General features: G+C 40.9%; 4 protein-coding genes and 1 non-coding gene across 5 annotated transcripts; 1 reads left to right on the forward strand and 4 right to left on the reverse strand.

Moving 5' to 3' along the window:
- The first annotated feature begins 1,086 nt into the window (after positions 1–1,086).
- On the forward strand, positions 1,087–12,763 carry CNOT11 (CCR4-NOT transcription complex subunit 11). The gene is made up of 7 exons (XM_038134989.1): positions 1,087–1,495; positions 2,705–2,869; positions 7,264–7,416; positions 7,959–8,161; positions 8,661–8,863; positions 10,082–10,178; positions 12,405–12,763. Exons 1-7 carry the CDS (start codon positions 1,087–1,089, stop codon positions 12,600–12,602), a joined length of 1,428 nt encoding a protein of 475 aa, XP_037990917.1. The 3' UTR covers positions 12,603–12,763.
- Positions 12,764–14,843: 2,080 nt separating this feature from the next.
- On the reverse strand, positions 14,844–37,336 carry RNF149 (ring finger protein 149). The gene is made up of 8 exons (XM_038135003.1): positions 36,702–37,336; positions 29,170–29,420; positions 26,234–26,302; positions 23,332–23,414; positions 22,764–22,860; positions 19,985–20,180; positions 17,579–19,624; positions 14,844–15,444 (listed from the first exon to the last, which is right to left on the reverse strand). Exons 1-7 carry the CDS (start codon positions 37,165–37,167, stop codon positions 19,566–19,568), a joined length of 1,221 nt encoding a protein of 406 aa, XP_037990931.1. The 5' UTR covers positions 37,168–37,336; the 3' UTR covers positions 14,844–15,444; positions 17,579–19,565.
- LOC119710725 lies at positions 17,159–17,271 on the reverse strand. Its single transcript, XR_005259622.1, has one exon. It is a non-coding gene; the product is annotated as a small nucleolar RNA SNORD89 (small nucleolar RNA).
- Positions 37,337–40,455: 3,119 nt separating the features above from the next.
- CREG2 (cellular repressor of E1A stimulated genes 2) lies at positions 40,456–60,371 on the reverse strand. Its single transcript, XM_038151341.1, has 4 exons — positions 59,942–60,371; positions 57,676–57,845; positions 45,869–45,982; positions 40,456–44,115 (listed from the first exon to the last, which is right to left on the reverse strand). Exons 1-4 carry the CDS (start codon positions 60,332–60,334, stop codon positions 43,968–43,970), a joined length of 825 nt encoding a protein of 274 aa, XP_038007269.1. The 5' UTR covers positions 60,335–60,371; the 3' UTR covers positions 40,456–43,967.
- Positions 60,372–62,489: 2,118 nt separating this feature from the next.
- RFX8 (regulatory factor X8) lies at positions 62,490–95,250 on the reverse strand. The gene is made up of 16 exons (XM_038143799.1): positions 95,201–95,250; positions 91,798–91,921; positions 89,018–89,079; positions 87,446–87,532; positions 82,456–82,506; positions 80,920–80,980; positions 79,779–79,913; positions 79,622–79,699; positions 78,983–79,096; positions 78,174–78,324; positions 76,820–76,878; positions 73,496–73,652; positions 71,874–71,968; positions 70,608–70,722; positions 66,462–66,749; positions 62,490–62,635 (listed from the first exon to the last, which is right to left on the reverse strand). The coding sequence occupies exons 1-16, from the start codon at positions 95,248–95,250 to the stop codon at positions 62,589–62,591; spliced, it is 1,674 nt and encodes a 557-aa protein (XP_037999727.1). The 3' UTR covers positions 62,490–62,588.
- Positions 95,251–107,154: the final 11,904 nt, after the last annotated feature.

A 107,154-nucleotide genomic window follows, 5' to 3' on the forward strand; every position in this document is an offset into this window, starting at 1 on the left:
CACTTCTGGTTAAGCCAGTGACTTGCTGTCCCATGAGATGTACTTCCACAGGATAAGCCAATGAAACAGATCATCACACTTCATAGGGATGTGCTTCAATTCCTGACTCCCAGACACACATTACTGCTGCTCACCATCCTCCCGTTCTCCTGAGAGCCCCACCAGAAAAGTAGATATTCTCAACTGCACTGGACCATGGAAGATATGGATGAACAGCAGCCCTTCAGAATTACAGAATCAATTAGATTGGAAAGGATTTCTGAGATCGTCGAGTCCAACCTGTCACTGCACACCACATTGTCAACTACACTGGGGCACCAAGGGCCATATCCAGTCTTTCCTTAAACACTTCCAGGGACAGTGACTCTGCCACCTCCCTGGGCAGCCCATTCCAACGTCTAATCCCCTTTTTGTGAAGAAATCCCTAATGTCCAATCTAAACTTCCCCTAGCGCATCCCAAGGCTGTGACCTCTTGTCCTGTCGCTGTTTACATGGGAGAAGAGTCTGACCCCCACGGGGATACAACCTCCCTTCAGGTGGCGGAGTGTTAAGATCCCCGCCGAGCCTCCTTCTCTCCAGGTCCAACAAGCCCAGCAGCCTCAGCTGCTCCTCATAGAATTTGTGCTCCAGACCCTCCAATGGACTCAATCCATGGCGTAACGGCTCCGCCGTTAAACGGCACGGCCACGAGGTGTTCCTCGGCCAAGAGCAAACCCGCGGCCCCAGGGCCGGGCAGGGCGCGGGATGCGGCGCGGGGGCACGGGCGCAGGCCGTGCGCGGCCCCGGCCGGGAGGCGCGGGCTCCGGCCGCGGCGCCGCCGCCATGGCGCTGCCCCCCCCCACCCCGCCGCGGGCCCGGCGCGGCCGCCGCCGCGCGCCCCCTGCCGGCGCCCGCGGGAGCGCGCGGCCGCTGCCCGGACCAATGGCCCGGCCCCGTCGGGCGGCCCGGACCAATCCCGGCCCGCCCGGCCGCGCGCGCGCCGCCCCGCAGCCCGCACCGGAACGCCCCCGCCGCCTTTCGCGGCAGCGCCGTAAAGCGCGGCCGGCGGGGAGCGCCGGGGCCGGAGCGGCGGCGGTCGCGGTCGGATGCCCGGGGGCGGGGGCAGCCCGGCGCCCGGCACGCAGGGGGCAACGGAGGCGGGCGAGGCGGCGGCGGCGGGCGGCAGGATGAGCCTGTCGCCGAAGGAGCTGTCGAGCCTGCTGAGCATCGTGTCGGAGGAGGCGGGCGGCAGCACCTTCGAGGGGCTCTCCAGCGCCTTCCACCACTACTTCGGGAAGGCCGAGCACTTCCGGCTGGGCTCCGTGCTCGTCCTGCTGCTGCAGCAGCCCGACCTGCTGCCCAGCCCCGCGCAGCGCCTCACCGCGCTCTACCTCCTCTGGGAGATGTACCGCACCGAGCCCCTCGCCGCCAACCCCTTCGCCGCCGTCTTCGCCCACCTCCTCAACCCCGCGCCCGAGCGCGGCGGCGACGAGGCGGAGCGCACCCCGCTGTCAGGTGCGTCCCGGCGCGGCGGGGAGCGGGGCAGGCGGGGCGGCGCTGGAGCCCTCCTGGAGAAAGCGGTGGGAATCCTGCGCGGCCGGCGTCTGGGGTCAGCCAGGCCGCTCGCTCGGACCTCGTAGCTCTCTACAACTGCCTGAGGGGGCTGCGGCTGTTTAGCCTGGAGACCAGGAGGCTCGGCTACTTTTCGCTCTCCACAGCCGCCTGAAAGGAGGAGGCTGTAGCCAGGTGGGGGCCGGCCTCTTCTCCCAAGCGACCAGCGGCAGGACAAGAGGACATAGTGTAAAGCTGAGCCACGGGAGGTTTAGGTTGGATTAGGGAGTTCTTCACTAAAGAAGAAAGGGTGATTAGACATTGGAATGGGCTGTCCAGGGAAGTGGTGCGGCCACCGTCCTTGGAGGTGTTTAAGGAAAGACTGGATGTGGCACTCAGTGCCCTGGTGTAGTTGACATGGTGGTGTTCAGTCATAGGTCAGACTCGATGATCTCAGAGGTCTTTTCCAGCCTTATTGATTCTGTGATAACACGGAATTTTTTGGGAGAAAGCAGTCACAAAAAGCTGAAGGTGATAGGAGGCTTCTGACAGCCTTAAAGCTGTGAAACAAAACTGTTAGAGAGAAATACATGAGAGTGAAACACTTTTTCCCTCTTCAGTAAATATGACACTACCAGTGTCGAGTAAATCAGTTTCTAAAAAAAAACCAGCCTGTTGGAGAGGCTACAGAGAGGGCCACCAAGCTGGTTAGAGGGCTGGAGCACTGGAACAGGCTACCCAGAGAAGCTGTGGATGCCCCATCCCTGCAAGTGTTCAAGGCCAGGCTGGATGGAGCTTGAAGCAACCTGGCCTAGGGCCTTGGCAGGGGGCAGGAACATTAAGGTCCTTTCCAACCCAGGCCATTCTCTGATTTCTGTGAATTGCAATGTCAGGTCATACTAAATAGCTCACTTTTTGTCTGGATTGGAAATTGTGGCACGAGTGACTTAGCATCAGCTGCGGCGTGTCATGACTTGTAATACTGATCACATAGTGCTGTATTTTGCATTAAAACAGTTTTGTATGTGTCACACAGACTCTCCAGCTGCACCTACCTTGCTGTAAATAACAGATGAGTTTGTCTTAGTTTTGCTTATTATACACAAAGAGCATGGAAACTGTTAATGCTCCTACATTAAAAACCATGGATTGTTTTTCATTGTGTCCCCACAGGCTTCTTACCTCCCATAACTCCTCCAGAAAAATTCTTTCTTTCACAACTGATGCTGGCCCCTCCTAGAGAGCTGTTCAAGAAGACTCCTCGGCAGATTGCCGCGATGGATGTGGGGAACATGGCCCAGTCAGTGGACATCAGTGGGCTGCAGCTGGCATTAGCAGGTAAGGAAGCTTTGTGGCTGTGGATGGAAGCTCTCATTGGAACATGACTATGGGCTACCTGAGAAACACCTGTGTGTCCTCAATATTAAAAAGTTTGAACCATGCTTTAAGGTCTTCAAGCCTGTGTTCAAGCACTCCGAGAAACTTCAGGCAGAGATTACATCCTAACTCTTTCATCCTCCTTAACAAGTAGTTTTTTAAGCATGTATGTAATTGTCTTAAATACAAGAATATTTGCAAATACAGGAAGATTTTCATCTAAAGCTATGAGGGGTTTTTGTAGGGATGGGTTTTTTGTTTGTTTGCTTTGTTTTAGTTATTTGTGGGTGGGTTTTTTTTGTATTTTCATCCCTTTTCACCCTTTGCAGTATTTCTTTTATGAGAGAACAAGCATAGCTGTAATGCTATTATTACATACCAGTACTTCAGCTGTACCTGGAAAATTGACTATTACAATTTTATCTTCGGTTTATTGCAAAGTTAGGCCCGAGTGTTAGCTCAACAGTTGGAAAGAGATCCAGTTTTACTAGATTGAAAAGAAATGTGATGCTTATCATTTGACAGGAGAACAGGAGGAGGGACATGACTGTTAATATGACATCTGGAGTGAAGATGAAATATTATATATTGTTTGGAACAGGGAACCAGTTTAAAAACAAAAAACAATCCTTTTTCCCTCGGTATGTTGCAGTAGACCTGCTTGCTTGAAAACTGACCATCCCAATTCTGTATTTGTACAATGCAATTTATTGCTCTGAGGTTGGGCACCATTTAGATTTTCTGTGTCCTGCCGTTGTATCTTGGTATTGTCATTTTTTTCTGTGGACTCTGACATTGACTAGTAAAGCTGTGGTATACTGTCCCTTGTTCACAGTCTACAAATGTCTTGTGGGGTCCTCTTTAGCTGCTATTTCCAGACAGGGATAATTTGAAAATGCAAATTGAACACCCTAACATGCCATTGTGGGTGAGACAAACTTTTCTGGTCCTTATATTCATCCTGTCTATATTTTGTAGAATACCTTAGCAAATTAAAATTTTGCTCAGGTAACTTGTTGTTTTTAGTGCAAGGCATATGTGATGCCTTAAGAAGCCCCAAGGTGCTTTTATTTGTTTTCCCCTTGGTACTGTGTTTGCCTTCTGAATAGTTTGTTCTTATTAAAGATGAAATAATTGAATCGCAGAATGGGTTGTGTTGGAAAAGACCATAAAAGTCATCTACGTCCTCCTTCACCCACTGTGGGCATGGACACCTTCCAATAGACCAGGCTGCTGAAAGCTCCATCCAGCCTGGACTTGGGCATTTCTACAGATGGGTATCCACAGCTTCTCTGGGCCACCTCAAAACTGTGCTTGGGTGGATGTGTGCTCTAGGCCACATACTTTATTTTAAAATAGAATACAATGATGGCTGAAAGTAGAATACAAAGTCATTCATGGTGCTTGTATAAAATTTATATCATTGTTTACATAATCCAGTAAAAGTGCACAGTTGCTTACAAGCAGTTGTAAAAGTTATGTAACAAAACCAGCTGCATCTGAGAAATCTCTGTGCTGTCTTTCCCAGACTTCTGGCTGTAGGTCCCCAGAATAACTGTCTGCTTTCTAATCACTTTCTTAGAATATAAATCTTTTTACTTGTTTTAAAATCATGATGCTTCTTCTGTTTGTTGTGTTTTGGAAAGTCTATGATTTTTTCATTACTCTTCAGTATACTTCTTCTAATGATACATTATGCAGGATGAAGGTGGTGCAGGATGATGACACTAAGATGCAATGTCTGAGGTGTTTTGTTTACACCCTTTCCCCAGGATGTACAGAATGTCACAGCTATAACACTTGGTAGCTTTTTAGAAGTATGGTCCTTGATATGAGTTCAGGGCTGTTCAGAGCAAGATAATTTTTACTTGCTTTAGCACATACCTGCAAAATCAAATGAAATAATTTAGAAAGCATTCCTTTTTTTTTCTATCAGTTTATTTCTCCCAATCCTTTTTTTTTGTTAAGAAAATGAAAACACTTATCCTCTGAATAATATCTGAATAATATCCTCTGCTCTCTGTGACAGTTCATTTGCAACTCTAAGGTGGATTTTCTGTTTTTGATTTCTTTTTTGGTTTAAGGTTTTCCACACCACCCCCCCAAAAAAAAACAAACCAACAAAAGAAATAGAATGCTGGAATCGAGCATCTTGGGCATGAGTATTAATACTTGTTCTGTTCTCTTTTCCCTTTGGTCTGCAAAGAGCTAATTCAAACGTTGGTACTGCCCTACAATATGTTTTTGTTCACCTGGTGTGCTACCCTATTAAAAAAAGTCATTTTCTCCTAGTTGCAGGGATGGATCTCCTGGCAAAGTGTTCTTCAGTGTTTGTCTGCTAACCCCTGTTTGATGGAGGAGTAATTGACCTGGATGAAAGTAAAGCTTTTAATACATTGTCAAGCTTTCTTTAAGAATCAAAGAAAGTTTCTTTTTGCCTGTAAAAATAAAATAATAAGCTCCATAAAGGAACCTAGGGATTTGTTTTCAGTTTAGTTTTGTAAAATTTAAATGTCTCTGTTGAAGGTGCTATATTAGTGTGTGTTAAATCACCATATTGTAATTCTTACTTCTGCTTGCCTGAAGCTGTTGATTCAGCCCTTTTTCTTGAAGCAGTGAGGTTGAACTTCTGAGCTTCAGCATATAACTGAGGGCTCAGGCAGGCTTCTCAAATCAGTGAAGTGAAATATCACTAATCATCTTATCTAACATCACTAGTAATTTCAAGATTAGGAGGCTACAAACAAATCTGTGACTTGCTGCCTGATGGATTTAAGTCCTAGACTATTAATGAAAAGATGGAGAAAAGACACCCAGTGCCTCTCCCCCACTCCTGTACTTCTTTTGTTAAATCAACCCTTCTGTTCAGGGGCTAAATAAAAATACTCATGAGATGAAGTTTGAAATAGTTGCTTAAGTAGAAAATATGTTTTATAAACCATCTCATTTGGACTTTGCCTTTAAAAGGTTGGGTTTTTTTTAAGTAGATGAAAAGTATTGTAGTTGTTACCTTTAATAGAAAAAATACACCCTGCTGTGCTGCTTCAGTGAGCATATATGCACATGTTTGCATTATCTGAAATAGTTGGGTAAAGTAGGACAGAAAGCCAGAAAAAGTAACAACTTTGTTCTCATGATGCTCTTGTCATTCACAGTTGTGGGCATCTCTTGCAGATTTTTTTGAAGTCATTTGAAATAGCTTGTGTGTGTGGGCAGCTGGAAATGGTCAACATGATTGCAGCTGCAAATGGTCAACAAAAAGGAGCAAGCACACTTTGCTTAGAAGAGTTAGGGTACACAAAATATAACAGCACTCACTCAATTAGCCAGGAAATTGAGTGGTGTTTAGTTTCATCTGAAACTTTTTCAAGGGATTTCTTGTGTGGTACCAGCAATTTTGGACTTCAGATTGCTTAAGGCATAATCTGCTGCTTAGTGTTCTCTGTTAACAGGGTGGGGAGAGGAATGTTAAGTGGTATTCTGTAGTGGGGATTTTTATGCTTTTTGTCCTTTGGAGTTTTCTTTGCCAGAGCAATGGAAAACAGGATCTCTCAAAATAGTACAGAGAACACAGGAGATCAACCATTAAGTCTCAGATACAGAAGAGCAATAGATTATTGACAGAAGGGCACATAAAAATCTGATAATGCAAGCAATGAGGCCCATGTTTCCCTTTTTGGCCAATTTGTTTGAGTCTTCAGCTGTATGTATGCTAACCTTAATGTTATTTTTCTGTAACTTGTTTATGCTCTGTAATTTGGCCTCTAATGGGATGATTTTAGCTCTTTTCAGGTTTGCTTTAATGATGTCTGTAGAATCATGTAACCATTAAAACTCCATTGTTTACCACTAAAGCACTGATTCTGGCTTGACAGCAAATGTGCAAGGAGCTCAGGCAATGCCACAGAAATGTGTTGGGTAAATTTGAATAGCTGACTTCAGGTCTAGTATGACCATTATCGTCTGTAAATGGATCCATGTAGATCTTTCACTTTCCTTCTCTGAGAAATGATTACAAAACCAGATACAGCATGTGAACTCTTTGAGGAGTAGCATGGGAACCTACTAATGTGCTGCTTTTAGATGTAGATTACATCAGTTATGTGCCTGTTCTAAGGCCAAGACTACATTTCAGATTAACATCTATTTCTTCTTTATTCTTGCTGCACACCCTCTGTCCTTGCCTGTCAGCTGGCACTCAGACTGCTGACTGCCCAACTGTACTAAATTTCATGTTGATATTATCTGTTGAGTTTTTTTTAAGCCAGTTCTTTTCTAAAGCTGCTTGTTTCTCACTACTTTTAGTATTCCAGGCATCTCTGTTCCAATTTTATGGTTTAATATTCCTCTTTCAGAACGTCAGTCCGAGTTGCCAACACAGAGCAAGGCCAGCTTCCCCAGCATTCTCAGCGATCCTGACCCAGATTCTTCCAACTCTGGTTTTGACAGCTCTGTTGCTTCCCAGATCACAGAAGCATTAGTGAGTGGACTAAAGCCTCCTATAGAAAGTAGGTGCATTTTCACATCTTTGTTTCTGTAACTCACAACATACTGTGTTATACTGCAGATAAAATATAATGGAATTCAGAAATATTTTCAAGGCACGAAATGGAAGTTAAGGTGAATGGAAATGTAAAACTGCATCAGGTTGTTTCTAGATCAGATTCTAATGTTCACATTTACAGACTTCTGGAAATCTGGTGTCTGTCTTCAAGCCCTTCCCCATGTCATCTGTTGAGCAAGAGACTAGTCCCTGCACTGACATCTGCATTGGCTGGTAGCACCTCCCAAGGAAGCAGTTACTGTGGAAGGGAAAAGGACCACAGGATCAGTAACACAGTGATCTGAACCAAGAGGAAAAACAGGCGGATGTAACAGTATCACTAAAAATTAGAAATGTTTTTCTGGGAGGCAAATAGGATTGTAATGCTGTTCTCAGTGTTGTAATAGCTTAAAAAAATAGGGACTTTTGGGCTGTCTTCTGTTTTTTACTGATACAGAACTGAATACCCAAAGCTTAAGAAAATATCTCCTATTTTTGCCTTTTTAGGTCACTTTCGACCAGAGTTTATTCGACCACCACCTCCACTCCATATATGTGAGGATGAATTGGCATGGCTAAATCCAATTGAACCGGATCACACAATTCAATGGGATAAGTCAATGTGTGTTAAGAACAGCACTGGAGTTGAGATAAAAAGAATAATGGCAAAAGCTTTTAAAAGTCCTTTGACTTCCCCACAGCAAACACAGGTAAGGATGATGCACTTTCCTGTCTAAAATGATTCTCTAAGCAGCTATTAACATTTTTTTCTCCTCAATTTGATAGTATTACTCCTGATTTCAGTGGGCTTTTTCATAATCATTATGCTGGCACTATAAAATAAGCTTTATTTGCACTACTCCCTCTGCCAAGTGAACTTGAAATTGAGATTTCCTTCTACTGGACAGGAAACTAAAGGAGGCTGAAACTTTTCTTTCTTTTTTTTCCATCAAAAAATTCATCATGGAATTTTTTAACTCCCTTCTTTGCCATCCACTGATGAAAGCCTTCTAAATGCATTAGTTTTATTGTCACAGTTGCCTGTACATAAAAATTTTAAAGTAGCGCTCCAGTGCTTTTCAATAGAAAAGCCTAAATCTAAAGAGCTATAATTCTCCTGGATCTTAGATGTGTTATAACAGTTTTTTCAAGCAGTAACATGAATAGTTGAGGAAAAATCAATGACTTTTTTTTTTTTCTTCTTCACAGCTCCTTGGAGAACTGGAAAAGGACCCCAAGCTTGTTTACCATATTGGTCTCACTCCTGCCAAATTGCCAGATTTGGTTGAAAACAATCCTTTAGTAGCTATAGAAATGTTGTTGAAACTAATGCAGTCTAGTCAAATAACAGAGTATTTTTCTGTCTTGGTCAACATGGACATGTCCTTACATTCAATGGAAGTTGTAAATCGGTGAGTAACGATCTCAAATCTAGTAAGGTTTCACTGAGTGCGTAAAATAAGCAGTTTTGTTTTATAAAGATATCTGGAAATGTTCATTTTGATCTTTCTTGAGGCATGTCTGTGTGGGAGATAGAAGACTACAGTGGGACAAAGGGCATTTATTGTGTGAAATCCTACACAAACAGTTAATGCCACATGGCTAATCTGCTTAATTGCAATTTGTATTCTTGATGCAGCTTAAGTGAACAAAAGGTGCTGCTGTTAAACAGCTGCCCCGCTGTACATTCATGTTCTGTTTTCATTGAGAATAATTTCTGCAGATAGGTACAACCCATTTTCTTAACAGAATGCTAGCCCTTTAAATGGGAATACTTTTCAGACAGCTAATTCCCACAAATTTACAGAAATACATCTCTCCCACTTAGTTTCTTCCATTTCTTGGCAATTACTGAATGTGAACTACTAACTAAGCCTCAATCAGCAGTCCCTTTGAAGCAGAGTTGAATTGCACCTTAAATATCTTCTGATCAAAGAAACAGTTCCAAAATAAGTGCCTCCCTACTGGTGTAGACTGACAGCAGTTACTGCCCTGAAGTGGGGCTAAGGATTGCAACATGGAGAAAGAGTGGTGAGAGTAGAGCTTTCACCTGTGTCCAGGAGAGCAACACCACCAGTCAGGCATGCTGGTTCTCCCACAGCATAGCTACCACAGGAACAACTTCCATCAAACTGCAAAGCGACTGTCGGTGCAAACAGGGGGAGACACTGATTGTTAAGGGAAATAAGACAAAAAGTTGAAACTGCACTTGAAACTAAAACCTTCACCTTTTTCCCTATTGTCCCCCTTTCACTATTTGAGATAGGATTGATTTGAGTCACTTTGCTCAGAAAGTGTTGTAACCTTGTGGTAGTTCTCCATTTAGTGCATGTTGTTACCTTAAGAGAGCTGTATTGCTCTTTCAGTTAACAAACAGTGGCAACTCAAATGTCAGATGTACTAGAAACCAATCTAACTTAGCTTCTGTACTGTCAGAGTTAAAAAAAGTTCTACTCTTAATCTAGAAATTTAAATGACTAGAAATACATCTGGAAGCTGTAAAAAATCAGTTCTGTATTAGAGAACTGGGAATAAACTCATATAACAGGTTGAAATGATATGATTTGTTTTGCTACAGAAACAATAGATTTATGGCTTCATAAACCACTGAATATATTTTATTTGAACAGGCTTACTACTGCAGTTGATCTCCCACCTGAATTTATTCATCTTTATATCTCCAATTGTATCTCCACCTGTGAACAGATTAAAGACAAATATATGCAGGTGAGTGCTTCAATAAATTGGTTAGGAAAAAGTATCCCATATATTGCTCTGTGAAATATGATTTTAATAAGGCTGAGAGCATTAAGGTACTCTGTTTTACTGCTTTTTTATTTCAAAGGCACTTTTTTTTCCTAACACTCTCTGCTTCCCAAGCCTGTCATACTTGCATGCTGGTACTGAGGAAGCTGTAGCCACTCCAAGGATCCCTGACTAGGGAGGATCAGGGGAAACCTGAGGAGGTTTACACACTTCTGGCATTCAGGGTTGTCTACATGCTGTGTGAGGTACTTCCTTCTCTCCTGAACTGGTCTGTTGGTTTCACCAGGTGCCCAGTAGAACTTTTCTTGGGTATGTCATCGATGAAAAACATTTCTGTATTCAGTTTCTCCCAAGGCTTTTGAATCCCAAGTCCTGCCTTAGCTTTTTTGTCTTGATACTGAAGGACTGCAGTGTCCTCAGTCTCTTGCAGCAAGACAACTGTTCCTTTCCCATTAAGCTTTTTTGGTGCTCTCTAGTGCCTTCTCCAGCTCTATTGTATCCTTCAGCTACAGAAATGAAAGCTGCGTGCAGTGCACAGGATAGGGTTGCAATGTGGTTTTAGATAGCAGCAATCCCTCCATCTTGTTCTCAATCCCATTCTGATGATGACTGACCATGTGTTAACTCTTGGTGGCTGCTGATGCTTCTCTGCGTTGTGGTTCTGCCAGACACACTTGGGTGACTTGATCTGTGACCTGCTGAGTAGCTCTGCCTACTGCATTTGGTAGTGGAGTAGGACAATAGCAGCAGACCTGGGCTGCAGCTGAGAATATGCCCAGAATGGGACACTGTGCTCAGAGGGGCTGCTGAGAGCACATAGCAGCTGTGCTTCAGCCACACAGGGGACAAAAAAGAGCTCTGAGGGTCAAGGAACATACACTGATTACTAAGCAGCACGCAGAGCTTGAGATCTAACATTTTTTTGTGTATGGGGCCTCACAGCAGCTGAGACACAAGATGTTTTGTTTAAAGAGCATGGTACAAAATTACTGTTGGAAATGATCCTCAATGACTGGGAGTCAGCCAGTAATCTTGCATTTGTTCTTTCGCCGAGTTTCATGCTCCTGGATTATTAAAATTACTCGTGTAACTAATTTGTGTTGCAGAGAAAGCATGTGATGCCTTTTGATCACAATAAAGGAAATAATTTGTTCAGTCTCTGAATTCTCTCATTATAAGTAGCAAATTTTGCACTAGTAAGATCAGTTCCTGGAAAAATAGCTGATATCTGATTTTCAGTGTCAAATAATCTGAAATGCTTTGGACACTTAATCTGTCACATCCTTCAGTTCTGTCTGATAAACATCGTTCACATACATAATTGCTTTTAGAGAAAGGTTTGGGTTCAACTCTTTCTCACAATGTGAAGTATGAGAGTACTTTAATGACAAAGACTTGGATTTGTCCTTGGGGAAGAATGTGCTTTGTGTTAAACAGATGGTTGGCGACTGGACCTATGTATGACGGATTTGAAGTGCCAGTTCCTAAGCTTTCCCATCCAATTCCTGTCATGCTCTTCAAGGTGTTGCCTAAGTAGCTCTTAAGAAAGAGGAACACTTTTTTAAGATCCTGTCTTTTCTTTGGATCAGGCAGGAAATGAGCCATGAGTTCTAGGATTAGGTGTCCCTGGAATTTTTTTTCCTTCTAACATAGAGCAAAAGGGTTACCTGCTGATTCAGCAACCGAGCACATTCCATGAAGGAAGTTTGGAATCAGTTTGGTTGATGTCACTTCCTATCTGTAGTTCCTTGATGATGTGGTCATAAGAAATTTTAAGATGTGAAAACTTATTCAGTTTTCTTTATGGTGCTATTGTAGAAAATAAGACTAAGCAAGACTCTAATGTTAACATCATCTTCAGCTATTATCTCTTCTTTGCCTTTACTCAGAGATTACATAATAGGCGAAGTACAGTGCATAGGTAGATCTGGTGCTTCATTTGTGCACAGGATTAATCCTGAGAAGGCTCCTACATCCAGAAGTATAAGAACTATAAAGCAGTCATTTTTTAAAATATAAAAAGTAGTGTGGGAAATGGAAGAGAAGGGGCAGCATGTACAAAGCTTAGGAACATGATAACTGCTGAAGCTAAACACCTCACTTGTACTGCTGAGGGCCAACAGTCCTTTAACTGACTTGGTTGCAAACATTTATTTGGATTATTAAACCATCTCTCTTATGTTTCAGAACCGCCTGGTCCGTCTTGTTTGTGTCTTTCTTCAGTCTTTAATCAGAAACAAAATTATTAATGTACAGGACTTGTTTATAGAAGTGCAAGCATTCTGCATTGAGTTCAGTCGGATACGAGAAGCAGCTGGCCTTTTCAGATTGCTGAAGACACTGGACACTGGGGAAAATCCATCAGAAACAAAAACATCAAAATAAAGTGACTGTCAGTGGCAAAAAAAAACCCCTCTTGCTAGTGTTCTATACCAATTAATTGTACATTTTAAACTTAAATCCCTGGATTAATTATGTATTATGTTAATTACATTATAAATATCATTTTATGGATTTGAACAATAAATAAGGCTTTTTCTGATACACATTTGATTTTGTGAAATGTTTTAGGCCTTACACTATTTTTCACTATGGTTAAAATTTGTATGTTATATACATTTCCTGAAATTCAGGCTCTAGTTCCAGAGAGAATATAAATAATACTTAGCATTCATAGCAAATTTAAGCATTAATCTGGCACTCAGTGTCTTTGGGTCCAAAATTGTTTGTATGTAACCAAAGTCAACTTGTATCAAGGTAAGTAAGTTCCTTGTTTTATCTTTTGTTCACTGTGTAAGACCTTCTAGGAGCTGGATAGAACCCCTACCAATGTATTCTAGTAAGGGAAAACCTGTCTTGATATCTAGAAACAGCTAAAGGCTTATCTTGACAAGGCAGAAACAAATTTGGGTGCTGTAGGCTCACAGCAATATTCTCTCCTATCAAGACCACTGAGTATTTTCAGAATCGTGCCAGCAGCAGTTGAAATACCATACCTTACATGCTTGTAAAAATCTTTCACTTGGGAAAGAGGGTCACATTTCTTCCATAAAAATCAAAAGAATTCCAGTCTCTTCTCACTTCCGAATTGGCACAGGCAGTTGCTATGTATGTTCCAAAGTTAAAGCCTCCTCCTTCTAGAGCACAGAGGCAGAGCAGCTTTCATGTTAGATGCCACATATTGGGGAAACTGGGGAGGGCGTCTACTAAACTAATTCTAAGCTGATAGTAGAGTAGCTGCTGTTATATTTAAGCCCTGAGACTGAAAAGGAAAGTAACTTGGAAAGTTAACAAGTTCTAATTTAATGCTGCTTGCTAAATGAAAGTTGTTTTAAATCTGCATCTGCTTCTCAAATTTTTAGGAACTACCAAGACCAATAATGCAAAGTAAATAGAGTCTTTTGGCTTTTTCTTTCCAAGGAATTTAGGATATGAAAGTGTTGGGATTGATAGGATTTTCAGTCTCTTGTCTCATTTAGTATAATCTTTCAGTAGAAAGTCCTGCAAGAAATGTTCTGTAATCATTAGGGCTTAGACTTGTGCATCTTTCCAGTTGAAATGGTCAACTAAAGTAACACTTATTTAAGATCTGTTCCAATTCTAGACATTGCTTCCAAACCCAATATATTTGCTATCAGGCATTTTTAGTGGCAACACTTAAGAGCACAAGCTGGTTTGAAATCATATGCTAATGTTTTCTGTCTACTAAAGCTGAAGCCCAATTTGACTATATTCTGTGTAGCAGTATCCCTCTTTAAAAGCATACATACATTTTACACTAATATCATAGTGCTACTATGATATTACAGCCAAAGTCTAGCTGTTCTGCTTCTTCACTGTATTTGCTTGAGTTGTACTGATCCATACTGTAATTTTTATAGTTCTGTGACAAATCCAAGGATTAGGGACTTACCAAGAAATTTTATTGATTTTTATCATAGGTATGTCTAAGACATACTAATTTCAGAGTCCTGTGGCACTGGGGAAGTGCAGGGTGGCCTTTGTGAGAAGGCTGCACTGTTCCAGACCCAGCCAGGAGAAGATGGCACAGCAGAGCCCCTCAGCCAGGCTGGTGGCAGCTCAGTGATGACCCTGGAGTGGTCTATACATGATGGAGAGGACCCGTACTGAAGCAGTTCCTAAAGAACTGCAGCTTCTTGAAAGGAGCTCAGGATGGAGCAGAGCAAAAGGGTGAGGAGGGAACAGCAGCGATCACCTGTTACAAGCTCACACCCCCCATCCTGCCACCATGGAGGGGAGAAGTGTCAGCTTATACAAGGGGTAGTTTTAGTCCTCTACTACCCTACTCTCAAATTAATTTATGACATTTCAAAGTAATCTTCATGAAGTCACATCTCTTGTACCTGTGATGGTAATGGGTAACTGTTTCTTATCTTGACCCACAAGTTCTTGCATCAATTTCCCCCCTCCTCACGAAGCAGCCAGCCAAGGTTAATCCAGCCCTCCCCAGGTACTGGGGACATGGGGAAAGCACCACATGCTGAAAGGGGCTCCCCCATAGCTACCCAGCATCAAGTTCATCTTGTTTTGTGCTGTGTTGGGTGTGTGTCTCAGATCCACTTCCTAAGCGTACCAAAGAAAACAAAACTCTTCACCTTCTCAGACTTTGCTTTTTAAAAGGTCTGTATAATTTATTATGGAATTTGAGCTTTTAGCCATTAAGTTACAACAACAATGCATAACTTGACATTCTTACAACTGTACATACACAATGGAAAAGACAAGTGCTTAATCCAAACAATGTGACCGAATTAGTTCAAGGTTACAATAAAAGACTGTTGTGAATGGTTTTTTTACAGACTAGCAAATTCAAATAGCTCTCTGCAGGTATATGTTTACAGTAGAAGTAAGTGGCTTCAAAGTTTTGGAGTTAAGCTTCAGACTAACAAAATGATGGAAACTTACTCTGCTCTTCGGAATTAAGGATATTCTCATTGAAAAATGCAGTAACAGTACCATGTTTCAGATGGTGAAAAGGAGCTTCAGGTCCAATGGAAATATAATGGACAGTCTCAGGCAATGCACTCTTCACACAAATACATGCAATTATAAAGGCATTCTATTTTAAAAACTTTCTTAAATCAAGTTTTGCAATACAGTAGGATATCTGAGGAGAGATCAGGACCCATACTGAACAAAACCAAAAGCCTTCAGCTTGATTTGTGCACTTTTAATCAATTCCAATTCTTAAATCTTCACATATCACCTGTGAGAGAAAAGAACACATCCAGTAAAGATCCAAGATCTCAAAGACATGTTACCATTTTTTACAGGCATATGGTAAAAAAAAAAAATAAGCTGACATATTCCATTTCAGGAACTGTAATTCACCATGGCCCTACTATAAAACTGCATCCTTTCAGCTTACCCAAGGAGACTCTTGTTGGACTCTACCCAACTACAACAGGCTGGTTTTAGAGGAACCTTGCAGGATGGCCAAAAAACCTGAATGACCATTCCCAAATCAAGAGGTAATTGAAAAACAGTTTTGCACACTCAACAAAGGTGTTGCAATGGTGTTTCTCTGTGCCAGTTACAACCTAAACAGGACCAGAATTCCCAACAGGTCAGCTTTGGCAGGAATATACTGGTATGCACTTTACTAAGTCAGCATGGATTAAAGGCATTTCCACTGTAGGTAAATTATCCTACAACTCCTCCAGTAGACCTCCAAAATCCAGCCCTAATCACTGGCAACAGGCTACTGGACTACATTTACCCCCCACGTTGCATGTGAGAGGCAGGGGAAAGGAGTTACTGCTATCCTATCAAACTTCTCTAGTTCATGCCAAGAATCTCCTCCAAGCATTGCTTAGAGCTAAACAAAAATCCAGTCTAGCAGTCATTAGTGAAAGTAAATCCAGACTTTCCAGTTAAATTGGTACTGCAAGTAATTAAACCATGAACATGCTTTTAAATCTGAAATGTCTGTGGGTCATTTTTGCTTGCTATCAAGTCTAAAAGACAGTTTATACAATTATTTACTACCAAGTTTTTTCCTGTTTGTCATATGTAGACTATTATTAATAAACTAAAATTTCTAAACTAAGAGGGGCCTCCAGTTTTTTCTTTAAGACAGCAACTCATTTTGACATGTTCATAGCTCCTTTTATAAAAAAAAATTAAATCATTTAACTTCACTAAATTTCTCCCTAACAGAAACAGCAGCAGTAGCAAAGCTATACCAATTACCACAACACTAGTAAAACTCACTCCACAAAAACCAGCGTTCCCTAGTCCTGCTAGAGATTTTTCCCAAGTGATTTATTCAGCATCACCATTGAGGGGCTTTAGACTTGCTGTGGGCTCGGCAATTTAGCTTTTTGTATAATGATACCACAGGAATGCCTCCAATAAGCAGCACTCTGCCTGATTACAGCAAAATCTATCAAAGGGACAGAAGTGTCCAAAACAAGTTCCTGCATGTTTTACAAAAACTGTGCAGCTAGGAAAAGTGATGAGGGCAGGGGGAGGCAGCAGGAGCCCACGACACACACAGCTGCAGCTCCCACACTAGGCAGGATATGGCTGAAGCAGCAGAGGCAGATTATAGCTTCCCCAAATGGAAGAGAAGGGAGTCAGGAGGCACCTACCCTAAAAAAAGGGGTGAGAGGATGAAAAAAAATCACTCATTAGTTCTGACCTTCATCCAAGCTTTTGGTAGGTGAAGTGTCAGAAACTAGCAATACCAGTTTGATCCAATTTAGTGGGGATCCAGATCAGCAAAGTCTGTGCACCTGTATTTACCTACAGCAGCCTACACCCATTTACTCAACGTAACAGATAAGCTGGAATAGCAGGTCCTATGCTTCTTGTTTCTAAGCTTCTCTTGCTACTGCTTTAAGGTCCCTAGATTGTCCTTTTCCTGCCCCGTACTCTTCATCCCACCTCTCTTTTTACTAATGCAAGTCAGCTTTTTGACTGAGGTCAGACTCGTGATTCGCTTCGGATGATTTTTGTCATTGTGCTTCCAAGGAGAGCAAACTGCTTGCTGGAGGCACTGCAATTCGGCCTTTTGTCATCACTCCTCAGCAGCACAGCTGGCCTCACAAGACTTAACTCTATCGAAGATCAACTATGTGCAAACCTATTTGACTGAAACAACTGTAACTATTTTTGTGAATGACTGAAATGAAACAGGTGCAGCGCCAGCATGTGAAACAGACCTCAGGAGTCTTCACACTCGGATTTTTTAAGTCGGCACACACCAGATTTTGTAACTACACTTTTCAGTTAGCAGGTTCCTTAGCTTTTCTTCCATCTTTCTGCCAGATCTCAGATTTAATTCTTAAGAAAAGCTTTTGGTTTTATAGGTATTACATAAAAGCTCAAGTACTTACCACAATTCTCCTCTCCAGAATGAATACTGTGCTGTAGGTATCAGCAAGACACAATCCACAGACTGACAACACTTCTCTTGATAACTTCTCTTTTGGTTCCTCCTTGAGCTAGAATTTAAACCCTCTCAACATTTACTACATCAATGTTCAGTTTTGTGTTAAGAAGAGGGAGAAGACTTAGTTTTTAATATTGAAGAGATAGTTAAAAAGGCAGTTCTGGAAATGTTGATAAGCTTCTTTTGGAGACGTACGTGTCCCTACACATTGTCTGCTTTAGTTGTGGGTTGTTTATTTATTTGTTCCGTTTTGGAGATGGCTGGTCAGTCATATTCCATTCTCATGTGCTTCTTGTAAGATAAAGGCATCACAAAAACTTGCACCTGCTGGTGACATCAGAACTACAACCTGACAGTTTTCCAGTAAACCTAAAAGTTATACTCCTACAGGGAAGAGGCAGATTTTTTTGAAGTAGGCATTAACAGGAATTTTTTTGAAGGAAATTTAGGGTGAAACATCTGCTCTGCAAAGTAGAAGTTCAGGTTATATTTCCCCCTCTGTCATTTCTGGAACATTAATTTTAAAATTTAAAAAAAAAGTTATTGCTTCTATTGAAGCTCAATGTAAGTTAGAAAAAGAATTGCATATTTTCTTAAAAACATTCCAAATATACATTTTAAAAACAAAATGCACTCTAAAACAAATGTCTAGTGAAAGACACTGTTTTAAGCAATCTGTAGCAACAGCTTTACAAAAGAAAATTGAGGAATGTAGCATATTATTTATAATATGACAATGCTAAAATCCTAAACAATTCACTTAACACCCTTAAGTAATGTTTTAAATATACATACTTCTTTACAAAACAGTTTAGCAATTCCTTATACCACTTACAGTATATAAATATTTGAATAAGAGGTCATAATGGGGGATGCCAGGGTTTATATTTACTCTCAGATGCTTCAGATTTCTTAAGTGTTTTACTATAAGGCACAGTACTGCTAATCTAAAAGAAAGGAATAAAAGCTAATGGCAAACCCAGTCAAAATTCCTAATGTGGAATATCCAAGAGGATTCCAGCATCTCTATGCAAAGGAAAAGAAAAGGAAAACAAACCCAAACTTTGTATTTCTTAAGAAACTGTTTCAATTTGTACATAAAGTGGGTCAGGATGGGAACAGGAGGAAGAAGAAATTACATAAATTCTTATAAATAGACTAATAAATATATTTTAGCCATAATTAGCCCTTTACCTCTGTTTTAAGATTGAAAGAGGTAACCAGTGTGCATATACTAAACGTCTACATGCTCAGCACGTGAAGACCACCTAGCACAACCTATTACTGCCAAATTCAGTATAGAAAGCTAGCAAGATGGAGGAGGTTTCCTTTTCTCAGCATCCACTCTGAGTAGAACACATTACAAGATAGAATGAGTATTTGTTACATGCTGCAACCAGCAATTTTTCCATCACAAGAAAAGGATATGCAACATATCCATTAAGTTATTTGATTCCTTCAAGGTTAATGTCTTTTCTGAGAATATTCATCTCCAATTACAACAGTTCAGAACTTTCAGAACATTTTAATAGTTGTAGCTTGTAAGTGTTCTCCATGTGTACATACTGAATGTAAATAGTGCATCCAAAATATTTAACCGTTACACATTCTACATTATTTTCACTGCCTAGTCTTCATCATTGTTACAGCCCTCTAGAACACAATGACATTGCAACAATGCTTACAGAAAAAGGGTTATTGCATTTTTTTTTTTTTTTTTAGGATGAGACATCCAGAGGAGATTTTATAAAATCCTCCTGTGTACAAAATTCTTAGTTATTAGCCCTTTTGGAACACCAGCTAGAAAAGTTTGAAAGGTAAAATAATTTACATTGTTATTTTTTTCTGTTCACTAGACAAAAGTCCATACTAATTAAATAAAAAATAATAGTTCTTCAACAGTCTATTCAAGATATCTTCCATGAAGCAGTTCAGTGGGAACTTCCATTAGATAGATGTTCTCCATGCCGGTTATTACTGGCATCCACATCTAGAAATCAGGAATTAAAAGAAAAAAATGTTTGTTGTTTTACCATTTTAATATGCTTTATCTGTTACATTAATCCATACTCTGGCAACAAACTTCATACTCATATATACCTCAGGTTCTTGAGATTCTCTGGGTAATCCTCTTAAGACATTGCTTATATCTTTCTTTCACCCAAGTCCAATAATTTCCAACTTGACAGAGTTCCTTGAAAATCTGCTCATATTTTTTGAAGACCAGTAGTAAGTGACACCACTCAGTCCACTCTGCACTGCAGTACTAACTGCTCACATCAGCTAGAGAAGGGCTTCTAATACAATGTCTAGTGCTAAGATTTGTCCAGTGAAACACTGAATTACTTACCAAGCAATGCTGTGGTTTCCCCTGCGTCCTCTTTTAAGCTGGTACACTGCAATACAGACTCATTAGTGGAGGAAGCTGACAATTCGCTTACTTCGTTTCTGTCATCATCTTGCAAAGCAATACTCAGACTTCCGACTGAAACGCTGCCACTTATGGATTCAGGTATTGGAACTTCAAGTACATCTTCAGGGTCCCCCTTCAAAATTAAACATATTTAACTGTCACTTTTGTCTACCATCAGACATCAACTTTCCTCCATGTCACCTTTTGTAACCTCACCTTATTGGAAAAAAAGACCATTTTTTTAGGTATTACATGCACTTCTGGGAATAGTGTTGATACTGTCCACTTTCAAGGTTATTGTCTGACTGCAAGAAAGAAAGCCAACCAAAAGAAAAGCCATTTCTCCAAAGCCACCCCAAAGCCAAGAGCAGAAACAGGAAGAGTCCACCCAGTCAGCGCCTTTTGGATGGATTACTTCAACATTGTAGCAACAGTATTGCTGAAGATTAGGAGCAGGCTCAGCACGTACAAAGTCCCCACTGAGGAAACCAATTGATTCTTTGAGTTTGCAGAAGTCTCCAAGTCCTATTTTTTCACTACAGTAGGTGGCCAAGTTTGTTTGTTTTTTTTTACTAGGGTGAACAAACATTTACATCAGAACCAAATTCTGTCCTCCTCTATCTCCAGCCTAATTTTAAGCCTGTTCCAAAACCACAAAAACACTGGCTTTGTCACATTGCAGGAATGCAACATCTGCATCACAGGCAAAGTGATCTACTTCACCTATTGTATAGCATGAGCTATACAACTCTGAATTAATTTTCAGAATGGATCAAAGTCCTATACATACAGTTCTGTTTCTACCATTAAACAGACTACCTTCATTGCCATAGATATCCTGATGTTATTTATACATAAGCTAATATATTGCTGTTTAAGTAGCTATTCTTTTTGCTTACTAGCAAGTATTTTTTCCTTCCTCAAACAACTAGCAAAGGCCCATCTTAAAATTTAAGAAATTCTGGGCTGATTCTTTCTTTAGCATCAAATCAGCATAACTTAAAACATACAGAATTTTAATGAGCTATAGACATGATACAATTGAACACAATCTTTACATTTGCAGATGGGAGGGGGCATTAATGATTTGGCTTCCAAAACTTAAAACAGTTAAATAAGCACTGAAACAACACAATTCAGTAATGCCGTACCAAATCAGTCAGACACAATGAACTGCAGTTCTTTCTCTCATAAAAAATGAAGAACTAGACCACTGAAGTCTGTTCTTCACAAAAGCCACGTCATAGGACTTAGTGCCTTTTTTCTACTTCAAGCCTTTAAAAATGTAAAAGCATCTGAAGTATTTGTTGTCCATAACTGAACTGAGCCTTGAGCCTCTCTCCAGAAGGTTTAGTAGATTTCTATAAGGCTGCACATTCTTTCCTGCAGGTTCAGAGCACAGTGCTGAGAGAAGCTGCCTTGCTCTTTGCACTTCTTTTCTTCACATAAGTAAAAAAAATTCAGGCAATCACTCCACAGACCAGACTGGGCAACCTGGATCAAACTGAAAACTAAGCTAGAAAAAAATTCCTGAATGGTTTCCCACATTATTAGCTTCAGTGAGACTTGAACGACTGATGCAAACACAGGACCCATTTGCCTCATTTCATTAGAAAAATGAACTGGATTTCTCTATTTAACATAATCCCACTCAATCTGCCTTCCAAAAGTCATTTTAGCCAAAAAGCAGAGGAGTTATTACTGTTCCTGGTTGGGATTAGTACCAGTATCCTCTGCAACAGCACAAATTCAGGGAATAGAATTATTCTGAAGGTGTCAGTATTTCAGTTTCCAGCCTGTATTCAAAAAGTCTTTCTGCATATAGCACAAGATACATCAACCCCAAGAACTGAATGTGAGCAGAAACCAAGCTGCTAATATAACAATCTTAAAGTAGCAATAGCTATTCCATATGACAATGAGATTGCAACTCCCAGGTAAAGTCTGACTTAATACAAAGAAGCACCAAAATCTGGTATATACATATTACATAGCAAGAGTATGTAATTTTTAACAAAACAAAACAGTACTTCCTAACACTCTTCCACAGATCTGGTAAGTCTCTGCAATGAAGTAAGAGAAAAGGTAGTCAAAACACAGACCTAGTCTATGAAAGGAAAGGACTTGAAACCAAAAAACCAGCTCTATTTTCTAGAGATCTCTGTAGATCAGTAGGAGATAAGAGAGGTGCATTCTTGCCGACAGCATTTTAGTGGAACTCAAGACTATTTATCAACAGTGACTGAGTAACCTACCGCATGTGTCTTCATCTCTCTTTTCTGGTGCTGTCAGAAAGAAATGAGAGCACATCATTTTCTCTACTTAACCAATTTCTGGTGAATGTCTTTAGGGAGGTTTTAAGTACCAGCTCATTTACAGGGATAAATCATGGGGCATATGTGGAAGTACACAAACATTCTATGTAGAAAAACTGTAACTTGTTCCTCTGAATCACAGTTCTCAACAACATCAAATATATGTTCTAGATTTATTTAATTCAGTTATATTTTTGCAGCCTGAGCAAACAGTCTCACCTCTGCTTCAAATTCGTTAATATTATCAGCTGGAGATAGAAAAAACTGGTTATCAAAGAAGATTCATAAGCTGCTAAATACATTTAAGTTCTTACCCATAAAATTCCCTTATTTTTCTGGTTCTCATTCTTGCCTCCTAGACTGTACTTTTACTTTGAAGATTAAAGTAGTGTGCAACATACCCAGTATCCCAGAGCTTTGATAACATCTAGTTTACACATTGGACAAGTTCGGTGGTCCAAAAGCCAAGGATCAATGCATGTTCTATGGAAGATGTGCCTGAAGAAAAGAAATGCTCTTTAGAATGTATCATGAAAGCTACACACCCCTCCTTCAAACAGTGTACAAGTTAACACATTAATAATAATAAACCTTTCCTTTATAATCTTGACGATTAGCTGCTGCTCAATTTACTAGTACAGACATGGTTCTGGAAACTTTTTGGTTCATGCCAGCTTTCTGAAGAGGAGATGCTAATAACCACAAAGACACCATGCAGTTATCAGTTCAACAGTATACAGTTCTAATTTAAGCAAGCTCTACTTCACCCCTACAGCTCTCCCAATTGCTCCCTTGCCCCCACATAGATATGAAGTGCTACGTGGTCTCACAATGCCCTTCAACATTTAACAGGCCATACAAATTGCAGCTTCAGCTCTGCCACAAGAGGTTCAGAAAAATTTATAGGAAATTCATCCCATTTCTTCAGAAAAACATGCTAAAGAGTAAAGAATAACTATGGTAACTTACTTGCATGGCAGAATTCGGACAGTGTCCTTCAGTTTGTAGTTCTCAATACACACAGCACAGTTTTCCACATCAACATCTAAACCCTAAACATGTCAACACATTTGAGTGTATTACATTCACATTTCATTACAGAGCAAGCTTTGTGTAATAGCTTCAAAGAATGCAAAATATATTAAATGGTATAGCAAATAAAAAAATCTACCTCATTTGAGATTCTATCAAAGGTGATTTGATCAACTTATCAAATACTAAAAGCAGCTGAACTCAGATTTTCTAATTTAAATAACTATACATGTCATCCTAAATAATTCATTAAGTCTCACACATTGACTTTGTTCATGGGAGCACAGGAATGTTTCAGTTGAAGGTAGCTATGAGATGAAAACACTTGAAGAGATCAGCACAAACCAAAGTGCACAATCTAATTCTGAACAAATGGTCCCAAAGATTCCCAAGAGCAGGAAGAGATTTTTGGGTTGAATACTGCAAACCTCTTCTTCACCTTCTTTCTCCTACCACATCCTAGCAGATATTCCTTCATAGCCAGAAGAGAACACAAGTATGCAATTTGGGTTTAAAACCTTTCTCCAAGTTCACACTAGACGGAACATAATTTCCTCACTTCTACTTTTATCTAAGGGTTAAATATCTTTTCTAACAGGTCTTACTGTCTTCTTGAGGCCATGCTTAGAGTTGCAGTGAAAATATGATGGGTAGCTCCAAATACAAGAAAAATAATCCAACTTTAATTGGGCTGCATAAATTCAAAGTATTAGAAGAACATACAGTGGGAAAACTCCTCTGCTTTCATCCCCAAAAAATTAGTATTTTTGATTTGAAACTTACTAAAGCACTTCAGTTTCAACACAAACATTCAAACTAATTAGTTCTGCAAGGAAACTCTCATGTTCAAGGCCAATATTTCTCTCCTTTGCATGCTATCAATTTACACAGTTAATGCCTTAAATTGCCAAGTAAATCACATTGAGACTGTTTTTTATGTAAGCAAAGTTAAGAGAGGTGCTTATTCTGAAAAAAGTTATTTTTTATTCTGTACAAGAAGCAAAATCCAAGCACACCATATGTAGCACATACTCAAATGAGTGTCCATTTTACAATAATCCCATAAGCTTCTCAGGAAAAATCTACATGATAGTAAATACACTTTTAATATATGACCTATTTTTAGTTAAATATCTCAACCTCAAGTGGGGATAATGAAAGACTGTACTGCATTACAACAAAAGAAATAATTTCTTTTTCTTTAAATATTTCCTTTCAGCCATTTAAAATGTACATTTACAGAACAGACAGGACAAATGTCCAGACAAATTTATATTAGTTCATGAAAATACCTCTGCATCAGTAAGTTACATAAATTTGCTGATAGCAGGTTGATTCAAATCACATTAACGAGCTCTACTACAAAAGCTCTATTTTAACAAGAGAGATTCTAACCTTACCTCATGCTACTCTTCTTAATGAAGATGGCACTCACAGGAATAATCAGCATACTGTATAACAACAAATTCCCCCATTTTATTTACTTTAGTCAAAGGTCTATTTAATGCAAGGAACTCCCTGTATACTGCAAAAGTCACACAATACAAATCCTATTTGGAGGATTTTACTGAACATCAATTTTAAAAGCTGTTAACATCTTCTGTGTGGTTTTTAACATAGGTTTCATCATGACCTTTCTATGTCCCTTTCTTCCTATGGTGACATTATGCTTTGATAGTGCTTTACACAAGCATGGGTTCAAGTCTGTCTTTCTTGATCTCTAATGTCACCATTGTCTGAATTGAAGTATGAATATCCCTCTGTTCACAGCTTGAAATATATGCTAAACTCCATCAAAAAATAATCTAATTAAAAGTAAGAAATATTTGTAAAACACTATTTAAGCATGTTGAAAGCATAAAAGGAAAAGGCAAGGAAGTTCAAAGACACTTTTAGGATTTTTTAAGTTTCAAAACCAATTTACTAAATGAAGGACATATCCTCTGTAGCACATGACCTGAACGGAACAGCTTCTGCTGGACTACTGCTTTTAAAGTTTTTACATATCAATGTCCTTTCTCACTTTGATTTTATTCATAGACTTAAAAATAACTTAATCCTTGTTTTTCATCTCCAAGTAAATCAGTCCTTAAATAAAAACTCATCAACTAAGACAAGGGTTGATGGGAAAAAAATTCTTATGTAGCAGCAGAAATCTAGTCAGAAGCTAATTTTGCATCTAGGATCAGCACTCCTGAAACTCCAACTAAAATATTTTCTTTCAAAATGTTGGTTTTTTCTACTGCAGTTATTCTAATACAGCTGAGTTTAGGCTGTATGCTGTCAAAGTCAACTTCCTGAAAGCTGCTTTAATTTTTAGATTAGCTTTATTTCATAACTTAGAAATGTATTTTAAAAAATTTATGCTTCAGGTTAAGCCTATACAGCTCTATAACATATTATATGTCAAAAGATGAAACAAGTGTTTTATTTTTAAAAGCTTTTTATATTTTTAAGGCCTTCTGATCAATGAGATGATGAATGTTCTCTTAAGAAAACAGAACATTACATCAGCTGAAAGAACTGTGCGGAAGTATTTTGCAATCCACTTGTCGATGTTTTCAAGTGCTGAAAAGATAACAATGTTTCCTCATCTCTGTAGTACCAGCCCCCTAGACATTCCTTATAACCAGATATTATTTGCAACAAAGTAGCCTTAATTTCATGAGTAATTCAAATTTGACTCCTTAATTTTAAATTCTGCCTTTTAAGCATAGGCCCTGACGTAAGCCCAGAATTGTCACACTGCAATTATGTTGTGGTAATTTTAGTTTAAATTCTTTGAACACATTACCACCATTTTTAAAACTTACAGCAATAACCAGAGACACTGAATTACCTTTTCTCCACGTTTCACTGTATGCAGCTGAAGCTGGCTGATGGCTCTCTTGGTTTCTTTCCTATGTCCCTTGAAATAAGATTTTAAGTGTTAGTATAGACAGTACTTTCAGGAATTACATTTCAAAGTTTTTAAGTACTTTCCACGTGGGTTACTGAGCTTTTAAATATGTCTAAAAAATCAAATTGATCTCTGGGCAATGAATTTGTTTATAAAGTATTTCCAGCCAGCAGATCTTCAGTAAGTTGTGCTCCTGCAGCTCTGTAAGCAGCCTGCTAGCTCGAGCAGCCCCAGAGCAGCCCCAGCCGTGCGGGATAAGCCGAGCACACCAGCAGCAGTCCCGCATCCTGACTGCCCTGCCGGCATGAAGGCCCTTCCCACACAGGAAAGCTGAAACCCGTGTAGGCTTTAGAGACAAGCAAAGCTGTAACAACAACCATATAACCAGACCTTCCAGTTAGGCAAGCCCATGAGCAAGCACGTCGTAGGTTTTGCAGCAGCCTGGGAGAAGGTGGAATCCTGCCAGGCAGCCTACAGCTGACCAGCAGGTCAAAAGGCTGCTTGTAGCTATTAATACATCCCCTCAGTTAAACACTGTCTCCTGTGCTGGACAAAGCTTTGCACTGAAAGGACACATTATGCAAAGGAGATGACAAGAAAGGCTTTACAGACATGATGCACCATACTGGACTTCTATGCAGTATAATTATGCTTAGAGGGGAAGCAAGAAAAGAAAGCAGTACTGTAGTTCCAGACAAAGTGCTGCTACTGCAAGAAACTGAGAAACTAAACACTCCCAGTTGACAGATGCTGACCTGTCTAGCAGCAACCTTCAGTAAAGAAATATCATAAAGGAATAAAAAACCCAAACCCATAATGGCAGCTTTTTTCTGTGAGAATTATTATGATATATCTAATTTTACAAATGTATTTACTGAAAATTGTGATTATTTAAAATTTTTATGGTGTTAAAGATAAGTAGTCTGAAAGGTCTCCCAGAAATGAACAAAACCAGCAGCAGAAGCCTATTCCACCTTCTCGGAGTTTTCTGCACAGTCCTGTTTTCGTCTTCAGTAGCAAGGAGATCATCTATAATTTTACTGCTAAACTGATATGAGAATAAATCTTAAGATACCCATCTTCATCTTCAGTTAGCAGTTATACTGCATCTTGCTTTAAAGCATAACATATTTAACTCACAAGTTTTAGTTTTAATTGAGTCCATAAGCCAAGCAAAACAAGATTTGGGTTAGAAAGTAGCTTTTTGTTTCCAAAATTCCTTTAAGACTCTTAGTAATACATTTCAACTAATATTGCCAAAACATTTTCCAACTTTGCATCAATTTTATTTTCAATGGCTATTTTAGAAGAGAAAGAATTGAGAAAAGGGCATAACCTTCTAATGCTAGACAGTTTCATTTGTTTAAGATGCATTCAGATGACAAGCACTGGCAAAATCTACTGGCATTTGGATGACAATAGCAAAATCTTCTTAAGAGTCTTTGGCACAAATTTCTTAGAAACATCACATTCACATCTTTAAAAGTAAAGTACACTACATGCTTTTTCATAAAGCATGTGAACTTTCCTCTGTGTGAACTATTTAAAAGGCAACAGGAAGAAGCAACTTTCTACACCAAACAACTGTTACACCACAGAAACACATCCCTTTTCCTATAAATGCTTCTCAAAAATTTTGTTTTCCCAAAAGTATTTTCAGAAAGTAAATGTTAAGATTTAAAGCTTAGTAAAAAAGACTCTAGGAAACCAAAATTTCAGAGACACCACAAGGTTAACCAATACAGAACTCCTGTGTGTTATCCTCAGTTATTGAAAAGAGAAGTTAAGTCTTTTCCTGGAAGAGTCCTCTAAGCCCTAAACAGAGTTCAGACTTCTGAAAGTGAACAAAAATCCCTTCCTTCCTCCCCCAAAGCTAGAATCTACATCATCAAGGAAAAGGCAGGAGAAGTCCACATGCTAAAGCACTAGTTGAAGCCATATTTTTTCTTGAACTGAGAATAAAAAAAAAAAAGAACCCGCAAATGGTAGAGCTGCTGATGATCATGCAAGAAACCTATCTGCAGTAGCTGAAAAGCAGAGGTTAGCACCATTCTAAGGTATTTTCAAAATTCAGATGGACTTGCACCTTCAACAACTCCATATAAGCTGCTCTCTTGATTGCAGGAGTCCAAAGGTCCCTTCCAGCCTGAACTGTTCTATGATGAAGTACTTTCCTCAGGGGAAAAAAGTAAAGCTGGCCTTTTTTTTCTTGTAAATACAGAAATGTGAGAAGGGCAAATAAGGAGCAAAATTACTCCTTCCAAATCTCCTCAGTATTCTCATTGTTCTCAGTACCTTGAGTAGCCCAAGAGAGCTGAATCTCACCACACATGTACCTTCTAGTCTGCTGTAATTCAGTAACTCTGTAGTGGAGTTGTAGAACTACAAGTACCAAAAATAGTTTTCATAAAGCTTTAGAACTAAAAATTCTACCCTGAAGAACTTGTGGGTTTTATAACAAAATAAAAAAAAAAAAAAACCAACTCAACTTAGCATGATCTCTTTCCAATTAAAAAAGTCTAGTTGGTGAAGTTAGTACTTTCAAAATGAAAATTACTGAGGAATGAAAATAACTTTTCATGTCAAAAGGAAGGAAGTTCAGTTAGGTGACAGATCACATAAGAAGCTGTTGTTGACAAGTGGCTAAATGTATTTCTCATTACTTCATATGAGTCTAATAATTATAACTAGTCAAACTTGCGATGCCAATTAGCATAGTGCTTATTAGCCTCACTGACTGTTGCTGAGCAGCACTCACAGTTAGCAAAGTAGGAAGAAGGCACAGATCTTCAAGAATGCTCCAATAAACAAAGTTAGGCAACTGATTTGACACAAGAAGGTGGTAAATACTCTTAAGTGCCATTAGCTCCATTTACCTGGTTTCCAAACTGTGATCCTGTATAGAGGAAACGCTGTATATAGTAAAATATGAGCCAAGCAAGCGATATAATCATCATGGTGATGAAGGCGATGGCTACAAACACAACGGACTGACCACTGATGTATTCTTGCACATGTCTTGTGCCAACAACAATACTCATTGTTACTGGAATCCCTCTTCTTACTGGCTCCAATATCTCTATTCCTTTTGGATAGCCAACCATTATCACCACTGTATTTCCTGTTCCTGTTGGAGGGAATAAAAAAGAAACAAAGTCAGTAGTCACAGTAAAAATGTAGGCGTTCTTGCTTGAGGGTAATTTGGCCTCTGCAGTTAAGATCAGCAAGAAAAGTTATAGGAAAGCCTCCAGTGCTTCTTTTCAGGCATAGCAGAAGTGATAGAAAAATTACTGGTAAAGAATCCTTTATTTACTTTCAGAAACTCTTCAACACAAGATAAAGTTCAAGAGATGCATCTTTACTGTTCAAGGCCTATAGTCATCATTCCACAGTGAGGTAAGATGTGGAACCATGCAAAAACCACACAAGTCACACACAGCCCATCTCAAAGCAGTTTAAGCTCTAGCTTGCAGCTCAGGAACAGCTGGTCTTTCATTTGTCAGCGTGGGAATTTTAGTTGCAGATGGAGACAGTATGTGAACATCACAGAGAGACACTTCAATTTAGTTTGAATCTGAATCTGCAGCCCAATTACACTAGATATATACACAAAAGAGAAAAAGATTCATATATTTAATAATAAATTGAACAAGAAATTATTTTAAACACTGAAATACTTTCAGATTCTTTAATATTAAATATTCAAAATTTAATGAGACTTCATGACAAGGACTTGTCACTAAATACTTTGTGACTCTTTTGGGAGCAGTGAACAAAAGGATTTTTCTAATGTATTAGAAATCTAGAGCTCTCAATTCATATGCAAGAAACCTAATTTCAAAAAAAACCCCAAACCTTTAGGCAACATACTGCCACCAAAACCAGTAAGATACTAACAAGACCAGCTAGCAAAATCCAAAGGCCTCTGTGACTGGTGTTTTGCTCCTTTTTTTTTCTCTGGAAGAATACCCAGTATTCTCAGAAATATTTAGCCCAAGTATTACAAAACAAATTGCAGATAAATATACCGATTTAAAATGTCACATTTTCACTGTTCTATTCTATTTCTATTTGAATAGTTCTTACTTTGTGTGTACCAACACTGCTGCCACCTCGGTAAGTCACAACTTCATAGTTTACTTTGCTCTCCTACATCTGAGAAAAAGTGAAACTAGTCTTGATTGAGAGAGAAAGGAAGAAAAAGAGAGGTGTTTTCCTAGCTGAAAATCTAAAGCTCTAATGTTACAGCTACCTTTCCTAGATTCACAAAAGTCTACCTACCTGCAACAAGACCTCCCCCTGAAGGGTTAAAGCCTTTTTCCCTTCTGGCTGTGTTAGATTCCTTACTGAGAAGCTATGTCAGTAGAAATGGCTTCCTTATTTATAGCATCACATCAAATGGGGATTTTCAAAATTCAAAGCTGCATTCTGGCCTCAGCCACCTTTGCCTACTAAGACAAAGAATTATTTGCCTGAACTGTTTAAACCAAATTCCTTCATTTGAGGAAGAAAAAAAAGCTGTCAGACTGTGACAGCTTTTCAGTCTGGCCACTCTGCTATCAAGAAGTTTGCAGAAGTCTCACTTGTGTATGTAGAACTCTTCCCTCCATAAGGCATATATAGTTTGGTCTGGATGAAAACTAAAGGTTCCAAGCATTAGCTGAATAAACCTCCCTCCTCAACTTCACCTTAATGCAACCATCCCACCTCTGGTCACCTACTCTAAGAACCATTACATCTCTGTCTGCCAGATCCAGACCCAGCAAAAAAGTGGATTTTCCTAATAGGGTTACAGTTACACCAACTTGTGCCTCCCTCAGGCATCCCACTCTGCTCACCAGCAACACCCACCCCACCACCTACGTTGCCTTGCTTGGTGGGTGTGCTTGGAGACACAAAGCAGTGAAGCTGAAGACAGACAGACAACAAGCACCCAGGCTCCACTAATCAGTCCAGCTCACCAACAATGTGTTGATGCACATGATACCCCAAGTCCAAGCACACTACAACTTGGTTAATTGGTATTGTTCTTCTCTCTGAAGCAGCACAAACGCACTACCAGAGAGCCCCATGAAACTCAGAGAAGAGTGTGAAACACTCTCTGCTCTCTGACCCTGCACAACTCCACAGGGAGTTCGCAAGAAAAAAACATATGAAAGTGGGGATTTATCTTACATTACTAAGAACTGCTAGCCCCATACCTAAATCAGGAAATCAGGTGCTGTGTCCTTCATCAATTGTAAGAGTTACAAATAACAGGAGGGGTGCCTAAGGACAGCCTGGGAATGGTAGAAATGTGGTTTCATCCAAGCTTAAAGAAGAAAAGGAAGTTTCAAGATTAGAGGCAGCCTGGATCTTTAATCAGTAAATTTCCACCTCAGTCATGAAATCTTAAGTCAGTTTAATCCTGCTGATTCTCTGCACTATTTCTAATTATGAAGTATTTAAAAACCCCCGCAACAATAAGTATTGTCCTTCTCTGCTTTGTCACCAGAACGCCCAACTATCAGACAGTTATTTCCTTGAAATGAAAGCCAGGCTACTTTTGCACAATGGATGCTAGACAGTGCGACACCTTCCACTTTTAGAATTAACATAAGCATACTCTACATTTTTAAATAAATATCCATTAAAAGCATTTTAACAGTTTTAAAGATTCGGTGATGAACCTGCCATAAAAAATACATGCAACTAAACACAGAAGCTTTGAAGGTCATGAGACAGAAGGGGAAGAAGAGAAGAATAATTGCAATCCATGATTACAAAAGGAACAAGAGCAGTCTCAGAGAAGCAGTTGCCCTGAGCAGCCTGTAACACTAAGGGTTTTAACTCATTCCTTGCTAATTTTAGTCTGCTGTTCTGAAACTCATTATTCAAAGACTGAAATGATGGTGAGTCATTCCATCAACTTCTTCAACTGCCACACAACTCAGACACCTCAAATCACATTTATAAAGAAAACTTAAAGTGTCACATATATGCACCTACTGAAAGCATGTTGTATTGGCTTTGCCTTTCTATAACCTTCTAGTTTTACAATAAATAATCACATTTTTACTCTGATAGAGTAAACAATTTTTTTTCTAGGTTTGATTGATGCTTCAGTGAAATTAGGTCCACTTAAAATTTGGTCTGCCAAATTTTAGTGCTTTTTAACACTATCAGGGCTGGCAGACTCTTAGGATACTTGCAAAAAAGGGCAAATTTGGAACTCTGAACATGAAGGTGTGTTTCCTGCCAGCGCCGACAGTTTTACTGCTACCACTCCCAGTATTTTCTTGCAAAAGGAAACCAGCACTCTACTGGTGAGGAAGTAGTAGGACAGGTACAGATCTTGATTGCAGGCACACCATACTACATTTATTCCCATTCATGCTTAGAGATGAAGAAGATATTTTTCTGTCATCCGGAAACTGATCACAGACACACCCTACTTTTTGTCCTCCTGAGAAATGTCAGAAAGCTCCCAGAGTTCCACCATCTTAGTAAAAATGTTTAAGGTCAGTCCATTAGTTTATTTAAGCATATGCACCCTACTAATACTGCCACAACTAACATCAAATATTCTTTTTAGTTCCTGTTCCAAACAAATGCTAACAGTATACTAACAATCCCATAACAAGCTTTGTCTCAACCATCTACCCCAAACTCATCTCACCTAATCCCTGGTGCACGTTGTATTTTTACCTGCCTCAAGGAGGATATATAACCACTGGTACACATACTCTTTCCACCTGAGTTCCAATACATATGCACTTTTATCTATAGGAAGATACAAGCAGTTACTCCTGCTTCTTCAGAACAGCATTGCTAGCTCAACACCACACACTCTTGTGTTACTAAAGCTAGCCACTGTCCTTTCAGCAGTTACAGTACCAAAAACTTTCAGTAGAAAACAGCAGTAATACAGAGATTATGCACCATTTGAGAATCCTGAGTAGTCCTGCAAGCAGTGTAACAAAGAATTGAACTACATGCCAAAATAACTCTAACTCTGCTGCAAAGTAATCTGCCTCTGTTTTGTTCAATACACATGCATTAAAAAAACATGACCATGGAGGAAAGATGTAGTTGGATGTATGTTGGCAAATCAAAGACTATTTTCATTATGTAGCCAGTCATACACTCAAATTAAGTCCCAAGCTTCCCTTAAATCCACAAACCATGAATTAAAGCCTAATCCAGACCTACCGCCCATCCCTGCGTGTCAAGCAAAACCGCATTTCATTCTAGAGTTTACAATAAGGTAACTTATACTCTGACCAGGATCACCAAATCCCAGCTTGGGGAGGATACAGAGATGGTTGGGTGCCCAGCACAAAGTATAACAGGAAAACTACAGAACCAGAAGACCCTGTTTTCTTTCCATGGCAATACACCTCTGTCTCCTCCTAACCTCTGAACCAGAACTGAGCCTCTGACTCTCTTTAGTCTGGTCTCTACAACACTCCACACTTTGCCTCTCCAGATTCCTCTCCAACCCACTCCAGCAAATATTTAGATGCAATATTTATTTTGGTTTTGGAAAGCAATTTGAAGCTTCTGTATTGTATTAAGTTCACCATCATCACCAAAAATGAACGGAGTTAGGACTGCCTGCCAAGTCTCTAAAACTGAAGTCTGAATTTCTGTCATCTGGATTCAGTAAATGAAGTATAACTCCTCAAGTCATCTGGGTAAAATGAGAGGTTGTCAATGGAAAAATCTTCTCAGCCACACATGAAATTGTGTCACTATTACTTTCCTCGAGGAGAGGAGTCATCCAGCATTTTGAACAATGTAATTTGGACAGAGAGCAAAGGCTAGAAATGAGACGTATCAGCAGAGTCATATTTGCAGAACCTTCTTTTGGAAGAAGGGACAGGATTTCAAGGCTATACATTGAAATTCTCGACTCTCTTGTTCCAAAACTTCAGTTAGAATCCCTACTCGCTGCACTCATGAAGATTACAAGGTGAAAAACACAGATTATTTGGAACATTTGTCCTTTTTTAAACACTGACACCAGCTATAAGAAATAGGTTCTTGATTAGGTGAAGAAATTTTCTTTTTACTCAGGATGAAACATGCCTAAAAACACCAAAAGACAACCAAAAAAAATAGCACACATGTATCACATACATCCCAGAAAATTCAAAGGCTAGGTATTCCAGGAGGAGAATGAAAAGATGGCACTGAGATCACAAAAGCTGTCTATCACCTTCACGTAATTTGGGCTGCATCTCTACCAGCCATAACCTCTGTTCCCTCTCACATCATTTTCAGTGCCACTAATTGCAAACGCATTAAGCGGATTTTACTTATGCATGTAACTCCACTCCTTAGTAACTGCACTGCAGATTTCCCAGAGTATTTATCCTCAGCACTCCTCCCAGAAGGAAAGCCTGCTTCCTTATGTGCCAGTTCACAAATCCCTTCACAGAAATGAAAATGTAGATCCTGTTAACTATAGCTTTACCTTGCACATTCTTCCCTGCCAGTCTTCCACAGGCCTTTCTATCATCTCCCTTCAAACAACCCAAGATTTAAAACACTAACAGTACCTCTTCCCTTTATTCCCAAAGTGCACTGAAAGTGTTTAAACATTTGCATGTCTGAAAGTGTCAACCATGAAACAAGCATTTATGACTACATCACAGCTTGTAATTATATTGCAATATATTATAATCCCATTCAAACAATCCTAAGGTCAAACCCGCATTTATGAAGTCAGTATAAATACAAATGTATTATAGTATATAGGCACTATACTAAATCACACTCTCTACGTAGGTGGAACTTTCATCAGCAACATTCCGCCAGTTCAAGGAAAAAAAAAAAAACAACAAGCAGTCAGAGAGCACTTCTCTTTACACCACTGGCAGATGTTACTGTACTAGTGAAGTCCAAAACTGAGTATTAAGCCCAAGAAGGTCTTCTGTAGCACAAAGATGACAGCAGAAAAGAGAAATTTTTTTTAAATTATAAAATAAGCAAAATGGGAGAAGCAGAAAAAAATTCAACAAAAGAGCAAATAATACTTATGAGACGTTACAATGGGGAATGGAGAAGAATGAGGGGAAAAAAAATTGTACTGATTGGCCAATACAGGGTGAAAGCAAAAAAAGAAACTGTTTCAGATAAAAGCAGTATTACACAACAAAGTATCTTAATCACCACCTAGGATCAAAACCAAAGGTTCATTTCATCTAGCATCTCACCTCCACTCTCACAGTGAACTAAGAATATGAAATTGGCCAGGCTGATCTCAAGCAAGCAGCAGGCTAAGAACAATAACCATTATTCCAATCCCCCAATTGGTGCCACTGGGTATTCCAAGAGAAGAGACGTGTTTTCTAATAGATAAATCACACGTGCAATAGAGCAACAGCTCCCTAGCTGAGATTTTCAGTTCACTACAATAAGAAAATAAGTTTGTTTCCTTTAGAAACACATTATGGCTTTACTTCATCCAAGTCCCTGGTCCTTCCCTTCCTCACAACTTGCAATGAGAGCCGAGGCACTAACAAACTCATTGTAGCAAAACCATGTGAAGCACACATTTACAGAATTCTTTACTTAGTTTGCCTTGTCTTCTTTCACATCCTCCTCTAAAGGCCTTCCAGTTTCTCAAAAATCTACAAAAGCAAGCAGATTTTACTGCCAAGTTTTGAGGCTTTTTTCACCTCTTTGATTTAAGCATTTAATATTGTCCTAACCATAAAAATTCAGCCAGTCTTTTGTGTCATAGCTCAAAAGGGGACTGTGGTGACAGAACATCTGGATTCCTGTCTCGGCAAAAAATCACAGAGCCTTTCTGCAGGCTACACAGCAGCAGTACAACGCTGAGACAAGCCAACATCCTTCTCCAGTTTTCCTAATGCATTTGCGAGCGTTTAAGGATTACCTGATGCTTACACCTCTCACTCGCAACAGACCTGCGCAGGAGAGGACGATGAAGCTATTGCAACAAAGCCTGTTCTAAAGCTATCTTCAAATAGCTACAGCTGTACCTTGAAAAGCACCTGAAGGCATCTTCAGGATATCTGGTGCGTTTCCACACGGCCTGCAGAAAGCGGCCTACCTGTGACCGCCGTAGCCATTCTGCCAGAGGGTACCAGGCAAACAGGCATCCCTAAAGGAAATCCAAGCCTCCCACCCCAGTCTGCCACACGACTGCCGGTCCCGATGTGCCGCATTTCCTCCCTGACGCCCGGCCCGTAACTTGGGAGACAGAAGACGGTCCCGGCTTTTTCCCTAGCGTGCCTTACAGGAAGGGAAAACAAAATCCCGGTTTTCTGTACCATTTTAGAGGGATTTCTGCCTCCCTCCATTCCCATTCCTCACCGCGCAGAGCCGCATCACCGATGCGGGCCGGCGTTAGACAAAGCGATCCCCCCCGACCCCTCGGCGAGCGCGGGGAGCTCACCCAGGTGGGACATAGAGACGGTGCTGTTGCCGAACCGGGCCTCGTTGTAGATGACCACAGCGGCCGCCCGCTTCCGCGCCGCGTTGGTGACCTTGTCCTTGAAGGTGCAGCCGCCTCGGGCCACCAGGGCGATCCAGGTCGGTGGGTCGCCCTCGGGGGGCCCGCGGCCACCGGGAGGCAGCGGCACGTCGTAGTCGGTGTCGGGGGCGCAGCCCTCCATGTGGCGGGGCGAGGCGCCGCGGGGAATGCCCACATGGCCCCGAGCGCTCTCCTTGGGCGAGCTGTCCCCGTAGCGGCCGCTCTCCGTGCTGCCGTGCACCGTGCGGTTGCTGAGCGGCTCCACGTAGGCCGTGCTCACCCACGCCGTGTACCACTCCAGCGCCCGGGCGCCCGCGCACGGCGGCGGCGGCACCCCCAGCGCCACCAGCGCCGCCGCCACCAGCGCCAGCCGGGCGCGACGCACCATGGCCCGGCCGCCCCCGCCGCGGACAGGAGAAGCGTGCGCAGGTCGCTCGGCCACCACCGCCGCCGGCGCGCTCTGCCCCGCGGCCGCCCCGCGCCGCGCAGGTAGCCGCGGTGCCGCCCGGGGCGGAGCCCGCCCGCCGCGGCTGAGGGCGAGCAGGGGGCCGGGCCAGGCCGCCCCGCCCCGCGGCATGCCGGGAGAGGGGGGGCCGGCACACAAGGTAGGCGGGCGGGGCGAATGGCGGCGCGGGGCATGAGCCCGGCCCGGCGTCAGCTACAGGGTCTGAAAATCACTTAGGTTGGAAAAGACTTCCGAGATAATCGAATTCAACCTACGATCGAGCACCGCCATGTCGGCTAGACCATGGCACTCAGTCCCACGTCTAGTCTTTCCTTAAACACTCCTAGACCAGGTGATTCCACCGCTTCCCTGGGCAGCTCACTTTAATGTCTTACACCCTTTCTGTGAAGAAATTCCTCCTAGTATCCAACCTGAACCCACCCGGGCGCAGCTTGAGGCTGTGTCTTCCTGTACTGTCGCTGGTTGCCTGGGAGAAGAGGCTGACCCCCATCTGGCTACAACCTCCTTTCTTGTGGTTGTAGAATGGCAAGGTCTCCCCTGAGCCTCATTTTCTCCAGGCTAAACAAACCCAGCTCCCTCAGCTGCTTCTCACAGGACGTGTGCTCCGGCCCCTTCACTAGCTCCACTGCCCTTCTCTGCACCAATTCCAGCACCTCCATATCCTTGAACTGAGAGGCCCAGAACTGGACACAGCACTCGAGTTGTGGCCTCACCAGTGCTGAGTACAAGAGGAGAATTACTTCCCTAGCCCTGCTGGCCGCTCTATTTCTAATCCACGCCAGGGTGCCATTGCCCCCGCTCTGCCGGCGCTGTTTAAGGAGCACGGCTCAGCCCCGGCCTCCTGCACGCAACTGGTGCCCACGGGGATCAGCCTGAAGCGCCTCCTGCACGGAGCGGCCGCTGCCCCTGCCTGGCACCCGCCTTCCCCTGCCATCGAGCCCTCGGGGGCTGCTCGGCCTTGGACCCTGCCTGGCACCCGCCTTCCCCTGCCATCGAGCCCTCGGGGGCTGCTCGGCCTTGGACTCTGCCATGGGGGCCGGTCCCGAGTCCGGCACACCAGCCCCGGCAGTGACACACGCGTCAAGTTGGATGAGTCACCACCGCACCCTCCGGGGCACACCTCGCCCTCATTCGAGGGTGCAGCATGGCTTCCTGAGGAGTGGAGAGAGGCTGCAGCGCCAGAAGCAAGGACACAAGGGAACAAGAGGTGGCCGGAAGCCAGCACAGAACACAACGGTGCGCAGACATGCAGGGGAAAGGGAACGGAGCTACGCGCGGTCAGATGCACACGGTGCCTGTGCTGAGGGGAGCTCATTCCACAGCAATGAAAAATGGTGACAGGATCTGTACCGTGTCTGGAGGAAAAGGTATATAAGTACAATTAAGGTACCGAATAGACATGATCATTCTATGGACTTGTTTTCCGTTAAATAGACGTATTTGACATACACCTCTTCTTGAATAAACACAGAGTCTTCCCTATTTTTTTCATGGAACACATCTGTATCTTTTCCCAGCTTTTAAAATGAATCACTTGTTTCCACCAGCTAACAGCCTTTTTTGAATGGTTGTTTTCCTTCAGAAGACAACAGCTGTGTGTTCCTGCACTGTTACCTATGTGGTTGAACAACACTGTCAAACTTTGTTGATGTCCTTCCTAATCATGATTATATGTTGTGGGTGCTGACACAGGCAGGGCCTAATAGAGCCTGGAATAGTTTGTGCAGAAGATATCATTGGAAAAAGCCATGAGCTCAATGAACTGCCCTGTTCTGTGTCAGCATCAAGGCCAATATGTTCCCATTTCTGTTCCAGAGGCAGTGTTTCAACCAACAAACAAACAAATACCTTCAAACCCAAAGTATTCCTTGAACCTACTCTCTCGCATTCTCCCAAAATAAGACTTGTCAGTGTTAAGATCCTCTCCAAAGGCACTGAGCATAGTGACAAGAAGATTAAAGTAGCAAAATCAAGAAGACAAGACTGAGTAGATAAAAGTAACGTGGAAGGGGCTGTGGAAAGAAGATAGAAGAATCAGAGTTAATGCAAAAAAATAGGGAAAAGAGGATAAGGAAATGAGCATCTAGCAAAATGTCAGATGGGAGAGGGCATGTGGAGCAGAGAAAAGGCAGGTAAAAGGTGAGCTTTATTGAAGGATGACAAGCAACACAATTTGGAAGAAGCACAAATTCAGTACTTAGCAAAAAGAAGATTAAAAAATGAAAGTACTTCAGTGATTCCAAAAATGTTCAAATAAGTGTTTGGTTGGGTCTTTTAATTATTTTGTTCTGTTTTGATTTTTGTTTGGTTTTGTTAGTTTGGTTTTTTGTAAATAAATTAAAGACACTTGGTGTAGTCAGAATAGACATCACTCCAGAAATGGGATAAATGTAAAAACAGTAAGTAAAAAGGAAGAAACCAGCTGCAGGAAGTGTTCTCTTAAAAATACAGATTGCTGGAAATAAGAAGCTGGTGTTGACTGAGATTTGTGCAGGTTAGGTAACTGTGGTCACAGTTCTTACAGTAAATGCAGTCCAACCAGTGGGAAGACAAAGATTTAAAGTGTAAATAGGAAACACAGGCTGTTATTTGAGCCTAACAGAGGGTGCTATTCTATTCTATTCTATTCTATTCTATTCTATTCTATTCTATTCTATTCTATTCTATATTGGATATGAAGTGGGAATTTTAGTATGAGAGCTTGAATTTTGTTGAAAGGAGATGGTGTGGGAAAACAAGGTAAGAAGGTAAATTGTCAGACTTGGTTTAAGAAAATGCTTCAGAGGAAAGTGGAGAGAAGAGAACAAGCTGTAACAAGAACTTGTAAGATCTAGGCTGGCATGGGAAGAAATAGCACTGAGGAAACTTCCAAAACACTATTAATGCACACCAAAGAGATGAGTGCTCCGTTCCTACGTGCAGAAGAGTGAACTTTAAGAGTGACATTTAACTGCTACAGTGAAAGCAAAGAACACAATAAATGAGAAGATGAAGGAAGGACAAAAGGTGCTTGGCTAGACTTTTCTGCCAGAGAAAAGGCAAGCTGGAGTCTCAATTCCCACAAATATTTTGAGAGAAATTAACTTGGTCCAGGAAAACTCAGGGAGAAAAAACCAAAACAGATGTTCAGGTCAGACAGAAATTGTAATGATTGTTGGCACAATGTGGGTTACTCTGGCAAATGCTATACTGAAGAATATCCTTATACAGTTTCTGCTTTGAAATTTGTTTTATTTACATTTCTTCTTCATGACCATATTGTTAACAACTTCCAATATTTGTAGAAATCAAAGTACATTGCAAATTGCAATACACATCCAGAAATGAGACAGGTCGCATTTCAACCACTGAAGTGATGAAAATTTCATCAGAAACAGCATTCTTTGGTTAAATAAGAACAGCAGTTCAAAATAGCTGTGCCTAAATCCTGTACCTGCATTTCTTTTGCCCAAATTAGCAAGAAGTGAGAACCCAACTTTCAACTTCATTTTTCTTTTTTCAAGTATACAGAAATTACTAAATACATCTTTTAAACATTCCAATACCACAGGTAAAATTTTAATCATGTTGCACAGCCTTTTTTTGGGAAGCTACAGAAATAATGAAAATACAGAACACATGGAAATTACACATCAGCTAGTTGAAATGCTTAATAAATACATAAGAGCTTATCAAGACTTATGAAAATGCTTGTTTGATCCAATAATTAAAGCTCAATAAATAAATGGGATTTTTGGTATTGAATTGAACTGAAGCAAGATCAGACTCTACAGTCTTAAGGAAGTTTGGTTCTGTTGTGGTATTTCAGATAAAACTCAGTAAAAAGCTCCAATAAACATCACTTACCATGTCATTACTAATATTACTTGAGACATTTGTCTGTTTGAAGAAAAATGAGAACTAGCCTATAAATAATAATATAAAGCCCAAATAAGCAAATTACTGTCACCTCCCTTTTTTTTGGTCTGGAAAATTCCATTCAAAATCTGCAGGTCATTTTTTTGATGAATTTCTACAGACTTTCAAGGACTCACATGGTAGTTATTCCTTGGGTGAAGGAAGCATGAAATGAGAACAGATGATATAAGACAGCATTTCTTCATGAGACACCTTTTGTCACTTTACATGTCACCAGCATTTAATTTTTTAATGTTCTGTCAAGAGCCTCCCAGCAGGTCCATACAGAAAATCATCTTGATGAATGTGTCATTTTACAATACAGAAGCTACTCCAATTAATCTGTGTGTGCAGGAAGGCAGCCTGTAACAAGTAGTGTGTTGTAAATTCAAAACCTTTCTTAGTACACACTGACTTCTTAAACCATTACAGCTCTTCTGAACCATCTTGACACAACCCCTTACTGCTTCAAGGCTTGTTAATAAGGTAATGGATAGGACATAGGACCATGTCAATGTCGCCAGGGGATGTGAATATGAAATTGAGAGTACAGTAACAGTAGCACTTCTAAAATTCTTCCTCTCTTCTTCAGTTTGTTTAAACATTAAGATTGTATCTGGATTTGCTTAATCTGTGTATATTTAGGAGTGGGGGGCAGAATGGGGGTTTCAGGTTTCTCTGGGAATAGTAGTGAACTGGGATAAGGAAATATGCAATTATGCATTGCATAGGAAATACGCAATTATGCATTTCTCAGAAATGTTACACCTGTGAAATTATCTTACAAGGACTGGTATTCTTCCTGTTGAACTCAGTTTTAAAAACCCATTAATCCTAATGGACAAAGTCATCAAATCCATAGCGGGCAAAGATCCCCACGGCAAAATTATAGGAATAGAGGAGGATTTCACTTGATGGTAGTCTATAAATCTGTATAGGATGGGCCATCTTGCTTCAGTATTACACAATGCAAGATTCAGGGGCAAACTCAAATGTGAAAATGCAGCTCATCTGCCAAGAAAAAAAAAAAAGGAAGTAGATTCAGGCAGGACACTTCCTCCTTTTGTGTAATTACCTCTGCAAAAGATCTGCACGGCTAACAAAGTCTTTGGCAATGAGACAAAAATTAAAAAAAAAGCTTAGTGAATGTCTAAACAAAGTTTTCCCCCTTATTTGCCTTGGCTTCTTACAGAATATCAGGAATAGTAGTGATACCTGGGGGCTGGGACTCACCCTAGGGTCAAGTTGGGCACCCTGGAGCCCCTTGTAGTTACACCAGCATGGTGCCCAGCTGTTCTGGAAATGACTCTCTCTCTCTCTCCATGCCTGAGCCAAAATAAGCTCAGCTACACTTAATTGGCTTCCAGCTGATCATAGCTCATGCAGCTGCCTCTGAGCTCTGCCCAGGGATTAACCTGTACAAGCTCAGGCACTCACCCAGGCACCCAGGCTCCTCCCCAGCCCAGATGTGGTGCAGGCTGATGACCAGAGATCAAGTGCACTCCCCAGGATGCTGGAAGACCTTCCCCACAGGCACATAAACCCCATCCCAATGTGTCTCCTTCTTAATGTAATAGGGAGAGCAGCCATATAATTTTCAAACTGTGTGGTGACTTGGCGGGTTAGCCATGGGAATTTTCTTTCTGTGATACCCTTAAGAACTGCAGAATAAGTTTACCAGGAGGACATCTAGAGAAAGAGCTGACAGTGATTAAAATACCTTTGAACTCTTTTGGTATTACTACATGAGAAGCCTATAATGTGTTTGCAATGAAGTTTGCACTTTCCACACCAAGAAAAGCAGTTTTTCATGTCCTGAAATACTTAACATCTTTAGGCTTCTTTAAAAAATAAATGCATGAACAAGCGCTTTAAATCTTGGTGAAGGAAACAGAGTTAAGGAACAGGCTCCACCCCTCAGTGAGTTAGTGAGGGCTTACAAAAAATCAGTTGCAGAAGCCAGTTAAAAATAAAGCAGTGGCTGGAGCAGGGAGGCAAAAAAAAAAAAAAAAATGGGACTACAGGCTATTAAAAATACTTTTCCTGTCTCAACAGGAACAGGCTAGCTGAGAACATTTACTTAAATTCTTCTTAGGAGAATGTTTATACTTGTTTTGAGATAATCCTTGTGGGGCTGATTTGATTTTGGCTTTTAATGTGTTTAACCAGCTTTGTGTCACAGGCAAGTTATATGGAGCTGTGTTTTTTGAACTGATTGCATTTTCTCTGCTAAAGAGAGAAGTTTTACTCAATTTCCAAGTGAAACATCAAATTATCTAATTAGGGAAAAGCACATATAGAAAAGAGAAGTTAGCAAATGAGGACAGCTTTAGCAAATAATTTGTTTTAAAACTTAAATACCTAAATTTGCAGCTATTAAGTTTCTCTTAAAGTACTTACAAATCAAGGGAGACCAAGCAGCAGTAATACCTCCACAATGCATAGAGGGTTCTGAGTAGGCAATTTGCATTTTCTGCAATTCAGAACATTATATTTAGCACATAGTGTAGTTTCCCTGTGGGTGCACAGCAATAGAAGTCAAAACAAACAGATACAAAGCGTTTTAAAAACAGCATTTCAGATGACGCATTGCCTGCTTGAAATGACAAGTCTGTACATTGCAGGGTAGGGCTAATATCCACCTCTCCTTTATAATTTGAAAGTCTGTGTTGATTTATTTTCATTCTGCTCCATGTGAGACAGGGCTATTTTGGAGCCTTTTGGGAGAAGAAGAAAAACATCACTCTAAAGAAACCATCTACCATGAAATTTTAAAAGTGTTTGGAAAGGAAACTCAGGAGATTTTTATCTCAAAGCCCATTCAATCATCCTTTATTTGGAACTGCTTTTAAATACTCTTCTACTGCAATGGGAGAAACTTCTCCATACCAGCTTTGAAGCCAGATGTGTTCAATGTTCATTTTCATGAAGAACCACTCATAGCTACGAGGCCACTTTCTTACCACTGGGTGCCTGGAAGGACAAAGAAAAGCAAAAAAAAATATTAGAAGATGTGCCAAAGCATAGACATCATCTGCTTTTTTCTTCAGCCTGGTGTGCTCAGGCAGAGTGAAACCTGAGATATGAGAACACCACCATTCATCTTTTTGGCCCTTACGATCTTCTCACCCCAGTCTGGGAGAACTGCAACACAGGCAGCCAGCAATCACACCTTCCCCCACTGCAGAATCTATCTATCTCTAAAGATAGATGTTGTTTGGTCTCTGAGTAAGTGAAAAATAGTTAGAGAAGACTCTTTGAATGTATGTCAGGGTTGTGCTTGTATCTGTTTAAAGGAAACAGCATCCTGAAAATCCTACATCTTTGGTAGCACTGGTAGTGGTACAGAGGGAGGGCTAATAAAACTGGGTAGAGCATTGTCTCTGCAAGCTGTCACCTCCGACAGCCTTCTTATCCCATATTTTTGTCTCATTTCTCTTGTCTCCCTTACAGCTAGGTCAGACAGATTCTCCATGACTGGGTGCAGATGGCTGCTCCCCAAGCCCCAGCAAGTGTAGCTGTGGGAAGTTCAGCAGCAATCCACAGAGATGGATTGCTGGATACCACATTTAAAGTCAGCGTTCACAGGAACATGGGTGGGAAGTGGTGCAAGTCTGGGCAGGGTTGGCTCACTGCCCTCTGCTCCTGCAGAGGACCCTGTAGCAGAGGTGCTTGGTTTGGCAACCTCTTGGTTTCCCGCTCATTGGGAGAATGGTGTTTCCTACCATTTTCTGAGTTGTTCCTTTGAGCACCTATGATTTTGGGGTTGGTAAGTGGCATCAGATGCTGCTGGCACTGGATGTGCCCCAGCAGCCCTCACTTTATCATTATCATTCTGACTCTTGCACCCTGACAGCAGAGCATCCTCTGCTGAGGTGCTGGTGGACTCTGGATCAGATGGAAATCTAATTCCTGAGAAGTTTGTAAAGAAGGCTTGTGTGTCAATATGGCTCCATATGTTTATGGTTCCATTTTTGCTATTGGTGGCACACAGTGATAGCGTCCCACCCTGACCCCATCCTGCAGGTCAGAAGGAATACCATCTCTGGGCTGTTTTGGATCCAAGCTTATCCCAGTTTCCCAGCAGTATTTGATTGACCAGGCAAGGTGCACCTGGAGGACAATCCCTGGCAGCCCGTGTGGGAGGTGTGTGCCCCAGCTAAGGTTTAGGCTTTTCACACCTGATTCTGGAAACCCACTGAAGGGCATGGGGGCATACCCTGTGTGTTTGCTACACATCTGGGTTGTGCTTGCATCTGTTCAAAGGAGACTGTTCAGTCAGTGGCTTTGAAGCAGCTGGGATGTTAGGAGATGTAATTAAACTTGTAAGCTCCACCCTGAAAATGTCTGTAAGGCAGCAGACATCTGCTCTGTCTCTGAGTCCACTTACCTGTCATAAGGTGGGGTAGAATCATTCAAGATAACAAATACACCATGGAATTATGGAATCTCTCCTTAGAACCAGGTAACATATCTTCATAATCCCCAGATTATAAACTGTGTGCCTCACCAGAGTCCAACAGTAACTAATTTCATTTCCATATTTCATTTTATCAAGAGTTAAAAGGTCTGTCATTCCAAGCCACACAGAAGCCAGCCTGCTTCATGGCCCCAAAGCAAAGGTCAGCCTTGTTGTTTCTCAGATTTTCAGTACCAAACAGCCACATTTGTGTATTTGTCTCAAACCCATGGGTTGCACTCTTCTACGTGCCTGTTAGATACAGACCTGGAAAACATTGCTTGCTTGGCAAATTCTACTTCCTCTGGAGGCACCGTGACCATCTGTCCTGTGAGAGTCAGCCTGGCGCACCTTGGATCCTCTGGATCAATTACATTTTTTCTGTGCACAAAGAAAATTGCTCATGAGTAATTGCTTGCTCACTTTCTTAAGGGTTTTGGAGAAGTGTGGACTCCTGCTCACATATAAAAAGCTCTGTCAAGCCTTATGGCTTTTCTCTATTCCCAGCTATACTGTTTGGTGGAGGAGGGAAGTCTGGAAGGAACACTCGACTGACACATAGCTCTGCTGTAGATAGTTGATTAATCTTAATTTATGCTCACAAAAATTGGATTAGTATTTACTGGATTGTAAAAAAATGTGAAAATATCAATATTCCCAGACAGTTGTACAGGATTTTGAGAAGAAGTAGTGAGATGGTTAGTGCCTATGCCTACAGAAAAGAGTATGAACATGTGTATCTGTATGTAAAACATAAGGTCTTTTCATTGTGCTTATCCTAAAAAATCAATCCTTGCTCATTTTTTACCCATTTTTCAAGTGCTTTACACCAAATAGAAAAGTTCTCCAATTGCCTTCAGACCAAGCCAGGGAAGGTACTTGTTACTTTTTGGCTCTTTGTATATAGTAATAATAAATAACTCCCATTAGTAACTGCTGTGCAATTGCTGACTCTGACATATACAATACAAGGATATAAATCATAAGTAAATCTACCAATTGCAGAAAATAATAGTGTATGAAATGACTGCAAAGGCTTAGTCCTGGCAAATACTGAGCAGCCCAAAGTCCTGTTGCCAGCAGTTTGAGACTACTTAGTGTCTCAGGGAACAGTGTTCCCATGTCAGCCCAAGAAACTACATTAGGAAAAGAAAGCTGCATTTCTTCTTCGTTGTGTTTTAATCACAGTAAATTACATCTCACCCATGAACAATTTTACTTAAAGATCTTGGCTTGAGCCCTTTAGCCTTAACTGTGTGCAATCTGCAATGGCTTCATTTTTGGTTATATTTCTCAATGTGTGTCTAGTGTATGCAGGAAACATATGGGCATCCTTCTACAGCTAATTTAACACCTGCAGATTCTCCACAGATGGTTATGAGAGACTGTGTAGCTCACTAGATAAAAGAGCTGCTTTTCTAATGAGGGTCATGAACAGAGATATGTAAGGAAGTACAGGAGGCTGATTGATACTTGACTATGTCCAGTAAACACTTGCCACTGTCTGCAGCCTGACCTCCAAAGTGCCATTTGCAGTCACATCATCTCAGGGACACTATTTCAGTGTCCTGTTCAGTCTGGAGCAGCAGTTGTCTGAAGGGGATGTTCTGTTTAACAACTTTTGGACAAATTCCACTTGTATTTGTTTTCCTCTCCCATGCTTACTGATGGGAAGGGTCAAGGCCAAAGATCAGGCTCAAATTTTTGTCCACATCAACTTATAATGGTCTAATTTTCTCTAGTAAAATATTTTAAGTTATAAAAGTGGTGTTCTGAGTACCCAAAAATCTGCATTCCCTGCCCAGGCACATGGGTTTATTTCTATCAGTGTGTATGCAGAGTACAAACTTGTCTAAATGATCGCCTTGGTACACCATAGATCCTCAGCTCTGACTCCTAGTGCCTGCTGAAGATGTCACTTCATGTCTGGGTTCCAGTGGCCTGAAAGTGCTCTGTCCCTAGGGAACACAGCTCCATGCCCCAGCAACACCTATAGCTCCTGGGATTCCCTAAGGAACACAGCTCCATGCCTCAGGGACACCTGTAGCTCCTGGGATCTCTTTTGTGTGGGCTTTGGGTGTTGTGTGGCTGCCCAGCATCCATGGCCCCGTGAGATGCTCACCCACCAAAACACAAATAAATAAAGGCAAATACAGTGAATACAGTTGAAGAGAAAGGAGCCAATCCCACATGCAGAGGGTGTCAGCTGAGGGTCTGCGTGTCCAGCAGCCAGGGCAGTGCACATTCACACTCTTGCAACTGTTGGCCCTGGATGGTGAAGTGTTTAAGTCCATTTGAAGCAATCTCCTGATGTATTGTTTATGCTTAATGTATCTTTTATGCTTAATTTTAATACTGTATCCAAAGCCCTCTGCATATGTTTATATAGTCAGTATATATTTAACATTTCTATTGATGAAGGAAAGGGACTTCTTGCATGCAGAAATTCAGTTCAGAAAATTGCTTCAAAACAACTGTGCATTTGAATATATGATATAATTTCTTCCACAGCCAAACAATATCATAAAACAACTGAAGAGCCAGGAAAAGCAGGAATATTTGCAAGTGTCTTTCTTGCACACAGCTCCTAGGTAGTATGTGATTAATTATTTTAAGAGAGGATTTTGAAAGAGATTGTTATTAAAAGATGTCTGTGTTTCAGAGAGCAGATTGAGGTGATAGATTTTGGATGTGATCAGGAGCAGTGAGAAGTTTTGGTCTGACCTTCTCAGATTACAATTATTTGTGGTTTTGTGCAAGTCTATGTTTATTCTGAAAGCATAGTATTTGATTTTGAGTAGGCAATAGAGCTGATGTAGCTGTGGTTAAGCAGTGAACCCTGCCTGCTTTTGCTGAGAAAGTTTTGCCTAGTAGGACTAGTGTCTGATGTGACTCTTCCACAATTGACAAGAAAAGCTGCTCTCCACATATTTGGCTGACAACAAAGCCCATGCACTGTCCATCCATAGCTTGAATAGGTTTTTTTATGTTTTAATTTTTTCTCCCCTGGTTTCTTCTGTTTACAGTTTTCTGTACATTCTCCTGAAGCAGGGTGCTACACTGATTGACACACATAATACTGTCTTCCCAGTAAAAATTATTCAAACTGAATTTTGCATATTGGAATAATATTCTGGAAGGTCAGTTTGTTTTTCTGGGAAAAGACTCAAACAAAGTATTTGTTGAGATTGTGTTAGGTGAAGTTTTGGAAGAGCTGAACAGGGCAATGATACATCTGAGTTCAGCACACTGTTATTACTTTCTTGGTTTTGCTTTCAGGCCTGCCTCTTATCATAGGTTTTTTGTTTCAGATTAGGAACCTTGTATTCTAATCTGACATTTGCATTTAGTATTTTCTTTTTCAAAGGAACCCTTCATATTCTGAAGTTAATCTGCTTCTGCATTTTTTTTTTGGCATAGTATTTCCCTAATGATGTTGGATTACTTTTATACTTCTTAAACCATCAAAACCCACTAAACTTACAGCTATTACCATTTCTAAATGTTGTGAATGGGTCTTGAGTTTTCAGTGTTGTTGCCAGTGCAACTAATACAAATGCAGGATTTGCTTCCTTGGAGCAAGGTGATATAGTCAGGGGTTTGTGTCATATTTTATTAAAGATAATAAAGGGATATTTACTAAAACATTCCTCACTTGCATCTGTAAAGGTCTAGTCATGCATTCACTAGACGTTTCTTGCCTCTGTATAAATACATATTCAGGTCTCAGTTCCTGAGTTCCTCTCATCTTTGCTGGCATAAGAACAAGTAGATGCAGAGGAGCAGCTTTATGCAATGTTTGTGTGCTCCTGACTGGGTGTGAGGGGGAGGAAGAGTCAGGGGTAGAGATGGTGACACTGTTGCTCTGTTGAGGAAACCCGAGGGTTTCTCAGGTGGTTTGTCTTTACCAGAATCAAGCCCTCTGTCTCCATAGAGAGGACTTCATGAATGCCATAGTAAAATATGAACTGAGGGGAAGAGAAAGCAGGTACCTGTGAAAGAAAACCAAGCAATAGGGAACACATTCTCTTTTCATGCTTATTTCAAATACATATGCTTTGTTGCAGAAAATTAGGAAGGCCAGATTAAAATGAAAGAACATTCAGTTTATGCATTTTGTAAGAAAACAGTGCATTAAGAGATGTCATCTTAATTATTCATCTGATCTGTGAAGACAGAAGAATTGATTGTTCCTGTTCTTCTGCTTACAGTGAGCAAAGTAGGTATGCAGAGTTTGACCCAGTCCAGGCAGTTTTCTTCCAAGTGTGTGAGATGGTATCACCTACAAAGGTGCCAGCTTTACTGAGCTTAAGGAGAGGCCTGCATCCAAGTAAAAAAGTATTTCCCAACAGAAATGCAATGCTGCAAAACACACTGCTAATGACCATGTCCCACTTATTTTACTATGTAACACTTCCGCAGTTTCTGGGTGCTGGTTCAAGAGTGTTCAGAGTGAAGAGTGCCACCTACTCATTAAATTGTTTACTACACTAGCCATGTCTTGGAGTTTAATTAGAAGGTTTTTATACAGCAACTATCCAAGTCCAGGTGTTATGAACCTACACTTCAAGCTGCTGTGGTTATATTGGCACATAAGATGATGATGTTGGGACTTGGTTAGGATTCCCTTTCACAGCCAAGATCTCTGCTTTGACTGATGATGGTCTGTGTCCTGGTTTCTGACCAAAGCATCCCTGAGGATTATCTTCATTCTCAGCCTCTGCAATCCATTAGTGAGGTGACCCTGATCTACCACAAATCAACAGGAAAGCAAATTAAGAGTTTGGAAGGCACTTGGGAAGGAACTGGTAGGAGAAAGGCAGGAGGGTTCAGTACTGTTCCAGTCTGGGTGTGGAAGCAGGGGTCTATGCAGAGGAATCCCTCTCTTTTTCTTCCCCAGACTCCTTTTCCCACAAAGGAGCTGACATCCTTCTCCCTGAGGAAACAAGACCTTCTGTCCTCCCTGGGAGGATACACATATGTCCCCTGAATACAATTCTCACTGCCATGTGAGAAATCACTGCTCTTATCCCTCTATTTCTTCAGAGTTGAAGAGAAAAGAAGTTGGGAAAGAGCTTTCTCCTGTTGCAGAAAAGAAGAGACAGAGAGCCAAGAAGAAAGCCCCAGAGAACAGTTTCCCTACATTTTTTTCTACTTTAAAGCACACAGCTCATGAGTGGCATAAGGGCAATGACTGCTTCCACACATTCTAAGCTCTCCTATAATAGTAGCAGTTGTGAAAACCCATGTAATTAGGAGATGGGGATTGGCAGCTGACACAGTTCATCCCTGTCACCTCCCATGGATGCAAGGTAGGTAGGTGACTCTGTCACACCCTCCACAGGGCTCCTCTTCACATAGCCTCAAACTGGGCACAAGGTGAAAAGGCAGAGTTATTTTTTACTATATAAAATGCACCATAGGATTTTTGTCTTCTAAAATCTACAGAAAGGAAGGGATGGAATGCTCTGTCCTTAGAGAATTACTGTAAAGTGCATATAATTTTGATTCATAAATGTGATTAATTTTGAAAAATAAGTTACTCTTCTCGTTCATTTTATTTGTTCACCACTAACTACCAGAGTCTCTGAAGCAGAAAGAGTGTATTGGGTGCTGCTAATCTGTATGGCATGAACGTCAAACAAAATCTCCACTGAAAGCAATTTCATAATCTGAAAAGCTGTTGCTGGCCTTCAACCGGATATGGCTAGGCAGATCTGCCCTGCTCTGATTTTCACAAGAATTTCTTTATCAGACAGGTTTGGGCACCAGCAAAGTTAGTTAGAACATCTTTGCTTTTGGAAGAGGTCTTCTGTTCTGAATCTGAAGTCAAGCCAGGGAGCTAAAGTGTATTGGTCCAGTGGCTATTCTATTCATCTAAGTGAGCCTGTGCTCCTAGTATATGTGTTTTAATATGTTAATGTGTTTAATATGTTAATGTTAATAATAGCTAATGTGCTTTAAATAATTTCACTCTTTCTAGAAGATAATCCTTCGTAAAATGTTTTAACTACAATGTGTTACGTGAAGCCAGTCTGTTTGCCTCTCTCCGTTGACAATAACCATGCATTTCTTCAGCTGAACTCTGTGTTTCAGACAGGAAGCTTTTATATAGTTTAACCATAGACAATTCATGCAGAAAAAAAAGAATCGCAGCATCAACTATTTCTGTAAACAGAGTCAGAGAAACACTATTTCACTAGAAAAGGGATTTTAGGAAGTTGGTTATTTAAGAATACAGGAAAAATAGTAATTTAGAGCTGTATTGTGTGCATTGGGTCATGATGATAGTAGGTTTCATGTTTGACTTTCTAATTTGGTACCTTCATTTTTAATTTTTTTTAAAATACAGATTTTTTTAAGTACAGATTTTTCAGGAACAACTACTGACATAATTATTTGTATATGACTAAAAAGGGCCAATATAAATACAGAACTAGAAATATATCTGTGCCACAGAATCAGGAGGTGGATCTCAAAAAGCGATGGATGTCTGAATTCAGCCTTTGTCTTCTGCATGCGTAATTTCTCATTGTGTGGAGGTACAGTACCAGATTTCTTTGTTACATTAATCTCATATTAACAATGGTGACTCTACAAACCCAGCTGTAGTTATATGTTGAGTGGCCATATGACATCTCAAAGGTTGTGCCTTCCACCCACGGCAGCCTTATTGTCCCTCAGGATTGCCCAGGGAATGAAGCTGGATGTTTGTGCGTGCTGCCGATCCACAACACAGCAGGAACCCAGACCCACAAAATTCCTCTTCTCTTCCCATGGCTTGGTGGCTCAGCACTTCCTGCCAACATTTTCCATGCAGCATTTAGGAAACCTACAGTGTCAGCTTATGTCCACTGAAGACATCTGCCTGATCATGCCAATCTGCTAGCTCAAGCACCAGATGAGTATGGTGGGTAAAATGGCTCTGATGGATATCATGAATCAGGAGGGGAATCTGAATTAATGAAAATCACTCATGGTCTGCAGTGAGGATTTGAAACACCATCCTCAACTAATAGCAGGAAAAAACCAAAGGTGGACTGACTCCAAAGCTCGCTGCTCTTCCCTTGTATGAAAACCAGTTCATGGCAGCCATGTGACTGCTCCTTCTCTAAGAAAGCTGCAGTGTGTCCCTGTGAATGTGCTGAACCTGATGTCAAGGAGGTGACACACGTTTAAAATTAATTGCCTGTTTTCCAGACTGCAGCTGTAATGAGGCAGACTCAGGAGCTTACTTGGAAAGAGGAATCCTCTGAGCAGCCTGTGTGTTGTGAAATGTGTTTAGAACAATAGCTGCTCTATTCTTTAATGTCGGGCTTGGTCTTGCTGCCTCTGAAAGCTGCAAGAATGGAACTCAATCTTTTCAGCTTGCCAGTGGCATAGACATACCAGTCTATTTATAGCCCTGAACCATTTAATTTTTCTTTCCTCTATTATCCATTTATCAGCCTTCAGATGCAATGCTGTGTAGTTACTAACAAATGCTGTCTCTATCCTGGCCATCAGAGCCTTCTCAGAGAGGGGCAGCCCGTCTCCCTCTGGGAAATGGTACTCTCTAGGTCAGAGATGAGGAGTCCAAACTGTAGCTGCAATACTAAAATGTCTTGCTATTAGTGCCTAGTCAGATGCATTGCAGCTCTCTTTCTTTCAGTATTAAATGTTATTTTTCTTATTAGTTTAGGGTTTTCAAATTTTCTCTCCAGCTGATTAAATATTGAGGTTGGAGCACCATAAAGGCCAGTCTGTATTCCTCACATCCTTGAAAGAGAAAATATTCATTGTCAAGGTTTGGAACTTGAGTCTGTTCTGAAAGAAAACAAATGAAATTTGCTACTAAATAAATTTAATATCAAATTGGTGTACACAAGTCACTTGAAACTCATTAGGTACACGAAGACATTGAAATGTCAGCTATGTTTTCTTTCTAAAGGCCAGAGATTTCTTTTGCATGCAATAGGTCAGAAGCATTTTTCAGGAGAGTGCCAAATACTCCCAGGAGCATTGGCTACAGGCACCGATCAGCTTTCACATTTATTTTGATTCTTGCAACTCAGAGTAGATTAATAATGGAATTCTAATGAAGTTCCACATGAAAACAAGCTACAAATGCATTGCCAGCATGCAAGGACATGAACTTTCTCACACAGAATATTGCTCATTTAGCTATTTTACATCATTATTTTGAAACCAAAAAAATTAATGATGCACTTGAAGAGAATGTCTCACAAGAATGACACTTTCCTTTGCAAAGAAAACCTCATAGATTCCATTTTAATGCTAGCAGGACCCGAGGTCTCACAGAGCAAAATGTCTTGCCTCTCATATAGTGCTAGTAAAGAAAACTTTGGCTGTACCAAACTTGAGCCATCACATAAAGCTCTGCACTGAGGATGCTGTGTGCTGTTTGCATGGCACAGCCCGTCTATCTCAGCTGGTCAAGTGCACCCTGAAGCTGGGGACAGCCACCCCAAGCACTGGCAGTAGGGCCTGGACACCGTGCTGTTTTCTTCAGTGTCGCGCTGCCCACAGAGGCCCTTTGCGTGGGGTAACAGTGGGGTGGTGTGCTGGGCTGCACGTTCAGATGGTGCTGCTTTCAAATGCTCATGGTTTCCTAGTTTAAAACATACATTAATTTCTGACCCTGGTTACAGGGGAAGGGAAGAGAAGAAAGGTAAAGTCCATTGCCTATACCCTTCCTTGCTGAGAGACAGCCTTAAAACTTGCTCACATTTTTGTACCATCAAAACCAAAAATTGTAGCTCAAGTAAAGACACAGCTTTTCATTGTCTGTATTGCTTGTCCTTTGCACTAATGCAAACCAACATCTGTTCCAGATGAGAACTTCAGAAATAATGAAAAAGAAACTGAAGGTAAAAACAAAATAAATAATGCATAGAACACTGATCAAACTCTGAACCTGTGTACTCAATTCAATAGTAAGCTCAATATTTGAGTATGGTTACCTGCTAAAGTGAGAATATTCTATTTTCCACCACCTCCTCTTTTCCTTTCCCCTCTCCTTTCCTCTTCCCTGGCTCTTGAGGAGCTGATTCAACTTACTAAAACAGTAGAAATCTCATCCAGAAAAAAAAACAACAACAACAACAACAACAACAACAAAAAAAAAAAAAAAAAAAAAACCAAACAAACAAAAAAAAAACAAACCAAGAGGTTTCCGCTGGGTTACTGAGCAAAAATAGGCCCACCATATGGTCAGCTGGAGGGTGGGGGTGGGATTCCAAGGCCAGGAGCAATATTGGCCACAGGATGAAAAGAAGAAGGATCAGCAGAAAAACTTATTCTTGCTGTCAGGATAATTTTCTTCACATTTATGTTTCAGCTCAGGCTAAGGCAAAGCCCAGAAGTGATGGGGGAAAGGGTAGCACATGACTGGTGGAGGGGAGGGAGAGTAGGGATGTGGCAAATGATAATTAGTTTGGACTAAGCTGTTTTGGAAATCCAGGTTTAGCTTCTTGGCCCAGAGAGCTCTTCTCACCAGAGAGCACAGTCTCAGGCTGCAGAGGGTACTGGAGAGTCAGGTGACAGAATTCAGGTTTCCCTGGCTGCAGAACAAGCAGCAGCAAATATCTGGCATACTGATCAAAAGAGTAGGGATTTGAGAATTAATAGTGATGTAATAAAAAGACATCGAATAAATATCCTCAAAGGTTTGTGGTGTATATGGATTTCATATTTCTGTAAATCATGCAGCATTTCTCTTTTGTTGTGAATTGGCACTTCCCAAACAGGTAAATAGGGCAATGATGTTGCTAAGCCATAAGAGGCAAAGACTTTCAAGAGTGGCTGTTTAAAGTCAGGGATCAAAGGCCACACTTAAGTGCCTAAGTGGGCGTGTGGTTTTCTGAGTGCTCAACATTTCCACATCATCAATGGAAGCTGCTCCGAGTCTTGGGCCTCTGAAAATAGGGCATTGAGTAGTAGGACATAGGACTTAAAATACATTTTTAAGCACTTGGTCTGGATAGGAAGTTTACTATTAGACTGAATGAAAAAGCTCAGAAAGCAGGAATAAATGAATGCAGTGAAAGAACGGATATATTTATTTTCTAAATTATTAATCCAAAATATTTAATGAAAATATTTGAGCAATAAACAGAACCATTCCAGTGTTAACTTCACTAATTCACTGACCTCTTCAAGCATTCAAGACTGAATTACCTTAATGAATGTTGGTGGTAGATGTTTCCTATTAGGTATTTGCCATTGCAAGAGGAAGCCATGATTTCTATTCCTTGTGAATAGGATGTCAGCCTGAAATTACTTGTACTGCTTTGGACTAAGAAAATTTTCATTTTTCCACCATATAACTCTCTAGAAAACAATATATTCTGAAGACAAATACAGGTAAGTTTAACAGTAATGTTGTACATTTACCATTCCCTGCTTTTCCCAGGGTTCTTCTCAGCTAGCAGGCTTGAGAGGTGGGATGATACTAAAGGCAATCCTCAGCTGGGGAAATCTAGTCTTAAGATAAAACCTCTCCTTCCCCAAAGAGGACCTTAAGTTGGAATAAAAAGTGTTAGTGCCATTTCTTTCTGAAGGAGTCTGTTCTTACCAGTTCTCTCTCTCGCTCTCCTTGGAACGTCAGCTAAGACCTGCTTTGGTAACAGAGTTCTGTCTGACACAATTTCGGTGTCATGTACCTCGTCACGTAAAGAGGCCTTTGTAAGTAACACTTCACACAAGGCTGACCCAGCCAAGTTTGCCACATGACTGACTGTAAACAAACATATGGTAGAGATATGTCTTTTTCAAGGAGAGAAGAATGGAGGGGGAAATTGAATCATCTTTGAGGTTACATCCATGCATTTTACACATGTAAAGCTTTGGGGATCTGAAGTTATTCATTATATGCAAAGAATGGAATGGAGCTGCTGGAGCAAGTCCAGAGGAGGCCATGAAGATGATTGTAGGGTTGGAGCACCTCTCCTACAAAGACAGGCTGAGCAGTTGGGGTTGTTCAGCCTGGAGAAGGCTTCAGGGAGACCTTAAAAGCAAACTTCCAGTACCTAAAGGGAGCCTGCAAGGAAGCTGGGGAGGGATTTCTCACAAGGGCATGTAGTGACAGGACAATGGGATAATGGATTTGAACTAAAAGAGAGTAGGTTTTGATTAGATGCTAGGAAATAATTCTTTGCTGGGGGAGTGATGAGACCCTGGAACAGGTTGTCCAGAGAAGCTGTGGATGCTCCATCCTGGGAAGTGCTCAAGGCCAGGCTGGATGCAGCTTTGAGCAACCTGGTATAGTGGAAAGTGTCCCTGTCTGTGGCAGGAGGTTGGATTTAGAATCACAGAATGGTTTGTGTTGGAAGAAACCTTAAGGGCCATCTAAGATTCTATCACATGATTAAGAAGAAGTCAACTCACTGCTGTCTCTGGAGAGAAGCACTGGGGATTGGTTGTAGATAGGTAAACCTCAGATGTGGATTTCTCTATTTGGGGGGTCATTTACTGACTGTTTGTGATATATAAGGTGTAAAAAAATTGCAAAGATATCACATTCCATCATATTCTCTGAAGAGGTGGAAATCAGATGGAGTATCACGGGCCTGAACATATAACTTGTGAACTGGGAGCCTGAGGTCCTCCTACAGAACCCAGAGAGCTGGAGGCCTGTCAAGGCATTTAGCAGGGCCTCCAGAGTTTTCAGCAGAGCAAGGAGGTGAATTGGATAGCCTCTAAAACTCTATGGATTTTATTGGCTAGATAACTATAGACTGTTATAGGATCTTGAACACCTATATTTTATGTAGGCACGTCCAAGAAGATATTAAAATTTAGGTATGTTAATGTTCAAGCTGAAAGCCACTCCAGCTGTTGATGTTCCAATATACTTCAGTGACACCTCTGCTTTTCTCTACTGTGCTTTACCAAGGGAATTTACTGGGGGAAAAAAAAAACAACAAAAACAAACCAAAAAACCAACATAGGAAGGAGCATGTAGCTGACTGTGAGTTAAAAATAAATGCAGGACATTGAAGGTGGGGAGCCAGCATTCTGCTCAGAGGTCTCTGTTCTCACTGAAGGCAGTAGGAGGCGGATAAAACTGTTACCTGCAGAAATTTCCATCTGCCTCTGGAAGGGTCAGAGAAGCCATGGGATTCTTCAGAAGATCTGTCACAGTGTCGTCCTTTGGAGTCACATAAAAGTAAGGGATTCCAGTGCTGTTATTGATGGGACCATCGCTGAGAAGTAAACAGTTCCCATAGGGCATACCTTGGATCTGCAAAATCCAAATAAGCAACAGGTTACCTCTTTGCACATAGGTGGTTTTCAAGGTGGGGTATTCCCTCAAGGGCTCTAGCAGAGAGGACAGCCAGCCCCATTGCTCCCACTTTCTGCTATCATCATGAGACAGCATTTTTTTTCTAAATTAGATCTATCATGCTTCTATGAAAACAGATCTCTCTTCTATTTCTTCTCTCTAGTCCTGTCCATGACACTATAGAGAACATTTTCTCTTACACTAAGCTTAAAGGAACTATCAAACTAAAAATGTTTAGAGTGCATAAATATCTTTTTTTGCTGCCATTAATGGCAGGAAATGTTTACTCTAAACCACTGGTGGTACCTTTCCTTAAACCCAAAAGGATATAGAGCCTAATTTAGCCTTGATTCAGCCTGCTTTTTACTCTAATAGTACCTCCTCTTTTGGTTTTGACTTGCAGTGTGATTGCATCGGTTTGCAAAAACAAGAAAGCATTTGAGTTACAATTGTGTTTGAAGACAAACTGGACATCAGCTCAGCTTCCTGGGCAGGAACATCAGATTCCTGATGGGGGCCGTGTCTCAACTACCGAGCCAGCCAAAGTAACATCTCCTCTCATGGCAGAGAAGGGACACTAAGGAACCAAGTTTTCAAAAATATTTTCTCCCATACACTGCCCTGTGTACACGCAGTGGTTATAATGCATGCAGAAATGTCCTTGCCCAGTAGTGACACTCATTAATGTGCTTCAGAATGACATATACTCCTACTATGCTTTTCATCCCATTATAAATAGCAATCACAGATATTCAATTAATTACTCCTTTTTTTCATGTCTTCAGATCTTTTTTCCTCATGGTCTATTAAATGTTAAACAGTAAAATTATCTGTCAATACATTAAATCGTTTACAACAAAATCAAATTAAATATGAATAGTTAATAAGAAGACCCTGGATGATGTTGTTACCTGGGTAGCATGCGTTCTGATTTTTAATGTTTATATGCCTTTAAAATTTTAATGTTTATAGTGCTTATAAATGGTCTTTGTTGGCTTCCCTCAGGAATAATGCTTTAATCATATTACATAACTTAGAAAATACAAATCCTTGTTTATTATTAAGAGTTACAATTTAAAAAAAAAAGCTCTCAGTAATATTGCAGGATGTGTTCCCATTGCTTAAAATAGTCTGTCATGCAAGGTTAATGTTACTCTGCATTCTCAAAAATAATTGTGATCACAGGCAGCATAGTTCAGCATTCAAAGCAGCAAACACCATCCTCCAAATTTTAAATTTTATTATGAGTCAGATTTTTCTGTATTACTTCTGTGTTCTGTCTGGAGGCAGATAACTGCAGACGATATTATGGCTGGAATTCCACTGAGGGTTTCTGGCGAGAGCACAAACCAAGAGTTACAATCATATGGTTTAATAGGATTTCCAAAAGCTGATGTAGAATTACAGGTCTCTTCTGTCTACATACAAATTAATTTAGCAGTATCTTTTTTTCAATCTGTTACTTTGTATTTCACAATAACATTAACTGCCACTCACTCAGCCAAGCTTCCTGAAGACTTACGTGCTTCTAAATTTAATTCAAAATCATAAGCTAATTAATCTGTGAATACTTTCAACAGAAAGTTGTGTCTTTTAAATTTTTTTTATTTCTCTTTTTTCTCCCTTTTGTCTGAGTGACACTGAATGCTGTGTCTCATCCTAACGTTTCACTTTAAAAAAGGAAATATTTTAAAGCTGGAAAAAAGAATGACCCCAACAGCAGACCAGCTATTTTGTTTATTGTTCCTGAAAGAGAAATCGTCCTTTAAGCTGGTATAGCTGGACGGACGGGCAGATTTTGTGGTAGCCCAGCAGGCTCTCCTCCTCCTCCTCATCCTCCTGAAACAGCCCCTTTCCAAACCCTGCGGTGCAGCTCTGCCTCCTGGCTTTGAGATTTTGCTTTTTTAGGTGTCTCTCCGGTGCGGTTTTTAGCGCGCATCCTGCCTCCCCGAGCTCCGAGCGCGGTTTCTCCCGCGGCGTTTGCGCTGCTCCGTGCGCGGCGCGGGCGCTCGTCCGGCGGCTGACGCGTGCCGCGGGCGCCGTGGCCACCGTACCTTTCCTCGGGCGGCCCGCGTCGCCACGAAGCCCCAGGTGTTGTGTCGGGCGAGGAAGCGGGCGGTCCCGGCGCGTCCCGGCGCCCCGCCGCCCTCCCGCCGGTAGGAGAACATCCTGGAGGGGGCGGCCCCCTGCCCCGGCCGCCGCGCCGCCGGCCCCGGGCCCAGCGCCGCATCCTCGCGGTACGCCGAGGCCGGGTAGCTCTGCTTCCAGAGGCCGCCCGCCTCCTCCAGCAGCGCGGGCAGCGCCTCCTCGGTGGAGGAGCTGTGCAGCTCGTCCGCCGCCGCCTCGGGCAGCGGCCACGACACGGAGCTGACCACCACGTACCCCGCCGCGCCGCCGCACAGCAGCGCCGGCAGCAGCCAGCACGGCCACGGCCGCCGCGCCGACATCTTCTGCGGCAGCGCCCGCGCCGCGCCCGCCGCGCCCGCCGCGCCCTCCCGCGGCCGCCGCCCGCCCGCCCGCCCGCCCGCGGCGCCTCCTCCCCGGCGGCTCCCGGTGGCCCCGCAGCCGCGGCACGCCTCGCTGCCCTGCCCCCAGCCCGGGGCCGTGCCGGGCGAGCCGCTCTGGGGCCCCTCGCGGTTCGCAGCCCACGCGGAGCTCCGTGCGGGGTAACCCTGCCTTTGCGGGGCTCCTGGCACACTGCTAGAGCCCCCGGTTCAGCTGCGCGGTCCAGCGGGTATCTCACGTATTAAGTTCTCTACACGCACCGCAAAACCAAAAAGATGGAGCTGTCCGGGCAGAGGCGGTGCGACATCTCCGTTTATCAAAGAAGAGACTATCCACGAGGGAGAGTATCCTTGTGAACACTCCCGTTGCAGGGAAAGCTTCGTTTGGGCACTGGGGTCAAGTCACAGCAAGACCCCAAGTCCGAGGTGGCAGGCAGCATTAGCTTGGTGCTTGCAAGGATGCGTTTTTGATATGCAAATTCAGGGAGCTGCTATTAAACGTTTTCCAGGCGAGGTTTCAATTAAGCAAAGATTTGCATGTATATTAGTTTATATCAATAGCCCAATTTAATAAAGGCACATGTGCTTACAGTTCCTTTCTTGGCAGTAGATCTCTTCAATATGGCAATGAAAAGCTGTAATTCTTTAAAACATATGCTTGTAAACTTCCATTGCATTCATGCAAATTATTTAAGGAACACAGGTTCAGTAGGAGACAGGGAAGAATGAATCTCTCAAAAGCTTTTGCCTGTCAGAAGGTTCTCAGGTACATCTAAAAGATGTTCTCAGGTACATCTTTCTTTTTCATATCTGTGAAGAACAGATTCCAGGATCAGTCTACTGATACAACTTCTGCCTAACTGTGCCATGAGAACAGGTATATCTAATCTAGAATCTAAACTCTTATAAATAAAAGTGGACTGGAGAACACTATTTTTATCTTATATTTTTTCCTACACTCCCTGTTCCCCTTTTTTTTATCCACTATAAAAACCTAAGGAATAGTGGAAATGGGTATAATGGGCCTTAAGACCCTAATATTTTTTTCTGATTGTGAAGATACTTCCCAAGAAAATATAATTTTGGCACCAAACTCTTAATCTTTTCTGCAGAGTTGAAAACATGACTACCTTTTCCTTTAGGACATGGCCCTGTCTACATCTGCTGCAATACCACACTTTTGAAAATTGATTCCCACTTCAGAGCTAGAGCTGAGACAGAGGAATGGAGATGCAATTGGAAAATCAATGCAGATTTCCAAACCCAAAATGAGTGAAAGCTTCCCAAGCTCCTGACAAGTGCTTTTCTCTGATTCAGGATATGTCCCTTCTTAACATACCAAGCAGTTGTCCCTTCTTGAAATAGCAGCCAGGCACAGACAACTCACTGCAGGCATGCTCTTCAAAAATAGCTAAAGCCCCCATTTTCATGGTGTTTCAGGGAATTTCCTCACACAGTCTGATGCATGCAAGATACAAAGCTCATCATTTGTATTTACTATTTTCTTTATATTTATGCCAGGGTTTCTCTTTATAAATATCTTTGCTTGTACTTTACTTACAGGACAAGCCCAAACAACCTAGTTTTGAACATAATAAAATAGTAACATTATAAACAGCCTATTTTATTTTGGTTAATAGAATTATATGTGAGATACTGACTCTCGTATGCTGCAGAAATGGTAAACAAAGCAGGAATTTCTAAAGACAGGAATTAGTTTTTATAGGTTTGATATTCAATAAATATAAATTTTAAATTAAACCCCATAGACAGAAAGCAGCATTAACACAGAGTCATTAATTTATGCTGTAGCTTCCAGATAATTTACCATGATTACCTCAGGTAGGTCTCCAGCTTTACTGACAACAGAAATATACAAGAAATACATAAAACCAAGCCACACCTTTATTTTCTGAAGATTTATTCAAATAATTCAAATCAAATCACATGACAACTTAAAATAATTGCATTGCTGGCGCAGTTTTGCATTTCATATAAAAAAAAAAAGAAATATCTTCGTTTAAGAGAACGAAAACAGTATTTCTTAAACTTTTATCAAAAAGTAAGAATGGCATATCATATAGAATGCTACAGCCAGGATGCTTTTCTCTGAAGATTTGCGGTTCTTTGGAGGCAAAGAAATATAATTTCATCTTTTTGAGTAAGAAATGTTTCCTTTCCAACTTGAAGATCCAACTTAGTACATGATATAATAATTTTCTCTTCCTAAATTATCTGGATGTGCTGAAAATTAGAAAAGAAACATGGAAATGTTTTGACTGTAGGAATTGTAAATAATTTCTTTCTCCCTTCTTTGAACAAAAAAGTCTTCTCTATTCTTAATTGCTGAACCTGAGGTACTTTATATTACCTTATAATAAATATAAAGCCTTATATTACATCAAATAAACCCAACAAGAGGAAGCACATATTGGGGTTCATCATAGGATGGCAAAGGTCTGACAGAAGGGCATATCCCCTTTGAATGCATCATTCACACTACTCACACTTTATTTGTTTTGAAAATGAATAGAAAGGCTTACCGCTGACACACAGTCTCAGCCTCTCTCCTGATGGGGACTGCTTTTTCATGCTGAAATTCTGGCTTTCTCAAAGTTCTGACACTGACTTCAAGCAGGGTCATGTTTTTGCTCTCTTTTTTTATCATTTTAGTTAATGATTTCACTTGATCTCTGTATCCTGGCTTATACAGACCACTCAGATGAACACTTACCATTCCTACAAGTCAAGTAGTTAACTATGTCCTATTTTTTCTCCTTTTTTTAACAAACCAAAGTGTTTGATTTGCTCTCTGCCAACACAGCTAGGAATAACATACCCTCAGTATCTTCGTGCCCTGATTTGCAGTATATTGTATGTTATGAAGGTGTGGAATTGGATTAAAAGCTACAGCACAGTGCTCTGCAGATGAGCCCACTGCAGGTGTGCTGCTTAATAGGATTTTAATTTGGTAACAAGTGAAAAAAAAGCAGAAACCTAGAATGAGATTTTCTAGATGAAAAAATGCTATTCACGCTGAGAGAAAGCAACTGCAAGCTCCGTGATAAGGAATAAAGGTCTGGCCAATTCTCTCTGAACTGCACTTTTATAGATTATGGCTTGTTCAGAGCATCTCTGTTGCTGCGACCGGTTTCATCAATTTTGAGTTCATGCTATGTGTGTTTGGCTCTATAGCATTTCATCTGCCCCACTTCCCTGATAAGCCAGTGTGTACCAATCTACTACATTGCCCCCTGCCCCCTACGTTTTGGTTTTTTTTATATAAAATCAATATTTTCTCAGGAGATGCCACCAACCTGGAATGTATTCTGTTTTCAAGAGTATTGACTCTATTTATTAATTCTATGTATTAATTATTTAAACTATATTTAAATATAAGATTCATAAATGTACTGCACTGTTCATAATAAATGGGAAAAGATGGTCTCCCTGCTGAGGAGTCTAATTTGTATTCAGCATCAACTAGGAATGAAAGACTAGAAACAGATGGAGAAGGAAGAGGAAGAATAAAGGTGACAACTAGAAGATCAGGAAGGGATCTGCTAAGCCACACATTTGGTGCTGCTGATATCAGGGTAACGTTGGGAGATTCTTTTCTGATTCATGTTACCAGTCTTCCCTCATATTTTTCCAGGGTTTTGTAGCAAGACCAAGTGGTTAGCACTAATTTCAATGAGCTGAGTGGGGAGTGTGATGAACAGATTTTTTTTTTTCCACAACATAACAGGCTGTAGAGAAGGCATAGAAATGTCTTGTGGAGCAAGATTAAAAACTATGGAGGTTGGGTGATGCTGGCAATGGATGGAGTGGAGGATGGGAGCTGATGAAAAGCTCTGGGTTGCAGAAAGCTGCCAAGCCTGCCTAAGGTGAAGGAATTAAAAGCAAAAATTATGAAATAAACCTGAGCAATATGTCAGGCAGCAGAAATGTGGTCCAGGAAACAGCAGTGTGGCTGGTGGATGCTGCTATGGGTGCTGAGGGTTTAGATACCCAACAGAGTGGTCTGTGGCCAAAGGGGGATTAGTCAAGAGCAGGGACAGATGGTTCCTTGGAAGCATGATGATGATTTTTGGTGATCAAAAGTCACTGAACAAAAATCCTCATGCAATGGAAATCTTGTCAGAGGATATACAGAGATGACAATACAAACAAAGCAGTGGGTGACAGAGATGCTTTTGGCAGCTCTGTTTTTCAGCAACCCATGGCATCAGTGTTGATATACAAAAGAAAGAATCTGCAATGGTCAAGGTGGGAGCACCACCCATCTGAAGAACGTGAGCGGGCAGAAGTGCTCACTCACTCTCTCACAGCTCCTGAAGCCCTCTTGAGCTGCAGCTTCAAGTTTTTCAACTCCATCACAAACTGTAAGCACTTGAACCACAACATAACAAGTGCTTACTAGAATATCTTTTTCATCCCAGTTATTAGCATCTTCCAGTTGGACTGGTAGAATCCACCATCTGTTGGGTTATTTGATGTCTAAACTTCTACACTTTCTCAGTCATTCACTGTGTCCTTCCCTCATCCACACCTTCTCCCAAGTCCCCATACTCCTCATTTCACATTTTACACTCTTCCCCTCTTATTCTGAAAGGGATGATTCCTCATCCCTCACTCTAATCAGCCTTGCTCTGTTCTTGTGATCAGGTACAAAAAATTCAAAACTGGTACATATTTATAAGCACATCACTTCCACAGACCAAACCTGGGTCAAGCCCTTGTCTGATGACCCCTGCAAAAAGCATTGCAATGGACATGGGACACACAAAAGGCAGCACAGTGAAGAGCACAGGAAATGGGCAGATACTGAATAAAATTTCTAGTGGTTCATTTCCTCATTTCTGACCATCACTGATTTAGAGCTCTCTTGCAAATTGTCAGCACCCAGCACAGTTCACATTTTGACATAAAGGTGGCATGGCAGGATGGGTCTTTATTTTACATTTGAAAAACAACAAAAGCTGTCAAACACACCCATCACATGTACAAATCATTCTTGGTTTGTCCTCTGTGTGCCTGCTTTCTTCCCTCCAGTTTTCTTTGCTGAGTTAGACTTAGCATACTTTAAAAAAATTAGGGTCCCTCACAGGGCCTTATAATTAATAAAGATGTTTTTAAAACAGTCAGTTTTCATTCCTGTGGTAGTGTATGGAAACTGAATACTTCTTGGGAATAAAATAACTATAGTAGTGTCACCCCAAAAATGTAGTTTTCTCTGTGAGTCTTGGTGCCATTAACATTTTTCTTTCACAGTTTTCTGGAAAACACAATGTTCTCTGAGACGTAAGACAAGTGCTCTTGCTGCATGGAAGAGTAATATGAGAACAGCTGAATGTCCAATTCATCACTTGCATTAACCACAGAGGCTTGATTCATATTCCCATGTGTTCTTGTATTTAAGCCTTGTATTCTAGAAGACTAGAGTCTATCTTGTTTTCTACCTGCATGTCACACCTTATGCTAGTAAGTTTGGAGCAGTGGACTGACTGCAGGAAAATCTGGTAGAGGAGAAGGGTCTCAAGGATTTCATATTTCTGAAGATATTTAATATCTTTTGATAAAACTAACAGATAATTGGAGGGAACAGAGCCTCTCAGTGCTTCCAAAAGTGGGGAAAGACCACGCTGTGCCCTCTCTTTTTTGATCGATAAATGCATGCAGTCTGTTTGTCAGCTGGCCCATGGCCTGCTCCCAGCCCACCAGAACAGCACTGCTCTTCCTCAGACAACATTTGGGGAATCAGAAGGAGGTCCTGACGTCTGCTGGAAGCCTAAGGAAAGAATTAGGAACCTGTGGTGCTGGGGAGGTGGGTGATGTTGAGATTACAATCCATTGATATCATTGTGGGGTGGGGGCAGGATGTGGAGGATGCTTTGTGAGTTGAGGTTTCAGCGACATTGGACACAGCTCCATGCAAACCTGGATTTCATTAGTTCTACTTTACATGCAGAAAATACCCCAATCAGCCACACACCTCCCAATCTGTCCTAATTTGCCCAATATATAACATTTCCCCCATCATTTTCTTTTAAGTTAATGTTAATTTCACCTTGCTGACAGTGGCTGTGTTCACCAAACAACTCAGAACTCTGGAAAGCATTGCTTAATCCAAAGTTACTCTGGTTCTGCATCACAAGAGCTGTCTGTGGAGCATTGGCTTGAGGTTCTTCCTCAGCAAAACAGGCTGAGAGATGGCTGGGCTCATAAACACACAGAACAGGGACCTCATTTTGCTTTGCAACCAAGGCATTTCCTTCTTCCTTCTCCTCTTCTATATAGGACTGGAAAATGTGAGCCGCAAAATCAACAAGCAGCATATTCAGCAAAAGCCAGGATCCTAGGTTTAAAGAAAAACAAAGATAATTATGACAACCTCTTCATTTGCATGTATTTATTATGTGTTCTTTTTTGAAGGGATTCATTATAGTAATAGGCTAGACAAAGTAATGGACTAGCACTCATCAAACAGTACTTACAAAATTATGAACTTCCAAATATCCCAGAAAAATAAGCACCACTGCTAATTTTAAATATATGCAAATTTTTTTCCCCTTATTTAAGGAGGAAGTTTTTCGCAGAAAGAGTGGTCAAATACTGGAATCATCTGCCCAGGGAGGTGGTGGAGTCACCATCCCTGGATGTGTTTAAAAAAAGACTGGATGTGGCACTTGGTGCCATGATCTAGTTGAGGTGTTAGAACATGGGTTGGACTCGATGATCTTAAAGGTCTCTTCCAACCTAAAAATTCTGTGAATCTGTGATTTAACTAGAAAGGAAAGTTGTGTTCATTCACTTTCCTGTTCAAGTTCCTCCTCCACATTCACTTCTACTACAAGGCTTATCAATAACCATGTATTATTTCCATTCTCCCCTCAGACAGAGAAATCATTCCACCTCTTCCCAAGCAAAACCTCCTACAGACATCTGTGTGGCATTAAATGGCCCACCTTGCAGCTTGGACCATAAGTGATAAAAGCCAAAAGGGATAAAGACTCACTGAGGGCATAGACTTTTGAATCAAACCTTGGTTTAAAGCCCTCACAGTAAAAAGTCGATCTTCCATGCCATAAATCTGCATAGGAATTCATCAAGCTCTGCATCCCACATCCCACAAAAGTTCATATGGACATCAACAAGGAGATATCACAATTTATATTAATGACCACAGCTTACAAAGCTTTAAAAATGAAAAATACTCTCTTTTGATGTTATATATGTCTAAGAAGCTGCTGCTTCTGCTGTTCATCCTTTTGAGTATCCTTAAACTAGGAAAGAAGAAGGAAGTGCTTGTTTACCTATGAAACAAGGAAAGGGATTTTTATAGTTGGAGTTGAAAAAATATTGATTTGTTAATAGTAGTTCTAACTACTATTTGTTAAGAGTGTTTCTAACAGTCTTACAGGTGTTTTCAATATATTCTCTAAGAGTAAGCATGAAGCCAAAGCTACCACTCCAGCTGTCTTTTGGGATAATACAGAAGAACACAGTTCTCAAGAGGAACCAGGTTGAAGCAATTTGTTGCAGAAGAGGAATGCACAGCTCACTACTCAGTCCCCACGGCTTGGCAGTGCATCCTTGAATGCCTTGGAAGGCAGCAGAGGTGTGTGAGCTGACATGAAACTCTGTGAGGGAGGTGTGTAGAGGCACATTTTCTGGAGAGGAGACAGAGCTGAAGGAGCTGTAGAGGTCCCATGAGCCCTGAATGCTCTAGCACACCTGCTCCCTGCTGCCTTACAGCAGGGGCAACTGCAGGGCTCCTCTGATCTCACTTGGGCATCACCCAAGTGGGGGCTGGGCTGGAAAAGGGTGAAAGTCAATCCTAAATTGAGAGGTGTGAGTATGCCAGTGTACTATGTCTGCTGGATGTGGCAAGCTTGAAGGCAAGAGGTCGTCAGAAGTAAAGAGTCATTTTGGTTACTGGATTAACATGACAGACATTTCCCCAGGTAATTGTGTGTTTCCTCAGTCTGGACGCTACATAGTTCATATTTTGAAGAAATGCTGAGATTTAAGACATTTCTGGAAAGCAGTGTTCCCAAGTACAGAACATTTACACCAGATGGCTTGTTAACAGAACTGCTTCAGCCTGTCTGCTAAAACTCAGTGTCCTAAAGAATAGAAACATGCAAAAAAAAAAAAAAAGATAGATCAAATACAACATCTTAAGGAGTAAAGAAAGCTAATAATGACCACATTATTGAAGCATCATGGCAAAATATTAAAAAGTATTTTTAACTCTCTCATATTTGAAATAAATTCAATTTTAGTGTTATTGAAGTATAGTAGGAAAACAGTCATAAAATGGGTGAAAATGTAATTTGTAATTAGTTTAACGAAGTTTCAGCAGACCAGGAGACACGCTCCATCCATTGTATCCCATCCATCCACACAACTGCAGAACAGGGAGACAATTCATTAAACTCTTCTTGTGGTGGAAAGAGGCAAGAGGATTTCATCGTCACAGGGATTTTAATAAACATTATACTTCCAGTGCAGTTCTTGGAATGCATTCTCAATTTATTCATTGCCAAAAATACTGCATATAACTTTGGAGAGTTTTGTGCAGAACTCCTCTGGAGAGAGAGAAAGGACTGATTCTTTTACTGTAATGCAGCAGCTGATGGACGAGGGACCCTACTGTGTTATGTTCCCTGCAGACACAGAACAAAACTCTGATCCTGCTCCAGACAGTTTACAAGTAAACAGAAGGCAAAAGGCAGCAGCTTGATGCAGAAGAAGAGTGTGTTCATACATGCACAAGCACAGGCATTAATGGGGTAAGAATACTGAAGAACACAAAAGGCAACCACCTTGACATACCCCTTTGTTTTGTATTTATAGCAAACACATGAAAGCGTGGTTTTGAAGGGGCATTTCAAAGAAAATAATGAGGTTTTCTTTGGCTATTTGTATGAAGTTTCATCCAACAGAGGAGTTAAAAATATGAAGCTGCTCCTTTGAAAATGTAAAAGGCATTTAATACAGTTTGGGATTAGATGCAACTCACAGGAGACAGTGCATTTCTGCAGAAATGGCACCTTTGCAAGGTGTTACAAGTGAAGAGAAAGGCAGTTAGGGTAGAGATTGGACTGATTTAAGACATGTTTATATCACTTCAAGCCTCTTTGACTGAACACAACTGCACAGCTCCTTCCCTTCTCCTACCTTGCACTTGTGTATGATGGATTTGATGTTTGACAGCTCAGAGCCCTAAGATGGAAAGAAAAATAACCCAGCTAAAGAAGTGGCTATTTTTCAGTCAGTTCAACACCTTCAGCAGGTGTGCTGCTGGCTAGGCAAGAACTAAGGTCAGTGTAAGACATAAGTAAGAGCAGCATTTATCTGTTGTCACAGGAACTAACTGTGTTTTTGGCAACTAGTTATTGCAGTGGCTCTGCTCTGGCTGTATTATACAAAAAGAACCTGAGGGACTCAGAGCTATCACTTCAGATGTCTGGAATGCTTACGGTTTGGAATATTAGTGGCCCCAGATCTCCATCAAACCATTTTGCTGTGGTGTGCAGCTCTTGTATGGAGGGAAAGCAGAGGCTCTCACCTCAGGCTGCTGTTCCCTGTTTCCCCACAAAGTACAACTTCTGCCAAAAGAGGGAGTCCCAGCTTTCCTGCCATCTACAGCTGCATGCTCCCACTGTCCTCTCTTATGCTCATCCTAGAGTTTTGCTCAGAGAACTGGTTTGGTCAAAACCTAATAATTTCATTTCCCTGACCTGTCTAGCCACATCACCAGGAGAATGGTGATAAAAGGAGAAGGAGAAGAGACGCCTCTATTAAATGTTGCATGCATTTATGTCAGTTAAAATCATAGAGTCACAGAAATGCAGAGCGGTTTGGATTGGCAGGGACCTTAAAGACCATCTAGAGCCAACCCCCTGCCATGTGCTTTCCAGAGGTTGCTCAAAGCCCCATCCAACCTGGCCTTGAACACTTCCAGGGACAGGGCATCCACAGCTTCTCTGGGCAGCCTGTTTCAATGCCTCACCACCCTCACTGTAGAGAATTTCTTCCTAATGTCCAGTCTATACTTGCTCTCTTTCAGTTTAAAGCCATTCCCCGTTGTCCTGTCATTACATCGCCAGCTGTCATTGGCCCCTTTAGGTACTTTTGGATCTGTTGCCTCTGCCATCTCAGGTCAAAAAGGGGCATATCAAATTAGAGTCACAAAGATCCTCTTTACCAAAACTGTCTGTCCTGTTGATGGTCAGAATCTTGCCTACATTGCTCAGTAGGAGGTTCCATTTCAACATGAAATCTGATGCCTGCTCTTTAAATGCCTCTTTACTCTTGCTTGGCTGCAGATAAAAAAAAATGGTTTATGATAAAGTTGGTTAAAAGAATTCCTTTGTGTGTGTCAGACCATTTTCTCTATACAAACTACATATAAAGGTGAAAAAATCAACAAGAATATTTTTTCTATTAGAATCCTAAAATGTCGTAGTTGAAAGACATCTTTGGATATTACCTATTCGGATCTCTTGTCCAAAGCATGGCCAGCTTAGTTCAGGCCTTGTCCAGCCAAGTTCTGAATATCTCCTGGATAAAGATTCCACAGCCTTTCCAGGTAACCTCTTCCTATGCTTAATTATTCTAATAGTAATTTTTTTTCTTTGTATCTATTGAAAATTTTCTTTTCTGCAACTTGTGTCTATTGCCTTATGGCCCATAACTGTGAACCTCCAGGAAAAGTCCCACTCCATCTTCTCTAGACCATCCCATCATGTCACTAAGGGTTATGTAAGACGGAGGCACTACAGAATTGCAAAGTACTATTCTTTGTTTAAAAAGAAAAAAATAAGAGTAAATAATTAAGCCAAGTAAACGCAGTTTACTCTGCTTCTTCAGAAAGGAGAAAAAAACCCCAGACTCTAAGTACCACCCAAACCCAAGTTAATTGTTATGGTAACCAACCAAATGCAGCAGTACCAACACGGTGACGCAAATTGTGAGTCAGTGAAGGTAGAGGGGTGGTAGAGCTGGTAATCTGTTGAAAGGTGCATATGTGAGGATGGTCATACTTGAGTCTTTCACAAGAGCTAGAGAATTTCTACTGGAAGTTCTTAGTACTTGCTAAAAGTCAACAGCTTGGTGAAATAAGGATGTAAGGAACCATGAAGTGTTCTTCATTTATACCAATATATAACTTCTGAATTTTGCTTTATTAGGGGCTATGATAATATGTGTCTATGTAATCAGAGCAGATACTGAAACCACTAGAGTGGATATGTGCTCAGAAATATGCTTGTAGTTGTTTGCACAGATGGAATTTTTGTACGTCAATTAATTCTCCCCTTTTCCACAGCACGCATAAATTGTATTTATGCAAATCTGCAGTCTGGTCAGGTTGCTAGTGTGCAGTGTAGCTCCTGCAGACTAGTGACAGTCAGCATGTAGCAGGATAAATGATGTGTTCACTCCTTCTATTCTGAAATTATTAATTTTATACCTTAATAACAAAAGTCTGGAGATCTGAAGACAAACAGCTCAGGAGATCCCGAATATCTGTGGAAGATGTCAGTGAAGAAATGAAGTTCTTCAAACCTGTGAAATACAGAAGGGAGATCATTACTTGAAGTGATTGGTCTGCCTTTTGGTTTGTTTCTGCAGTTTTGAGCTTTTTTTTCCCCTTTTATTTTACCTTAAAATAGATTAAGACATCTGTTTCTAGCATTTTGATTAATATACCATTTCTTTAGTGAGGAATAGTACCCTACTTTGAAATCAGTCAGAATTCATGTGTATGTCCATTTCTAGCATAACTGCACTGACCAGTCATCAGGGCAAAGGTGGCAAGAAAAAGCAGTTTCAATGAGAAAGCTGGAATTTGGTTAGAGGCAATGCTAACTTATTTATCTGAGATTTTATGTGGTTGAGGGAAAAAAATTAATCTTGGTCTGGCTGTTGACGGGAGAACAAAATTTTAAAACAATAACAGAAGACGCAGAATATTCTGTAGGCCAACAGAAATATGGATAATGCTGCCACATATCAGTGCAATTGTTCCCCCAAAAATTTGGCACCTACCACCCAATGCCAAAAGGAAAATTGCATCTCCCTGAATTTATACCCTTCTAATTGAGACCTCTTCCTTCCAGAAAGCACATGGACAAGTTCAGTGAAACCTTGCTTATTAGAAATGACAGTTTGGAAAAGCTGAAATGAAAACAGAGAATTCAATAAAACCACCTTGGGAAGTCTAAGAACATTGGTAACATAACAAAAAATGTAATAAGTGTTCTCGGCAGTGGTTTTGGGTTTAGTATGTGTATGTATATTATTGAAATGGTTCTCCTGACGATTCTGTGAAGCAGGCAAGTTATTATTCCTACTGAAAGCAGTCACAGAAAGTCTGTGACAAATCCTTTGTCAGTGCGTGAGTTGGTGATGGACCAGGAACAAAGAGCTGAGGTTGCCCCGGTTAGTTCTGTGCACAGCCTAGTCCAACTTGCCTATCTCTTCTTAATATTTTGAATGGCAGACCATTAATCTAAAAATTAAGTTTCTGTTCTATTCCTTTTCATTAATCTGTGAAATCAGTATGTCGTGGCTGCACACAAACTGTTTATTTTATTGTTTACAGCACAACATTGATCCCACAGGCCACAATACAGCAAAAGGACATCAAAGCTAAAAGGCCTTGTCCAGTTCAGCATACAGTATTTTAAAATCTGGCCACAAGAAATGATTCTGTGTGCTTCAGCTAATAACAGAGGAAAATAAAATGATTGAAAACATCTTTCCTGTCAAAAGAAACCATGAAAAAATAACCCTGCTTGTCAACCTTCTTCTAGGAAATACATAATTCAGTAACATAAACTCCACTCCTGCTGTCACAGAATGCTTTAAGAGAGTCAGAACCAAAAGCCTTTAATTCTTAAACTTTAAAGTCAGGAGGATATTACCTCATGCTGGACTCTCAACTTTATTGGCTCTTTTCTAGCCCTTCAGGTTACAGGAAGACTGTAATTCCCAGTAAGGCAGATGTCATGACTAAACAAGAGGAAATGCTGGACCTTTAACAATGACAAGCTAGTGCTTAAGAGGAAAGACAATAAATAGCAACATTACATTTTAATTGTATGTTTTTCTGCCGCTTCTTTGGATTCCTGAACTTCTCTTGAAAGAGGTCTTTAGTCACATCCAGAGATTTCTCATTGAAGATGGCATGCAAGCCTGATCTCAGAACAGTGACTGTGCTGTTGTTGTTCAAGAGTGCTCTTACTGTCTGAAGAGAATAAAAAAACAGTTAATGCCTTTCATTTTCTCAAGCCCTTAACTCAGCCAAATAAGGGAATTGAAAAAGGAAAGCTTCCCTTATTCAATACTAGACTTCATATGACCAGTCTCCAAACTGGGGGTGTGGGGTGGGTAGAGGATCAAAGGAGATAAATCTGAAGTTGTCTTCAAGAGAGTTTTGTTCTGGGAGATGTCCTTTTCAATGATGCTCTGTGTTGTCTGTGATGGAGCAGACAAGGCTAACATACTTGAATTATCTGAGCAATTGCCTGGGCAATTGGCTTTGCCTAGAGTTATTATAATTACACTAAATAATGAAATTTTGTCTAAAGCATGGAATGAATGGTGTATCAGGGATGACTTTCCTTCAGTGTTATCTATCCTTAATTCATGTTGCAATTTAATTGTTGCAAGTTTTCTCAAGTTGCTCAAGCCTTTGAGAGAGTAAAAATAACATTAGAAATACGGTATTAGTTAAAAGAGTATTAGTTGGTATTTTCTCCCATTTATCTGCTTATGAGTAATTTGTAATGAATCTGTCTTCATATTTATCTCAAAAAGTATTACAGAGATATTACAAACAATTTTCAGACTAACATTTATCATCATCTCTTCACTTTTTTTAGTTAGTTGCTAATATCACACAATATTCCTTAAGATTCTTGATGAAACAATGAAAACAGTCAAGGAAACAAAATCTGAATCCATTTAATTTTGTTAACAAATATGTTTTGTCTTTCATACTGAAATCAGTAAGATCCTAAAGCCTTTTTTGGACCTCGTGCTTTTCTGTGAATAACCCTTGTCCAGTTGGGTTTTTCAGAGGAAAAATATGTTTTGTAAAATTCCAGAAAACTTCGGGATTCATACATGTTTTAACAAATCCCATTCACCAGGTGCTTAACATGACCCCACAAGCAGCAACCAATGCAGCTGACCATTTCTTTGCAAAAATTATCAATACAGCTATTTTTCATCACTCTGCTAACCTTTTTTAAATGCCAAACTCAATCTGATTCTCACTTAGCAATCTACTTCATATAAGTTAAAGACAAGGGCATCATTCTTATTTGACTTGGAGCTTTCAGTGACAGAAAAAGAGTCTGCAAAAAGAATACACGACCCAAAGGCTGGGAGCTACCAGGGCAGCACCTTCAGTAGGCTGCTAACACCTGGCTCCATGCCCAAACACTTTAGACTGATCCCTTTAGCCATTGGATTTCACTATACTAAACATGATTCTCCAAAATGACTGAGAGCCAGCCCTCTCAACTCAAATACAACTTACCAGAGGCAGGAATCAGCCCCAGAAAATGACAAGCATCATATTCACATTCTTTTCTCATAGGGAATTTGCACCTTTTTATGCTCTAATTATTTCTACATGTCCAGGTAGTAGCAGCTGTCAGCCTGCTTTATCTACACATGGTGGGAAAGTTACCTTTTTTCTTTTGAATGTTGACCCTGCCAAAATTGTTCTTACTTTCTCACCAGATGGCTGAATTATTGTGAAGTGCTCGACAAGGAATGATGTGGTTACAGTGTTCAGAGGTTGCAGCTGCACAGTGCCTCTGCAGCACTGCTCATCAGGAGCACTCTTGCCTGCTCTGACCATCAGTCTTTAGTTGAAATTCCAGATGCATTTTAGACAGAAAACTGAGGAGGTTGATTAGAAATATCAAATTACTCCTGTGTGAGAAGATGAGATAACCTTCAGAGAGAAATAACTGAGGCAGGGTGTGATGCAGGTTTGTGGGAAGCATTGCTTGAAGAAGGGTACGAATTTTAAAATAAGAAAGTATTTTTTCATACAACAAATAATTAAACCTTGGAACTCACTACCCCAAAATATCAAGTACAGTAAAACTCTTTTACTTTTCCCTTGTGTTTTGAAGAGGCTCTAGAGAAGGTACAAACAACTTTTACTTGTGAGAGCTAAAAGTATAAATTCAACCATGATTCTCCAGTCTGCTGTGTTCAATTTGTGTGGGTTAAACAGTATAAAAGGGATGCGGAGCACCCAGAGGCTTCTTCTAGAAGCTTCTTCTTCCCCCAATTGCTGAAATTCTCTTGCCCTAAATCTTGAGGGTGTAAATCCAGTTTTGACTCTGCAGCTTTTCCACACATTAAGAATAGGGAAGGAAGACTGAAAGAGCTACAACCAGCCCTTTGACATCATGGCTTGAAAACAAGAAGGATGATTTGAAGTATGCAAATCAAATGCAAATGTCTGGGAATAGGTGACACTCATGATCTTGCTGGATCATGCTCTTCAATGCATAAGAAGACCTGTTTAGAAGCACATAAAGCTGAGATTTTCAGGTGTTAGTATCTCCAGTGGCTACTGCAGTTAGTGGAAACTATGAGTGCTCAGTACTTCATGGATGTCAACTTTTTGTGTGGGTAGTCACCCTTATGCATGTCTGTGCTTTTTATTTTTTACTCTTTTTTTTTTTTTTTTTTTTTTGTAAGAGGAGGGAGTGTTTTGTATGCTGCTGGTGATGAAGTTTTCCCATAAAGAAAAGCTACATTTAGTGGTCCAAGAAGCTGCAGTTCCTCCCGTCCCTCCCTTCCTCCCTCACTTGTTTTCTTCCTGCTTCCCTTCTTCTATCTGAGTAATGATTCAAATCAGATGGTATGGTGGGAAAATGTAAATAACAACTTGTACATGTTTGAAGGAGAGAATATATCCCCTGCTCTCTTTTGCTCTCTTCCCTATTTGTGACCTTCCTTTTTCTGCTGTAGCCCAGACCACCTCAAAACTCAAGGATTTGGGAGGATCCAAGGGCACCAATGGAAGGAATGCTCCAGCATGTGCTTTCAACTGACTTTGGCATGGATGGGCAAAGAAACTGGAAACTGGAAACTGGAAACTGTCATCTGACCCTTCCAACTACTGTGTTCTTCTCTCCATGGGCTGCCATCAACTACATCTCAGAGGCTTTCAGAAGAATCCAGAGTGAGGAAAATGTCCCCTCAGCATGCTTAACAGTGAGGGAAGAGATGGGTAGGAGTGTGGGCATGGCATGGTCAGTGTACAGTTGGGAACATCCACGCTGCTGCGCTTGCTCTCCGATACAGCGTGTCAAAAACAGTGCAAACAGCTCGCGGGAATGAGATTCCCAGCTCCTTTTTTTCCTGAATTCTAGAACATACCTTGACCATGTTGCAAAGGTCTGTCTGTCTCCTGAGCCTTTTTACAAACTCTTTAGCTTCTGTTAAAGAAGAGGCAGATGTTTCATATCATTAATATTTTACAGTCTAAAATACATTAATGAAGACATATTTTAAGTTAGGAAGTAGTTCCCATGGGGAGATTTGGAGGGTAATGGAGGGCACAGCAGGGGCACTGAGACAGCATTATGAGATGGGCTGGGGATCCTTGCAGTCAAAACTTGCAAGAAGCTACCCAGCTCACCTCTCTGTCACCCTGATTTTTTAAGATTTTCTAAGCCTTCTGATGTTTACATTCTTGTAACAAACTTTCTCGCACACTTTCTGTAAATAACTTATTGTTTAGAATTCTTTTATAGAGGAAGAAAAATTTGATAAACTGTTAATTTGTCCAGTGTCATTGGAGAGGTGGCACTGTCACCCTCCAATCCACTGTCACTTTTAGAAAACTATAAATGTTAGAGTCAGAAAATAAGCGTCCCCATTTTCATCACCTTGAGAACAGCAGTGTGCGTTTGTATTCTTTCGTGTCCTAGAGTGACAACCTCTCTTCCTTCACTGTGAATCTATTAATCCATGTTGTGCAGGAAAAAGTCTTTCAATGTTTTCTTATTTTCATTTAATACTTCCTAATTAATGCTCTGTCAAGCATTCAAATGTAAGATATGCCAAAATTCAGTCTGTCTGCAACACTGAGCATATGAATCATAACACAAACTTTAGCCTACACAGCAGCCCTGCTTCACCTCTGTGGAGCTGGTCTTCACTCAATGATCAACTGAGCAACACGATGTTTTAGTCAGCTTAATAGGTATAAATATATGCATGCGTGTAGATATTTACAAACACACACATATACCACAGCTTTGTAGAGAACAAATGTTTTCCAATCATCTTCTAATATCAGCCATATTTTCCCTATGGGATTACGGCTTTTTTTCCTTTTATGTTGGACTGCTACAGCCATTAATTAATTAATCAGCATAAAGCCACTTGTAAGAGGAAGAGACACAATAATATCTGAGTTTCAGAGGGCATGCTGCATATTATTGGTCATCTACCTGGCCAAAGCAATCACAGCAAGAGACAGATCTGTAAAAATATTTAAGTACATTTCAATTTACCATGAATTGGGAATACTTTTGGCTTAAGTTTGTTCTCACATGTTATGCAAGACCATTTATTTTTAACTGTATCCAAACTAACTCTAATTGTTGCTACTATCACTGTTACATCAGCTACATTTAAAAAAAATAATTTAAGAGTTTTGTAATAAATCTTCTCTGCAGTTTAACCAAAGATTATTTTTGAAAACATCTCTCTTACTCAAACCTACCATTAGACTTGGATGTTTGAAGCAGTAATGGAAAACCTCCCAAAGGATTAAGCATCCAACATTTAATATTTTCACTGAATGATCTGATTGAGTCTATGTGCTGTGCAGGCACCTCCTCCAGGAAATCAGGAAGTAGGATGTTCTCCAATTCCTAGAATAAAAATTCATGCTGCTGCACTTGACTGGTGTACCACAGATATTTACAGCAGCATGAAATAAAATTATACTGATAATTTAAATGTAAGTGTAAAGAAACACATTTTTTTTCTTCCAATTAAGCAAGAGCTAAGCTAACTTTTTTCAGCAGAAGGACAAAGATCCTAAGAGTAAATATTGCTTCCTGAATTAATTTCTAGACAATACTTAATGACCTTCTGGAAATAAGAAGCAAATTATTTTTATCAGAAAACTGCATATTTCTATGTGGAAGATCACTGAGAAATGCAGTAGTGTTCTCAAAGGAAAAGTAACTCTCATAATCTGGAAAATCATCATCAGTTGAAATTTCAGTCACATAACCTCATGCCAGAACCACAGAGCACATTTATAGCAGCGCACTCCACTGATATTAGGAATTTTCAAATTAATGTGTAGGAGAAAAATGGAAGCCACCCCAAATTCCACTGTCTCCTTTCAAAACCAAAACCCATACTGGGCTGTCTCAGAAGAAGCAGAAAGACAGAGTTGAGGAATAAACAAAAATCCCATTGTACAGCACAAAAGAAAGAGAGGGCCCTTCTCCTCAGAGCTACCAAAAAGACACAAACATGTAAAAGCATAACTACAACAAGGAAATGTGTGTGCAGTACCTTGAATAGATACCTATCATAGCTTTTTAACAGCTGGCATACATCTGGCAGGCACATCAATTCTATTCTTTCAGGCTGCAGAGATGTCCAGAATGACATGATACAATCTTCCACCTGTCACACAAAGCCCTTTATGAATTTTCACTGATTTTACACTTGTGGAATGTGAAGTATGATTCAGTAAGACAACACACAGACACAGAAGCAAAGGAATGACCATGGAGATGGGCTCTTTGTCTGGGCCCATCCTGGCTGGCCTCCAGTGTAAGTGGAAATGTGCTGGGGAAGCTGCAACAAGCTGAACCTCACCAGGCAGTGTACAAAAGAGGAAAGAAACAAAGAATTGGGCCATGGATATGAAGATATAGTTAAAGATACATATCCATGGCTATGTGTAATGTGCTCAGCTCAGACTTATAGATGTGCCAGGAGGGCTCAGGATATGTGTACAAACTCAGACTCTTGGAGCATGTTGTGTTAATTCAAAATTTTAAAATAACTTGACTGAATGCTCCTTTTGTCTGTAAATCATCATCTACCTTGGCTCAAACCATCAAGTAAATAAGCTACACAGACACAATTCTGCCCTTACAGTTGTTTGCTGTTGTCAGAGTAAATGTTATTAAAGTAAAAGCATACCTTGTCAAGCTTGGTCTCTCTCACCATTTGTAAAATAACTTGACAATAGTTGTAGTAGTCATTGGCAAGCAGTGCAATCTGTTACCAAAAAGAGGGTACAAAATGATCTCACAGGAAAAGAGCTAACTTGTTTTATGGCCACGTACTTTCAACGTACCAGTTCATAGGGGTATGTCTCACTTTGTGCTTGTTCTCCAAAGAAGAACTGGTTGAAATCAGGAGAAAGGTAATGAAATGTCTCTTGTTCAGTCTTCAGATAAATGACAGATGGATAATACTGCAAATTCTGACTCTTGATGCATCAGAATTTATTTTGGACAGTTAAAAAAAAAAAGATTGCAATTACTTTGTCAGTTTGGTTAAAGGTGTTAAGTATTTTCTTGAAGTTGTAGGACATGATTTTGTAATAAGATGTATTTCTTTAGAGAAATGCTTGTCTTTTTTTAGAAAATAGGGCTGGGTGAAAAAAACAAGAAGGGCTGCCTAAATGTTTAAATCCTAAACTGTACATGAATTTCTTTTCAAAACCAGTAAATATTTAATGATATACAGATCTTCCATATATGTTTTCTATGGCACTCGTGTCACACTTGTAACCCTCTGCATAAGGCTGCAGAGAGCTGCCTGTGCTGTGGGGATGACAGGACATTTCCCATTGGCTGTCATTGTCACAGCACCCCTTACTGCACCCGGGCACTCGGGGGAAGTGTCACACATCCAGCCTCTCATTTTTTCCTCACTTTGGTCCACATAAGTTTGTTGTTCATGCTCTGCTGGCTGACATCCAACAAGCCTGGTGTCAGGCCATGCCATGACAGCTTGCTGAGGGGAGAACTGCCACAGGTTAGTTTTGCATCTGCCCTTTTGTGTGGGCAGGGATAGTGCTCCTTTTTCTTAATAATTTCCTAGTATTTAAATACTTCTCATGGCAATAAACTCTGAGCACGTTGATGTTGTTGTTGAGTAAGAAACGACATGTTGAAAAGACACTGTCTCAACAGCATGAGGGTCTGTTACTCTGGGCCTCAGGCAAGGAAGGCTGTGCCCCACTAACTTCCCTAATATTCAAAACCTCATCTGTCAGCCATAATTTCTGCTCTCAGTACAGAAAAAATTATTTGAGCTGACATTAAGACAACAAAAATATTTAGCTAATGGATGAAATAAGAGTGAGGGAACTAAGTATGTAGTGAGATTACACAGACCAAGATCTGTATTTCATCAGAATATATTAGATAGAAGTTGTAATTAAACACACAGATAGACATTTTGTTATGTCTAATGTATCTGAAACTCACTGTTCCTTTTTTTTGTCTATTCTTCTTGTAATCAGCTGCATTTTCAGAACTCCAGGAACTTCTACTGTGATAACATAAATAACAGAAAAAAACAAACAAACATTCAAAAGCTCACTGATTCATCCTGTATTTAGTAAGAAAACGAGCTCAAACTGGATAGACTACACTAGGTTGGAGAATTGTATTTGGGAAACAAACCCTGCTCCCTTTCCTGTCACTTGGTAATCCCATGATTTTCTAACAAATCTGGGACCAACTTCTGAATTTTAAGATTAAACTGAAACATTCATTTTAATGACAATTGACCATTTAACAGTGCAGTGTCTTTGAACTTCTTGCATCAGAACTGCTGGTTTGTATTTCTAGTTGCAGTTTGTTTAGAATGGCAATAACTATTACAAATATGAAAATAACAAAACCATCATGATCCTTTTGCTTAGGTTTCACAGTTATTACATTTTTTGCATCACACATAAGTTTAGATGGCATTTTGTTTCTGACTGCTTCCCATTTACTTTTCAAGTTGGCCATGGTGTTCCACACAGTCAGAATTTGCCTAGATCTGCAAAGGCTCGACCACTGGCTTGTTGCTGCAAGCAGGCACAACATGCTGCTTTCTGGCTGTACTTTCTCCTAGCTGTTTCTCCCAGCCTGTTTTGTTGAGGCTGATGGTAGCAGAGGGAGGGACAATGTTGCTAGTCAAAGGGACGTGCTGCAAAAATTGGATGTCTCCAGTCAAGGCTCCATCTGCTGCTGACACCTGCTCGCTGTCTATGAAAGCATTTCAAACTCAAGGGCCCTGCTGGACTCGGCTGTTTGGAAAGGTTGCAGGCTGTCTGATCAGAACCTGGCTACTGGGTTTCACTGCTGCGATGCAGTACAAACCAGGGCGCCTCCATACGCCCTGAAGGGACAGAGGACAAAATGTAACAACTTATCCTCCTGTAAACTCCAGCCACTGAAAATGCTTCCTTTCCACTCCCTGCCATCCACAGGACTGGCCCTTGCCACATTTCCCTCTGCCCTACTCTGTGCCATGAAGGCTCTGCTCCAACAAAACAACCATTTTGGCTGTCCAAGACAGTGCACAACATTCGTGCTGGGTATGTTTGGTAGAGCTGGTGACTCTTTCGCCCAAACATTTTAGAAGTGGTGACTGGACAAAGCGAACACATGCAAGTAGAGATGTTTCATAACACGTCTTTCAAATAGGTCCTTCCTGAAGCTTTGTAAAGCCTGTGAAATAAAATTAATGAATATTTTCCAGCTCCTGCTCTCCCTGAGAAGGCGGCCAGCTGTATCTTCTGCTGCTGCTGCTATGGCAACACGTATCAGTATGGCTCGCCTCCAGTGCCTTGGCTCCCTCGGCAGCCTGGCTCCCCACTCCCCGGACACAGGGACGTGGAGGACACACAAGGAGTCCTCTGTGCCCCAGCAGCCAGCCAGGAGCTCAGTGTGGTTAAGTGCAAATACCTATGGAACACTGACAAACAGTTCTGTTTGCTCCTGCTATTACCAAGGGGGGCTGGGACTCACCTGGTGCTTGGCTGCACATCAGAAATGCTCACTTCCCCCGGAGAGCAGTGCCTGGGTAAAGACAGAACACACAAACGAGGAGATGAGTGGGAGAAGGGGAAAATGGGAGACAAAAAAAATCACAAGGAGTTTCACCATCTCTCTTGCAGAGTTTGGGCAATGCTATGGGGTGGGAACCAAAGCTAAAATGGGAAATACAACAATGGGGATGAAATAAAGAATAACAGAGACGTAAATGGGAAGAACAAAAGAAAAATGAAAGGAGGGAAGGTGGTGAATGTGCATGCTGTTGACTGTCAGATTACACAGAGATTAGAAAAGTAAATTTGCCAGAAGCAAAATAATATTTTTTAATGAAAAAATAGTACGTTTGCTTCACTAGCCAGTCAGGAGCCTAAACCTTGCCTATTACTAGAACAAAAAAAGCAACTCTTACAGAACCAAAATTCAATGACATTTTTTAAACACTGCTGTACTCTGAGCCAGACAAGGTAGCATTTTAGGGAGAGCTTGTCCTCAAAGCTCCCATTCCGAGAGGGAACACATTCTGTCGTAATACAAATCAGTAAATACCATATTCCCTCATGTCTGTAATGCATTTGCAGACCTCATTGACTACAGCTGCATATATTTACACTATTTTCATAGCACCATAATCAGAGCAGTGGTACACATATCTTCAAAGAATTGAAGATTTCTAAGTGAACCAATACACAGGTGCTGTGTAAGACCATCCTCATCACCACTTGTGTGAAAATGTTCCAACCCTGACACATCTGAAGTCCCACCGACTACCAAAATGCAAACTCCTTCTTTGTATTTAAAAGCAAACCATTACAATCTTATTGCCATTTCTGTGGCACCCACAAGCATAGCTCCCAGGCTGCCAGATCCTTCAGAAGCCTAGTTCCTCACCACCTGTGGAAACCCAGGGCACCGGGAATATTTGTCTGTCTGCTCCGGGGTGCCTGGCCCCCAGGGGAGCACTGACTTTGACCCTCATTCATGGAGAAAGTGTCCTAGACTTCAAGATAGACTACAATCCACAAACATATGAAATAGATTATAGAGAGTAGCGTAGGTGTACCACATGGTGAGAAATTTAGGTTTTGGGATTTTTAGTATGTTGTGGATGGAAGCAAGATGGAGGGCACCTGGTGTTGTCCTGGGTTTCTTCTTCATGCTGCTTCTTCCTTCTTCTTCATGGGTTTGGGTGGCATTTTGTAATTGGGCAGAAAAGTCTGCATTGTGAGCTCTTTAGGATCAGTTATTGGGTTAAAAGAGAAAATAATCTAGGGGTGAGTTCTTAATTGGATAGTTTAGTCTTAAAAGACCTTGTAACAAGAGATTGTTGGCCATTTTGTGCCTTCTAATGAAAAGCTGCCGAACTCACAGTAATGAGGCTGTTTTACTGATAAGAAATAATAAACACTTGACTCCGAACATGAATTACTTCTCAAGTGCCTTCAGTCCAGACCCAGAAAAACCAACGACTGGAACCCCCACAACTACCAGCACCATGTCACTTGCTGGCTATCGTGGTCAAGAAATAGCCTTTGCAGTAATTATAAAGAGTCCATAATTTTGAATCCATTCTTTTCCTTGCCAACCCACAGGCTGATGGATGCTGTGGTCTCTCAGCTGGGCTCAGGGATCCACTTTCCTCTCTGGTAGGTGTGACAGAAAAAGCATCTGCATGTTGGATTTTATTCAGGCATGGGAGGGCGCAGTAGTTATTCAGGACACCTTCACTACTGAAACAGATATCCCCACCCTCTGCCTGAGGGAAATGGCAACAAGCCAGAGAAGTTATCCCATTAGAGGGGTCTGGACAACAGACTGGCACTGGACTGCACTGAAATGCTGCATTATAAATCTTCTTCACTCTGATTTGGAAATTTCCACACAAATACACTCTCAAAAATTGACATTATAGGTCAAACACCCTGCTGTGTTTACACATATGACTACTTATATGAGAACACAATTTCTTCTTGCAGGTAAAAGAGTGGTCAAGTTTTAGCTACTTTTTCAAAATTTCAAGTTTTCAAGTAAAAAACAATCTAGACTTTTCCATTGATGGTTTTATCAGTTTTATTGGATCATGAAAAATTAATGGTGATTTCAAAAAGTACTGAGCCCTACTGATAGGACAGTAAAGATGAGTTATTTCCTTCATTACTTAATTACAAAAAATTTACAAAACTACACACAAATGGAAACTAACTCGCGTATTTTGGTTGAAGCAGATGTTTTTTTAGTATGTGACCTAATTATTTCTTTCAGAGTCGTGCTACTCATCCTTCTCTGGCTGCATTTTGTGCTTTTCTACTGCTTTCTCTCTGTTTTCTCCTGCTGTGCTATATGAGATACTAAGAAGTAATTGTGACACCCATCTGCCCAGGTGTTGTGGGCCTGCATGTTGGCTTGGGACAGGGACATGTAGCTGAATTTAGAGTGGAAGCTGTTCTAATTTCAGCTGTCTGGCTTGCCTCAACATTTTAGTGTCTTCTTAAAATTTTCTTTAATGAAGGAAGCATCAGACAAGATAATTTTGTAACTAAGGGACTTTTCTACTAGAGCTAGAATTATGATCTTTGTTGGAATATGATCTTTATATTTTGATGATTTTTTTTTTTAATCTGAAAAGGTAGAATAGAGGTAGAATCATAGAATAGTTTGGTCTGTAAGGGACTGTCAAGGATTATCGAGTCCAACTCCCTGACATGGACAGGGACACCTTCCACTAGACCAGATTGCTCAGAGCCCCATCCAGCCTGGCCTTGAACAATTCCAAGGATGGAGATCCACAGCTTCTCTGGGCAACCTGTTCCAGTGCCTCACCACCCTCATTGTAAAGAATTTCTTCCCAATATCTAATCAAAGCCTACCTTCTTTCAGTACAAAGTCTTTCCCCAGCCCTCCTGTTGGCTCTCTTTAGGAACTGAAAGGTGCTTTTAAGGTCTCCCTGGAGCTTTCTTTCCTCCAGGCTGAGGAATGCCAACTCTCAGCCTTTTCTCAATAGGACAGGTGTTTATCTTAAGAGCCAATATCAAGATCAGTAGGTGGCTGGTTGATGTCAGTCCTTTCCCTGGAATGCACATCCTATTCCTTGCCTTGGCCAAATTAAACAGTTTTTTAGGAGTAGGTGTCTGGGCAGGCACCTCTGCAGCTGGAGAAGGAGGAGGAGGCCTGGAGCAGCCAGGGCAGCAGCTCCCCTGTGGTTAAGCATGACCTTCAGGGTGTTCCCCAGCCCATAGAGGAGATGGCTCATTTCCATGAGGAGGGACAAAGACAGAAGCTATGCTGGCATATAAAGTGTGTCTGTCTCCCAGCAGTGGCTAAAGTCCTTCTTTCTGCACCTGCCCCAAACTCAGCTAACATTGCTTCTTTGGTTCCTCCTGCTTTATATATTTTTTTTCCTCATGTTTCTACACTGGGAGGAAAAAAAGAGCAACCATTCAAATAATTCTGTTCTCTCTCAGCTCCCATATGACCAGAGCAATCAGCTTTCCTTTTATGCCCATCAAGATTGCTATTTTTAAGTGATGCTGCAGGGAAACACCTTTCTTTCCCTGGAAAGGAAAGACCAGCAGAAACTTAGACAGAGATCTGCAATATCCCTTAAACAGTGGACAAGACCTTTCCTCATTGTGGATGTCAAACCTTAGCCCTGTTCTGGGTATACTGGGTACAGAGGAAGTGAAGGATATCCCTTCAGTAAGTGTGACATGGGAAACCAGCCTCAAATTTCCTATGAATAATTTGTTTAGTCTCACAACAACAGACTGCCAGTCGATCATCTACAGAACCTGATCCTCTTTCCTGTCTCAACATTTACCCTTGTCCCTCTATGGACTTCTGCAACATTACCTGCCATAAAACCCGTGAAGAAAGGCAACAAACCTGTGGGTATAATTTTTCCATGTTCTTCCAAAGCATGCACTCAATTAAGTGAATATTATCTAAAATATCACTGAAACAGTTTCAGCATCACCAGATATCTGGGTCCTTATAGACTGACTTGTATGCCCCTAGCATTCATGCCACAGAATAATGATGTATCTCCATATTAAAGGATGAAAACCTAATTACAGGATTTACCCATATACACACTAAAGTAATGTACAAGACTCTAAGAGAATGAGGATACAAACCTGGTCTTCAAAGTCCAAGGCACAGACTGCACCTAATTTTTTTCTTCAGTATAAAGGAGAGTAAAACTGCTGCAGAACGGCAACATTTCTCTTCTATTTTTTTTTCTTTTTTTGAGAAGAGATTTAAGCCTGTGGTTTGTTTATCTGAACCATGAGCTGAACCATGAGAATTCTTCCTTTCCTGTCCCCAACATGCTCCTGTCTAATCTTTAACCTACCATAGTATCTTACATTCATTTTAGGACTTTAGGCTTTTAAGTTTTGCAATTTGTTTTTAATTGTCTTACACATTTTCTTATTGGTGTTCTCTTACAAGAGGTGATTTTAAAATCTGATATTTTAAAACCAAGTGAATGAAGTATTTTTGAAGTACTGTTTCAAGCAGTAAAAACCCAGATAACAAGATGGTGTGTAGGACTCTTCAAAACAGCTCAGTCATTTAAACTGTAATACATTTCTCCAGCCTAGTGTTTAATGAGGAAGGTGTCAAGAAGCCATGTCAAGAAGCCATTTCAATATGGTTTTTTTTGAGCTCCCATTTAGAGTCTTAACATATTAAGCTCTTCTTTTAGGTTCAGCATGAGTTCCTGCTCTTAAGATCTACATGGCTAAAACATCCAATTTTAGGAAGTCTAATTAGGCAGTGTCTGTTTCCAAAATGCAGCTTGTCTATTAGGGCACAGCACTTAATGGCACTGCACTTTCATAATGTTTATAATGAGAAGAAAAATATAATGCTACTGTTCAACAGAAGATTTACAGATTTTCACGGACAGAAAACATATGGACAGTCATGGTGACATTTTTTGATTAAAACATTTTTAAAAACAAACCTGAGATAATTTTGTTCATACAGAAGACAGCAAAAACGTGCATAAAAGGAAGACTCCTTCTTGATAGCTATTCCATCATAATGATATCTAGAAAATTAAAAAAAAAAACTGCATCATTTTCAACAAGTCAGCAAATAATTCATAATTCTGTTTTGAAAGCAGATGATCATACTGTTTAATCAAGAAAAGATCAAATGGGAAAAGCGATATTTGTTTTTTAAATGCTGTTGAATGTTTCTTTTCCCAAACAGAAAATAATTACACAAACTTTTTCCAAACTCCCTTTAACAGTTTTTGTCCTGCAATGACACCCTCTTCTAAATGAAATAAAACTTAAGTCAGTGAATGGAGTGCCTCAGATTTGCACAGGACAGTTAGTGAAGTCAGGAAACAGACTCTTAGCAGACAGGGGTCCCCATATCCCCATGGAAGCTGAAGGACTTGGTGCAGCTGTTCTCGGCCATTTACAGTAGCTCAGTGACTGGATGGCCCATCAGCGTCATGGCAAGCTAGAACTCAAGGAAACTGCCAGACCTTCTGTAAGATTTATCTGAGCTCAATGAGAAACAGAGCCACCACCTCTGCTACCAAGGTGCTCCCAGGCTGGGCCACCAGGAGCCAGGGGAGCGGTGCTGTGCTTTGGGGCCACCTGCAGCCAGGAGCAGATAACCTTCTGCTGATGGGAAGAGAGAGCCTGGAGGCCACCAAACACCATCCCAAATCCTGTCTGCTGTGAGCGGGAGCCTAGGAGTGTCTCCCAAAATAAAGGATCTCCTGGCTCAAGCTGATAGCACGTCCAGACTTGGAGACAAGTCACAGATCAAGTAAGGGCATGTTGTTCTCAAAGCCCATACTTGACAGCTACAAAAAACACTCATAAAATTATTCAGTCTCAATGAGCTTAAAACATCCCTTTTCCTAGTCTGGATGTTCAGTGTGGGGGTATAACTTTGGATACAAAAAAAGCATCAAACTCTCTGTGCTCTAGAAGAGAGGGAAGGGAAAAAAATGGACGTTTACGAGGAGGACCTGAAGTTGCCTGATTTAAATGGTTTGAAAGTTCAAAGTATTTCCATTGACCATCAGTATGTGCTGGGTCACTCCATGGATGTGTGCAAGGACAAAAAGCACCATATGGACATTAATCATTAATCATTAATCATTAATCATTAATCACCACCCCTGTGCATCCCAGAGCCAGTCTTTCCTGGCCTAGAGATGCAGTGTCTGAAGAGCTCTCAGTAAGGCTGTGATGTCTGGCAGATGCTTCATGCAAACCATGCTGTTATTAGCCAATACAAATTGGAGCACTAAGGTCTTTTAAAAAGCAGTCCAATCTGGAATTCTTGCCTTACCAAAACAGATCCGATGTGGTGGTTTTCATGGAATTAACTCTATTTTAATGTCCTTGGTTACACCATTAATTACTCTGGATGTTGGGTTGTGTTACAGACTTGCAACTAACAATTCAGCTGCCATATTACAGTGCTGGGGCTGAAAAGTCACCCACTTTAAAATTTTATTAGAATAGTTATAAATAACATTTTTAAAGAAAGGACAAAAACCCAATACCTGATGCTCCCTGCTGTGGTCCGCTTTCTTGTCACCAGGCCTGGGAAAACTAACTGAATAAGCTGTATAAACAGAAAATGAGAGATACTTGGAAAATTCATTTGAAGATGCAAAAATGTATCTGGCACAGTTTTTTTGTCCTTAATCACTTTGTTTGCTTTTCATAATTTCCAGGCTAATACCTGTTCTTACACACCTCTCAAATGGTAACTGTTGAACTAAACTCAATCAGGCATTTGTGGATCCAAGGCTAAATAATTTAAAGGATTACCTCTCTCAGGTAGGAATTGTCTTTTATAGTTTGCACTAGAAAACAGTGCTCACACCAAGACACCCCCTGCAGCTAGGGCAGGATCAATCAGCTGGGGGAACTTGAAGGTGCCCTGATGGTCCCATACTCTGTCAGACCATCAAGCCTTATTCATTTAAGAAGGACTTACACAAGTGGCTTCACCTACCCACTTACTCTTGGAAGGTGTACTGAAAGGATAGGGCTAGACTTATCTGTCTTAAAAAGACCTGAATCATCAAGCTGCAAAGCAACCTTTTGACCACTGTGGTGGTGTGAACTGAGGTCACGCAGCATCTGTCAAGGTTGGGCTCTACAGAGTAATTAGATACTGTCAGGGTTATAATCCACTTCACTACGATTATTCTGCATGAGCTGTCCTGAGACTAACAGGGACTAACTCAGGACACCTGGGTCCAGGACTAACCCAGGACACTCTAATATTCCCAATATAGCAGGAACAGAGGATTTACTCCATGTTAGTGAGCAGTGAGGAGAGTCTCCATGCAGCAGCACAAAGCTTGGACTCTGCACAGTGTATTGTTGGTCCAAAGGCCTGATAAAGCACTCATCAACACACACTTGTAGTTTTTATGGTGGACCTGTTCATTGCATGTTTCTGCATGCACCCACCCCAGCTGCTCCCTTTCTCAAATTGATAGCTTAGCATAATCCCATTTTTCTAAAAGGACGGCCTATGAAACTGGGGCTTTTGTGGCACAAGACCCTTCCTCCCGCTGCCATTCCTTACAGAGACAGTGATGTATTTGGGCAGAGGGAGAGGGCAGATGAGACTTGTAGTGTCTTCAAGCACCATAGTTTTATCCACATGGGGCTGCACTGCAAAAGCCCTTGCAGTCCACACACATGGAGCAGAGTCAGGTTACTACAGCTTGGTAAATTATTAATAGCTCAGCCCATCATAGGCTGTGGTAAGTGATTACACATGCACTCAGGTTAAACCAGGATTGCTGCAGCTCCTGCTCTCCTCGGCTGCTTTGCTACAAGGTCCATTCTCTTGCTGCAGGCAGCCAGACCATTTCAAGGCACCGGGGAGCTGCACCCCAGCTTGCTGCTTTGGGATGTGTCAACTTGCACTGCAGTGCACTGGGTTGGTTGAGGCTGTGAGCAAATAGTTGCAAGCACCAGCCCACAGCAGCTCTGGCTGGTCAGCCCTTCCATGAGACCAGACACACGTCATCTGTGCCTGTCCCAGCTGAAAAGTCAAACACATTAAGGTAAACCACACAAAGCTTACAGGCGGTAACTCAGCCGTGCTGGAGCACTGGAAGGGTACAGGCAGGATAGGATTAATCTCATCTGCATGGCTACAAGGCAGAGGAGTCTAAGATAGTCGCTGCAGACTACGCAGTCAATGGGAAAACAAATGGCAGGTCTGAGGTCCCTTTCATCTGAGCTGTCTGAGGTGACTCATTCAGTGTGAGGAAACATGTATAGTTACTTATTTCTCTCCAGTGGCTACCTAGAGATTTTTAAGGTGGCAAGCTTCATAGCCAATGTCTATGCTGAGCCAGGCAAATTTTACCCATGGTCTTAGCTGATGGCTGATGATCCATTAAGCTGTGGTAATAAATTACACCGATCACTCACTCAAATATTAATTTTCAGCAAAAGTGATTTAACTTATCCAGTAAAAAAATTTTAGATTCAACCAAATTGAGATAAATGATTCATAGAATGGGGTTAGCCATACAAATGAAATTGACTTCAGGTACAACTTGTACTTAAATTATTTTGGGCTTGTGTTAAAACAATGCTTAGTAGCTCTTACTGTGGGAATTAACAAAAAGTTAGCCATATAAAATAGGAAGTTCTGAAGTCTGAATAAGAAGACTTGAACAAGAAATAATCACGATATCTTCCTTAATTAGTTAAAAAAGGTTGAATAGCTAAGGGTGTTGATTGTATTTTGGATTTCTAAGTGTCAATTGTTCCATGGGTTTATCAACCTCTATGCAATAGAAAAGTGGAACGTTAGAAGGGGATTCAGTTCTACATCTGCATTTGTTTTGCTTGGATGATTCTGTAGCAACTTTTTAGGGTATGTTTGGAGCAAAATCTCCTCAAGTATACTGAAAAGGGAAAGTATAAAATTATGTAACAACCAAAGGTATCTTTTAAAGACAGAGGAATCATCTCCTTGGAATGAGTTGTGTAACTTTCTGCTGTTAAAAAAAGAAAACTGTAAAACTTTCTAAAATATATTGGCAAAAGAACTCTTTGCTAGTGTATCATGCACCAGTTCCCTGAAGAAAATAAACTGCATTCCAAACAAAACTCTTTCCACTGGTACAAATACATCTACATGAAGGCTTAGCAGAAATACATTAGAAAACATGCAAGCAAAATTCATTACATATTCATTCTTCTCTGTTATTTAATGTCTTTTGATATCTGTGTAAAGTTGATGATCAGGCTTTCTCTTTAGGCATCCCTACTTCTTATCTTGTATATCCTATCTACTCTGTACCTTTCCAAAGGTGGATGGATGTACTTGAATCTTGAAATCTGGATTGCAGGTTTCAATATACAGCTCATATAGTAGCCGACAGGGTACAGTGCATCCTCCACACAAATAGAAATTATCAGCTAGCCTTTAAAACAAAAATCATCAATTGGTTTGTGTCAGAGTTAGAAGAAAGAACTGTTAGATTTTATAGTTCATCAGATTTACAGTGAACTCTGTAATAGTCTTTCTGATTTTATAGAAGCATAGAATCAAAAAGAGCTACTTCCTTTGTGTTATTCTGTATCCTGGGAAACAATATACTTTTTCATATATATATATATATATATATATATATATATATATATATATATAAAGCCCTATTTTCCTTGTTTTCAACATGTAAGAGAGGTCATGTGAGATTCTGCTAAGAAATTAACTAGTTCTCGTAATTTTTAAATTAAAACAATACAACTTAGTAATACCATTATAACATTAACACCAATACAGACAATATTTGAATTTCTCATATGCAAAATGTTGTTATATCAAAGGATCTAACTTCAGTCTTCTAAATAGAAGGGTATCCACTATACCAAAAATGAGCATTTTTCCACCTAAAATGTTAAATATGGTGTTTTGGGACAGAGTGCACAAACTATAAAGGACCACATTCTGTTTTCATGATTTTAGGACAAGTTTAATAGGAGAACAGAGTTTTAATTTACAGTTACTATATAACAGAACTGCCAGGACTGAAATAGGCTTAGGTGTTTAAATATCCATCCTTTTGCCAAATCCCTGATTCATCCTACTAATCAGAATGGTCATAGTCAAGTGAGTGCAACTACTCGTGTGAATAAGGTGAGGGAAATGTAAACTTGGTTACTTATTAGCTTAAGATATTACCTTCACCAGGAAAAAAATTATCTTTAATTATAAAATAATGCCAATGGTTTTGATGTCAAAAGATAACAGGCTGCAGTACAAATATGGGAGCAAAGGAGCAGAGGGATTAATTTTCAAAGCATGACACACTGCTCATATCACGGCACTTTCTTGCTCTGACTCTGTTTCCGTTCTACCAAATTATTGATGCATATTTAATTAATTTATCAGCTGAATGCCAGTGCAGCACAGTGCCAGTTACTCACTGTGTCTTTATTCACAATCCAGGTCATTGGGAAAGCAGACTTCTCAATTCACCGGCTGTGATAACTCAGCTGGACTTCAAATCAGCATTCTCTGTTTTAGCACCTGACTTCAGGCAACCCAGTTGTTTATCTTAGTTGCTTTGTCAGTAGACAGTGGATAAGGTCTACAGCAAACTGGCTTGCTAGAACAGACTGAGCAAGTACCTGATGATGTTTACCTCACCTGTTATTTGTGCCTCCTCCCCTCTTTCCATTGAAGAACGCTATCTGCTTCCCCCAGCTTTCCTTCTCCCTAGCAAAAGACCCCCAGATGCCTCACCTATACCTCCTTGAAGACCATCTCCTCACCCAACAACCCAAGAGGCTCTGCTGGGCTCCCTGCCAGCTCCTCAGCACCTCCAGCCGCACCATCCAACAGCAAAGGCTTCATGTCTAGACCTGAGCAGGAACCTGCATCCAAAGATAGGGGATCTGCTGCTCTAATGGGGTATTTCCCATCATCAGGCTAAAAGGTAAATGAAATTTATTCTACATAAGAGTCCTGATGAGCTCTGCCTCCCAGCAGGCAGAAGTGCTTTTTCTTCTAGAGCATCTCAAAACTCTTCACAATTGAGCAGTCTCAGAGGAGATTAATCTTAAACTCAAATTCATCCTTAATATAACATCACAAGAGTCATTGGAAGTGCATCAGAAATTAATTCATGCTCCAGTAGCTGTTTTCTGCCAATAGTTTTTCCTCAGCATTTAACTACTTAGCAACAAAGTATTTGGGAATTCCATTTTGTGATTTTCTTAGTTTTTAAGCTGCCAGTCTTTTTCAAATAGTAAGTCAAACACCCTCTTAGTGCTGACACATAATACAAAAATATTTCTATCAGGAAAACAATCTGCACAGAAAAGAGCACAGCACTCCTTTTCTTGAAGGTTTTCAAAACTCGAGTTTTTATGGCATGCATCAAAACAAAACTGTGAAAAATTACCAAAAAAGTCAAAATGAAAGTGTGATAAGGCAGAAAGATCGAGGTTAAAGAAAAAGCACAGGGGGAAAGACCTTCTCCATTCATCTACTGTCTATCCACACACTGTGTAGGTTTTTTATCCTATTGATTTTAGGACCTCACATAGACTCCAAGTGTTTAGGGTTTGCCACCTATTCTACGTGAACCCTTAGCAGCCAGGCCATTATACAGGTTGGCAAGTCTGCAGTTAAACCATTTCTAGAGCAAAATCTGGTTTGCTACTGGAAATGCACCAACTGTAAAATGAAGCTGAACATTCAAATTTTTTTAAAACATGAGAAGAAGGTTGCCATGATGAAAAGAATCATTAGTTCATCCTTTCAAGGACTGCTTATGATTCAATTTAATGCTGTGTCTCAGACCTGTTGGATGAATGACCTTGTGTGAATCTCTTCCTTCAGTCATTTCAAAATGGGAGCAGTGGTATCTATATCGGAGGGAAAACACAAACTAACTCCCACTGCTCAAGTATGATTGATGGGGGGAGTAAAATTATTTAAGATCACTTGCTGATGAGTTAAAAGTTTGTATGTGTTGTTACTGTTTCACAACAGCTTCAACATGATTTATGAGCAGGACTCATTTGTGCTTGGGGAGACAAGTAAAGTAATCCTGGTTTCTCTGTGGCTGTCACATGGCAGATGATGCTCTTATCAAAGCCTAAGAAAACAATGGTGTCAACCTTCCTCCACTACACAAAGTGTCTCAATAAGGAGTTCGACCTTCAGCTCAAGAAAAAAATAACCTTGGAGAATCTCAAACGTCCAGCATCACCCGGAGTGCCAGTGTGCCACCTGCTCGCAGCCACCTGAGCGCTGCAAGAGCCCACCAGGCACCAGCGGTGGAGGCGGGGGGATCCTCCAGGGAGATCCTCCACAGCTGCCCGGCAGCATCACACCTCGTGGATGGCTGCCAGGGGCCAGATCCCAGCCGGTGGGCAGGCTGAGACAAAGTCCCGTTTCCCCCATGTCAAACCAGCTCCATATCACTAAGGCTCGTGGCACGAGGTGGTCTTTTGGGGAAATCTCCCTGCACGCTTGGTATCGTTTATGCATCGTTTATGCACCACGATGATGGGGCCTTTGCAGCAAACCACACTCCTGCCCTACGAAACCGCGAGAAGAGTTGAAAGCGGGACTCCTACACTCCCTGTGGCAAGGCAGATCCTGCGAGCCCCTCGGGAAAGCAGAGACAGCCGCGCCACCTCCCCGCTCCATCCTCAGCCCCGGAGGCGGGCAAGGGGACAGCACCCACCACTGGAGGACGGGGAGGTAGGTGAGGGAGGTGGGGCCGAAATAAGCCATGTCGGCCGGCTCCGGGACGGGCTGCGGCTCCGCGTCGTCCATTGGGACCGGGATGGTGGGGCCGGGGCCGGTGGCTGCCGGGGCCGGCGGGTAACGGACGGCGGCTAACGCCCGCCCCGCGCGGCTCCGCGCAGCCCCGCGCCCGTCCCGCGCCGCCCCGCGCCCGCCCCGCGCGGCCCCGCGCAGCCTCGCACCGCCCCGCGCCCACCCCGCGCCGCCCCGCGCCCACCCCGCGCCGCTCTGCACCGCCCCGCACAGCCCCGCGCCACCCCGCGCCCCCCCGCGCCCGCCCCGCGCCACCCCGTACAGCCCCGCGGCCCTTCCCGCAGCGGTGTCCGCGCCCTGCGGAGAGCTCGGGCGAGGCGCGGCATTCCTGGCACCCACCCGCTGCTCTGCCGCCTGATGGGTTTTTTTTTTGTAGCAGCTGCAGGCGAGAAAAGGAGCTCTGTCCAAATCGGAAAGCGGTGTACATGGCCGATCGTGAGGCGGTACTTCTGAATGTCACGTAGTGGCAGGAGAAGAGGGAATAGCTGGAATAAGCATAGGTTTAGATCATCTGTTAGGAAAAAATGCTTTACTGTGAGGGTGCAAGGCACTGGCCCAGGTTGCCCAGAGAAGCTGTGGATTCTCCGTTCCTGGAAATGTTCAAGGCCAGGTTAGATGGGGCTTTGAGCAGCCTGGTCTGGTGGAAGGTGTCACTGCCCATGGCAGGGGAGGTTGGGACTCGGTGATCTTTATTGTCCCTTCCAACCAGGCCATTCTATGATTCCATGATTCTGTGATGGCAAGTGCCATCCTAGAAGGTTTTGCACTTCTTTAAAGCCTTACTTTCAGAGTTTTCAACAGGGATGCTGCAAACTCCCATAATTGTTTAATTTCTCTTTGATACAGATAGATGAAAGGTCTGTCTGCTCCGCTGAAACCCTGTAAGCACTTTTCCATCACAAGTATCCATTATGCAAAATGAGCTTTGCTGCCATGTGACTGACAAACATAAATTATGTATGGCTGGAGCATCTAAAAGCTTACTAGTCCATGGCTTTGGGTTACATCAGAGCTCAGCTTCTCAGAAATTCCCACAGCTCCCTCCTGTTAATTAGCTTCCTGAAATCCCCGTGTGTGACACAGACTGGCTTGCTTCCTTCGTTATGACAATATGACCAAAGCCAACACGCTGGTAGACAGCGGTATGAAAGCGGGGGTAGGGAGCACGACACCAGGAAAGGGAATTTAAAGTGGCAGGTTACTGGTTTTCTGGTCCCTTGATGTACCTTGTTTTTTGAGGAGCAGTGCACACAGATGTCATGTATGGTACAGGTTGCTTTGAATCTGTGAAGCCTCATGCTGTGTTGAGAAGCCCATGGGAAGATGATGTTCACTCGAGGGCCCCTGAACCAAAGCCTTGAAAATGCTGTCTGCCAAAAACACAGGTTAGTGTTAGTATATGCATTGTGACCAGTCCAGTCTGCCATCAATAACTGTGCTTAATGGCTGATTGTGGAAGCTTCCCTCAGCAGCTGCAGTTTTTGGTCTTGATTTTGTTTGTCTGCAGTCTACTGACCTCCTCTGAGTGACATTTAGACAGGAAATACTCCTGCAAATACTGCAGAGCAAAAGCTTTCTCAGGTTGAAGTAGCTGTTGTAAGAGCAGCAGTGGCACTGCAGCAGCTGTAAGGCTTGTGTGGTGTTGCCATGTAAGAGCTCCTGGGGCTTCTGCAGCAGGTCTGGCAGTAGATGCTGCCTGGGACACTCACTGCCAGTTCGGGTGTGCCTGTCCATTCTGCACTCAGAGCAGTGCCCTCCACTCCCTGCACCTGAGGAAGAGGAAACCTCATCTCTGGTTTCCAACAACTGGCTTGCTTTTGTGTCCACATGTGCTTCTGAGTCCTGGTCTCAGTTATCAAGGTTCATGACCAACAACTGACTTTTTGGGACTGTCTGAAACTCTACACAGGGAAGTTCCCTAGGCCCAAAAACACCTTAGCAGGAAAAATCCCAAAAAACATTTACAACTTAGCTAAAACTGAAGAACGATAAATAGAATATTACTGTGGTAGCAGACTGAAATAAGCGAAATGATGCAGATCAGAAAGTCCCTGGACAACACCTCATACTCAGAAAGGTTCTGATGAAAAGAAGCAAATGCTGCACAAAAAATCTTATCCAGTTACTGTCCATGGCTTGAGAGTCACCAATTAGGTCACAGCATTTTTCCTGCCCAGTTTGCAGATACTGAGATAGACAGATCTGTGTGCTGTTCAGGTCTTGACATACTTTTATTTCATTAGATCTTTCTCATTTTTTTCCAAAAATGACTCTTCACCTCTCAGATAATTCTAACCTGTGCTTTTTTTTTTTTGCTTTTTTTTTTTTACTTTTTTTTTACTTTTTTTTTGGCAGGAGGGAGAGTGAGTGGGAGAGAAGGGAGATTCTGACTTTAAATGCCAGGCTGTTGAAAGAATTTGGTTGAAAACCTGAAATCAGTTTCTTCAGCTTAAAAACTAGTCAGATAGGACTGGTGGATGTAGATTAGGTCAAGCTGTAGTAAGTCTTTATTCTTGCATAAGCTGAAAGCTGCAAAGCTCTTTATTGCTGTCATGGACATACTCCTTGCATAAAATTACAGAGTATATAACGAACATGCACATTGACTGCAAAAAGATTTGGTATAAAATTAGGAGTATGGCTGAACAGATTAAAAGGTGTACAAAAAAAGCTTCCTTCCTCTGACTTTCACCCATAACTAGGACAAATTTAAACCAAACTTTGAGGTAATCTCCAAAACATTGTGAGGAGTGTCTTTTGCACAAAATTGCCCATTCAGATGTTCAGATTACTGTCTGCCCTCAGCTCCCACATCCCATATTCAAGAGGAGATTTGGATATCTTGGGAGATTTGGATGCCTTGTAAGGTGAACAGATTATGTGAGAGCTCTTGCTGGTGACAGCTTTCTTGTAAAGGCAAGTGCTAACATCGCTCAGATATTTATGGTTTTAAAAACCAGTGCTTTATAAGATTTTTTTAATACTTAAGCAAAAGTATGTATGAAACAGTCATTAAAGCAAGTGAATCTACTACAGCTTCCACCACTACTAGCAGCAATGAACACACGTGTCCATAGGAAATTGTATGTTTCCCCTAGAGCTGCAAAGGCCTGAAGGGTATTTATTGAATTCATTCTCATGTAGGAAGGAATGGGTAAAAGAGCTTGAAAAGGAAAATCAAAAATATGAATACTTCCCTCACACCCACCAAACTGAAGTCCTGGAGCAACCTATTATTAACTTTTCCATACAAAAAGTTAAAAGAATTGGGTCACTGTCGGTGTAAGAGTCCTGTTGGACAAAGGCAGATATCCCAGTTTGAGAAATGTGTCAGTACATTTTATTGGTTTGGAATTTGCTTGTTTGTGGGCTTTTTATCTCTACTGGTTGGCCTACCAGGGACAAAATTACATCTGTTCAAAGGTTTACTCATTTTCCCTTATTTTGAGATCTGAACAATGCTAATGATCAGGCATTACCTAAATCTGATCAGTTTACTATGAGCAGAGATCTTTAGTCATAGTTACCTTTTAAACTTTAGTTTGAAATAGATCACTTGAAAGAATCAAACAAATCCAATGCATTAAATTATAGAACGCTATGTCCTTCACAAGCCACGCACTTGGACATGAATGCACATGAGGAAGAGGAAGGCTCCTCTCCCAAGTGCCTCTAGCATGTGAATTCTTGTATGTATGAAAATCCCATTCAGCAAGGCATGTCAGCATGTTTGTAAGACTGCTTCATTTCAGCAAAGCATTTAAGAATGTGCTTAAATTTAAATATGTACTTAGCTGAATCGTTCTGCTGAGTGGGGATTGATGGCTGAATTGAGGCATTAAGCATTAATGAGGGAGCTGGGAACACAAAATAATATGTAAATTGGGATGTGTCCTGTCATGACTAGAATAAACTGATTCAAACAATGCAATCATTGCATGACTAAGATCTCTTGAAAGATGTGAAGCCATTAGAAATACTTAAGACCTGGTGACTTGAGATGGGACACAATCACTGACAATCACTCAGTCCTTCACTCATCTCAGATCACCTGGTTTTGGAGTGTCTGGTGGAGAGTCTGGGTGAAAATCTCTTCCACACAGTCCCTGAAACACTTAACTGACTGTTGCCACATCGTTAATTCCAGATGCTGCCCACGGCAGTGTCATCTACTGATCTTCTTTTAACTGAGATGAAATTAGATGAATTCTTTGACTGCCTTTCGTCCAGCTACCACGGGTAGCAGGGTCTGTCTGAGCAGCTCCGTCCCTCTTGTCTGGAGAGACTCTGGTGTGAGCACTTCCCATGGGGCCCTGCTGGGCACCCTTCGTGCTCCTCTATAGGGCAGTGCCTCTAGGAAGGTGACTGTGGAGCTGAGGACGGTGCTTTCCACTGTGTGCTGACACCTGCTCTTTGTATTTCTTGCTCTTTAGTCCAGCTTGGGGCAGCCAAACAGTCTATACAGTGACTCATGAAGATGGAGATATGGATAAGAGCCTATCTGTCCAGAAGAGGATGAGGTAATGCTTGCAGGAGACAGCAACTGCTTCATTTCTGTTTGGCAGAAGATGTGGTTCTTGCTCCTCCAAGTAGAAATAGCATTTTATGATGCTTCCTTGATACATTATTTTTGTGGTTTAGTTTTGTTTTCTACATTTTGGATGCATACTGGAGTTAACTTTCTGTTTAATAGGACAATCTATTCTAAACAGCTGTGCTATAAACTCTGAAATAGTGATGCTAGGTTTTCATGTTAGAGTAATTTGAACAGAAAAAAATTCTCTACAATAAAAGCAGTGGTGAGTCATGCAAAAAAGCCCCATCTATCTCAGGGGCTAGAAACAGCAGCTCTTACATTAGCTCCTGTGCCTGGTTTGCAGATGACATGCAAAGGACCCTTGATTGTATTTGTGTGTCAGGAATGTTTACACAATGAATCAATTAGTTCTGAAGTAAGGAATGGCATTAAAGGCAGCTTTCAAATGTATTCACAGTAAGTCCAACTACAAAAGTTTTGAAAAGAGAGAAAAACATCACCCTCCTCCACAAAAATAAATACAGACTTTACTGTGAAAAGAGGTGCTTTCTTTCTTTCTTCTTTATTAAAACAAAAGGTGAAAATGTTTCACTTAATAGCTACATTAACCAATAATTTTCTTGAAAGTACTTGTTGAAAGATTTAGTGTTTGACATAATTAAACACAATGCAGTTAACAGTTAACTCCTCCAAAACGGAATTTTATTGTAACAAGTAAAAATCCTGCCTCAGTAATTTTTGAGGGTAGAGCATATGCTACATGAGTGATGCAGTTTAATCTTCTCACCTTTTGAATATCTTAGGCCAAATGGTACATCAGAGAACATTATATGCATGTAGTGTCAGGAGTGTTATGATTAAAACTGCATGCAGTTCTGTATTCCTCTTATTCTTTTACAAATCTTGTTTCATCCTTCAGACTAGAAAACATAGTAGGAGACAGTGTAATTTATGCCTTGCTTATAGTTACATAACTGACATTTTCATATATTATTTTATCTCAGATTACCAATAAATTCGAGAGAGAGAAAAAACACCCTAACAGACTTAATAAGCCTGACCTAGGAATAATGAAACCTGAAGTACCAAGACCCATCTGAACTGTTCAGATCCACCAGGGCCCCTCTTTGATCAGGGAGGTGAATTAGATAACCTCCAGACATCCCTGACCACCTCATTTATTCCATGATTGCTGCATAGTCTTTTTCTTAATTGCATCTGAAGCATTTGTGACTTGTCTATGCTTGGCTTTTGTTCAAATAAGTAGAACATTCATTTATGTTGCTGGCAGTAGTGTTGCTCTAGCTGCAGCAGAGTACAGATACAGCCAAGGCAAACTGTATAAAAAGAAATCCTTCACTTGGCCAGTTCATACAGCTAGACTAGATACAGATACTGTATGCCTGCCCAGATCGTGTTGGATCTGAAGCTAGCAGCAAACACATGGCTGATAAAGGTTGGAAACAATTGCTCTGGTAGAATGAGAGAGTGTTTCTTTTTCCCAATTTAGTGAACTAGATTAGACTGATGTCTGCTATACCAATTGATATTCTCTGTTTTCATTGGAATAAATTACAAAATCAACCTTTGTGAAAAATTAGATTTGAAATTCCCCTTTGATGAGTTTGTGAGCTCTGGCCCCATGGCTTTACACTGACATGACGGAGCTCTGGGGTGGTTGGAGTGTGACCAGCCATGGAGGGGCTCTGGACCGATCAACAGCTTTCATTTATAGTCCTGATTTGTGGTCCTGATCCTGAACTACTCCATCATTTCAGACCCTTACAAATACTTTCCTTACTGCTAAGTGCCCCTCAGATGGCTTACATAAAACATTTCCACCTCTGCAAGCTGCTTATTTAGACTGTGTGCTGTTTGTAACAGGGCCCTCTGGTTGATACTGATGGCGTTTTGCATGAGCAAGGACTAGAGCAGACTGAGCACATATCCTAAATATCCGTTTGCATTAGAAAGGGAGCTTCCACTGAACTGTGGTTGCAATCCTTTTATGTTTGTTTTCTATGAATATGCGATCATGTGAGCTTTACTAGCAGAATACTTCTCTGTGAGAATGCCCATGTGACTTACTCATGGGAGGCAAACATTTAATTCAAATGTTGCATTTCCAAAAGGAGGTTCAGTGCTTTCTATTGACTTTGTTTTGATTACTAATTCAAACTAAATGTTACAATCCTTGAGGATAAAGCAAAGCAAACCCAGGCAATATTATAGTCAGTGGGACGATAAGCGTTCACGCTCAACTTGTTAATTTTAAAAAATGGTATCCATATAGGCCAAAAGATATATGGGGCTAAAGCTCACTTTTATTAATTTATTGTAGAAGATACATTCCCAACTGAAAATTTCAATGTGGATTACAATGTTCATAAATGGGATGATCTGCAGACCTACAATTATTCACTGAAGTATTTAATTCACGATTTTATAACAAGCGCATTTCAGACTTGAACTGCAGATCTACAATTGATTCAATGTAAACTTTGCCGAAGCAAATCCTCTGGTAAGATCAAAATGAGTGAGTTAGAGATGCAGGATGTGGTTGCTTAGTTACTAAGCAGGAGTCTACCTGAAAAGCACAGAGAGTATGGAGAGCACTTCAGAACATGGAGAAGGGTTTTGCCCTTTACTTTTGACTGACATTTCTGCTGAATGTTAAACGTGGAACCAATTTTAATAAACAGTGGCTCCAGTCTGGCAACCTCATTGCTGCTGCAGCCAGTGGTATTGCAGCCATCAGGGAAGACAGAATCACTGGGGAAAATTTAAACGAAAATTTAAACAAAAATTTAGACAAAATTTGGTTTTAAGAGGCATTTAAGAGAATGTGCCTTCTTTCATATGCCATCCTAGCTGCCCTCAGAAATCACAGAGATTTCTTATCTGTTTTAATATTTTCAATATGTCCTTGGATTATTTTTAATAACAATTTTATAACTGTTTAAAATTAAAAAAACTAAAAAGATTGTTAACCTATAGTGTTTAAAATTAGTTTTCTCTTTAATCTGATTCTTGACAGAAACAGTATTTAACAAGACTCTGTGATGTTTCTGCAATTTGCCAAAAATTTTTCAAATATTTATAATGTATTTTCACCACTGTCTTGAAAATAATCAAGAAGACAATGGATTATTCCCCTCTCAACTGCACAACAATAAGTTAGAATCAGAAATGTTTTCCATAATTTGAAGCCTTAATGGCCACAGGGAAAAATAACTTTAAACCAAATCTTTAATGATTTTCATTATTGAAAGAGATGCTAACATATTGTTAGGAATGCACAAAGCTTTTGTTTAAAAAGATATACAATTTTGACTATGAGTTAATCTTGGAAAACAGCATGATTTAATTTGCCATCACAGTCAAGTGATCTATATGAATGATATTAGACAATCTTATGACATACTTTTTTATGCTTCTGCAGCTGTCATCCTGTCTTTTTCCAATTTTCTTAGTTACAAAACAGATGTCAAACATTTCGTTTGTAGAAGTTAGCCTGGAATTATTTTATCTCTCACCCCATTTATAGGCATTAGTGTACCTAAGGATGCAGTTAGTTAAGAGATCTCTGCATAAATTGCAAAAATACAATAAGTATTTTACAAAGCTATGAACAGTCATTTCTTTACAAATTTTGGAAAGTACAGAACAGCTTGCATCTTAATGGCAGGTTACTGTCACAGCTATAGCTACAGTCTGTGTAGAAATGTAGCATGATCAAGAAAAAAAACCCCATAAATAATATTTAAATCCTCCCTTACTGTGGCATTACTTGCCTGTGCAATATCTGTTTCTCATACCCTAAACTCAAATGCTGTTTTCCCTACAGTTACCCTTTACCCATGTGGAAATGCATGGAAGGAGCTCCAGCCATGGCCTGGCTCTCTGCTGGCACGAGAGCTGCAGGGATGCATCTGCAGCCCTTGTTTTCTTCCTCACAGAGTGGGGAGGCACAGAGGGCCAGGAGCCAGGACCACGGCACTCCAGCAGCTGAACATCTAAGTGACCACAAAGGACCTTGCAGGTGAGCCCCTGCTTCTCTGGTGGGGTCAAGATTCTCAAGTCTTTTCTCTGATCTTTGGCTCGCTCTCATGGGTTCTTTCATTTCAGTTTTAATTCGGGCCTTGGTAAAGGGCCACTTTTTCTGAAGGAATCTTCCAGCTCTGAAACCCTCAACCACACCTTGCCATCCAAATTACTTCTTCCCCCTCTCTCTCCTATTTCATCTTGTGGCTTCCTTCAGTTGCCCTCCTTCATTAACAGTTCTTTGTTAATTAAGCAGGTCAATACAAGAAAATCATATCAAGATGAAACCTCCTTTTACACAGGCTGCTGAAGCCTGGCTGGGAATTAACAAGAACCTCCGGCAAAGGCTCTCCTGAGTAAGTCCTATTAACAGCAGGCTACCATGGTCAGTTAAAACACTGAAACATTGTATTTAAACACATCAGAATCCACTGGCAAAGCTTTACGGTGTTATTCCTTGTACATCACCTCCTTAAGTGGGTCAAAAGAGTACAAGCAATGGCTGGAGCACCGTCATATTTTAACAGGCAAAACACAAAGCAGCATCTACAGTTCTTACTTCAGGTGAGCAATTTAGCATATTTTTGGAACTACAGAAAAAACCCAAGCGGTTTCTTTTAAATATTGTGATTAATTATTATTGAAATGCTAACTTTCTTTGGGCCAAATTATACGTCAAAAATGAGGTTTAATCAAGAGTTACAGTGCTTAATGTTACTCTATGCAGGTTTGATTGATTCAGTTTTCTTCTTGCTCCTGCAAAAAGGAATGCAATAAGACATGACTCTTAAATTAAAGAGTGGACTGTTGCCTTCAGGGAGGAGTCAAAGGATTTAGAAAGAGCCTCAAATAAGGGATGGATGAACATATTAATGACAAAAGAGTTGGCATTCACTGTCTGCTAGGTTGAAATAAATTAAGACAATTTGAGCATGTGTATGACAAAGCTTTTTCAGTTTCCTGAAACCAAATTTTTAAACTATTAACACAGGCTAAAAGCCCTTAACCCTTTGATAAAAGGTTGGGAAGTAAGATGTGCATGTTAAACCTAAAGTAATTATTCATTATTAGTAATATTATTAAATGTGGTATTTTGTCCTGTATGTTTTTGTTGGGAACGTAGTTGCTCATGTTCTGCCAGCTAATCCTGTTCTTTTGCCTGTTTTAATTATAAAGCACCTAATAACGTAGTGACTGCTTCTAATAAATTAAAAATACCTGGGTAAATAGAGAGGTGGTGTTGTCTATTAGGCACAATATCCAGGTTTGGTTAAAACCAGGAAAGTCTGCTTGAGCTCCTAAAGTAGCTTCTGCAGCTTGACACAGATCTAGAAGACTTGCTCTCAGCTCTAGCAGAAATGCCTGAAGCATAAGGACCTGGGAACTTCTGTTCAAGGACAGAAATAATCAGCACACACAACATCCTATTTTTTCTGATTAGCCCTCATAAATATGGTTCCTAATTCTGCAAGTGACAGTGAAAAGCATTTTGCAGCCTTGTGAGGTTTTTACATTTTCAGCTTAGTGTGGTTTAACCACAAGCTGTGTAGCTTGGGGAAGAACAACCTACTTGTGCATTTCTCCAAAAGCAATGGTTCAAATGCCTCGGAAACAGAGGGGATACAAACTGGCTGTGGCCAGTTTCAGTGTTTGCCACATCGGTGGTGTTGCCAGTCACCCTGCAAAGCCAATGCAATGTAGCTTTTAGTCATAGGGCTTACACTAACTGTTGATATTCTGAAACAGCTGGGACTTGCCATGGGCTTTTTAATCAGGCCCTTGTAGTTCTCCTTTCCTTAGGATACAGCAACTCTTAGAGGCTGGGTTTAGCCAGTGTTTCTGAGTGAGGTCTCAGCAAAATTTGGATTGTTTCATGTATGAGCCCATACAGAATCTGAGTTCTTTGAAAACCCTAGTCATCATTCTCTAAGTGCAACTTCATCATTCCACAGCAGTAACCTTTCTGGGGACCTCACCATGGGTGAAAATACTGAGCTGAGGAGAAAAGAGGGATCATGAGAAAATGTACTACAGTAACCCCTTATTAGTGAATGAATGCACACTCATGCATACTTCAGCTATCTGCTTTGATATCCAAATACAATAGAGCTATAGACTAGGCTCAGAATTTGACCTTCAGTATCTTTCTGCCAGGGCATTTATTCCTCAACTGGTTTCTTTAGTCTTAGACGTTTTTGTGCTAAGTAGTGAGGAAGTCTGGTAACCCCTGCTGTGCCAGAGGAGATTGGCCCTGTCCAGCAATCATGGTGTAAGACTGACAAACTTGAGCCTGACACGTAATGACATCTGCCAATCCTTCTTCATCCACAGAACCCAAGCTTTACTAAGCTGCTTAATGATGGCACAATGTTTACTTCCTTTTCAATGTAGGTGTAGAAGGGATCTGAATAAAATTCATCCCCTTTTGGTCATGAAATATTATATTGTTGTGAAACACAGGTTGTACAGCTGAGAGCATAACAACTTGAGGATAGAACTGCCTCTGGAAAAACCATTTCAGTTGCTCATCTGCACATTCCTATCTGCCTTTTATATCTCTGTTTATCTTTGTTATTATGAAGTACATCTTTCTGCATGGTGGTCATAGCTCAAATATTATTTGAGGGGAATGTCTCTTGACTGTCATTTTGCTTGCTCAAGCCTTTGAAGTTCTTGAAATGTAAACATTTATGGCTTTTTATGCTCTGCTTGTCCCTTACCTATGCATGTATAGATGCATATCTCTATCTCAAAGTGATTAAAGTAACTGGTGCAGAGGAATGCCCATCCTAGGAACAGTATTTTCTGCTATATCCATGGCTCCAGTCAACACTTGTCTCTTGAGACCTGGAGGAAAAGTACACAGTACAAACACAAAATCAAGAGGCAGGAAGTATTTTCTTTTTTTTTTTTTTAGCAAAAACTTTGCTGACCTATGTTCCTTTGCTACAATAACGAAAGCCCATCCACCTACAGAACATGATTCTACAGCTTTGAGTAGGGGAAATTAATTTAACAAACACAAGGCCCTGATGACTCTATGATCAACTATCAGAACTGCTCATTCCCCTTTAATGGCAGGGTTAATATGAAGATGTATTTTGTGAGTCTCCATAGGACTGGGCCAGATACCCAGAGTTTTAAAATAGAGAAAAAAACACTTCCCTTTTAGGTAACAATCTAAAACTCTTTTAACATTCCTGAATGGTTTATCCTTCCTGTGCTAAACAATTTTCAGAGTGTAAGTGGTTACCTTTGCTGGTGCCTTTTGGTAATAT

Source organism: Motacilla alba, chromosome 1 (genome assembly GCF_015832195.1).
Source record: "Motacilla alba alba isolate MOTALB_02 chromosome 1, Motacilla_alba_V1.0_pri, whole genome shotgun sequence".
In the NCBI taxonomy this organism is placed as follows: Eukaryota; Metazoa; Chordata; class Aves; order Passeriformes; family Motacillidae; genus Motacilla; species Motacilla alba.

Bases quoted from the DNA above. Each gene is read 5' to 3' on its own strand.
- CREG2 (XM_038151341.1), bottom strand. From the start codon at position 60,334: ATGTCGGCGCGGCGGCCGTGGCCGTGCTGGCTGCTGCCGGCGCTGCTG. The intron at 57,846-59,941 runs GTACGGTGGCCA...TGGATTTTGCAG, and splicing joins CGCGGGCCGCCCGAGGAAAG to ATCCAAGGTATGCCCTATGG. The intron at 45,983-57,675 runs GTAACAGTTTTA...CTTTGTGCACAG, and splicing joins GCAGATGGAAATTTCTGCAG to AAAAAATGTAATTGATCCAG.
- RFX8 (XM_038143799.1), bottom strand. From the start codon at position 95,250: ATGGCTTATTTCGGCCCCACCTCCCTCACCTACCTCCCCGTCCTCCAG. The intron at 79,700-79,778 runs GTACGTTGAAAG...TTTTGGTAACAG, and splicing joins AGACATACCCCTATGAACTG to ATTGCACTGCTTGCCAATGA. The intron at 62,636-66,461 runs GTGAAATTAACA...TCTAATTTTCAG, and splicing joins ACACAGCCACTGTCAGCAAG to CACATCCAGATAATTTAGGA.
- CNOT11 (XM_038134989.1), top strand. From the start codon at position 1,087: ATGCCCGGGGGCGGGGGCAGCCCGGCGCCCGGCACGCAGGGGGCAACG. The intron at 8,864-10,081 runs GTGAGTAACGAT...TTATTTGAACAG, and splicing joins TCAATGGAAGTTGTAAATCG to GCTTACTACTGCAGTTGATC. The intron at 10,179-12,404 runs GTGAGTGCTTCA...CTTATGTTTCAG, and splicing joins TTAAAGACAAATATATGCAG to AACCGCCTGGTCCGTCTTGT.
- RNF149 (XM_038135003.1), bottom strand. From the start codon at position 37,167: ATGGTGCGTCGCGCCCGGCTGGCGCTGGTGGCGGCGGCGCTGGTGGCG. The intron at 23,415-26,233 runs GTAATTCAGTGT...TGACATGTTTAG, and splicing joins CAGTGAAACGTGGAGAAAAG to GGTTTAGATGTTGATGTGGA. The intron at 22,861-23,331 runs GTAAGTTACCAT...TCTTTTCTTCAG, and splicing joins GTCCGAATTCTGCCATGCAA to GCACATCTTCCATAGAACAT.